Source organism: Doryrhamphus excisus, chromosome 3 (genome assembly GCF_030265055.1).
Source record: "Doryrhamphus excisus isolate RoL2022-K1 chromosome 3, RoL_Dexc_1.0, whole genome shotgun sequence".
NCBI classification, from domain to species: domain Eukaryota; kingdom Metazoa; phylum Chordata; class Actinopteri; order Syngnathiformes; family Syngnathidae; genus Doryrhamphus; species Doryrhamphus excisus.
The window spans coordinates 8,960,606-9,082,501 of record NC_080468.1 but is presented as its reverse complement, the minus strand read 5'-3'; the positions used below and the strand labels follow the sequence as shown (position 1 = coordinate 9,082,501).

Here is a 121,896-nt window from a genome sequence, read left to right as displayed (position 1 = left end):
TTAGTCAAAAAGGATCCACATAGGCGTGGACATTTGTTGTTTACGTGGAGTTTGCACATATTCTAGAATGAATTATCACTTTGTGTATTTAGTATGGGAGGTATTGGTTTGTTGGAGCACTGTATGTGCCATGACAGCAACTTCAAAAGATGAAGGTATCAGATGCAGACAAATGCGTCGCTGTTGTGTGTGAGAAGGAATTTACAGGCTCTACCTTTCATCTACACAGGTGGGCCTTCTCTATGTGTGTGTGTGTGTGTGTGTGCATGTCTCAACTGCTTTTATAGTGCATAAACACATTGCCTTTATTTGTATGCATGTGCGTATGTTGACGTATGTGTAAGGGAAAGGATGGAATATCTGTACATAAACACATGGTATGTCTGTGTGTGATTTTGTTTTTCAAGGCTTAGGGAAGAGCTTGAAATGTTTAAAATCCAATTTGAGTGATAAAGTGCATTTTTTTAACCGACCAAGCTGGTCCAAAAGTTTCATAAAAGGCCATGTTATGGAATGTATGCACAGGTGATGCCATGCAAAGTTAGTGTTTTTATATAGAACCACATTATTGTTGCTGTAATGTATGAATATATTTATGCTCACATACTTTATGAAGGCAAAACACACACACACACACACACAGTAAAGAATTGGCTGGCTTCAGACTTAAGGAATGTTTTTTCTCATTCAATTTATTTTGTTAGTTAATTTTCTATAGCAGGTGAGAGAACATAGCGGTCACACAAAGTGAGGGAGGGGGGTTCTTGAGCATAGTTTTCAGAAGTCACAGTGTTTTAGACATGGACATTAAAAAAGAAATGACAAGATGGGCGAAGAAGGTAAAAGTGACACAATCCTACACACCTTCATGCTCCTCCAACTAAACTAAAAAAAACAAACAAAAACAACATAATGACTTCCCCTCCCTCCTAAATGCAAACACAAATCAAACTCAGCAACAAATAGATATTTATTTATATATAATATATATTTACTCTTTAAAAATAGAACTTCAGTCTAAATACTAACATCTGTACAAACTACAAAAATAAAATTTTAATATAAATAATTTATATGGCATGACATTAACATTTTTAAATCTTAAAACAAACTACAAACAATGCATAAGCTTCCCCTCAACCTCCTCCTGGCTGGAGTAAACTGCCAAGGGTGGTTATTTGTGATGAATTTGTTCAATTTTTCAAGTTACTACTCAATTTTACACCAAAAACCAAAGCTGCCACTTAAAAAATATAATAAAATAGAAAAAAAACCCAAACAACGGAAAACATATTCCCTGGATATTAAACTGGCAGTGATGAGACCACTTCTGGAGAAGAACGTATCGAAAATGAAGTGAAAAAAGAGCAAATAATAGCTTATCGTTAATTCCATAAAAATACAAACAAAAGACTCCCTTATAATTCCTCATGCGAACAAAAAAAATGACACCTTCAAGTAAATTCAACTGCAAAGAACACTGGATGATACTGACATTGATGACGGAAATTCACCAAAAGTGAGGAAGATAGAACTTCTACTGCTGAAGGCACATTGATAAGAATCTGCTAGATCTCACAGTACATTATTGTGCAGGCAAAATGTGTGTATGTAGCTTTAAGGGGGAGGAAGAGGGGCTACTGCATTTTTTTTTAAGGCAAATCACATAAAATGACTTTGTGTAGCAGCAAAAAAACAAAATTGTAGTACAAATAGAAATACAACACTGACCATGTATGTTCAATAGCCAAATATCTTAATAGGATCTCACTTTGTGTGGACACTTTTTACATATAACACTTTCTATACACTATAGAGGGGCAAACTAAAGTCAACCACCCCCCCCACACAAAATAATTTTACACGAGTATACCCAAAGTTACACAGTACTCTTTTAAATAGCTTCCCTCTTGTTTTTAGTATTAAAATATATACTCATAGATTTACATAATATTCTCCTTCAAATAAATCCTATGTGGCGTCTTATGTACAGTTTCCAGAACAGTGAAGGAGAGCGACTAGGACTGTTTGGCCGTCTGGATCCTCAACACGCCTGTGGCAGAGAAAAGAAGGAAGTATTAGGTTCGGTTCTGGAGGCATAACCTGTGGGCATTGCGGGTAGAACCCAAACAGACCATCTCACCTTGTTTGTGCTGGTGTGTCGTATGATCCTGCGGCGATTCCATGTCCTGGAGCTCTAAAGAGTCTCTCTTGGATGAGGAAAAGTTCCTTTTGTCCCCACAAGTCCTCTTAGTGGCCTCATAGCAGTCTGACTCCGTGTCTGTGTCAAAACCTTCATGCATGTAGCCTTGGTACGCCGCTCCGGGCAAGGTCGGATGCACGGCGACAGTTACGGAGGCTGTGGCCGTCACCATGGTAACGGGTCCCCCAGAGGAGTTGCTAAAGCCAGCGGGCCCTTTAGTCCTGTTTGGCTGAGGCCCCCTGCTCCCACTCTGCAACCTGGGGCCGCTTTGAGAAGTCCGCCCAGGTACGTGAGCTCTGTCGCCGGGTAAGTGTTGTCCCGGCTGCTTGGGTCCATCCCAGCATGTCACCTGCTGCGAGCTCAAAGGTGATGGAGCATTGTGCAAGGATTCAGGTGATGGTTCTATCCTGGCTCCTGTTGTGTTGTCCCTCAGTGGCCTCACCACCTGGCACAAAAATTAAAAAAAATACTTTCAGCTCAGTAAAATAACAAAATACGCAAAATCAGTGTTTTGTCATGCTCACCGTGAGTTTAGGGAAGCTGGGGTTCTTGCTGGCTTCCAGAAGAATGTGAGAGGTGACAGGTGGCGGCACGGTGTACGAGCTGCGATCGCAGTACTTGTAATCCTCCTCGCCGATCCCAGACGTGCTGGTCATCTCCGAGTAATATTCCGAATCCGACATCTCAGTGGAGAAGGCCTGTTGGCGAGCAGAACGGGGGTTGTGGTGGTCTGCGAAGTAACCGTGGTGAGCCATCGGTGGAGGGAGCGGCGGCTCGGGAGAGGGCGTGGGAAGGCGGTTGCCATTGTCGACCGGGCTGACTTCAGCTGGGGGGCCCAGCATGGAGAGGAGCACCGGGAGCAGAACCAGGCCATTGAGCATTCCCAGAAGTGTGAGGATAGCCAGTACGGCAAAGAAATACCTGAGGATAGAAGAGATGAGGAACGTTCAGGAGCTATCTATGCTTGTCCTCAATTGGGCGAGAGGCAGGTACGCCCTGGACTGGTCACCAATCAATCAAAGGGCACATATCGACAAATATTCACACCCATCAACAATTTGAGTCTCCAAATAGCCTAACATTCAGGTTTTTGGGGATATGGGAGGAACATCTAAACTCCACACACAATGTTCCAACAGAGAACTAAAGCCAGACCTCCAGACTTTTTCCAAAATGTCTCCACTCATGCTCCGTCATGTAAAAAGCTTAGCAGCCTGAGAAGAGGAAGTCGAGTCAAACGTGGTGTTTGTGTATCAAAAGACAGAAGAAGTGGGGGCAAATCTGATTCTTGCTTGCCCCAACCAAAACATACTTTGATGCTTCCGTCCTCGCTCTTGTTTTCTACTCGCTGCGTTGCGTGCGTCTCAGCAAAGCTAGCCGTGGAGGCACGCCACAAGAAAGCGCTGCCGAGAAAATTAGAGAGGACTCCACTTAAACACTAACAGAAAGCAGAGCGAGAGAGACAGTGAGATGCTAAAAAGAGGTAAAAAAAAAAAAAGAAGAAAGGGGCGAATATAAATAATGAAAGAGGGTTGGAATGAAGACAACAAGGACAGGGATATTAGCTCCGGAAACAAACATTATTACGACTTAACTCGGAAAGAGTTCATGGACTTATATGACACTTTTCCTCATCCTTTCCCTCAGATTCCAAGCAGCACTTTAAGCTGAACTTCTTTCGCTTGCTTTGAAGCTACGCACATATTCAAACTGAAGCTGACATGCAGGCGCTGAAATCACAATTGGGCATTGTGCCATTTTGCTCGCTCGGGCCCCAAAACTACACCCACAGTCTTCAGAACACAAGGGCAGAGTGAGACCTCCAACGGCGTCTCGCTCTTCGGAATTCTGTTGTTTATATAAACTTTAATCTTTTCCATTCGCTGTTGGGGTCTGGGGAGTTGTATGTGAGAACGAGGGCAGCGTTATTTACACATGTGCACATTTGTGAATTTCCCCTTGTGTGTGTATACACGCTGAATTGCGCTGAATTAGGCGTGCTGTTTATTCAGTGCATTACAAGGCTAGGAGATGTTTACTGCAGCGTATTTATGCTACTCCGCAGCTAGCCAGCCTCGGCCTGCTCCAATCGCAGGACCTCCAACAGAGATACCGAGACCCCTCGGCGTGTCCCTTTCTCACCTCCATTCTTCTCACTAAACGGAAAAGCAAACAATGCTACAAATGCACACCTATTACCCTCCACATGGGTGCACGAAAGCCACCCTCCTCTTCTACTGTCTTCATTTCTGCAGACAAACTGTGCTTTTTATGTCACGGAGGCCTGCTGCAGTCTGTGAGCTCAAGGCTGTGGTTTCGGGTTCTGGGCCCGAGACCGCATTCAGCTGAAAAACATTGAGCTATTTGCCTTTTTTTTTCCACTCTGACCATGAAACAGTGGTAAAAAGCGAGCGCACGCACAATCCAGGCACACAAACACAGGACATCCATGTCTGCTGGTGGCCCACCCACCATCAAACTGCCTGACCAGTTTCAAATTTAGCCTAATTTTTTTTTTTTTTACAATGGCACCCAATACAGGGGCCAAACAGATGATAGGAATTTTAACAGATTCCCGTGTGTGTCAGAGAGAGAGAGCGAGAGAGACACCACCCAGTGGGTAGGAGAACACTTCCATGTTTACGAGCAGCTGCTACACACCCTTGATGTTTTCCCCATTTGTTGTGTGTTCTGAGGTTGGAGAGACGGATGCGTGTGTGTGTGTGTGTGTGTCCGGAGTGACAGAACCAGGTGCATGTTTGTTGCTGTGTGTGTGTGTATAAATAGGGATATAACATTTCCACCTGTATGCAACTCTGACCTCCCACAAGGCTCCATCAACCATCCTGCAGTGAAGCTAGACAACTGGCCTCACACACACACACACACACACACACACACTAATGGTGCTAAACCAAAACACAGCATCCACAGGAGGTGGCATATGGACGGCGTCAAACGCACATACAGAGAAGTAGATACACACACTGTGTCTCACCTCATGATGAAGTCAAACTCAGACCCCGCCAGCATGAGAACGCCCAACAGCGTGGAAATGGCGCCGTCAACCACCGGGGCAAACATGTGCTCCAGAGCCACGGCCGAGCGCGTGTTTCTGCTGCCAATGGCTGTCAGGAAGCCCTGCCGCAAAAGGAGGGGGTGGTGGGGGGAAAGGTGGAGAAGAGAAATGAGTTGGAAATCTTGCCGATCGCACAAAACTTGCGCTTGTGGTGGCGAGGCTTGGCACTCTGTAGAATTCCTGGATTTGTTTTAGTTGGGGGTGGCCGTGTCTAATGCTACAAGATGGTACAGGTTTGAGGTAGGAATGCCTTTCTTGATACATCAATTGAATTTAATGGAATAAAAATATTCTGTTGCATTAAGGAGAATAATACTACCCATAACGGATGTACAGTACTTGAGACTGAATGAACAGCGCCTCTGTTGGTTACAGCCAAGTTGTGCACTCAATTTTGCCCCCATGACTTAATAAACCACATCAAAGAATGGATTAATATGCCCCTCCCTGAAGGCGCTTAATTTCCGTCTTTCCCTCCTTCTTGTGCCAACTCACCAGTGCAATGTGAACAGTGAACTCCACTCCAATTCCCACCGAGGCGATGAGGATGACAACGGGGATGGCGCTGAGCTTGATGCCGATCAAACCCATGATGCCGAACAGCTCCACTGTCATCATAGCCAGGATAAACACCTAAACACACAAAAAATGGTGGTTGCTGAGAATGAATATAAAAGAATGGAAGTAAAGACCACGTGAAGATTAAAAGTGAGCTGAGCTCTTTTGCCTTTTCACCCCACACAATCTTTGACCTCGGGTTCTCAGCCGTGTGGCATCAAATTACTCAGCCTTGGGCTAGCACTTCTCCATCCCACCATGCATTTCTCCTCCTCCTCAGAGGTGCTTGTATTGATTGACACCGAATGACACAATAGCGGCGTTCATGTTTATCTGTCTGCTAGTGACACATAGCCCAGCTTGGCATTTATGTTACTACAAATTAAGTCATGCTAGTGCAAAGTTACTTGATGAGAGGCTAGCTCCAGAGAGCTTTTCATTCCAGTAAATTGCAAAATGATAAAAGTCGTTTTATAGCTCGACCACATACAGGCTGGCTGAAAGCTGCCACAGGCGGGCGGATGCACGGAAACTACACATGCATATGTGTGTGTGTGTCTGACTATAGTCAATTTAATCACTGCTGCTGGGGAGCGGTACTTCCAATTAAACACATTCCAGCTGAAGCTGCAACTGTTGTTGTGCTTCACTTCAGCCCACCCCCAGAAGGCTGTGGACATGCATTTGGGGTGTGTGTGTGTGTGTGTGGGCACCAGCTTGTGTGTGAAACGTTTTCTAACGACTCCACACTCAGACCGTCTCTTTTTCTGGCTCACACATCGCTCTGATGGATGGGTCGAGCAGGCCAAGGTCACGACTGGGCAGATCCGTCCTGTCCCCAAGCCTCTCACTCTCCCTCTGACAAAAGCAGTGATGGAGTTGGAGGTAGAGGCTTTGGGAGGGCAAAGTCTTTCTTGCTTCTTTGCATTCCTTTTTCTAAGGCCAGCCCTGCCTACATTAGAATGACAAAGGTTCCCGTATGTGTGTGCGCACCGGCCCTCCACAGAGAAAAAGGGGCCCCCCGTTGGACTACGTTATTGAGCTGTGATGAGCGGTTGAGAAGAAAGTGAGAGGAAGACAAGAGGAGGAAAGGGGCTAATGATGTTGTTGAGGTAGGATGAGGTGGAAAATATTGCATAACTCTGCAAAGATGGAAAATGACGATAACGAAGAGTTGACTCACAATTATGCCAGCAGTCCACGGGTTGAGCAGGAGGAGGGCACAGACCAGGAAGGTGCATGCCAACACCACGCTGATTGACAGCAGGAACCAGTGTCTGAGGCCTATGTACTGCTCCCAGAATAAGAAGGGGTATCCATTGGGGTAGTTTAGCACGCCCTTGCGGCTGAACTCATCACAAATGGCCCGCACACTCTCGATGGCTTCCACAAAGTCACTGGCTTGCCTGAGACCATTAAGGTAGAAGGGAAACTGAGCAAACTCCAGGGGTTCTGCGGCTGGAACTGCCAAAGATAAAGAAAAAAGTGGCATTTTTTTTAAATGAAGAATTAAACTTTGAGAGATTAGAGTAGAGTTGTTGAGACTTACTGCGCAGATTTTCTCCCGTGGTGTCGTATTTGTCGTGAATCCACTCTCGGGGATGGGGGTAGAAGTTGGCCTGCGAGGCAGCGTAGCCCAGAGGATCATTACTGACCCAAACCGTTAGGTAAATGTAGAACACCTCAGGGGGGATGAGACCCTCTGCATCCACCAGCCGACGAGAAGTCAGCTACAACGCATCATTGAGGCGATGTTAGAACAGACGGCAAAGAGACACGTTGACATGGTAACGCAGGTGGACATCTTCTCTTACCTGGCTGTAGTTGAAGGGTTCTTTCTTGGAGCCGGTTTGGATGAGGAGCTTGTATGCCAGAGCGCCGTCCTCTGTGCCATTTCGATAGCTATCTGATGTAATCTTCCCCGTCAGCCAGTCTGAATCAAAAGCGGCCTGAAGACCTGCAAAAGAGACAAGAAAAGATTACTGTGCTTGTCATTTATCGTTTAATTTCTGCTTAAGTGAAACTATAAGAGCAGCCTTCGTGTGTGTGTGTGTGAGTGAAAAATGTGAAATATCAAGTTTCCTTTTCTGTCTCGTTTTGTGCAGCTGGCTTTGATTGACTTGTTAGCTATTACTTCCTCCTGACTGGGCCTCTGACATGTCCTAGCCTGAGGACACACACACGCACATGCATAGACACACATGCAAAAGATAACCTTTGACCCCAGCCCAATCTGTCTGCTGCTCCACCCCTGAACCCAGGTGGATGGGCGTAAACAGCACGACTGAACTTTCACTCACCCTTCGCACATTAAACCAACCCCCCACACACTGCAACAGTCATTCATTCACTCGCGGGCCTTACTAAGGCACACCTGAAAAAACTCCAACCCCCCCTCTTCTACTGACATCACTATCACTCTATTCCCTGACTCACTTGACAAAAATAACATTACACGTACCTCGAAGCCAGTCCTGGAAGTAGTGCAGCCACATGCGGGGTAATCTGTTGTCACTGTCTCTGACCACGTATCTAACAGAGTTGAAGGTGTTGTGTAGCTGGATCAGAAGACGCTGTGAGCGAGCGTAATCAAATCCGTCCATAGTCACCAGGTACATGTTGTAGAAGGAGAAATATTTGAATTGGGCATCGATGAAGTCGTACTCCTTGGTGTCACGTGGCACAATGTCAGTCAAATAGAGTCCATCGTGCACCATGGTGGTCCCGTACAGGCTGAGTCCCAGGAGGCCCAGGAAGAGAATGACCACAATGGCTTTACTCTTGGGCTTGAGCAGCAGTGGAGCGTATTTCTCCCTGGCAAAGTGGGACAAGTTCCAGTGGAGGAATGGCAGTGGAACACACTTCTTTCCCAATTTGGAGTCCTCCACCTGGGCTAGAAGGTCCCGTGTGGAGCTGGAGGTAGGTGTGAAGAGCTGGGAGCCGTAGGGATCCTGAACAGGGGTGTTGGGTGTGGGTGTGATCGCTACAGGGGCAACATAAAATAAGAGTGTTACAACTCGATAAAAAGTCATATTGGTCTACACTGCTGTTTAGAATCCTTTACCTTGTGATTGGGAGGTAGGGCACACAATGATGGAAGTAGGGCTAGTGGAGATCTGAGAGGTTGGCGGCAGGATGGTGACGATGTGCTGCCCGGCTGCATCGCACTGAGTGAATGCCTGCACTGTGGTGGTGATTTGCGTACTGGTGGTGATGGTAGAACCTGTCGTGTACTGATGGGTGTGCGTGGGTGTTGCATGGGGCTGCTCGGCGGTGTCCGACAACTCGTGGGGAGAGAGGTGGATTACGCGGTCGGCGCAAGGGCTGTACAGGCAGCACAGAACATCCAAACGCTTGTCCTCACGCCGGTGGAGGTCCAAACTGAGGATGGCGGGGAAGATGAGCAGCACCATGGCAAAGTTAAACACCACCACAATGGCTGCCTGCAGGGAGAATTAACCACAGAAAGGAAGGAGATAAACAAAATGAGATTGGGAATTTGTGAAATTATAGACACCCTGGAGCTGGAGGGAGTAAGGTTGTTTTTTTTTTCCAGCATCTCCGACCACAGTCCTGAGAGGAAAGTAATACTTTACTCTAAATAATAGTCCGGGAACACTAAGCAGTCCAGGCAGGGAGAGACATAACAATGCCAGAAATATTAGAAAGAGAGACAGAAAGAAGCTGGGGGGAGGGGGGGGGGTAACATATACAGCACATATAGGTTGCAAGTCATCAGCCTTCAGCAGGCCTCGCTGTAGCCCCTGGAGCTGACGTTCTGACTGGCTGCGGTTTGCACTGTGTGTATTACCATGAGTGTGTATTTGTGTGTTGCAGACCACCCAGAGTTCGTCACAGATCAGAGCAAACCGCCTTGACGGCCGAGTGATATACGGATCCAAGTTCTCTCTCTGTCTCCTCATTGCTTTGCTCAGATTCCTCCACATTGCACGCACATACAGACATGCACACATTTTTGAAAAAAGAAAAAAAGATTGGCTCTGTTGTTGGTGCACCAGCCATAAAGACTCGGGGAACAAAGGACTTTTCCTGCTCTGAATAAATGTCACTTCTATTAAGTTACCCCTTCCATTTTCAAAGGAGCCGCAGGGCGTCTCAACTGTGTTTACATGTGTGTGTGTGTGAGTGCACAGTGGTGTGTGTTAAAAAACTAAATACCTGCAAGGAGAAAGCTCGTAGGGCTGGGATGGGCACGAGTGCAGCCATGAAAAAGGCAATCATGTTGTTGATGGAAGTCAGAGCCACGCTGGTGCCCGTGCGACGCAAACAGTCTCCAGTTCGCTCCTGGAAGAGACAAGCACAACTTAGAGGAAAGGACAGAGGAGGAAAAAAGAGATGGGATGAGGAAAGGAAGGTACCTTAAAGGGAATGTTACTCCCAGCCTCTGTGAAGGAGTGAGCCAAAAGAAACATGTCATCCACACCAATTCCAAGTGCCAGGAAGGGAAGCACCTGGGTTGAGAAGCACAAAGGGTCAGAGAAAGTCCTCAACATTAAAATGCAGCCTTTAAAATTTGCTGTAAAATAGAATGATACCTGAGTGGTTGCAGCATTGAAGGAGAGTCCCAGTAAGGAACACAGACCCAGTCCTGCAGCTACCGACAAGGCTACCAGCAGCACGCCGGCCAGCCCCACGGCCCCTTGGGACTTGGCGCAATCCCACCTCAGCATGGTTACACAGGCGTAGGCCAGCTGGAGAGAGAACACGTGTGTCAAATCTTCAGTAATCCAAGCAATGGAAAAGTCTTACTAGTCATAATTGATGAACAAATCAAATGCTACGCTCACCATAAGCAGGTACCCTCCAGCTACCCGTAGGACACTGACATCGGAGAAGGACTTCATTATGTCGTTGAGGGTGGTGGTGGAGAAGGCGTGAATTGACTGGCTGGAGTTTGACGGAATACTCTGGTGGACCACCTGAGGGATAAACACCGATAAATCACCACAAGCCCTGCAAAGTACTTCCAAATCTCATGTTCAGCATGCTGTTAGCCACATAAGACTGGGACGGATTCTGTACACTGTCAAAACTCTTTATGTTGCAGACAGAGACAAACAATCCCATGTTTATTTAACATGAAAGAGTCCAGTATCACCAGTGCTTGCATGTCCCTTTCAACGCCACCGTATTTAAACGGAAAAAAAATCTCTGAGAGAACATGATAGTGTGCGTGTGTGTTTTCACATGTGCTAGTGTGCGTATGTATGACAACCGAGGAGTAATGAGCACAGATGCCAGAGGTTGTAGTGTCAAAGGTGAAAGGAATGGGATCACATGACTGTGGAGGCGGCCATGAACGCACCACGCAGCTTTATGTGCTTCCTTTGCAACATCTCTACCCCATTTATTGTTTATGTTTTATTCTGGTTTGGAAGTGTTTGGATGTTGTCCACATCGTCACTGTGCTTTTTCCCCAAACGTCATAGACCCCGCCTCCTTCCCAGTGACCCTCTCTGCTTTGCCCCACAGTGGTGGGTGTCAGCTATCACAGCAACAGCTTGTTCCCATAACGAGGGCTCTGACAGAGGGAGACGATTGGCCTGCGCGCCACACACACACACACACACACACACACACACACACACAATAGTGCGCGATTTGCTTACAAAAAGCTGATGGAATTCCAACACAAGCGAGTGTGTGCAGTAATAATAATAGCATGAAAGTATGTCTTTATTGTGTGAATTGTGATTGCTATGATATGCTTTGATGGGTTCACCAGTGCTATAATGAAGCAATTTCCTTCTCATGCAATGAGTAGTAGCACATCTCCATACCTCCACAAACTTCCTTTGCCATGACTCCAGGATGGCTGTAGCCTTTTCTTCATTCCAGTTGATGTCGTGGATCTCATAGTCATCTTTAAAGTGCTCATACAGCTGCTTAGGGCTCATCAACAGGAACATGGTTTGGAGAGCCTCAGCGCTGCAGAAGAAAAAAAACACCCACACAAATACTTAACATTAAATTTAGCGCACATCTGAGACAGTGCAGCTTTTCCAGTGTGTGTGTGTGTGTGTGTGTGTGTAGACTTGAGCTCATCTGTCAGTATTGTCCCCAAAGCTTACAAGAGCTTCTAAAAAAGCAGGTGTTACTGTTATCTAGTCCGTCTGGTTTTCTGGGATGTGATCCCAGATGCCCAAAAAGGGTTTCTCGGCAGAAGTGCGTTGCTCGAAATTATCGTAAATCACATCTGAGTGTTAAGTGTGACTCTTACACATGGGACTGGGAATCCTCTTTCATTCTAAGCTGTGTTAGGGCCCGTGTGGGTCGCAATCTGGGCTCTGACCCAATGCGGTCACTGCAATTGTAGTTTCATGGCTTTTTAAATGCAGTTCAAGCCAGTAGGGGTAGAGGGAAAAAGAGGGAGAGCGTCTTATTGACAGAGTTGGCTGCTGAAAAATGTGAATTCTTCTTTAGTCGCTTATACTACAAATGCCTGGCAGGAGACTTTTCAGTGGCTGTAAGTCATCTTTAATTGGTCTATGCTGCAGCAGGGTCATGCAGGAAACCGATCCCTATGAGTATGGGGCATTCCGAGCATGTGTCTTCTGGGTTATTAGGGGTTACACAGATTCCACAGCTCACAGACTGATGGACAGCTGCTCGCCCTTACACCTGCACTCCACCGTGATAAAATAAGACCGCTAACAGGAGCTTACCTCATCAGAGCATCCTGGGTATTCTTCACACGTCCTCCCAGGATCAGCTCCTCCTGCCAGTGCATGAACTTCCGGCTAAAACCGTGACAACCGCCTTGGAGATGCCCGGCAATGTCAGGAGTCTAAAAGCAGAGATGAAATATTTTAACCACCTTCCTCTCAGCTTCCAAGTGGAAAACACACCACATGGACGTGTACCTCTCCTTGTTCTTTGTTGGGTGCACTAAGAGGGCAGTCGCTATCTGATGGGTCCAAACAAGGCCTGTTCATGTAAGCGTGGCCCACCTACAGAAGAACATGTTAGTAAATGCATGCAAACACGATGGAAATACAGTACAGGCCAACAATAAGTTAACCCCACCTGTGCTTTATCCAACATCTCCTTAAATCCTTCCAGGGAAGTGAACTGACTCAGTTCCTCCATGAGCTTGACTGGATCCAGATTCATCCACTGGATGTCCGGCATACCCCTGCAGAGCAACCAGTTGATGAACATGCTTTGTGCACTCTGTTTAAAGAAATCCATGAGTCTTTCAGTGCGGCAGATACAGTATAAAATGGCCTTTATTATCCTATTTCACACTGCCACAATGCTCAAGGGGGAAGGCACGGTGGCTTCCATTCCTCAGTGCCATACACAGAGTCATAACAATTACCTCTGCCTGCCAAACATCTTGATAAGGGGCCAGCTTTTTGAAAGGGTAGCAGGTAAGAGGTAAAGTGTGAATTCAGGAGCATATAAAGGAAGAATCCACATGTATTTTTTTGCTTGGCTGAACCAGGTTTGGACCATTTTGTTCTTTCATAGGTTATTTTTCTTTTTTTTTTTTGCCTTTCTCACCCTCCTTTTTTGGTGCATTATAAAACCAGCCCTGAAGTGAAGCAGATGCGAGGACAAGGACAACAGGGGCTGCTACTTAAAAACAAAAACTCATGATAAATAAATAAGGAAGACACAGTGGGAAGGCTCTCTTTCACACAAGCCAAGTAGGAAATGGGGGGGTGTCCTGCAACGTAACAATGTTCCTGATGACAACATAAACACATTTGCCAAGAAAGCTTGGGTCCCGAGTACTTTTAAATTGAAATATCACTTCTGGCAGTCTTATTCACAGACTCAATTTCTCAGTGTCAAAAAGAGGAGAAGCGGGTAAAAAAAAAAAAAAAAAAAGTCCAAATACGCCCAGACTCCACTGTTAACCGTCTTGTTGCCTCTCTGTGTCTTTCTCCGGGGACTTGAGGTTTGAATGCTGCCCATTTTATTTGTTGGACAACTTGGGAGCTGGGAGCCCAGGGGCATTACCATGAGAATGGCGAGTGTTAGCCGTGAGCTGACAAAGCCGGGCACCCCCCACCCTCCCTCCGTCCCTCCACCAGGGCCCCTACACTGATGGACACTCACTCGTAAACTGAAAGAATGCTTACCATTGTCTGACCCAAAGGGCTGCCCTGCCACCACCACCACCGCCGCCACCTCCCCACCCTCCTCTGCTCTACCAACCCAACCACCCAGTGCAGCCATCTCCCTCTTTCTACTTTCTCTTTTTGAATTTCCCTGTCAGACCCCCCCCCCCCCCCTGCTCAGTCCCTCCCGGAGACCTAAAAGAACTCTATTACCGACCGCTGCTGTCACTCACTGAAACCACTGACGGACCACTGAAAGCTTGACTGTATCTTTCCACCGAGCAAGTGTTAAAAGTTACCCATACAGCACAAAATAATCTCCTCCTATGGTGTCTCCAGAGGGGTGTAACATGGCAGCAAGTCATCAAGAACAGCTGGAAAACGATCTAACTACCATTTCCTGTCAAACTGGATGCTGTCCCACTGCATTCATTAAACATAGTTTGTTTCTTTGTTTACTTGACAGATAAATAAACCCTTTACAATGATGTGACAAAAAAAGATTTTGCTGGTTAACGTCACCTGGTTATGCCGCCTGTAAAGCTATCCGAGAAGTAAAGCGTTACAAAGAAATGCACATTTAACTTCTAACGAAAATGTGTTGATATGGTAGCTTTAAGCTATGAGTTAACATGGTAGTTAAAGTCCCATCACTAGGTTATGTCATGTATTTAAATTTAAAAAAAGAGTCAAATGAGGACTACTATAACAAAAACAGGAAATGAGGACCAATGAGGTAAAAAAGTAATACACATTTAACAACTAGATATAATGAAAAAGATGTATGTATGTTAGCTTTCAGGCTACAAGCTAACTTTGGCACATGCTTTTGTCGCATTAAACATTTATGTTTAAATGAAAAAAAAAGAGGCTACAAGCTAACTTTGGAAGGCTAGCAGGTGTTTACACGGTTATGTGGCTCATTACTGTAAACATGGAAATAAAGAAAGATGCTTTCCCGTAATTGAAGGAAGTAGCCGTCGATTACAAACAGACCCCATAAAACAGTATTATAAATGTTATGGGTGTGAGTATTCCAAGACTTACGGTAAATAGGCGGAGCCTCCCTGCAGTTTAGCCCCTTCCCAAAAACAGTCCAATGGAGTGATTATCATACAAGGGAACAGCTTGTCAATCATCTGGTTGCAGGAAAGAGAAAATGTCATGTAAGATCAAGAGGAAATGTTCAACTAGTTAAAAAAATACAATAATAATGCACTTCACTTACCCTTTCAATCATGACATTTTCTATTATAGGAACTCCAGATTTATAGCATATTTTGTTGAGATCCCACGACCTACAAGAGCAAAAAATTAAATCAAATCAGCTATTTTTATCAAACAAAACACAAGAAATGTATTCTTAGCATGTCAAAGCTCTGAACTTACTTTCCAAACAGTGAAACCTGGACCTTGCTGGCAGACAGGGCGGCTTCCATGTGAACCAACAAAGCTTCCTGGGTGAGAATATTGGTGCCCTCTTCTTTGGGGGTCTGGATGAGCATCTGTGAGGTAAATATGGACTCCTCCCCTTGCTTCTCCCTGGTGTAGTGAAGCTCCTGGCTCACTCGGCTACCAGCTTTAAAAAAAAAAAAAAGAAAAAGAATGACTGAGCTGGATGGTTTAAATAAATATTTGTCTGTCAGTGCAGGCATCCATCAATGCTACACATTTAACAACGTGCGTTCATATAGTTGCACACGCACGGGCACATACACACGTATGTATCGACCAACGCCCTTGGCCCTCACCAGTGTTGGTTTTGAAGGCACTTCACACAAGCAAGCGTCTGGCCAAAAGAAATGACTAATACAGCTTCTCATTGGCTCCTTCTGTCAAACAGATGTGCCCTGTTAGTTTGAAGGGGGAAAAAAAAAGTACAAGTCCCCTGATGCCCCCGCATCCATCCCTTCATCGACCCACTACGGATGACAGAGACGCCAATCTGCACGGGAGCTTAGATGCCAAGACACACATAGAAGAATACAGTGGCAGTTACCAGGTGCGCTTTTCATTTGCGACCATATTTGCTAAGTCAGCGCGTGTTCAAATTGAACCATGAGGCTGCAATGCACAGAAGCTTGAGAAAGTGTGAATGAAGGTAAAGTCCAAATGAAAAGTCAAATAAATACATTAAGGTGCAAATCGGAGACAGACAGCAATGAAGAGCGGGATGAAAAGAGGTCTTGAGGAATGTTGCGCTGTGTGCTATACGCTCCAGCCTCCTAATTACAGGAGGTTGCCCTGAAAAGAGTTTGCCAGCCGGGGGGATCTGTGCCTGTGCCAAGTGGACATGAAACATGCCGCGCTGGATCACAAGAGGGCCCGTCTGCCCCCTCTCTCGCTGTCCCGCTACATGACAATACCGATGAGGGGAGGGGGAACTTTGGAAAAGTAGCTCCTCCTTAATTCCAACTCTTGTCACTCTTTGAGTCACTTTCACAACTCTGCACTCAATCCTGACTTTACCTCATCTCTCTCTTAACGCCTTGCAATAGTCTACTATACTACTCTGTAGCTGTGCCACCACACCCCCCCTCGTCCCCGAAAACCAAAAGCGACCTATAATTGATGGGGAGAAAAGAAAAAACAAACATGGAGGCCAATGAAAGTGTGAGATCAGGCTGGAGCTCGGGTGGCCCCCTCGGAGACGCCGTCCAATAGTTCCCCGCCGCACTTTCAAGGCTTTAATTACCTTCAGCACACCGAGGCCTCCGAGGATATCACATCACCTCGTTTATTTGCAGTCGCTGGTGTCATCCCTAAAATGGACATTCCTCGGAATGTTGACATAGACGTTAGACGGCAAAAGGTCATTTCCTCTTGGCTCGATTTGGCTCTAGTGGTTTTCACTGGAAATCATCTGCTGGGTGATGTATGTTTCAATGGCTTAAATGGGGATGGATGAGCTTTCTGAATGTTCTGAACTCCTTTTTTAAATGCCTAAGTGTAAATGGCATTTGTGGAAGGCCTTGTGGACATGTTTTGCTTGGTGGCGGACATGTTTTTCAACCAATCTTGCTCTAATTGTACAGATGTGTTGGTCAGTCTCCTATAGGTGTGTTACCACATGTGATGACTTGACCAAACACCCTAAAGCAGTGGTCTCAAACACGCGGCCCGCGGGCCAAATGAGGCCCCCGTCTTGATATGAAAGTTTAATGTTAGTGCGGCCGACGCAAGTTTGATATGGATGCTGTATGGTATCATGTACCCAGAAAAAATTATTACGTTTGATTAATGTTCATGTTAAAGGTTAAATAACTGTTAATAGTTATCCTCCCTATACGTGTGGAAGTGGTAAGTTTTTGGCTATTTAAGTTTAAAGGAAATAACTTGAAGGCTACCGTTTAGGTCGCTAACTCTCTAGTTTGCGAGTTAGCATGTGTCTCAAGACCCTGCAGTTGCGCAATATGTTGTAAATAAAAAGAGTATAAATGTGACTATAGTCGTGTTTTGTCATGTCTACAGGGCTCTAATAATGCTTTGTTCATTTTAATCTGAAAAAAATAATTTGTCTACCCACCAACTATATGTGGTTTCTTAATTTTTTATTATTTGCTGTTTTATTATTATTATATTTATTTATTACTGATTGATTGATTTTCTTTATTCTTGATCTTATTTTGTGTAGAAAAATAAAAAGTAAAATATTTGAGAACAGTGGAATGTTTTATCAGAGCTTTTCTTGTAGAAAATCGGAACCAAAGCAAAGTTTATTCATTTTTCTGTTTTTAATAAATGCGTTTTTTTGTTATTTCGGAAAACCTGATGCAGCCCAGCCTCGCCCAGACCCTAGCTTCAGTGGCCCCCAGGTAAATTGAGTTTGAGACGCCTGCCCTAAAGTTACAGTGGGTGTTTTTGTAGAGCACAAATTCTTATTTACAAATGCAGCCTCTTGATAGCGTTAATACACATAAATGTCCATAGAAATGATTGTAATGATAATAATGGTTCCATGAATAAAGTAGAGGCGTGTGTGTTTGTCAGAAAAATAATAGCATAGACAAACACAGCAGGGGTGCATGTTTTGACAAATTGTCATCCAGAGGTTCAGGAGGAGACGAGTTAGCTTAAACTCACAAATACATTGAGCTGACAGCCTGTTTTTGGCGTCGTGAAAAGTAAACAATTTCACACAAAATCCTGTTTGATGGATTATTATGTCCAAGAGCACCAAAAGACAAAAGTGCAACCTCTTTCGTCCCTGCGCCTCGTTGACATCTGTTAAACCTTTTTTGACATTTCATATGCTAACCTCTACAGCGTTTGGGGTTTTGATCCTAACAGGAACTGGGTGGCTCGAAGAGAGAGACTCAGGCTCTGTAATTACAGGCCTCCTGAAGTAAATTATAGCTATTTGTGTCTGTTCCTCCCATCTGGACCACCCAGGCTGCCGGTCCGCTCTCTCTCCCTCTCTCTCCCTACTTCTCGCCTCTTCTCTGTCCCTCCTACCCCTGGTCCGGCCTCAAACACCTCAACTGAGCTTCACAAACCACCCGGCTCTGCCCCCAGAAGGACGACTTGTCTTTTTCTTTTCTCTCTTTTTCCTCTCGTCTTTCTTCACCATCGTGCCCCCAGCCTCTCATTGCGCTCAGCCTGTGGACCGCAACCTTAAAGAGACAGTTCCTGGAAAAAAAAAGTTCTTCTTTGAGGGTATAAAAAAATACCTTTGAGGGAGGGGGCTGGGGTTTTAACACCCAAGTGGATGGTTATTTTACTACTGGCTGGGGCAATTTGAGGACTAAAGCTGTTAGTCCATGGTTGTAAATGTGATTAAAGATTGCCTTAAAATAACAACTATAATACTTTCACTGGCTTTAAAGATCTTAGTTTCTCCACGTTTAAGGAGTGAAGGTGAAGAGCCAGCAAAAATATAACAAGCCCTGACATGGTTCCATGACTTGAGGTCGTGCAGACATATTGTTTGTATCAACGTCTGTGTGCTTATATACTGTATACGTATGTGTGTGTGTGTGTGGTCTGGTATAAACGCTGGACTCCAACCAGTCATTTCCTCTCCTCCTGACCCTTCCTTTTGGAGAAAAACACTCACTCACATTTCCCTGTAGCTGAGAAAACTATGCAGTATATGAGGCAAACTATTGTATAGTATTGTGGTGGTAGTGGTGTACAGGACTAGTCCCAGTTCCAGGCCGTGCTAGGTCAGGCCAGGCCACCTTCAAAGTTCAGTGTGGTAGATTAGCTGGATTAGGGGGGGCCTCTGAAAGACCCCACGCTGTTCTGGAGGAAGACCGAAGAAGAGGAGGGCTGAAAGTGACGTGGGCTTTTTTTTTTTTTTTTTTTTACCTGCTACTTAAGCGCCATGCTTCCGAGTAGGGATGGGCAATGTGGACCAAATGTGGCTCCAAATAAAAACAAAAAATAGGATAAGAAAAATGAAATCAATCAAATTGCATAATCTGCTAACTTGGCTGTTGTCCTGCAAACTGGAGTCTTGTGTTATGATAATCTATACATTGAATGATGGATAACATGAGTAGCTAAACTATGCCAAATTGCTATCATTAGCTTATAATAAACATAACACATAACTGTATTACATTATCTGACGTACTCAAAACAGGAAGAGCAACGAGAAAGAATAATTTCTCTTGGAAAGTTCTGAACTCCTGTTTCAATGACCCACCAGAGGCGGGACCGGCCCAGTCTGCCCGACAGCAGATGGGCCGCCGCATGTCTACAGCACCACCCTGTTGTCAATCAAGCCTTCCATTTCTTTCAGATGTTTCCCAACAAACAGCAGAATAAAATAAAGCGCAACATTTTTCCTCTCTTTTTCTCACAACAAAAAGCAAATGGACCAAAACGTTCCCAGCCTGTAAAACAATGCCAGACTCCACTGTGGGAGTGGGAATGGGAGGTTGGATAAGGGGTGTGTTGGGGAGGGGTGCAAAAAAGACAAGCTGGCACTTAGCTATCTTACCTATAGAGACACAGTGTGGGCTTTTTCATCTTCTTCTGTGTTATGTTCATCTATTAGTAAGGATTATAATAGCGGGAGAGAATCAAATCAATATGCGGATGTGAGAAAGAAACAGTATAGAAACAGTAGAAAGTAACATAAAAAAATCTGTTTCACTTACATTCTATTCAGATGTGCCAGCGGTGTTAGCCACCACACATAAATTTCCGCCAGAGCTGGCATTTAGGCACTTTCTATTTCCATATGTATAGGCTTGCCTCTGCTAATTATGCTAATCGTGGGCAGCGTTGGCCACTGTGAAAAATAGTCACATTAGACACTCCACTGACCGCTAATACTGCTTAATGTGTGGTTGAAACATACATTCATCCCGGCCTGAAAGGTAAAATTTTTCCACATTGCTGGTCTCATTCAAAGCAGAAATGAATTTATTGAGCCCGGGAATCATTTCTTTTTTTTTTTTTTTTTACCCCCTCCTTCCAAGTAGCAAGAAAACATCCAGTCTCCCTCCACATCGCTCTTCAACGTTTTATACGACAGCGGTGTACGCGGTGCAAAGGTGACTGGTGTCGCTTTATGTTGTGCACGGCAAAGACAAAGGTGGCTCTTGAGGGATGGAGAGAAAGGGTGCCACCCTATATTGATAGAATTTTCATTATGCCGCTTTTTTGTGTTGCTTTGTAGCTTTTTTCCCAACAGCACCATTTAAGTTTGACAGGCTCATACACCTAGAGATAAAGAAGCAGAAGAAAACATGCTTTACACCGCGTACGTGGCTTGGCGCCAACCTAATAATACCTAATAACGTAATAATTAATGAATTGATTGTTAAGAATATTGTCTGAAGGAGTTGATTAATTGCGTTTTAAGGCTCTACTTTGCTGCAACCAGCTGAGGTGCTTTTGATTCAGTGTCAACAACACTGTGACGACATTGAGCTATGGCGTAATAAACACTCATATGGAAGTAGGCGTTCAGAACATCCCTTGATAATAGCAATGAATTGCTAATCAATCAAAAGATATGACCAATCAATAGTACATATACTATAATACAATATAATGTACAATGATGAATTTCTCCTTCTAGTGTTGGATGAACTTGTGTCTAGAGTTGTGCGTTGTATGTTTATTTGAGGGGTGGTCCTGGTCAGAGTGTGCGTGTTTTAGGGGGTGGGGGTGGTGGGGGTGCTGAGAAAGGCAAGGCATGACTTGGACTGAAGGATGGAGTGTAAAAGGGGGGTGAAATAAACATTTGGAGGTGACCCAGGTTGACTCTGCTCTTGTTTGTTCTCTCTACCAGTGAGGTCCTGGGCCCTGAGCACTGGGAGTTTATTTATCTAGCTGGGGCACCAGCGCGCACTATTCACCTCCAATAATGCCTCATAGAGCTCCCTTTCTCTGTCTGAACTGGGCCACTGTGTGCGCTCTGATGAATTATAGCATTTACCTGCTGTGGTTTGTTTAGAGAAAAGCCCTCCAAACACTGAAAAACTTGCGTATTTGGTGATTTTGTGCAAAGTTCTCCAATATTTCTCTCATCAAGTCCACAAAAGACCTCATTTGGATGCGAGGTGGCTATGCTAGTTTACTGTATGCACATTGCTGCGGTCTTTACCTCTCCCCCTTTCCTCTCTGATTCCTCTTTACGGGACATGTGGTGCGCCTGGTAGGCCTTCTCTCTCTGCACTCATGTTTGGACAGTTGGAATCACTAAACGTGTCTGTCACGGCTCACCTCAACTCCTCTAGGAAACATTTGTTTACAGAAACACGGAGGCCATTTCTCTTTTTTTCCCCTCCACAGATGTTTTTTTTTTAATATATATATATATTTTACAAAAGCAACACCTCACCACACTGATAAAACGAGACAGCAAAGCAAAAAGTGTCAGTGAGCCATAAGCTTCCAGTCTTCCTGTCCCATACCCCCCCCCCCTCCATGGTGTCTACTCCCATCACTCTCTTCTTCCTGCATCTCCTTTTACGACCCCCTCCTTCTCAAGGACAATACTGGCCCGGGTGACACGTTGCCAAGCTCAACTTTCACACTTGAAAGCAGGAGGGAATAATGATTGTTTACAGTATGCAAACGTTGTATTTTCTAACAAATGGACAAAAGCCCTCGTCAGACTCAACACCTTTATTCTACTCTAAAAACTGCTCAGCCTTGATTCCTATAAAGGAGGGGGGGGGGGCTTGGTGGTTCAACAGGTAGATACGTAAAACACAGGCGCTCACAAAGCAGACAAACAAACAAGCTGTGTACGCAATAAGGTGACAAAGATGACACTTGCCAATCAGTGATGTGAGGACAGCTCTTGTAATTTAAACATTTAAACGTCATCTCACAAACATTTAACAGGATATTGCACAAAATGTCAGCAATTTGACATGTTTAAAGGGCACTTTGAGCATCACGTCATGCTATAAAAGCCATGCAGTGACAAAAAATGAAAAATCAAGAAGAATTTCTACCGATTATAGTCTGTGACTTGTCATAGAAAATAAAAAATCGGGGCAAATGACACCAAACTATGTTGAAACCCTCACTATGATATCGTCCGTCTTATTAGCGGCTCTTTGTCTTGTGCTTTCTGTGCACTGGTGCGAGTGTTTTCCTGAATTTGTGTGCGAGAGAGAAAAGCGAGAACTAACCTCTCCTTGTTCCACAAGCACTTTACTCTCCATTGAGGCCCTAGCAGCTTTGTCAATGGGCTATTGGTGGAAACAAGGCAGGCAGAAACTTTAGAAACATGGCCACGGCCTCTTAAAGGCACAGCCTTCCCTTTTTAAACAGCCCCCTACCCCACCACCTCCCCTCTTTTCCTTCCTTGAGTCCCGCAGCAAAACAACTGGCACACAAACGCCTAAACATCTCTATTAAAAAGATGGCCCGGCCAATTAGCTCAAGAGGTAATCCTGAATCTTTACACTGTCGAGAACTGAAAGAAAAGAGAAACAGCAGATGCTCTTGTTGCATGTTATTGCAGGCGTTACCTGTTTGTTTTTATTCATATACGACCCTGATTTAACAATAATAATTCCTGCAAACAAACAATTGCTACAACGTCTCTGGAGCCGTCTGGCCCCGTCCTCCAGTGACATGGTGGGCCAAAAAAACCCTATAGGGTCTGTTTACCTTCACCAACTGCTGCGGCGCTTTTAGAGCATGCAAAACAGGTGGGTAAACTTCAGCTGCATTCACTTATATTTTTTCTACTTGTGAGCAGGAGGTAGGCAGCCAGGAGGAGGTGGTTTAGGGGGGTGGTGCCTGCCTGCCTGCCTGCCTTGCCTCTTGTTGAATGGAATCCAAGAATAGTTAGGGACCACACAGGGAGCCCGGGAGGAGGAGGGAGAGGGGAGTGGGGAGGGGGGTCCGAGCCCACCCATCCACCCCCCTTGCGCCCCCTCCCTTCCCCTCTCAAAGATGGCTAACCATTCACACAGTCCATCTGCTGCAGGGATCAGCCCCGGCACTGAAAGCCTGGGGGTTTAAAAGGAATTTGGCCAGTGTGAAAAACCAAATAAAGCTGCTTCTGCCCCTGAAAACGTGCAGATAACTTTGACCCAAAACACGCACAGAGGACTGTCCAAACACGGCATACATAAAAGACACATCATATCATAACTGGGTATCATAATTGATCTTGAGAAATCCATAGTTGATTCCATGAAGCAGTTGAGGAACGAGTATACACAACCTCCTAAACTTGGGTGCTGTCTAAAGAAGACAAGCTGATCTACTACTACTATGACCAAGCACAGTTCCACTATCCTGCAATGGCATGGAAACAGGAGTTCAGAACATTCACAGAGCTTCTCTCGCCCCTTTACAAATATCTGTGCCTAAAAATTATCGAGAAAAACTGCAGTACATTGACATGTACATCTGCATCATCAGCTACTATTCAAGCACAGCGGCTATTCCACAACGCAACTCCCGTCACAAATTACAGCATCAGGAACCACAGCGGCGTCTGACTCACCTTCTACCCATAGCTGCTCGATGTCCGTCTCGATGGCGGCCACTCGGAGTCCCACTGAAAGCGCCCCGAACACTAAGAGTCCGATAAAGAGCACCTTCCCGCAGTGCCTCTGGATATGGCATCCCAGAGAGAACAGGAGGGCCTGGAATCTCGCCCGGATCCACAGAGGAGCTTTCTGACCTACTGCTTTCCCCTAGGAGTACAAGATATTAGGAATATATGTCATTGTGGTGTTCTTATTTGCTATCATAAGCAAAAGGAGCTGTCTTTAGGACCAGACTCTATCACCTGAATCCGGTCCAAAGCTGAGGCAGGATCTCCCATGACGCAACACAATTAGGAAGATTTGGAATGCACAGTTGAAGCAACATCAAACCTCCGAATGGATTCAATTTACAGCCACAAGTGTTTCATATTAATAAACACACACAAGAAGCCGTGTACTTTTGGACATGTCCATGCAATAAAGCCGACATCCATGGTGTGCATATTGTGTTTTAAATGGTTACAAACTGTCACCGCTTGAGTTTGTCTTCCCGTCTCAGCGGTGCTGAAACACATCCAAGCATCCGGGCGGTCCAAAGATGCTTTGTCAGATCAAACTCAATGAGTGAATTCCTTTACAAGACCCACCGCATTTCCAAACAAGAGCTCAGCTGAAGCAGGGAAACATGCAGTGTGACATTATGAAATCAACTACATGGGAATCTAAATAAATGTGCTTTAAAGAAGGCCTTAACCACTGTTGTGTTGGTTCAAACTAACACTCATACAATGTGTTTATTCACGTGGAATTGGAACACTTTCTGAAAGTATTCCGGTTATGGGACCCCCAGTATCAGAGCCACAACTCCGGGTCGCTAAAGACACATAAAGACCCTTCTTAAATGTACAAAAATGCAGCTTTTGTGAGAAAAAAAATCCACATTCGTGATCACCTTTGAGATGTGTTTAAGTGCGAACGCAGCGTGGCAGTAGCTGGGTCTCCGCGGGACGTCAGGATTGGTGGCCGGCTGGGAGCGCGTGTAACTCGGGGGTAAATCTCCAAAGACGCCGGCGGCCCCTGGGACCCCGCGATCCGACGCCATGGTCCGAAGAGGCTGGGAAACGAAGCGACACAAAGTGGGTGCGATTTCAGAGAGGCCGACGACAATAATCCAACATGGGAGAGGAGCGCATCCGGCGCGGACAAGTTGGAAGAAAGTGTTCTAGTCGTCCTTGGAGCCAAACGAGTCTCGAAACTCCATCCCAACATTATGCGCCCAAATCCGTATCGATCCTTCAGTCGTCATTCGTTCACAGAGTTTGTCAAACAGCGTCTCGGATAGTAGTAGTTGTTGTACAAGTACAAGTCGTAGTAGTAGTAGGAGTAGTAGTAGTAGTCCGCGCGTCACGTCTACCTCCGATCTCGTAGCGGCAACATTTGGATGAGATCGCCTCTCTGCGAACGCTGAAAAGGGAGGTTTGATGGAAAAGTGCTGCGGCTCCCATTGGCCGAGGAAGAGGCAAATTACTTTGCAAACATCGCCTATTATTAGCTGCTAAGCAACAGCTCACCAAAGTGCAGAGAGAGAGACAGAGAGAAAGAGAGGAGGGGGGAGACCACCCAGGCTGCATGGGGAGGGGAGGGAAGGGGAAAAGGAGGAGGAGGAGGGAGGAAGGGAAGAGGGGGGGTGAGCGAAAGAGAGAGAGGCACTCTTTCAATAAAGCGTGCACACGCACACATGCACGCCTGCTGACTGCATTAGCCCTCCTGTTTGTTACACATACTCATATAGCAACATACACACTGGTGGGGGGGCTGTTTGGTGATTTGGGGGGGGGGGGGGGCTCAAACCTAGTCACTGGGGTCCTCCAAAGCCTTCTTTTTCATTTGAATTTTTACTCAATGTGAGGATGTAATTTAGGCCTCTTTTTCCTTGCTTTTGAAGTCTGGTAAAGTTGTGAGTTACAGCGGTGTGAAAAAAATTATTAAATAAATATAAATAAATATTAAAATATTAGTCAATAAAAACACGACTAAACACACAAAATCCTATATGCCCCTGTGTGGGGAAAAAAGCAATTGCTACCCCACGGTTAACTGAGATTAATTGAGATCTACCAGTCTGGAAAAGGTTCTAAAGCAGGGGTCTCAAACTCAATTTACTTGGGGGCCACTGGAGCTCAGGTCTGGGTGAGACTGGGCCGCATCAGGTTTTCCAAAAAAAAAACAAAAAAACAACGCATTTATTAAAAACAAAACAATTGAAAAAAACTTCACTTTGGTTCAATTTTCTACAATAAAAGCTCTGATAAAACATTCCACTGTTCTCAAATATCTTAATTTCTATTTTTCTGCACAAAATAAGATGAAAAATAGCGACCTCAACGGTAGCCTTCAAGTTATTTCCTTTAAACTTAAATAGCCAAAAACTTACCACTTCCACACGGATAGGGAGGATAACTATTAACAGTTATTTAACCTTTAACATGAACATTAATCAAACGTAATAATTTTTTCTGGGTACATGATACCATACAGCATCCATATCAAACTTGCGCGGGCCGCACTAACATTAAACTTTCATATCAAGGCGGGGGCCTCAAACTAGTATCCCGCGTGTTTGAGACCCCTGTTCTAAAGCCATTTCTAGAGCTTTGGGACTCCAGTGAACCACAGTGAGAGCCATTCACCACAAATGGTAAAACATGGTACCTTCCCATGAACCTTCCCAACCAAAATTACTCCAAGAGTGCAGTGACGACTCAAGAGGTCACAAAAGACCCCACAACAACATCCAAAAAAACTGCTGGCCTTGCTTCAGTTAATGTTCATGACTCCACCATAAGAAAGACACTGGGCACTGAGTTGAAAAACAGAAACTACTGCTGAACAAAAAGAACCTCAATTTTGCATGCTATTCCAAGCTGATGTTGTTATTGACTAATATGTACATTTGTTTCATGGTCTGAAACATTTAAGAGTGACAAACATGCAAAAAAATAAACAAAAAAAAATAAATAATAACTAATAAAAATAAAACAAAAAAAATCTATTATTATTATTATTATTATTATTATTATAAAATAATAGTTTATTTCATTTTACCTTTATTTACCCAGGCAAAATAAAATAACATAATTGTATTATTATAAAATAATAGTTTATTTTATTTCACCTTTATTTACCCAGGCAAAATAAAATAAAATAAAATAAAAGACTATGTTCAAAACAAACAACATGATGTCTTCATTTTTTGGCTAATCGGGTTTATTTTAATATTAGATGTCACCTCAAAGAATGTAAATCCGGGTCCAGAATTATATGAATATGTAGATGACGAAGATTGGATGTTATTTTGTGCCTTGATGGAGGAGACGAAAGATCAACAACAGGAAATTATAGCACAAATACGCCAAGATTTAAGAGGCCTTCTAACACGGATTGGAAATGTACAAACACGGAACAACAGCCTCAAGAGATCAATGATGAAGTCATAAACCTTAAGGAGGAAAATAGAGGACTGTGCAAGGATACCAAGGCACTACGAGATGATATGAAGGTGACTACAAGATGATAATGCTCCCTTGCGCGCTGCTCTCAATGAGGTTAAAGATCCTATGATAGAAAATACAGCACTGTGCAATCATATCAAGGTATTACAGGATGATATCAAGGTACTACAGGAGTCTAATAATAATGCAATCTTGCATACCACTTCTGAGGAAGATAAAGAAGCAAAGGAAAAAAAATAATAGAACAAATGGATCAGAATGCACGAATGAACAATATGATCCTCACGGGACTCTGAATTATATCTCGGACAAAATTCGGGGAGGATCTGACAAAGCCCAATGCTGACACCACCAAGAAAGTACATGACTTAAGGAAGCAGGGAAAGATATTGTCAAAAAGGTGAGACGCCAGGTGAGATACATTGCAGTCGTTTCCAACTGCTCGTATGTGCCCGCACTTTTATGTCAGGTCACATTTAGCTATGCGTGCACAAATTAGCATTCCTCGGTGGTGCCTGCCCCTATCTCTGAAGGAGACCTTTGGAAAGTTTCCACGTCCTGACATGCATGATTTCATGAGTTCAGAAAGCTGCTCACATGAGCCAACAAAAGAAGGTTCTCAGACAAAACTGTTTTCTAATCTTCAGAATAAAATTGGTTCTAAGTACCGTACTTTGAGGCGTGCGAGTGTGAAATAAGATGAAAATGAGTGTGAAGAACACACGTCATCAGAGCGCAGTGTTGCTGCTGCTGCTGCTGTGTAGAACATTTGTCAGACACCTGCTGCTAATTTGAAGCCCTTTGTTGGACTTAAAAAACAATTGGAAGCTGATGTAAAGTAAGTAAAGTGAGGCGTTGATGCAGTTGGTTCAGCCCAGGCTTGACAGCTGCAGGTTTTGGTGCAGTCCATGTGGACTGTTGGTTAGTGTCAGGTAGACTTGTTAAGTCACACTAGTATGGGGTGCTAACAAATACAAAAAACAAACAAACAGCACAACCTCCTGAGCTTGAATCCATGAAATATCTACACATATCTACACATATACATATATATATACACATCTATTGTATATGCTTATGCTCATACTCAGCACTTCCTTAGTATTATGGCGATATTTACATAAAAAATATTTCCTCCTCCTGTGGTGGAACACACATTTACCAGTAATATTCTAACATTATTCTCATAAAATACAATATTTTTTTTCTTGTAATATCAAAATTTGTTCATTTATTTTGCAACTTCATTATGGTAAAATTACAACATCATCCACAAATATTACATATTATTTCCCTGAAATATTAAGACTTTATTCCCTTAATATTCACTTTTTTTACACTGCTCATTTCCCCCATATTAACATTATTATAACATATAACATTATTAGCAGAAATTTGCAGTCTCATCCATCAAATACTACAGATTTTTCTGGCCATATTATGATTTTATTCCTATAGGTTACTACATATTTTTCTAGTTATATTATGATTTTATTCCCATAGGTAAAACTCTAACTTTTTACGCTTCGAAATTCACCACTTTACAACCTTCCTCGAAAAAAAAAGTTTATTGTTGTAGAATTAATATTCCCCCTCCTAATTATCAAATATAACAGACTAATTAATTAAAGACTAAAATCATTTTTGATAAATGTATTTTTTAAAATGTTTTCTCCTTGAAATATTCATGCATAAAATTATGATTTAATTCTCAGAAATTTGGATTTTTTACCCCACATGATATTACATTTTAATTGTTTTCTTTAATATTAAGACAAGAGATGTTAATATCAGCATACAAATGGCATATTGGTTAATATCAGTATCTGATTTTTTTTCCCCAATCATGAAAACCGATATTAAAAAAAATACTGTATACATCACATATGTGTTTATACCACAACAGGAGATATGTCATGTTACACATATCGGTATCGGCTGATATCGGTTAATATCAGTACCTGATTTTTTTTCCAATCATGAAAACCGATATTAAAAAATACTATATACATCACATTTGTTTTTCCACCACAGGAGATATGTCATGTTACACATATTGGTATCAGAAATTGAGGGTTGGACAATATCGGCATATCGTTTTTCTGCAAAATAAAAAAAACAACAAAAAAAACAGTATCGGACATCCCTAATTAAGACGTTCCTTTATAATATTATGTAATGTTGTTTTTATCTAAATAGTTTGATTTTGTTGGTTCAAAAAATATAACCACTTAATTTTTGTAAAATCCTGACTTTTTTCATGGAATATTGTAAAATAAATTTCATAAAATTCTGACTTTTTTTTGCCCGCAAAATTGGAGCGTCAATTTTGTAATATTTGACTTGATGTTTTTAAATCCTAACTTTATGATCATTGTCATATGATACTGTTCTGGTATACATTTTGGATTCTACTTGACAGTCCGTAGCGTCGAGGACGCTATGGTGGACTGACGGGGCTCGTTTGACCACGTCACCTCTTCTGTGTGCACCTCCTTATCCTCTACTTACTTATCCATCTGTTCCTACGGAGGTGACCATAGACTGTAGGAGTATGCTCACATTTATGGAATGATAGTTTGGGTTGGCCGGGGTTGAGTGGTAGAGCGAAACAGGCAGCTGGAAATGGGAGCTAAAGTGGAATGTGAGGAATTGGGTTGTGTGGTAGGGGCCCCCTTCAAGCCTAACAAACTCAGGGAGGTCCGAGGCCTGGTCTGGAGGCCTTGGATAAATAAACCGCGTGAGATGACCATGCGCCGTGCAGATATCTGCCATCACAGTGTCTCGGAGTCCATACACACCCAAGACTTTTTCTGTCCCACATGCTCATCACATCTCCATTCTGAATTCCATACTCGCTTTTAGTCCTCGTGTGGCCTCCATCTTTCCTACAACTCCTTCCCAGTCATTTCTCCCCTCCACTACCACCAACCACCGTGCATTTCATGTCTCCCCAGCGACTCCATCCATCTGTCCGTTCGTCCATGCATGCATGGCTGGCTTTCCGTCTGGGGTTCTGTATGTGCCATAGGCAGCCCTACGGAACCGCTCTGGCATCCAGCCGTCTCACAGCAGCCAACACCCTGAAGGTTGAGGCCCACCACGTGTTTATTTAGAAAAGAAAGAGGCGTCCAGGCTGCTTGAAAACAGCATTTGTTACGTTTTTCCACCTCTCTACCATCATAAAATGGATGGAACAATTCATTTCAGGGCCTCAAACATAGTGAGCATTGACCACATTATATATCTGGAGTGGTTTTTCCACATTAGTGACCAGCGATATCAGGGCACCCTATTGCTTCATTTAAAGCAGGGGTCTCAAACACACGGCCCGCGGGCCAAATGTGGCCCGCAGGACACTAGTTTGAGGCCCCCGCCTTGATATGTTTGATATAATGTTTAATGTTAGTGTGACCCACGCAAGTTTGATATGGATGCTGTATGGTATCATGTACCCAGAAAAAATTATTACGTTTGATTAATGTTCATGTTAAAGGTTAAATAACTGTTAATAGTTATCCTCCCTATCCGTGTGGAAGTGGTAAGTTTTTGGCTATTTAAGTTTAAAGGAAATAACTTGAAGGCTGGGCGGCACGGTGGTCTAGGGGTTAGCGCACAGACCTCACAGCTAGGAGAGCAGGGTTCAATTCCACCCTCGGGCATCTCTGTGTGGGGTTTGCATGTTCTCCCCGTACATGCGTGGGTTTTCTCCGGGTACTCCGGTTTCCTCCCACATTCCAAAAACATGCTAGGTTAATTGGCGACTCCAAATTGTCCATAGGTATGAATGTGAGTGTGAATGGTTGTTTGTCTATATGTGCCCTGTGATTGGCTGGCGACCAGTCGAGGGTGTACCCCGCCTTACGCCCGAAGACAGCTGGGATAGGCTCCCCGCGACCCTCGTGAGGAAAAGCGGAAGAAAATGAATGAATGAATGAACTTGAAGGCTACCGTTTAGGTATGTTGTAAATAAAAAGAGTATAAATGTGACTATAGTCGTGTTTTGTCATGTCTACAGGGCTCTAATAATGCTTTGTTCATTTTAATCTGAAAAAAATAATTTGTCTACCCACCAACTATATGTGGTTTCTTAAGTTTTTATTATTTGCCGTTTTATTATTATTATTATTATTATATTTATTTATTTATTACTGATTGATTGATTTTCTTTATTCTTGATTTGTTTATTTATTTTTCATCTTATTTTGTGTAGAAAAATAAAAAGTAAGATATTTGAGAACAGTGGAATGTTTTATCAGAGCTTTTCTTGTAGAAAATTGGAACCAAAGCGAAGTTTTTTAAAAAAATTTTGCCCAGTCTCACCCAGACCCGAGCTCCAGTGGCCCCCAAGTAAATTGGGTTTGAGACCCCTGATTTAAAGGTTATTTAATGCTCCCAAAAAAGTAGGCACATTTGGATGAAAGTGATACATCCGCACTCGACTACAACGCTTAAAACACACTCACATACCCTGCTGAATGAGGTGTGTCTCACCTTAAACTGGGAGTGTGCATCGGCTGCAGAAGAAGAAGCTTCAGGTGTTGGTGGAAAAGGACCAGGCCATTAGTAACTAAAGTGTTGGAAAAAGAAACATTAAATATGGCAAATGTGTCATGTTAAAATATACATACACATTGCCCCTTTTTGAACAAAAAATATGTTTTAGAAGTTGTAATATTGTGAGGAAAAAATATTTTTTTAATTAGAATTAAGCTGTAATATTAAGAGGAAAAAAAAGTATTTTTTTTAGAATTAAAAAAATATTTTCAGAATTAAGAAAAAATATTTTAGAATAAAAAGATATGAAAAAAACATTTTTTTCAGAGTAATGTTGAATGCTAAAACTAAAATAACATGACAAAAATTACATTTTTTTCAATTATGATATGGGCGGCAGTGGCTCATGAGGTAGAGCAGGTCGTTCAGAAAGCAGAAGGTTGGCGGTTTGATGCTTGCTTCCTCCACCCTGTCCCTGGGCAAGACACTCACCCACCTTGCCTCCAGTGCTGCCCGAGAGGCCGTAGGCATGAATTGGTAGCCATGTTTCCGTCGGAATACCCCAGGGCAGCTGTCGCCACGGATGTAGAGTACCACCACCAGGGTATTACTGAGGAGTGAGAAAATAATAGGTATTATTGAATGAAATAATAAGGATTTTTTTTACAATAAAAATGAAAAATATGATAATTCATTTTTAATGTTAGAACAAAAACCTTCACTGAGGTAAACAAAACAAATATTGATTTCAGGGTGATATAGGTAAAAAAAAAAAGCTAAGAAAATAATACTAAGATGATTACAAATGAATTATTTCCTTGCTTTCTCTGGTTTTAAGATGGTTATGTCTTATTAAATTCTATCTTTTCTCACAGGTTTGGTTCCAAAAAAATGAAACAGTGTCATAAAACATTTTCATCTTGGGTGTTCCCCTTCATTTCCACTTCACATATTTCTGAGGGAAAAACCCCACGAGTGTCAACATGACTTTTCTATAATTAAGCAGATATCAATGAAAAGGCAACAGGAGTGACAGTTTTGTGCATTAAAAACGCTTCTTGTCAGTTTTTCGGAGACGAGCCGGAGCTGCCACCCACGGTCTCACACAAGATTAATTATGATAATGTATTTCTTTAGCTCCTTTTGTCAGCGTAATGAATGGTTGCTTTTCTGGGTGCAAAAACACACAAAACACAGAGCGCGACACAGACACACACTTTTCTTTAAGTCTTTGTTTGTGCCCTTGTAACGGAGGTATTGTCAGAGGAGCTGAGCAGGTGGTGACGCCAACCCAGACCTGGGCTCTTTAAAAAGGCTCAACACAACCTCACATGTGTGTGTGTGTGTGTGTGTGTGTAAACATGTCTGATTAGGACCGCTGCAGTGATTAAAATGCTTTAAAGATGATATCCTTCCACAACTCCATCATCTCTGGTTACATTTCTTACCATTAACGAGTTGAGAACAGACCTCCGCCAAGGCCAAGCAATCCAAAATGAGCACATAAACTCAGGAAGGAACATATTGAAAAATGATTGGCATTGCAGTACCTTCACACACAAAATGTACAGTACTGGCTTCTTCTAACATTTGTCTTCTGTTGTCCTGTAAAAACAGACACACAAGTGATGATGATAACGTGATATCACATCTTAATTTGATCAAAAACAAAATGCTTATTAGATGAAGTCCAAGTAAAGTTGGAATTCACGAGGGGGAAAAGGATGAATTTTACAAGAAGAAAATGTTTTCATTTTATGTGAATAAAGTCCTAATTTTACCAAGAATAAAGTTATATTATACAACAAAGTCAACATATCCTCCTTACGCCAGAATCATCATTTTATAGGAATACATTTGGAATTTGTATTTGGAATAATGTCATACTATGAAATTCTACATGATTAAAGTCATAACATAAAAAAATTCAATTCAATTAAAAACTCTACATTTCACAAGAATGACGCTGAAAAATCACCCAAATTAATTAATTCCAAGAAAAAAATATATAATTTTCTTAGAATAAAATATATAATTTTATGAGAATACAATTTGAATTTTTCATTTTTTCTTGTAAATTATGGTATGATTATAATGAGAAAATATTACAAGAATGTCCTGATTGTGATAAATGAAAAACAAAACAAAATTCTACGATATTAAAAAAGTTTGAAATTTCACAAGAATTAAGTCATTTAATTACAAAAGAAAATATTTTACTAGAATAAAAGATACCATTTTATGAGAATACAATTTGAATTTTTCATTTTTTCTTGTAAATTATGTTATGATTATAAGGAGAAAAATATTACAAGAATGTCCTGATTGTGATAAATAAAAAAAGATTCTACGATATTAAATTTTTTTTTTAATTTCACAAAAATTAAGTCATTTAATTACCAAAAAAAGATTATTTTACTAGAATAAAAGATATCATTTTATGAGAATATAATTGGAATAATGTCATGATATAATGAGAAAATATTACAAGAACATCAGAATTTTGTAACTAAAAAAATGAATGTTGTAACTAAAAAAATTACCATTTTGCAAGAATGAAGTTGTAATATTCACAAAATAAATTTAATAAAAAAAAAAAAGAACACATTTTTCTGTGTGTCTGTGCTGTGAAAGAAGTTGCAATAGAGTTGAAATAGAGTTGCAAAGTGAGAAATCAGGTCAATGGTGCGTTTCTTCCTGTCACTTTATCAGGAAAGACATTTAAGATGTGATCCCAATCAACCACTCAGCCAATGTTTAGCTAATTAGCTTGGGTGGGGGGGGGGGGGGGGGTGCACTGTGACAGGCAGGGCTGTCTGGCTTTGTTTGTGTGTGTGTGTGTCATGCCATACGTGCCATCTTTGTCTCCACACACACTCACACAACTAGTAACATAAGCGAGTGTTGTAAGTACAAAGCTAGTTAAAAAAAAGGCGACATGTATTAGATGTTGACGTTGGAGACATAGCGGGCATGGTGGGGCTGGTGTTGCTATGTGTTGCTTTGGTGGCGTGTCATCTTGAAAGGTAGGGTGTGGAAGAGAGAGGGGAAAAAAAGTGGGAGGGAGGAAAAGAACACAGAAGACAAATTGAGGAAGTGTTGTGCTAATATGTCAGGGTCAGCAGCACACACAGGTTTTTCTGACTGACTGCCACTTGGGTGGCCCGGCTCCTTCGCTCTCTCTCTCTCTCTCTCTCTCTCCTTGCTTACCCACGGTCAGGCCTCAAGCCATGAAGCCACCCAGCTACTCCACCAACCCCCCATCGGCACCACCTCCACCCTCCTGATCTGTGTCTGCATTTGTCACCACCTTACATCCTGTTCTTATCTGCCCAAATGTTTTTCCACGCTTCAATTTCATTCTCCTCACCATTGCATGAACATCAACAGTGAGACCTCGAAAGTCCATCGCAAAACACATTTTCCAACAGGAAGTAGCGGAAATACTGTACAAATAACACAAAACGCTTCCGCAAAACAAAAATAGTGAATTGGCTATTATTTCAGTATTTCAGTATTACCAGTAAGGTACTGTGTGGCTACAACAGGGGTCTCAAACACACGGCCCGCGGGCCAAATGTGGCCCGCAGGACACTAGTTTGAGGCCCCCGCCTTGATATGAAAGTTTAATGTTAGTGCGGCCAGCGCAAGTTTGATATGGATGCTGTATGGTATCATGTACCCAGAAAAAAATATTACGTTTGATTAATGTTCATGTTAAAGGTTAAATAACTGTTAATAGTTATCCTCCCTATCCGTGTGGAAGTGGTAAGTTTTTGGCTATTTAAGTTTAAAGGAAATAACTTGAAGGCTACTCTTTAGGTCGCTAGCTCTCTAGTTTGCGAGTTAGCATGTGTCTCAAGACCCTGCAGTTGCGCAATATGTTGTAAATAAAAAAAAGTATAAATGTGACTATAGTCGTGTTTTGTCATGTCTACAGGGCTCTAAGGCCCAGCCTTGCCCAGACCCTAGCTCCAGTGGCCCCCAGGTAAATTGAGTTTGAGACCCCTGGTCTACAAGCAACCAGTTCCAAGACGGTGCTTCTCAAATTGAGGTATTACAAATTCTCCAAAATGTAACCGTTTTATATACTTGCTTCCTTCACAGTTCACATCTCACCTCAGGAATCGGATGAGAGGAAGGTCATACGCTTCCTCTACGACTGTGTCATAATAAAAAGTTTTGGACAGATTCATGGCAATGTTTGTCTTTAAAACAAAAACCGAATAACTCATCTGTCAAGAGTCAGGCTTTACAAAACTCCCCCCTAAAATCTTCTTCTGTATCTTGTGATGTCCCACAAGGCTTTGAAGGAGAAAGAAACCAGCAAAACAGCTGCATTTTATTTTGGAGGGTCATGTGAGACACGAGAGGGTGTCAACATCCCTATTCAACAATCAACTGTCAACAGCCGTTTGGAACTTTGAGGCGGCCGCACCACATCGAAAACAAGCTGATGTGAACATTCCTGGCGAAATGTCACCGCACTGATGCCAGATGATTGCCAGGGCAGCGCCACGTGACACAGAACGTGCACTGACACTCTTTGCAATTAAAAATCATGTCAAAGCACCTCTGTAAATTTGCATATATGTTATTAATTCACATGTGAAGGATCTCTTTATCCCTTTGGGGTAGTAGTCGATGTGATATCGTACTTCAAAAGGTTGGAGTTTGTCCAAATATTACCAGTATAAAATACTGTGTTCTACGGGGAAAAAGTCATCATTCATTCATTTTCTACTGCTTTTTCCTCACGAGGGTCGCGGGGGTGCTGGAGCCTATCCCAGCTGTCTTTGGGCGAGAGGCGGGGTACACCCTGGACTGGTCGCCAGCCAATCACAGGGCACATATAGACAAACAACCATTCACACTCACAATTTGGAGTGGCCAATTAACCTAGCATGTTTTTGGAATGTGGGAGGAAACCGGAGTACCCGGAGTAAACCCACGCATGCACGGGGAGAACTCCACACAGAGATGACCAAGGGTGGAATTGAACCCTGGTCTTCTAGCTGTGAGGTCTGCACACTAACCACTCGACCAACGTGCCACGAAATTCCAAAAAATGTAATTGTGATCAATCAAGTTGATCCAGATTAGAGATCGCGCCTGTCTAAGACCTGCAGTGGAAACGTGCACACACGTCCACATGCACACAACCAGTGAAGGGAAACAGTTCTGATTAGTTTGTGTGATGGCGGCTTAACAATGGCCACACACACACACGCAGGTAAATACACACATTAATGTGCGAACACACACGCGAGCAAACACACGAGCAAACACGCGAATGAACTACTGGGCGGTCTCAGCCATGGTGGCGTTGTCTTGAGGGGACTCCGGGGGTCTTTGTATAAATACACAAAGCTTTAGGCAAACACTGGCAGCTGCCACATCTCATCTTGGGCTGGGAAAGGAAGGTCGGAGTGGGAGATGGAGGATGGATGAAAAATGTTGACACAGACACAGAAAAGTAGTGCATCATGTTGTGCACCTTTAAATATACACACTACTTTACGGGTTCAATGTGAATGTATACTATTTAGTGTACATTTAGTGTATTTTGTACACTATTTAGCATTGAAGGTGACAGATACACTGTATAAAACATGGAATTAGGTGTGTGACACTCATTAATTCATTCATTCATTAATTTTCTACCGCTTTTTCCTCACAAGGGTCGTGGGGAGTGCTGGAGCCTATCCCAGCTGTCTTTGGGCGAGAGGCGGGGTTCACTCTGGACTGGTGGCCAGCCAATCACAGGGCACATATAGACAAACAACCATTCACACTCACATTCATACCTATGGACAATTTGGAGTCGCCAATTAACCTAGCATGTTTTTGGAATGTGGGAGGAAACCGGAGTACCCGGAGAAAACCCACGCATGCACGGGGAGAGTGTGACACTTGTGCTCATTATTATTACTATGTATTAATTACATGTATTACTATGTATATCCTGGTTAACATTTATATACTGTATACAGTGACATAAAATCCACACTGAAGACCCCCCAAAACATGCTCAGTAACGCCCCCTATAGACTAATGAAACAATAACATACACCACCAGTGCGTCCATCTCATTAACATAAAATTGGGTATATGTTCATCATGAATTGTTCATCGGATTCAATTGTTCCCACTGGTTTTGTCCGATATAAGCGAAATCCGTTATATGCGTATACCGGAAAATGTCCGTTTTACGCATATATCGGATTTATATCCGGTATATGCGTAAATCGGATTTTATCCGTTCTAAAAAGGCACTTCCTTGACTATGTTTCCAATGTACCTGGACGCGCAGGCAACGCTGCAAATGACGTCGTATAGCGGCCTGTCACGATTCGGCGAATCGGAGCGCCACGATGCGGCCATCCGATATATGCGAGGGAAATTTAATGGAAATGCACTGGAACGGGACTGGAGATTTTGTCCGAAATAGGCGAAATCCGTTATAAAAAATCCGATATATGCAATGAATTTTTATTGGAAATGCATTACAGAAAAATTGGTTCTTTTTTATCTGTCCGTTGTGAGCGAATTTCCGATATATTCGAGTCCGATATATCCGAGGTTTACTGTATAAGTAAGGTTCATTTCTTTTTACACTTACCGGTATATGATTGTACCTTTTCCTGATTGTCATGGGAAAAGGTGTGGGAGTTGACCGCGGTACAGTCGTCCCTTGCCACGCTGTGGCCCTAATTTCATGGCTTCACTCTCATCAAAAATCAATTTAAAATCAAATCATGTTGTTTCCTAGTTGAATATGGTCCAGAACAAAAATAGCTATATGCTCTAAAATACAAATACAGTACAAGGTATGAAGAGTAATGCTATTTAAGACATGTTCGACGAGACAAGCACCAGTCTTGATCGTCTGAAGAGGCTTGAATTTTCTCATAAGAGTCACAATAACAACAACATAATAATCATAAACAATAACATGGGCTACTGTTTTCATGGCCGTGACCCATACCAAGCTAAAACTCAACATCACACATGTTGTGTCTTCCACACATCCACATTTACTGCAACACACACAAGCAGGGGTTTCACTTATTTAATTCTGGATTTCTCTGATTTCATCAATGATATTGGGTTAACAGTGACTATAGGGCTGTTATTTTTTGTCTATAGGGCTCTAATGTTAAATACTGTATTTAGACCAGGGGTCTCAAACTCAATTTACCTGGGGGTCACCAGAGCTAGGTTCTGGGTGAAGCCGGGCCGCATCAGGTTTTCAAAAAAACAAAAACAAAACAAAACGCATTTATTAAAAACTGGGAAAAAAATCAATAAAAAAAACCTATCTTCAATGCCTTTGCTTCTGCTATACCCTACACTTTTTCAGTACTTTGGGAACCAAAGTAAAGTACTGAATGTTTTATCAGATATTTTGGTGTGGAAAACTTCTGTTTTTCCACACCAAAATATCTGATAAAACATTCCACTGTTCTCAAATATCTTAATTTTTATTTTTCTATACACAAAATAAGATAAAAAAATAAATAAAAAATTAAGAATAAAGACAATAAATCAATCAATCTTGACGTGTATTTTCCCTTTTATTCCAAATCATTTCCTGCATTTATTTGTACCCAGCGTCATAAGCCTTTAGCTTCATTGCTAATCCAAAGCAAAACAGGGCGGGGTAACAGGGTAGGGTAACAGTATGGGCGGGGCAAAATCATGTTAATTGTGTCTGGTGTGCACACAGCTTTAAGCTGTCATTTCAACATTAAACTTTGGTATCAAGGTGGGGGCCTCAAAGTAGCATCTCGCGGGCTGCACTTGGCCCGCGGACCGCAAGTTTGAGACCCCTGATTTAGATGGTTGTAAATTTGTAAATTTTTCTGTGCTCTCTATGAATCTATTACAGTTATAAAGGAATCCTACTTTGTGGGAATACACTTATATGTTGAACAAGCTGCATTTTAGTGCTGAAAGAGCGCCTTACAAAGAGGTTGACAGTGGCGAAACCCCGCCCCCCCCCCCAAAAAAAACGTAATAATGGCCTTTCTAAAACTGTTTAGTAAAAATGCATGGTATTTTCCGTCAACTAACGGACCCATCAAGTTATATTTCTCCTCTTGTAACTGGACAATAAAAAAAATGGCGCATAAAAGTAGGTTGGTAGTAGATGCACGTGTAGTCGAGATGTTATGTTTTTATGCCGCTGATGACATCATCACAATTCTTATTCTTAAAGCAGCTCATTCACCTAGAGTGATTTTACATGATGGAGTGCTTTCAAAGTACACATCATGTAAAAGCTTTTATCACTTTCTCACCATGGAGGCTTTCCCTCCGACACATCAAATAGCATTTGCAAGCTAAATCTATATGACTCGTGCGAAGCCTCAGACACAAAAGGAAAAGCGAGGATATCGTAAATCACGCGCCAACACAAAGCTTCCACACAGACAACTCTGTCCGCGTCGTCTCCCCTCGTGACTAAAGAACTTCCAACCTGTAATTTAAGAAACGCTGTGCCGAAGGGGTGTCATAAATCTTGTCACAGCAAAGAGAACAGAAAGGGAAAGAAGATGGAAGAAAGGCGTCGGCCTGCGAGTATCCTTCCTCTTCTGAGGAGTGTGTGAATGTGTGCTCGGGTGGGGCGTTGGTGTTAACTGATACAGGATCAGGCTGGGTGGTCCACAACTGACACATACACCATTTTTGTGTACAAATAAACGTACCCCCCCCCCCCACTCCATTGTGGTCACCACTCCCACTGCTTTTGCTCTACATCTCCGGCTTTCACAGCTGCACAGTGTGCAATTGTGAACACACACACACAGGAAGGGACCACATAGGAGTGGGTCCTCCTCCTTCTCCATCAGTGGAACTCAATAATTGAGTATGGCATTTACATGACGGTAGCAATCAGAACCCAGTGAAAGTCCATACTTACCTACAGTAATCACAACACAAAACAGACTTGCAGGGTTGAGTTGAGTTTTTATTCCAACACAATTTACAAGGATTGCAAAAGTGTCTAAAAGGTGATGCTGCTTCTTCGCAGTTGAACCTAGATCTCCATCAGCTGGTCTGTGCCAACAATCACCTCATTGGTCCTCTCAGCTAAAGACAAAGCAGAAAACAATAAAGTCAAACAGACAAATAGTTTGACTTTACATGATTAAAATGGATTATTGGGGGTTATTTAGTGGGGTTGGATAGCAATGCCACAATACACAACACACACACACACACACACACACACACACACACACACACACAAAGATCACTGTAAAGCAGAACTACTAATGATTTACTACCACCAGTAAATGCATCCCTTTTGTTACTTCCACCTCACTGGTCAGTCAGATAACTAGATAACTAGCCGAATATATTGGATTTTTATTGGACATTTCCTTGGACTTTGGAATAAAGTGGGAGCAGTCACGTAATCGCATAATTCCTAGTAAGTGACATACGCGGTGGTGATGGACGCCACCATTCTGAGATATGTAAAACATGGCTGGACTATTTCTTTTTGGACAAAAGTCACGTTTATGTGTTGTCCTTTCTTTTGGTAGTTGGGACCTACCACTGTTGTTGAATGTCTTATATCAGGGGTCTCAAACACGCGGCCCGCAGGCCAAATGTGGCCCGCAGGACACTAGTTTGAGGCCCCCGCCTTGATATGAAAGTTTAATGTTTGATATGGATGCTGTATGGTATCATGTACCCAGAAAAAATTATTACGTTTGATTAATGTTCATGGTAAAGGTTAAATAACTGTTAATAGTTATCCTCCCTATCCATGTGGAAGTGGTAAGTTTTTGGCTATTTAAGTTTAAAGGAAATAACTTGAAGGATACCATTTAGGTCGCTAGCTCTCTAGTTTGCGAGTTAGCATGTGTCTCAAGACCCTGCAGTTGCGCAATATGTTGTAAATAAAAAAAGTATAAATGTGACTATAGTCGTGTTTTGTCATGTCTACAGGGCTCTAATAATGCTTTGTTCATTTTAATCTGAAAAAAATAATTTGTCTACCCACCAACTATATGTGGTTTCTTAAGTTTTTATTATTTGTCGTTTTATTATTATTATTATTATATTTATTTATTACTGATTGATTGACTTTCTTTATTCTTGATTTGTTTTTTTATTTTTCATCTTATTTTGTGCAGAAAAATAAAAATTAAGATATTTGAGAACAGTGAAATGTTTAATCAGAGCTTATATTGTAGAAAATCGCAACCAAAACACTGAAAAAGTTTGTATATTTTTCTGTTTTTAATAAATGCGTTTTTTTTTTTGGAAAACCTGGTGCGGCTCAGCCTTGCCCAGACCCTAGCTCCAGTGGCCCCCAGGTAAATTGAGTTTGAGACCCCTGTCTTACATTGTATTATATATAACTGTGTGAGCTAGCTTGTTATTTAACAACTTGATGCTGACTCACTTCAGGTGCATTAACTTATCTCAGCGTGTTCTGCGGTTTCTATTACATGCAATTGATTGACAAAAAAATATTACAAAAATGCTACATTAGGGGTGCCCGTTATGACGATCGCGAATGTAGCGTGGCTCAAAAGTATTTGCTTTTTCTAATTGGAAGATTTCATTTATTGAAAAATTGTGTAATTTGGTGTTAAGAATGAGATACCGGAAATATCCACAGTGACTTCCATAATAACTACCATTTTCACCCTGTTGTAAACAGAAAAAATGCATTTTCTAATTTCAGGGTTACATTTTGTTTAAAATGAGTGTTAATAAGTGTTTATTCTCCCTATAGTGCTGTCAAGACGATTTTTAAGGTGAAAAAAAACTACCTTTTTCCAGATCATATTGACATACGTACATGTAAATCAAAGCCTATTGTTTACTTTATGAAACTTTAAACTCATCTGCATCCCACCAGCAGATCCAGAGTGGTAAGACTGAGCTCATGCTGCCTGCTACCTGAACCTCACAAAAGGCAACACATGATGCTTGAAAGGACACCCCACGCTCCTCCAAGCCTGAACATCTGGAGTCATCCAAAGCAAACGGTGGAAGAGAATAATGTTCCATTTACGCCAAAGGGTTTTAGTGTGAAGGAATCTGTTCAAACGTGTTTTTCCTCGGCTGTGTGGATGGGAAGACAAATGGGGCGTGGGGCACAGAGCGAGAAACACTGCGGTTGCTCAATTATTATTGGAATGACTTGTCAGTGACAAAGTCATCTGACATCTTGACTTCATGTGTCTGCATATTAATATCCTTTCACGTCGCTCTTGGGATTACTGTCTTTCTATATTTGTGTTCTTCTAACTAGATCAGTGCCTTTTTCAACTTGGATCTGTAGCTTATTGTTGCCTTTTGCACCTGAGGCTCACACACACACGGTGCAGGTGGATGACATGAGAACACAAAGACAGACCGTCTTGACAGCTCACTGATGGACATCAGAGGCAACATAGAATTAAACAAGAAACACACACACTGTAGCATGTGTATGTTTTCAAAGCACACAGCACAGAGGTACAGTGTGTATGCACTAATAGCAACACCTGACACCAGTGTGTGTGTGTGTGTGTGTGTGTGGTGGACTGTCAGGGTGGTCCTTCCCTCCCCTCGACTTTGTAGCAGCAGATAGTGTAATGTCTTTAGCAGTTTCCAGCTACAGGTTCCCATTAGAACACATGAGACACATTGATACTAGACATCAACTGATATGGGCCCCCCCCCGCCCCGCCCCCGCGACTCCAAGGGCCGATATCGATTTTTACCAGTCAAGAACGCAGATAACCGATATTTGGAGGAGGAAGCCGATCACGGATGGTCATTCATAAAAATAGCACAACATCTATTTTTCGAATAAGGCAATTTGTTTACATTAAGTGCAAGCATATAGAATTTCATGTGATGAGTTAGGTGATGTAAAGCAGGGGTCTCAAACACGTGGCCCGCAGGACACTAGTTGAGGCCCCCGCCTTGATATGGCCCACGCAAGTTTGATATGGATGCTGTATGGTATCATGTACCCAGAAAAAATTATTACGTTTGATTAATGTTCATGTTAAAGGTTAAATAACTGTTAATAGTTATCCTCCCTATCCGTGTGGAAGTGGTAAGTTTTTGGCCGTTTAAGTTTAAAGGAAATAACTTGAAGGCTACCGTTTAGGTCGCTAGCTCTTTAGTTTGCGAGTTAGCATGTGTCTCAAGACCCTGCAGTTGCGCAATATGTTGTAAATAAAAAGAGTATAAATGTGACTATAGTCGTGTTTTGTCATGTCTACACGGCTCTAATAATGCTTTGTTCATTTTAATCTGAAAAAAATAATTTGTCTACCCACCAACTATATGTGGTTTCTTAAGTTTTTATTATTTGCCGTTTTATTATTATTATTATTATATTTATTTATTACTGATTGATTGATTTTCTTTATTCTTGATTTGTTTATTTATTTTTCATCTTATTTAGTGTAGAAAAATAAAAAGTAAGATATTTGAAAACAGTGTTTGTTTTATTAGAGCTTTTCTTGTAGAAAATCGAAACCAAAGCAAAGTTTATTAATTTTTCTGTTTTTAATAAATGCGTTTTTTTGTTGTTTTTTTTTTTTTGAAAACCTGATGCGACCCAGTCTCGCCCAGACCCTAGCTCCAGTGGCCCCCAAGTAAATTGAGTTTGAGACCCCTGATGTAAAGGATGTGCAGATATGCCGACTCTGATGGGCTATTTCAAGTTGGCTATGTTTTCTGTTCATTTTACACAAATAAAAATAATAGTAGTGTCCTGTTTTGCAGCAACAGACTGTTTTACATTACTGGAAGAGGAGGCAAAATGGCTATTTTGATGCTGACTCTTGGTCTAGGGCAGGAGTTGTCATTATTCTGAATATGTATGCATTATGTCACCACATCCTTTCCATCACACCTAACATTCTGCTCCTATATACATGTAATATTCCCATCTCTCCTCTAAAAGTGCTGGTCCATCATGCCTTTGCCTTTATTGCTTTCCACTTGCTACCCATCAACATGCAGTATTGTCTTACTCTCCACCTCCCATAACTGTTGTCTCTCCTTGTCTCTTCTTACTTCCTACCAACCAAACTTGCACTTTCAGTCTGTCACATACCAGAGTGACCTGCCAGCTGCCCACCTTGCCTTCCCTCCGACTGTCCCTCCATCCACTTAACCATCTCTCCCTGTCTTCCTAATTGCTAACATTCCTTCCTGAAACTACCATCCCCCCTTCCTTCCCTCTAAAAGACACCTTTCCATGTTCTTTCCCTCCAATCTCTCCTACACTTCAGTTTCTGAGCCTTCTTTCTTTGCCAAGTTCCACTCATCAACCTTTTCTTCCCAATGACCTTCCATCCTGCTTTTCCTTCATTCATTCCTTCATTAACCTTCCTTACAACCTGAAGTCCTTCTTCCTTCCTTTCTGCTAATCTACTATGCCACGCAACCTTGCTTCCCACCTTTTCTTTCCCATTGAGCTTCTACTACCTCCTATTCTTATGAATACGCCATGCTAAAAGGTTCTCTGTAAATCAAAAATACACTTTTTTTGTTTGCCTTCACAAATACAGGTGACCAAACCCAAAGTTGCTCTATTTAGCAGTCTTGGCTAAAAACAATAGTGTAAAATGACAAGGTTATACTGCTGCGCCCGTCTTGTTATAATAAAAACAAATATTTCTTAAACTTGAGAGAGACTTTCAGTCCATTAAAGAGACAAATGTTGGCGATTTTGTTTTCGTGTGACAGACTTTTGGCCTACACAGCTTACGCACCACAATTTTGCATGCAGGTTTCTAGCATTGGATGATATCATGTTGGAATTAATCTGCTTGCCAGTAGTCACAACTTTGCCAAAACATACAACATCTGATTTGTTACACTCTGCAGATTCACTAAAAAAAGACCCAATGGGTAACAAACCGTTATAGTCTCAAATAAAGCAAGACATAAAAAGGTGTATTTGTTTTTTTTGCCAAAAGTATAGCTTTAAAATATATAGATAAATATATATAGATAAAATATCCATATCTAAACAAATCTTTTTATGAAAAATATTATGAAGAAGCTCAAATGAAACTTCAATTTAATTTGTGGTGTAGCTACCTAGATAGGTATAAAACAGAAACAACTGTAATTATGGAGTCATGAATATGGTTGACCTTAACCGCGGCAAGTGAGGCCTGCAGTTTTTGTGGGGCCTTTTGTGACCTCTTGGCTGAGTTGTTGACACATTTTTGGGGTGATTTTGGTTGGCCCGCCACTCATGTGAAGGTTCACCACTGTTCCACGTTTTCCACACAAGACCATTTAGGTATTTCTCCCTTAAAAGTTTCATTTAAAAACTGCATTTTGTGTTGAGTGGTTTTGCATGTTTCATTTTTGACTGACAACAGTGCTGTGGAAATTACAGTTAACGGTGTATATTGTGATATTCATAGTTAACAAAACACTGAAAAATGCTTAGCCTTTACACTCAGAAGCCTGAAAAATTGCAATTGCTCATTTGGAGATTTAATATATTAGGAATTAAAAAGGTAAAAAAGTAGTGGAAGGGAGATCATATGGATGTGGATGGGAATCCACGCCATTAAACTAATATATTCTTATATTCTACATGTGTTATTTATATCAAACAATTTAGATGGCGGCTAAAACTCGAGCAGAGGAGTTAACGTGCCGTTTCTTTAAGCGCTCTATTGTTGACTCAATTAGACGGCTCGGAGGTCTGGTGGCCCGAGCGTCTGCGTCTCTAAACACGCATGTGTGTTCTGGACGTGGCTGGAGGGTGCTGCTGTTGAATTCCGGGTGGTCCTGTTCTGGCCCTGCTCTCTAACCTCTCCATCAATGTGACACACACACAAAAACACAGTCACTGACACTCGTGCACGCACACACATACACACTCATATGAACATATAGCTTTCGCTGTAAGCGGATTAAAGAAATACAAAACATTCTTGATACGTACAAACTATTCTTGATTCACATTTAGCAGCAGAAATACGGTAATGCTGTTTCCCGATATAAAAAGCATGACATGTATGTGTTGTAAACATTTTTTGGGCTCACCCCCGGGTTCGATCCGTTGTCCATTTCCCACCAGGCAGTATTTGAGGTCCGATCCCCGGCCGATGACAGCATTGCTGCAAATCACACTGCCCTGGATGTTGCACCTGTGAAACAATATTTAACAAGTTTATCTTATATTATTAACGTCTTAACTTTAGCATAATGGGTTTTGGCTACACTGGGATGTTTGCCTTAGAGAGCTATAAAAAGCTCAATGCTCACATTTGTGCATATGCGTGTTGTTTGCTCAGTAGTGTTTATGCCTTTGCTTAATTGTCATCAATAACCATTCTATTGGTCCTGTTCTTAATTGTATTTGCAAAGAGAGACACTTAATTTAACTTAATTTTTGCAATCATTTGTTTCTTTAATTCGGAGAATAAATCTTTCAGGTATTCTCCATTTGTAAACGGCTTCCCCCTCCTTCCCATCACACGTGCAGTCCAGTGTTGCCAACTTGGTCATTTTGTCGCTAATGCTCTCGTTACTTTGCTATACATAATTTTACGGTGCAGTAACTTGCTTAAGGCTCAACTCAAAACTCTCAAAACTGCTCATCCAATCAGCAGTCAGAACGCAGTCGAGATGCATTCACAGACTTGCGGCATATTCTGTTCGAAAATGCACATTCCCCCTATTTCTATGTTAAAAAATAATTCTGAGCTCAGCAAAGAGAGCCGTACCAAGAAGGCTAAGAGCTGCATGTGGCCCCAGAACCACGAGTTGTTGACCCCTGGCCTAAGAGATGAAAATAGCATTCAGGCTTCAGCATGTTTGAGCAGGGGCCTCAAACACGCAGCGCGCGGGCCAAATTTGGCCCGCAGGACACTAGTTTGAGGCCCCCGCCTTGATATGAAAGTTTAATGTTAGCGCGGCCCGCGCAAGTTTGATATGGATGCTGTATGGTATCATGTACCCAGAAAAAATTATTACGTTTGATTAATGTTCATGTTAAAGGTTAAATAACTGTTAATAGTTATCCTCCCTATCCGTGTGGAAGTGGTACATTTTTGGCTATTTAAGTTTAAAGGAAATAACTTGAAGTTTACCGTTTAGGTCGCTAGCTCTCTAGTTTGCGAGTTAGCATGTGTCTCAAGACCCTGCAGTTGCGCAATATGTTGTAAATAAAAAAAGTATAAATGTGACTATAGTCGTGTTTTGTCATGTCTACAGGGCTCTAATAATGCTTTGTTCATTTTAATCTGAAAAAAATAATTTGTCTACCCACCAACTATATGTGGTTTCTTAAGTTTTTATTATTTGCCGTTTTATTATTATTATCATAATATTTATTTATTACTGATTGATTGATTTTCTTTATTCTTGATGTGTTTATTTATTTTTCATCTTATTTTGTGCAGAAAAATAAAAATTAAGATATTTGAGAACAGTGGAATGTTTTATCAGAGCTTTTATTGTAGAAAATCGGAACCAAAGCACTGAAAAAGTTTGTATATATTTCTGTTTTTAATAAATGCGTTAGACAATTAATGCGTTTTTTTTTGGAAAACCTGATGCGGCCCAGCCTTGCCCAGACCCTAGCTCCAGTGGCCCCCAGGTAAATTGAGTTTGAGACCCCTGTGTTTGAGTATGCCACAACAAGTCTTTCTGTAAATTTCTTTTGCGGAAGGTGGCGGCGGTTGTTAAGAATTGGCAGGAGGAACAATGACATTAATTATACCACACCCCTTGGGTGGGAGCTTCAGTGTCTGCTCGTGCATGAGCAAGTGTACTAGCCCTGGCTACCCTCTTTCAATTATGAGGGGGCGGGGGGCATTTGGCACCTGTTACAAATCGCTCGGTGTGAGCATGCCCTAAATAAACAATCAATGTTTTACTCCTGTAAAATTGTGTCAAAGACATTAGTTTCCATCTTTGCGCTAACGCTGCCTGCAAGAGGTTTGATCCTGTTCATTCCTTAAAACGTACGTACGTATGTGCCCAAATATACAACGTTACAAGCATACTGGGAGCAGCCCGGTGCAACCACAGTTTTCCGCCACAACGCTACTACTGATGTGGTGCCATTGCTGGAGGTGAGAGTTAATGGCTGTTTCCACCGTTGACCTGCTCGGAAACCTTCAATATGAAATATTCCTACTGAGACTAATGACATAAAATTTGCATTTATATTAAAGAACAGCGTGCATGTTTGAGGACATTGTTGGCTTGGCGATTAAGTCCCAACCCACGGTGCACGCTCGCGTTCAGCCAAACCATAGCCATAACATTTTTGGAGAGGACACACAGACAGGCTTGTGTTGGCTGAACATGGAGGCTGTGTGTGAAATGTGTGGGATGGAGAATGTGTGCACGCGCTTCACTAGCTCGGGGAGACCAGTGGTGAACACATGTTCGTCTTGCCGGGGTAGTGACGCACACACACTTGGCCCCGTGTAGCTCCCAAACAGACAGGTTTGTGTTGGCCCATTTTATTCAGGTGGCTAAGCCAGGAAAGCGTGCAAGATGGTGTGTGGGTGTGTGTGTGTTTAAATGACCGCCACGGAGGTAGGTAGGTGGTGGTGGTAGCTGGTGATGGGAGATTACAAGAATCCCAGTTTTGTAACACTAGCGAGAGAAGGCGAGCGAGAGACCACCAAAGAAGTTTCAAAGCTGAAACACCACTAATTACTAACACCAGGGCTCCTCCTTGCCATGACCACCCCATCCTCTCTCTCCCTCAAACACACACACACACATACTATCAACCCCCACCTCCTGCTCCAATCCCCCCCCCCATAAAGTTGACCCCTACTTTGCCCCTTCCCAAACACACCGCGCTTTGTCAACAAGCTGTGGTCAGCTCCAAACAAAGAAACCAGAAATGCAAGGGGTTTCGGCGACATGGCCGGGGTTTGCTAATCCGCTCAAACTAGCTCTTTCTTTCCCTCTTTCTCCTTCCTTTTTATGTCTCCAACGAAAGAAAGGAAAGAATTGCAATTTTCTCTTCGGAGTCGAGCTTGCTTTGCCCACTTTCTTTCTTCCCCTCTCGCATCTCTTTCTCTCTACTTTTCTTTCATGCCTTTGTGCGTGCGCCTACATGGCCACGATGAGGGTCCCCATGCTAGTTGGCTGGGGTCCTCGAGAGGTTTAAAGAAGAGCTGTCGAGAGATGGAGGGATAGAGGGGAGATGGCGTTGAGGCCACAGTTGAGAGAAAAGGGAGCGTAAGAAAAGGAGTGGACCCTTTGAATTAGACCAGGGGTCTCAAACTAGTTTGAGGCCCCCACCTTGATACCAAAGTTTAATGTTGAAATGACAGCTTAAAGCTGTGTGCACACCGGACACAATTAACATGATTTTGCCCCGCCCATACTGTTACCCTACCCTGTTACCCCGCCCTGTTTTGCTTTGGATTAGCAATGAAGCTAAAGGCTTATGACGCTGGGTACAAATAAATGCAGGAAATGATTTGGAATAAAAGGGAAAATACACGTCAAGATAAAGCATCTCATCAAACATGTTGTTAAAGTTACCACGCTGCTCCCAGATGGAACTGAGTACGATGCTAACTTGCTAATTGGGTCAAATTATTAAGTTTCATTAATGTTCATGTTAAAGGTTAAATAACTGTTAATACTGTACATTTGAATCTCAAAAAAATAATTTCTCTACCAACTGTATGTGGTTTCTTACGTTTTTCTTATTTGCTGTTTTATTATTATTTTACTTATTTATTACTGATTGATTGATTCATTGTCTTTATTCTTAATTTAAGTTTATTTTTTTATTTTATTTTGTGTATAGAAAAATAAAAATTAAGATATTTGAGAACAGTGGAATGTTTTATCAGATATTTTGGTGTGGAAAACCAGAACCAAAGTACTGAAAAAGTGTAGGGTATAGCAGAAGCAAAAGCATTGAAGATAGTTTTTTTTATTGATTTTATTTCCAGTTTTTAATAAATGCGTTTTGGGTTTCTTTTGAAAACCTTCACCCAGAACCTAGCTCCGGTGGCCCCCAGGTAAATTGAGTTTGAGACCCCTGAATTAGACCATTAAAGATTCGGACTCCACGCCAAGATGAATCTTCTTCCACCACAGCTGATTAAGCTACATGTTAATTCTACAGTAACTTCTCATTGCAGCTTAGCAACGGCTGCACACGAGGAGTCGCTGATCAGCACGTCAAAGTGAGTGACTAAAATATGTGCAGCATCACAGATGAGCGCAGCATAATCTTATTCACTCATTACCTCTGACATATAAGGTATTGTTTTGCTTGCATATTTGTGATGAGGATTATGCAAACACTACTGAACCGAAACTTTGAGGCACGGCAGGGTATGGGCCAAAACATAACAATCATGTTTCTGATAATTTCAAAAGAATATATATATCTATGCAGAAAAATATTATATCACTAAGGCCAATGTGTTTTTCAGATGTGCTTGGCAGACTTTCAGTCCCTTACTTCCTAAAGAGCCCAGCATTTTACTGTGTGGAGTAACAAGGCTTCATAGTGTTCTGCAAATTCCATAACCAGTGGGAATCCTGGTGTGGGCAAGTAAATTAGCGGTCAAATGAGATATTGGGATGTTGTGTGCTTCACTTCAGCAGCTCTCTGTTTGTTTGGAGCTGGCCTCTGGCTGGTCGCACACCAATAGGCACATTGTAGGCCAAGTGCGCCTTGTTCGACCCCGCAAGAGCGCAGAAAACAAAACCTGCGACACCTCCCGTTTACAAAGCATCTGACTTAACACACATAACTTGCGCATAGTTGAATCCTCACCATTCAATTGTAAAATATTTAGCATTTTACATACGGAGAGATACTGCAAGAATTAAGTAGCATAACTCCAGAACAAGAGAAGAAGAAAGTCGGAATGTTACTTGAATAAAGTCTTAACTTGACAACAAACAACTTATAACATTCTTGAAACTTTTTTCTGGTAACATTACAACATTAATCCCATATAATTCTGTCTTTATTCAACATATAGTACCTATGTTTATGTTATTAATAAGTTCTAAAAGGTCCCATCAACACTTACAAAAACCAATGCTATTTTTCCCATAGGAAAAGATGTAAACCCAATTAATCAGTTCCCAAAATAAGGGGACCTATTATGCTTTTTCCACTTTTCTGACCCATAAATGTAGTTAGAATGTTGCATTATCGTGTTAAATGATGCCAAAGTTTCAGATAATTAGGTTTGAGCATTTGGAAGTGAGCCCTAAAAGATGTCTGGAGTAACTCAAAATGCTCAGTTTCAGAAGGTGTGCTAAAACTGCCCCTTTGTGATGTCACAGAGGAGCAGACTTCCTTATATGGGCATGGCCGTAAGCCAGTTTAACCCTCTACCCTCCCCCAAGCTCTGCTCCTCCATTTACGAAACAAGCTCAGGCAGAAGTTATTGTATTTGGTGATTCCCAGCAAGAGTAAAATATTTTCATCTGTCAACAGCATTTCACGTGAGTGTGAATGGTTGTTTGTCTATATGTGCCCTGTGATTGGCTGGCGACCAGTCCAGGGTGTACCCCGCCTCTCGCCCGAAGACAGCTGGGATAGGCTCCAGCAACCCCCGCGACCCTCGTGAGGAAAAAGCGGTAGAAAATGAATGAATGAATGGCATTTCACATTTTTGTAAACATGAACTTAAAAGAAGACCAAACTGTCGCTGAAGCCAGAAGCAGCGCGCTCACGTCGGGAAAGTTGGATTAATTTCGGACACGCTGTGCGTCTACATGGTGCCTTAGCATGTGACCAATCACAGCGGAGTGGGCGTGCCCAGAGGCAGGCCATAGGTGGAATAAATTAAAACAGACAGTTTTGGTGGGAAGTACAAATCCAAGGAAATGCAGCTGGAATAGGGACAGATTTTTGTGTGGATTATTGTGTGTAGCTGCTTTTATTGAAGACTGTTTGGCGGTGATGGCCAAGAGTGGCGATGGAGAGGAGGAAGGGGGATAGAAGAATGAATCCCCGCAAACAACTTTTCACCTTTTAAAAACCGAGATTTGACTGTAGTACTATGTTTTTCTATTTTTAATCCGACCCCAATATTGCTTTGTAGTTGGGGGTTTGACACAAGTTACGACTCTAGATAAATGTTTGTGGTGTTATTAGTTTCTTGGCAAAAAACGTTTTGAAATCCCCATTTAGCCAGGGAAGCATGTACCAACTGAATCTTTAACAAACACTGAGGTTACAATTAAAGCCTAAACCATAAGCATGCCTTGAAGGCGGAATTCTTTCTCAATGCGTATTTGTGTTTTCATTACAACACAGCATGTTCATGTACGCGTGTGTGTGTATTCTCACCCCTCCTCAATGGTAACCCCATACATGATGATGGAGTTGGTCACTTTAACCTTCTCTTTAATCGTGGTGGAGCTTCCAATAGTGGACCTCTTTATCGAAGTCTTATCCGCAATCTGACACAGGGCCCCGATCATGCTGTCGGATCCAATCTGGGTGATGATAGAGCACAGAAACATTACTCAGAAACACATACTTCCATGTAAACTTCTCATCAATGAGTAATATAAACGCTGAGCTCATCTGACCATCTGAGGACAATTAGCAGAAACTCAACAGACCAGGGAACACAAGGTAAAACGTCCAAATGAGCAGACACAAACCTGACATCTTTCTGAAATGACAGCGGAAGGGTGGACCGCTGGCTCGTCAAACAAAAGTTTGGGAACCTAGCAAGCAGATACAAAAGTAAAAAGGAACAATTCAGAATGTGAAATTTGCATATGCCATTCAGGGTTTCCTGTTGGATTTTTTTTAAGCTGCGGTGTGCTGCATGGGGGGTGGACTTCTGCCACTGTGTAGTACTATTGCTGTATCGTTGTGGCAGCAATGATACAACATGGCTACTACCTTCACGATTGCCGTGATGGGCACCCCTGATGTAGCATAATATGTTAATTCATACAATGTATTACTTAACATTGTTTACATTTCAACAGAAAAAAAACCCCTTTAAAAAGGTGCGGCAGCTTTTATTTTGCCATTGACGGCGCACCACAATCAATTACATGTAGTGGTATCCTGCCATTGTAGTGCTTTAACTCACCAGGCGGTTTGCCTCAATGTAGGCAGCAAGTGTGTTGACGCGGTAGCAAAGACCCTGATCCATGATGTGAACATAGCATCGAAGTTTTCCTCCGTGGTACGCCTCACTCATGTCGCCTCGATGGTCATTCCAACAGGAGCGCTCCTGAGCCAGCTGGAGGAGAGGATCGTCACGTGATGAGATGAGCAGCTCTGGGAAGAGGAAAGTGCCCGTTATTATTGACTACTGACTAGGGGTGGATGGATAAAACAACACATTAGTTTTTTTTAAATAAAAATTTACATTTAGTCAAACTAGCATTGGTATGAACAAGGCCCTGTTAAGAAGATGCTACGACTTGTGGCAGAGTATAGTTAATCCTGCAACAATTGGTTTCCTGCCTAAGTAGACCATAGTAATGCCTCGTTTTTCAGTTAATTGGTTCTAGATCGTCTGTGATAAGCAAATTTCTGCAAAAAAGGATTCCTTATTTATAAATGGAATATTTTCACAGAGCATAGAAAACCTGTTTAAGACCTTCTTCATGCGTTTTTTAAACATTATTAGCCCCCTGGAGCACCCCTATAGTCACCTTTACACTTGGATTACCAATATACGAGACATAATAAGACACAATAAGACAGTTAAGACATAAATATGACTCGTGCTTGTGTGTGTTGATATAAATGTGTTCCCTGAAGGAGCGGTGGCTCAGAGTTGAATTTCAGCTAGCAGTGGGTTATGGCCACAACTGTAGCCTCTGTTTTTATTCGGAATTATTGCGCCTGTTATAATAACATATAATCAATAATATAATAAAAGCCTGTTGATATAGCCTGGTCCTTATTTGTCTCACTGAACATTAGATTTAACATTCCTGGCACCTAGTGACTAGTGTAGAGTACTACATCAATGTCTTTGAATGCATCTTTTGAATGCTTAATTTAATGCATGAAAATGGCTTAATTTAGTTTAAAAAAAAGTAACATTTGCTTAAATATGCCTCTGTTTCCTGAAGTGGCAAAGGATGACTGTACTCTAAAAATGAAAACAATAAAAGAGCGAACTTTGGCGTTCTTAACCAAACTACTGTGATACTCTATACAACCCACACTGATGGAAAGTGAATGGAGTGAGGTTCCCTGGATTTCTTAAGCTAACAATATGTTTGTATGTAATCAGTAGACTATGCTTACATGATTAAATATATTTACAGGACTAATCTGTTTGGGGGATGTCTCTCTGTGGGCCCAGAAATTAGACATCATGTTTGTATTCCATATTCCATCTATGGAGCTGCATTAATGGGTTCCATTTGGTTATGCTCACCATTGTTTGTTGAGCTGTCACTCTTCTTCTGGCTCTGCTCTTCAGTGTCATCTTTAGATTTGGGACTGCACCTTGTTTTAGAAAACTGCTTGCGCACCAGATATGGCACTAACTCACCACGGACTGAAGAAATGGACCTACAGTGAGTGAGAAGGGGCAGAGTTTGTTAACTAACACCGAAAATATGACTTTATTTTTTGCACTCATAATATCTCAAAACGACAGTGGGCGAGGGGGGGAGGAACATGCAATTTGACTGTTGAATATGCTTGTATGCTTCATAGCTCTCCATTATATTATGTTGCATTTTGTTTGCACTGTAACAACCTTAATATCAACATCCAACTTTAGCATGCTGCAGATTTGGCCTTGCATGGCACTGCAACAATGGCAAATAGTTGCAAAAGTATGGAGGTGGTAATCTTTTTGTGTTTTATTTTGTCTTCAATGCACTGTGCTGGTGTGTTCCGCTTCAACACCCTCCTGCACCCCCCTTCACCCTGTCCCTTACTTTCTTTTAAAGGGAGATTAGAATTTCCATCTGAATGACAGGAGAAAAACAACAGTTACTGTGTCCATTTCTTCTTCAGTGAACAGAGGAAGAATATGCAGGGACAAAAAGGGGAAAAATAGAAAAAAGTCAAGTCAAAAATAAGATAAAATATTGATATGAATCTTTCTGTGTATATGTGTGAGTAAAATCTGGCAAACTGTTCCTTTATTTAAATGACTTGGCCGTGTTAAATTGGTGTTGGAAAGCTAGTGGATCGAGAAAGGCTGATTTTTTTTCCTTTTTTTTTTTTTTTGAAGCTGGCGTAAAAAATATTTGGCTTTTGAAATACATTGCTCCTGTGTCTTTTGGCCGAGCCGTCAAAGGATGAATTCCATGACTGATGTTTGCTGTGACTACAAGCAGCTTACCAATTTCTGGTATATTTCCAGACATATTAGCTCCACACTACCATTCTTATTTTTGACAATTTTCCTGCTTAACATCAGCATTTAACACATTTACTCTGGAAATGACTGGAGAACTGCAGTTGGACAAATTAAGGAATTGTTGAACACTATCCAAAAAAAAACAGGAATGTTGACACAAATTATTTATATAAACTTTGATTTGACATTTTATATGTATGATTCAATTACTTTCATTTGCTTCATAACACACCTCATACATAGAAGAGATCCGTGTTGGGAAATTTAACAGCATGGTCGATTGATGGTGCACGTTTAAGTGTTTCTTGCATCAAGCATTTATTCAGTATATAAATTCGAATGATCAACAAAGTCAAAATGTCCGCAGAGCAGGCTATAGGGAGTGAGTGTCACCTACGTAATGCATGATTGAAAATCTGCCATCTGTGGAATGTGGCTCATTGCGAAATAAAATCCAGCAAAAGTGGAAAAATAGAGCAAAAATACGCCAGAATTTTTTACAGTCCAGTCATATTTTTTCATTTCTTAAAATTGTTAAAATCTTATCTCGTCTCATTCTCGTGCCCCCAATCTCATGCATCATCTCATCTTGCAAGTTGAGCATCTTGTGACAACCCCATAAAGAGTTCCAAATAAAGATCTTTACAATATCATCCTATATACACGACACAATCAAACTGACATTTCTGCTGAGTGACACCTCTTTAATGCGTGTTTCCACATCGAATGCCAACTCGTTCATAGTCTCTGGGGCGGTCTAGCTGCCGGTGTGGAGCCTGGGCAGCTACGGTGACACTGCTCAACTTCAGAGGCTAAAGGCCTTACAGCCTACCTCAGTGACACGTTGTAAAACAAATTAACACCTTGGTGGAATACCCTGCTAACAGGGCCTTTCAAAGCCTCACACACTGTGTAACCCTCTTTAACATTTGTTACAGATTAAGCAGCCAAAGTGTGTTCATGTCTGTTTGTTGGTGTGTGCTTGGTACAAATGCGGGTCATTGTAAATAGTTAAGGGGTAAATGCAAGGTCATGCTTGGAAATAAGTGTACAACTCACTTGTTGTCGGTAAGAAAGTCCACCACAGCTTTTTTCATGCAGTAAAGGTGAGCGTCCACTAGCCCTGTTTTGATGAGCATCCTTGGATGTCTGCAGGTCAGAGACAAGCAACATAAAAAAGGCATGGACATTACTTTGTTGACTAACTGAATTCTGTTGATTGTGTGTAATTTATTAACAGAGTCTTTAGACTCACACTGCTTGCATTTAGGCTTCCACCCGTTTATAAGTGTCATAGCTCCATTATACAACCTTGTATTACTACAGGCTTTGTGGATTAAGATTAAGATATGCTTTTATTTGTCCCTCAGTGGGGAAATTTGCATTGCACAGCAGCAAGAGTACAGAATCAGTTAAGCAGTACAAAATACACAATATAGAAAAATAAACAATATAAACACCCAAAGTATTAACAAAATCAACAGTTTTTCCCAGAGTTATATACAAATACAGTATGCCGATAATATGAAACGAGATGAGATATATGACCAGTCTATACACTGAGATTTTGACTTAAAGTGAGTTTAAAGTGAGTTAATATGAGGCATCATGGAAATACTTCACATAGAACTTAGTATATTGCATTTAGAGCCTCAATATTGCACATGGAGGTTGATCAGATATTGCACAGTGAATGCAGTCTGGAGTAACTATACTGAATGTAAAAAAAATATATATATACTCATTGGGTTTATTTTCAGTATACAAAGTGGCAATTATTATTAGCAAACAGCAGGAGGAGCAATGGTAACACATAGATAATACAATATATTGAATGTTGAATGTTGGGCACTCGTGTGTGTACAATAAAGTGTATGGCAATTCAGTACGAATCAGCGCAGTAGCATATGCCTTTTTCAACAATGTTAACAATATATCCATAATATGCATCGTTCCCGTATTTTGGATTGCTGCTGAATTATATGCATATAAATTGCCAGAATTCCATCCAATTGCTTATATATAATTGTTACTATGAAGATCTGCTACATTTCACATGCTTTCTTCACATTTAGTAAAATTCCTCTGACTATATACTCGTTCTTCCTGCACACTGGGCAGGCTGAGATGATGCAAGCCAGACACAGCTATCAAGTCAAAGGAGTGGTCATATCTGTCTGTTGTCTTGCATCAGCTACCGTAGAGGTCGTGCCCTGTTACTACGAGGGGGGGGGGGGGGGGGGGGTGTAGCTTTGTGTCAGTGGGGGCTTTGCACATGTACACAAACACACGTGACATTTATGAAGCGAGAGCCAAAGAAAACCAAGTCATCCTGCAAGCTTCAATAAACGCGTCCACCCACACCGTTTTATTCCATACCCATTTTTGCCTTCCACCGCCTGTTCAATTATGAGATCATTAAAAGAAAGCACAGGATAGGGACCCCCTCCTCCAAAACAGACAATGCCAAAGCCTTTACAATGTACAACAGATAGCACAAACCAACTGCTAACATTTTCCAAGACACTGTAGTTAATATATTTACATTTTTTTTGGTTGGAAGCTATTGATTTGAAAGGTCTGTGTCCTATTACCGCCAAACAATCATGCAACATTGACAAAATGAAAAGCAGACATGGCGGTTCACTGTTCACAGTGATGCTTTGACACGAAAACGTTGATTTTGATTTACAAACAGAACCAAAGAATGCCTGGCAAGTCGAAACTCTTTAAGATGACTGATGTGCTATGTCCGCAAACTTGACTGGTAGTCTGAGATCTGAGCATTACTACTAATTACGCCGGAAGGCTGGAAAATATTTGTGCTGACAACGTTTTTTTTCCAATAGTAGTCTCCAGATATCTCTGATAAACAGACTTAGTAGACAAGTTAGTAGACTTAGTAGATGTCACAAGCGTTTGCAGCATGGATGGGCAGAACCAATCAATTGAACATTAACAAATCTGTCTAATCATTAAGAAATTTAATTGATTAATTGCATGCTCAACTAAAATGGAGCGCACTCTCTGACTCACTTGTCCTCATACAGTAGAGCCCTGCTTTTCACAGGGTTGCATTCCACGTCGACCCGTTCATGAAATGTCTCTCCTTGACCCTTGGCTGACTCCTTCTCCTCTAAACCCCCCTGGTAGGTTGACATTTTGTTCCAATTTGGAATCGACATTTGCAGTAAAAGTGACTGTGACTGGAATTATCACATTAAATTCACCTCTGGAACCCTGTCTCTTCAATTGCCATTGTTCACTAGCGACAGAAGCTAACAACCCAGGTTTAAGCCCTAAATAAATAAATATGCTTCACACATGCACAAAATGCATAAAATGCACAGGTAGTCAATGCTAATGAATAATAACGGTCAATAGAATAGCTGAATCGGGGTCTGCATGTTGCTGGGTCGCACCGTCTGCGTCAAAGTGAGTAGGGAACTGAAAACATACCTACTGTATGTTCTATTGCCGATTCTACAAATGATTACTAAAAAGACATAAAAAGGTAGAAACAAACTTTTTTTCTGATGAAAAACTGGAGTCTAACCTTTCTTTTGGTAGGTTCCTTGTTTATAAAGCCATAGAACACAATATTCTGTGTCAAAATCATGTTGTCTTTAGGAAAATGGCTGGGGTTGAACAAGTTATGGTATGCTCATTTATATATTTTATATGCATTTCAAATAGTCTATCTCCATATCTAAATACAACTGTAAAATTTGAAAAAAAAATTGTGTTATTCATTTTTGGAAAGTGGCACAGCATCTCTCGTATTGGTTAATGTTTAGCTGATTCAGTTATTACACAAAAATTAGCACCATTTTTTTTTAACAGAACTCACTGACAAAAACCTTCCTCAATTTGACAAGTTGAACTCAGGAGGATTGCTCGGTCGCACATATTTTACAACAAGATGCCATCAATCAAACGGCGTGTGTTCCTCTGTGTGACGGTATTTTTCAAAAGCATAAAACCACATGTGTGCACACAAATACAAAGACCTACTCTATGGGTGTCTTCAATGTATTTATTCATAAGACATTAGCCAGGTGTGTTGTGGGCTCGGAACTATGGACACTCTGTGACATCGCTGTTCAGACAGACAGGCAGGGTGTGTGTATGCGGGACACTAAGAACAGGTGTTCTTATGGGGAGGTATGATGACAAACACCATCGACAAAGAATGTGGTCCAAGAAGTCAAACACTGATCTTCAGTCCCGGTATAAAAATTCTGAATATAAGAAAAATATGTCATGCAGCCACATGTCTTGCGGTCGCTTGAGTGTGACAGGAGCTGCTGTCAGGAAAAAGCAGGTATTTTGTCCCTCGACAGGAACATATGAGTCAAGCTTTGGATTAATGACAAACAACTGAAGTTCTCCTGCAATTCTCAGCAGGAGAGAGGAGCCACAGCTCACTCACTTGCTCTAAAACACACAGCATGATGTATAGTTTTGTTGTAAGTAGAACTGCATGGTGGATGATGATTCAGACACTGCGGAATGACTGTTAATACCCTCATTAGTTAGGTTTTCTGTACTGAGCCAACATGGCTATTCATGATATTCAGTTATTCTTTACAAAATAAAAATTCCTGCGATTCCCCTAATGCTGAGATATTTTAATGGATTTCATTTTGAATCTCATATCTGAAGCAGCTTAAACCACACATGGCCCACTGCTGGTGTAACACGGATATTCTGGCATGCTGATGATCCGGAAACTGAGATAGATCTTTCCCTGTGTAACTTAATGAAATAAACATGTATAAAAAGGTTGAGGGCCAAGTGAGGGAAATAAAAAATGGCAGGCCGGCTGACATGGTTGCCAACTCTAACATTTTAGCAATCAAGCCTCCTCATTCCTGAATCATCTAATTTCATTCATTCATTCAAACATATACATTTAAAACCACACAAATACAATTGGATATATAAATTGCACCATTAGAAGGGATGATACATCATAATTTTCCATGTACATATGAAGTACATAAAGCATAGTTATTGCATTGACTCAATTCCGCCCTTCACTTTTTTATTGGAAGGTACAGCCTGTGAGCTGATTAGGTTTTTGTTTAGTGTCTTCTGCCCTCATTGGAAACAGATGCACACATCCAGAATTTTTAAAGGTCAGTGCACTGATGCACGGAGGCGCTCAACAACATGAACTGAATATATCAACTTGCCCTGTAAGTGTTTATAATACAATTTGAGAAACACAACCAAAAAAAATCGTTTTTGTCAGAAAAAACAGTTGCACTCATGAGAATGCAGGGCTCTACATTAAAAACAAAAATGACTTGCCCATGGGGAATCCTTAAGGTGAGAACTACTTGCCCGAACTTGCCCCATGTAAAATGAAAAGACTGCCATAATGATATCATATATCAATATATGCTGATAATTCATCAGATAAAAGTACTGATGCATTGTATTTGGAGGAATGTCTGAAAAATTGTGGAGATGTATGTTAACATGGCATGCCATACTACCTTACACATGGTAGTCATAGTAAGCAGTGATATTTAAGTTGTGCACCACAATAAAACATTATTGAATAGACACATTTGTGTACTAGTAAAGTGTTTTTAATCCAGAAAAAAATGCTCAATGGTCAAAGAATAATTTGTGAAGCAAAGGTTATAAAAATACACAGAGGAATGGAAGCGCTAGATTTTGTAGCTTGTGCAAAATCAGCACTTGGTATTAGATCTAATCGGTGGTGTTTCATTGTGACCACTTCAAATTGTCAATGTCAAAGCAATGTGATTCACTCAGCTGTGCCATCATTTGATTTGCTGCCGCTAATAAAATACTTGTTTAGGAGGCACTGGTTCATCACTTTTTGGTCTTTTCCTTCAGAAGTTCAGAAGAATTAGACCATGTTGGCAGGGACGCCATGATAGATGTTTTCCTAGTCAAACCATCGCTGATTGGTTGATCGCGAACAAGAATGGGTGTGGGTAAAACACGGACTGTGGATTGCTGACCCCGGTCTAAATAAACGATTCTGATTGGTCCATTTCAAGATTTGCAAGGATTGGTTTGCAAATTACCACCGGAATTACGCAGTCCGTGTTTTACCAACACCTAACAAGAACCGCTTTTAAAAAAAAACTATTTGCAGTATGGCATGCCAAAGTGCATTTGCCCGATGGGAATATCACTGATTGGATTTACTTGCCCAAATTTTGTTTTAACTTGCCCCGGGCCATCGGTACATCATTATTGTCGAGCCCTGGAATGTAATAGGTAAACGCAGTCAATGCAGTAAGATAATGGACTTGAACGTTTTTACTCATATTTAATCAAAACAGATGTATCCAATATTTTACTACTATTTCTCTAATACAATAACTATTATTGATAAAAGAAGCCAAGACAAACGAAGTAGAGTGAATTACTTTCCTCCAACCAGCAGCGGTGCTGTTGATTCAGTCTCAAGTAGTTTGCTGTCTAAAGAAACACAACCATGATGGCAGTTAATGTCATACATGGCATTTAATGTGGAATTACCGATTACCGATTGTGTAACAAATATGTGCACATTATCTCTAAAAGTGAGTGATTGTTTATTAACATGCAAAAATCTTGATGATGAGTGAGCTCATTGATATGTATGCACTTTTAAAAGGGCAGTGGCTTGATGGAAACAGACGTGTTAAACGGTTCGACTACATTCCAACGCGTGGCGTAGTCATCCAGAACTCTAGAATTGATTTTGTGATCATCTTACACCAAAATACCTGTTTCATTTTTATATTTTCCCCTTACAATGGTTTGACATGTACTGTACTTGTATGTATGATTGATTGGAGGCTTTAAGACATGTTTACCTAACATTACAAAATTTTTGATGGATGTGTGTGTGTGGTTCGGGAGCATTTCTGTGTAGATTATGTGAAAGAAATGATCAGGCATGCACTATTTGTGTGTTTGCGTCTGTGTGTGTGTGAGAGGGCAGTGGCTAAAGATTTCTCAGTGCAAGAAAGCTTGCAAGCAGCTGCTCTGGCCCCCCTCTCATTTGCCAGAATTTACAGTGGCTTTGGCTCCATGAAGTATTTACGAGCTCCCAAAACACCGCTCTCGCGCATACATGCATTTTAGGATGAGGAAATGAAAACCTACCTCGAGTTCCCTTCCTGTAACAAATATCCCACACACTAGGTACAGAAACGTTACCCAAAACCCTGATTAGAAACAAAAACATCTGGTCTCCTATTGAAGAGGAATGCAGTAATGCAAAGTGTATGTGCTATATATTTACATTACCCAGCCATAAGGGACAGGTTCAGGTACTTACCCTATTAATATCTTACTTACTTTTTCAAGATGGACTTCCTAATTGATAGACCGTCTTCCAGATCCACCTCATTGGCCATAAACAACAGCCTCTTCCCTGAATGGTCCACACCCACAAAATCCCGCTGCTCAGCTGTACAGAAACATATAATCATGAAGCTTTAAAAATACCAATTTTACATGCCAAGTGAATTAAAACAATTAATTTAAAAGTCAATTCAACACCTACAGCATAGGGACAAAGCTAAGCCTGAGGATGATGTCAATTGAGTGTCTGCATCACCGAAGCATTTTGAAGTTACCTGTTTTCTTTTTGCCCTTCTGGCCTGGGACCGTCTCTGTGAATTCATGGGCTTTGCTCATTAGCATGGCCAGCGTTGCATCATGGGCTCTGAACAGATCAACCACCTCATGAAGAGCCACATCGGTTATCAGATCACAGCTCAACACCAGAATGTCCGTCTTAAGTGGAGGGATGACAAGAGAGGAAAATAAGTTTTCTATACTACTACTACTATATTACCAGCAGACAGTTTCAACAAATTTAACAAAATCTGATTTCTACACCTAAAAAAGTAATGCAGATTGCTTTGGGGCCTAGCGACAAAATATCAGTGAATTATGTTGAGTATCTTAGCTACTCAGTGATATGTAAACTAAAGTATGCTTAAACAGTGTATCAATATCCCACTTGTGAACTCCATTAAGATATCGCTTACAGTGCATCGGAGAGCATCAGTCATTTGAACAGGCCTCCACTGACATCACGTCTGAATGTGCACGAGTACGTGATGGAACTTGTGCATGTGTGCCCACACTTGAGTCTCCATTGGTAGTAACTATTTGTCTGTGCAGTGATGCGGGCTGTCAGCATGAGGGCTAATCCTAGCATTAGTAGCCACCGCCTTATTGATGGAGATATCGCTACTCTGTCTACAATGGAGGAAGGCCTTAGATTTGAAGTGGCCATGATGATGTCACTGCATCAATAAGTTAGTCCTACTTATTAAGCTGCATAATTCTATCAACGTGAAGCTAAATTATTATTGTTAAAAAAAACTAACTAAATTAATACTTAAGTGTTTTGTCATAATGTGCACTACAGTGAGGGGGCAGTATCAGTGTGAGTGATGGAAGGGTATCGATGGGGTCAACAGTCATGTAGTTGACCTGGTGGCAACTTATAGCATGGCCTGGTCTGGACGTGGCGACAGGAAGCTGCCACAGCAAAGCTGCAGGCGTCTGCAGGAGATCTACTGACACGGCGACCCAAAGACCTTTCAACTCTCCTCTCTGTCTAAGACACAGGAAGGCTGGAATACATGCGCTAAGACGGAACACACACATGCACACTCACGCAGGCGACGGCGGAGTGGAGTCAGCTGGAGAGACAGAGACACTTTGGCCTTTCAACAGCCACAATTTCTGGACAGGTCAGGACCACACACATGCTGCCACACACAAACAGTCGCAGTGTCTTTTTTTGAAAATTGCTTTCTCAATAAAAGCTTTTCTTACAGGACTCCCATCAATACAATATATTCTGTATCCAACATCATATTTGAACGTCTATCCGGATGTTCCAATGATGGCGAGGAGGTGGTCTATCGATTACATCAGCAAACTCAGCATCACACATGCAGTCAGGACTTGTGTCATGTGACGACTTTACAGAATGTCGGAAATCACAGAACTATTCAACACTACCCACAACTGAGCATTTTAAAGGATCTGGTACTACAGCCACAGTACAAAGCAATGTCGTGTTTATTGCTCTCTTTTTGATTCAGGTTTCATTTAACACGTCTATTTACTGCTTTTTGTATGTCCTCCCTGTGTTTTGTATACAGTGTAAGTAACTTTAGTGTTCATTTATGTACACGTTCTGTCACAAAACTAAATTTAACTTGCGTGTCATCGGAACGAAACTCATTCATAACCCGTGGACCACCTTTATTGTTCACATTCCGTGTGGGTTACACAACATGGTTCTGATATCTTTCACTATATTAGACCATGAAAATGCAGTAACGCTGCTGTTGTTGACGGAAGTAGCGTTGACAGAGGTGGGCTATATGAAATCAATACGCCTAGGGTCTTGAGACACATGCTAACTCGCAAACTAGAGAGCTAGCGACCTAAACGGTAGCCTTCAAGTTATTTCCTTTAAACTTAAAATAGCCAAAAACCTACCACTTCCACACAGATAGGGAGGATAACTATTAACAGTTATTTAACCTTTAACATGAACATTAATCAAACGTAATAATTTTTTCTGGGTACATGATACCATACAGCATCCATATCAAACTTGTGCGGGCCACACTAACATTAAACTTTCATATCAAGGCGGGGGCCTCAAACTAGTGTCCTGCGGGCCACATTTGGCCCGCGGGCCGCATGTTTGAGACCCCTGTTTTAAATCATCAGAATATTACATGCAATCATCAATCTACTTGCTAATGTATGATCATGAATATACAACCACTCAACCTTAGAGTTTTTTGTAGAGGGCTTCATTGTCAAAATATGGAGGTCTGCCTAGAGGCGGTTAATTTTTTAAGGTGCTGCAAGACAGCCATGAGTGATAGCTATGAAGGGTCGTCATCATTTGGGCAAAGCACTCTTCGTATGCAAATCAGTTTGTGTTTGTGAAAAAATACACATTTGTTTGTTAAAAATCATGAAAATGCAGTTTTAGAAATCCCTACAGGTTTGTTCAGGACATGTTTATCATTCAGACATTCAGGTGCCATTCTTGACCAAATGTCTCTCTCTCTCTTCACCTTTTGTCATGCGACTTGAAGGTCGACAAACATTTGTAGACCACAACCTGAGTCCGCCTGGATACACTCAGGTTTGCCAGGTGATTAAAACCGAGTGATAATAAAAATGTCCAAGAGGCTTTGAGCATACAAAGCTCGGAAAGTGCACAATAAGTACACCTTTCACTCTTTGGGCTTAACGTGAAAGACCATAGCAACATTCAGACACAGGCATCCACCTTTGTGAGAATTCACAAGTCAAAATAAAATAGACTGCTTGTAATCTCTCTTTTCAAGGACTACAACGTCTCCAATGCCCAAGAGTGCAGATGGATTCTTGTAAGTATTATGTTTGATAGGTTACACAAAATCCCACCATAGAAGGTTGTTAGTTTAAGGGGATGTGAGTATGTGTATCTATTCTGTACTCATGCACCGGACTGACAGTTTGAATGATTCGGCTGCTGGGATTTGGCAGGCCATGGTTATGCTCCCTCACTCATCACCCTCCAGTGTGAGAGCGTGTGTAACTCAATGCCTCTAATCTAGCTGGCTGCTCAAAGGATTACCGACTCCAATATCCTCAACGGGAACGTGAGGGAACTTGTCCCACTGGAGTGTGCATGTGTGCGGTTACACTATGGGTTAAGTAAAGGACTCCTGGGCGAGGGGAATAAAAAGAATCTCCATGATTCCATACAAATGCCAGAGGGGGGAGAACATTAAACTTGTCAAAACGCATCGTTTTCAAGTGTTACAATTTAGACATCTTTATACATAAGAGAAAACTCAAACAGTTGTTTGACAGTTAAGAATAGAGGAAGACAAGAAATTTGACAATCAGACAGAATTTGATCAATCTAACACTTGTATCCGTGAGATTAGTTTGTGTCGATACAAAATATCTTGAAAAGAAGAATGAGTTTCACTGCTGTGGAGTAACCAGCAGAGGGCATGATTAATTTAGACCCACTCAATTTACTGTTTAAACCGGTGGTTCACAAACAATGTAAGACAGTGAGCCTCTCCTTAGAGGCCTCCCCGACTGGGGCCTATGTTGTGAGTTTTCTGCACTCCTTCTGCTCTCGACCAAGGAACAAATAACATTTACAGCTGAATACCCAGCATAGTGGCTTTAAAAATATGTACTTTCTTTATTTTTCTCAAGCTGCTGCACATCCCTTAAGTCTTCGAGCCCACCTCACATGTTGCAAATCCCTAGCCTAAACAGAATGTCATGAAAATCGCATAATTTAACTTAAAAGGGACTGTTTGCAAATGTTCAAGAAAAAGTCTACTTTTTGAGGATGAAAAATGAACACATATTTATTTCCCTTTTCTGTGCATTGTAATGAGAGAAAACATGTTCGTATGATCCGGCCAACATTGCACATATTGGGATCTCTTTTGATGCTTTAGCCCAAACAAAAGACACCAACAGTGTTCCATTTACATAACTGACCTGTGTATTAACCAAGCTACAGCGATATTGTTATTGTAGCAGCTAACACAAAAAACGATATTTAACTGGCGGAGTAACACAAAGCCTTGTGTCACTCACAGACAACAGACGTACGAATGGATGCTACTGGCTCTCAATTTCGCGAGGAAGACTCTCAGCCAGCCCAATGAGAGCAGACATCGTAAGCGTCGTGCTGTTTCTACGCTGCTATTGTTGACGGAAGTAGCGTTGACAGAAGTGGGCAAATATATGAAATCAATACGCCTAAAAAGGAAGTTTTGGTAATGTTTTAAATCATCAGAATATTACATGCAATCATCAATCTACTTGCTAATGCATGATCATGTACATAAAACCACTCAACCTTAGAGTTTTTTTGTAGAGGGCTTCATTGTCAAAATACAGAGGTCTGCCTAGAGGGGGTTGATTTTTGAGGGTGCTGCAAGACAGCCATGAGTGATAGCTATGAAGGGCCGTCATCATTTGGGCAAACCACTCTTCGTATGCAAATTAGTTTGTGTTTGTGAAAAATACACATTTGTTTGTTCAATCTGCTCTTTTTTTTTACCAGAAGGGATCACAGCGTATTGCATGACTGTTTTAAATATATTATTTGTTATATTATTTGGCCAAATTTTTTTGTAATTTTTATTTGTTGAGCAGGTATCGTCTGGTTGGAAATGACACAAAAAAGTGCCTTCAGCTAAAACAAAGAGCTCTAAACTTTACACTACCTCATACTAACACATCATCTTTGCCACAGGAGGTACGTTTGAGGAGCCTACATAGCCCAAACACAAGTGGTGTACAGATGTGCTCCACTACAGGATGAGAATAAATAAGTGAGCTGGCAAAGTACTGCATCTAAACTCTGACCTCATCTGTTTAGAGAATTGGATGAAGGGATGGGTAACAGAATCAGCAAGTAGGATACGGCGGTGTGGAAACTGACATTGAGGGGTCGGGTATACCATGTCAGCATACGCAGCGTGCATGTGTGTGTTTATTTCCATTGCCTGTGAATATTGTCATAGATGTTTATAGTTATTTGTATTTATGTACTCTGTCGTTATGTCTCATATGGCGAATTACTTCAAACATCATGTAATTCATGGAATGAATGTGTATGCATCACACCTTGATCTTCTGCTGGATGTGTCGGAGAGCGTCGGCTGTGCCCATGTCGCCATCTTCCTGGATACAGACGACATCGAGTTTCATCTTTACCTCCAGCTTCAGTTTCGGGTCTATGCTCATCATCTTCTGGACCTCCTTGGTGGTGATCACAATCACCTCTAAAGTCAAAGCACAACACAAACATGAATATCGATGTGAAGTACAGTAAACCTCGGATATATCGGACTCTGATTTTTTATAACAGATTTCGCCTATTTCAGACAAAATCTAACCCTATCGTGGCGCTCCGATTCGCCGAATCGTGACAGGCCGCTATACGACGTAATTTGCAGCGTTTGCAGCGTTGCCTGCGCGTCCAGGTACAGAGTCAAGGAAGTGCCTTTTTATAACGGATAAAATCCGATTTACACATATACCGGATATAAATCCGATATATGCGTAAAACTGACATTTTCCGGTATACGCATATAACGGATTTCGCTTATATGAGACAAAACCAGTGGGAACAATTGAATCCGATATATCCGAGTATTACTGTATATGAAAATGTATTTTTTTGGGAAGCATGACACACAAAAATGTATTCTATTGAACATAACAGGGCTGCAGAAAAACAGTAGGGAAAAAAACCCATCTTGATTCACACTAACATGCTATCTAATTTCAAAATAATGCGAGCCAATCACAGGGCACATATAGACAAACAACCATTCACACTCACATTCATACCTATGGACAATTCGGAGTCGCCAATTAACCTAGCATGTTTTTGGAATGTGGGAGGAAACGGGACCACCCGGCAAAAACCCATGCATGCATGGGGAGAACAGAGATGTCCAAGCGGAGAGTTTGAACCCCAACTCCTGCCTGTGTGGCCAACATGCTAACCACCCCGCCACTGTAGGGCCTAGGTGTTAGATATATGTCTTACATTGAAGTTTTACCCATTTTAACAACAGTGCAACCTCTAAGGTCCGCAATCTAATCTACGTACAGTCTGCACAAAAAGGCAGAAGCATGTACAATTACACAACCACTGCAATGAAGTTAAGATTGCTCATGTCAGATGGCTATTAGATTATGGCACATTTAAACCCCTGAATTAAGTTTCACTTCGAGAGATAATAACATGACCAGACCTCTTTAATGCGTCTTGGAATTGCTGCCTTATCTGTTTAAAATGGTTTGTGTAATGCGTTTGCTCACTCGCTGTGTTAGCCCAGTAAAACTAAATTGCAGGCCTTTGGCTAACTGGCTGCACACAGTAAAAACTGCTGCCCACACATGGTGATTATATATAGAAACTTACTTTTATTTAGGGCAGTGAGGAGCAAACAGCTTTTTTACAATGACCAGCCCTGTTTACTGGCAGGAACAGTGTACTGCAACAAATCCCTTTATAAGCCCAGAGTTTCTGGATCGACTGCTTGTCGCAACACAAAAGGCCAAAACTCTGGAGCGTAACTGGAGTCAGGAAACAAACAAACGCACATACACTCACACCTGACAATCGCTGATGAAGTGCTGGTGAAAATAACACCAGAATTGCAGCTTCATTGTAAGCTTGGAGAGCCAAAATAAATAATAATAATATGTAATATCCAAGAAGCAAACAGGATGAGGTAGACTAGATTTTACATCGTTGCGTTTTATTTTAAGCAAGATATCTATATGGTCATCTTTACACCAATATAGTCAACATAAGGTATTTAAGACAAAGATAGGACTTGTGCTTGTGTATGTTGCTATAAATGTGTTCCTCTGGGAGCAGAGTGAGTGGCGGACAGGAAGTGACACAAAGGGTTCAGAGGTGAGTTTCAGCTTGGTAGGTTATGGGGATTATTGTGCCCGTTAGATAATACAAACCTGCTTTTATTTCGATGCAGACCTACCAACATGTACACATGTATAATACTCAACTCTGGAATATATTTGTTACATTTTCCTGGTTTCAATTTCAAGTTCAGTCCGTAAAGTACAGATGAATAAAAATAAATATTATCAAATTCTCTAGTATTTCAAATCAGGGGGCACTGAAAATCTGTCCCTCAAGAGGGGCCATGACAGAATTGAGAAGTACTGGTTTACCACAAGAATACTACATTATAACAACATTTATAGGTCGGAAAAGTGGAAAAAGACAAATAATATATTTTTCAAAAACCATAATATAGAGTTAAGCCGCAAAATTTGGACTGCTAAGTGGTGAGGGATGACTGTAGCCACCATAGCAAAGGAAGCAAGAGTAAAAGTTCTCACCTTCAAAGCCTACCCTCTCCAACAGGTTTAGGGGGTACCACATGAGGGGCTTGTTGCCAACCGGCAGCATCGCTTTGGGGGTGTTGTAGGTCAGATCGGTCATCCGAGAGCCCCCACCGGCTGCCATCAACACTGCCTGCAGCTCCATTATATCTGCTGGCAATGGCTGAAATACATCAATTTTATTAACTCACTTTAACATGTTTTTAAAAAAAATCAACATTCAGAGCAAATAAGTTAAGTATCAGTTTTGCTGATAGCAAAACCACAAACATGTGTTTACCTTTTAGTGACTCCTAAATCCCCGATGAGCTGTCAGCAGACTGAAGAGATGGCGCACACATGTAAGTACAAGTGGCTGCTGTGAGGAGTTGTTAGCCTTTGGCTAACAGTTAGCAAGGCAGCATGAAGCAACGGAGCTGCTGCCGCATCCGTGGAAATGTGTCTAAATGTCTAAAACTAACACGCTTTAGTAAGGTTAAATACGACACACTGAGAGAAAAGATATGAAGATAAAACCAGACCACGAAACAGCACAACACGTCTTCTGCTGACAGGTTGGTTTCATTATAATATGTCCGACTGGGAAACTAGTCCGCTGACAAATTGTTCCGCTTAGAGCAGCAGCAGAAACGCGAGTAAAAAAACAAAACAAATGAAATCGCCACTACAAGAGTAGTCTATGATAATACAAATATTCTGAATATTAAATTGTAATCATAGAAATTACTTAAAATAATTTTTCTTTCAATCAAATCTGTATGTTTGTAAATATAAATAGAGCCTGTGGTAACAAACTACAGAAAAAAATATTATTATTATAAACTTTGCCTATTATAATGAAAATATATAAATAAATAATATCCTCCACAAATCCTCCCTTGACCCACCTTGTGTGACTTTGGACTTGAACGTCTGAGATCTGTTCCTTAAGAGAGGTTACTTGTTGTTTGGACTGTTTTGGACTTAATGTACCTTTGGAAAGCTGCATTAATTTTGGACACGCTGTGCATCCATGTGGCGCCCTCATGTCCGGCTTCTGAGCTCCACCGCACCAACGGCGCCTCTGACAAAGTGCGTCCGACAATGAGCGCTATCCCTCGGGCAGGCAAGGTTGCCACACGCCCGGCTTCTCCTGAGCTCCACCGCACTAGTGATGCTATGTTACCACTCTGAGTCTGGGTCTCCAGCCAGTAGATCATAAGCTGCCTGTAGCTCCTAAACTTAGCTCCTTATTCATTTATTATCAACTCCTATACCTACTATATTAGAAAGTGGGGTTCGTACGTAATTAGGAACCAATTAAAACAGACCATTTTGGCTGGAAGCACAAACCCAAGAAAAGCCGGAATAGGTACAGATTCTGTAAGATCTAAAAAGTTTTCTGTGCAGGTTATTGTGTGTAGCTGCTCTATAGGAGTCCACAACTCAATAGAAAGGGTTGAACAATGACCATAGTAGGTCCCTTTTAAGATTTCAACTGTTAAAACAAAATGTATTCATTACTAATAAAGCATCTTATTGTCAAGATGTTGATGTATAGATAGCGTAGCACATTTTATATTGACGTACACTGAATTGCTTTTAGCTTTTTTAATGCACAAAATGAATCAAAATGGCCTTTTTTTGGTACACAGGCTTTGGTAGAAAACGTCTGGACACGTCTGGCTTAGGTTTTGTGAAAAGTAACAATAAAAAAGGCTGCCTTTAAACAGTCTATGTGAGGTGCATGAAAAATATGATTGATAACCTGATGGAGATTTCTCATCATGGAGAAATAAAGACCTGACATTTTTGCATGCTGTCAACATGCAGCTAATTTGTCAATCGGATACACCAGTCCAAGCCAACACACAGTGCACTGAGAAGCAGAGGGAGAGACAAGCGTGCACGTCTGGACACATAATGACTTGTAATGGAGCCTTAAGATTTCCTTCGCCTCTCCTCCTCTCCTGCTTGGCCCTGCTGCAGCATCTTGTAAATCATTCTCAATTCAGTGAAACAAGCCAGTTGGATTAGCTCACTTCAGATCATAAACATTTTCAGTCCAGACCACCCAGGGAGTGTGCAGAGCTGCGGCAAGAGTGTTCGGCTGCACAAACACGACCAAATGTGGTCTTGCACATTGCATGTTTGCAAACTCATATATTGCATTATGTACATGTGTTCGTGTATGTGTTTGCCAGTGCGGCGTGGGTCCTCACCGCTGCCGTGGAGACCAAAAAAAAAGGCCCAGTGTCAGAGAATAACACACGCGCACATAAAACCAGATAATAAAGATGTCTTATGCTTGTTGGCAAACAGCACTACACACGTTTATTTAGTGCAAAAAGACATTCCTTTTTAGAGATCTGACCATTTAAACTGCCTTTAATTACTGTTAAATGTATTATCCACACAACCGCAGTGTTGCACAACCGTCTTTGTGTTTTTCCACAATAAAAATCATTTTGTTGCACAAGAGGGAAAGCAGATTTGATCAACACCACTTCTTATAAACCAGCAAAAGGTGCACTGTGTTTCCATGATTTAACAGTTCTCATTACAAGACAAGGCCTGTATCATAACCTGGAAGTATCAAGGATGGATTTTGAAAAGGGGGAATGTTTGGCCGGCTCCTCATACACATTTAACCTGTGAGCACTTTTATTTCTCTAGAGGAATTGAGTTGCAGCTCCTAAGCAATACTGACATGCCATTACCTTAAATCATGATTGTTGTATATTGAAAGGATCCAACAAGGCCGGATTACCCAAACTGTTCTGTAGGTGAGTCAGCGTGGGCAAAATTCAAGTGCTCCTTTTTCATGACATTCTGCAAACTACCACTGAGCTCACTTATCAACCAACATGGCGTCGATAGTGTGGGACAATGAGGCAAAAAACCCAATTGAGCTTCAACACCTGAAACACCAGCATCGCTACAATCCCCAGGGCTTGTTGTTATGTTGTAATGTTTGAAAATGACAAAAAAAAAAACAAACGTTGCCAGGGACCACTCAAGGGCGAATGAGATCTGTGTTTTCATCATGGAAATGATGGCGCTGGATGACCAGCGTAAACCCCTTGGAGCCGTGGTTTGTACTTTTTGTTTTTTTTGTATAGTAGTGATGTCAAATCCATTTTTGCCTCCAGGTGTGCACAAACTACAGTTAATGGACAACTGCCCTTTGTGGAATTTCGCCCATCATCCACAATCCTTATGTGACACATGAGCACACGTTCTACATAGAGAAAAACAGGTAGCACGAGGGAGCTAACAATCCTCTATAAAATCTTCATTCATTTTCTACTGCTTATCCTCACAAGGGTCGCCGGGGGTGCTGGAGCCTATCCCAGCTGTCTTTGGGCGAGAGGCGGGGTACACCCCGGACTGGTCGCCAGCCAATCACTGGGCACATATAGACAAACAACCATTCACACTCACATTCATACCTATGGACAATTTGGAGTGACCAATTAACCTAGCAGGTTTTTGGAATGTGGGAGGAAACCGGAGTACCCGGAGAAAACCCACGCATACACGGGGAGAACATGTCTTTAATCTTGAAGATTTAAATTATATTTGTGTTCCGATAAAATGTGAGTGGCGATTCCCCCTAAAGTTCGGCGTTATTGTTGGTGTTTTTGTATTTCGGATACTGTTTTATAATGATCAACCTTCCCCTTCAATTGGGTATTATATTCATATGTAGACTTAAACCATGCCATCAAATTGGACCAAAAAAGATGAAGCTCAAATTCAATCAATTCATACATACATACAATACTCATTCATTCATTTTCTACCGCTTTTCCTCACGAAGAGGCGGGGTACACCCTGGTCTCCTAGCTGTGAGGTCTGCGCGCAAACCACTCAACCGCCGTGCCGCCCATACATACAATAATGATCAATAATTTATCAGCCTTGTGCACTCTGTTTGCGCTCATTCTGTGCATCTCAATTATTGTATACTGTACATCAAGCGCGAACGCTAGAATAAAAAAGTATTTAATTGATTGCAAAGCAGTATACCTTAATACTGCATTACAATGCATACAATGCATTACATGATTGCCCAGTTCGCCATTGCATCCATTCCTCAAACTTTCCTACTTTCCTGTAGAATAATGTGCAACAGTAATCTCATATTGTCTACAGATCATAACCAGCATGAATCTAAACATAACTTCACGCGCCACCATGTATGATGAACTTTCTAGAACATTCCAGGAGTTTATTGTTCAATTGTCTGACAGATTTGAAGACTGTTCGCAGCTTCATGACTCTAAGTTGTATGCCCCGTTTGACCTTGGCAAACATAAGACAATTGTGTGTGTTGTCTAACTAAGTATTGTTTTCGACATTACATTCTAAAGTTGTTGTTGATTTATGTCATCTTTTGCCCCTCCCGCCTTCGTGCCCTAATGATGGGTTGCATTCAAGTACATGAAAATGACCGTGCGTCCTTCTCCAACAATAATATTCAAGGAACCATAAAAAAATGCATGAGCATGGGGAATAGCTTTAAATGTCCCTGTGTATCTACTTAATGTATGTACATTGGCTCACACCCATTACCTCATACTTAAAACACACAAACCTGTGTTTCTATGACACAGGGTGGAAAGTACCGTATATAGCTTCTTTTGATGAAATGCTATAATTTGTAATGAAGGCTGATTATCCTTTTCAAGAAGAATACACGAGAGCAGGGGTCTCAAACACGCGGCCCACGGGCCAAATGTGGCCCACAGGACACTAGTTTGAGGCCCCCGCCTTGATATGAAAGTTTAATGTTAGTGCGGCCCGCGCAAGTTTGATATGGATGCTGTATGGTATCATGTACCCAGAAAAAATTATTACGTTTGATTAATGTTCATGTTAAAGGTTAAATAACTGTTAATAGTTATCCTCCCTATCCGTGTGGAAGTGGTAAGTTTTTGGCTATTTAAGTTTAAAGGAAATAACTTGAAGGCTACCGTTTAGGTCGCTAGCTCTCTAGTTTGCGAGTTAGCATGTGTCTCAAGACCCTACAGTTGGGCAATATGTTGTAAATAAAAAGAGTATAAATGTGACTATAGTCGTGTTTTGTCATGTCTACAGGGCTCTAATAATGCTTTGTTCATTTTAATCTGAAATAAATAATTTGTCTACCCACCAACTATATGTGGTTTCTTAAGTTTTTATTATTTGCGTTTTATTATTATTATTATTATATTTATTTATTATTGATTGATTGATTTTCTTTATTCTTGATTTGTTTATTTATTTTTCATCTTATTTTGTGCAGAAAAATAAAAATTAAGATATTTGAGAACAGTGGAATGTTTTATCAGAGCTTTTATTGTAGAAAATCGGAACCAAAGCACTGAAAAAGTTTGTATATTTTTCCGTTTTTAATAAATGCGTTTGTTTTTTTTTGGAAAACCTGATGCGGCCCAGCTTTGCCCAGACCCTAGCTCCAGTGGCCCCCAGGTAAATTGAGTTTGAGACCCCTGTACTAGAGTATGTGACAACTCCGGATGGCCCTTTTGTATCATTTTTTTCAAATTATTTTTCCACTCTTTGTTATTCCAGGTGGCGTCATGGTACATGCTTCTGCCATCCATGCTAGCCAGGGTTGCGACATGAAGGGTGTTTATGCTTTGTTTGGGTTGAGTTTATGTGCTTGGTTCTGGGTTTATTTTGGTGTTGGCATTTGTTTGGTGAAGAGTTCAGAGAAGTGCAAAATACTTCAACAAAGAGAGAGACAAATTACAATCCCCCAAACCCAAAGGGGAAAGGGCAAAATACCAAAAGTACACAAAGTGATAACATTACGACTAATCCAGTAGGGGAATTTGATACATTCCCTTTCCTTTTTGTCGTCTGAAACACGGTAATACATAAGGTTTGGTGACCATACTGTATATTTCATTTGACCGCTGATGGCTGCATTGGGGACTGTATGGAACCCCGGACTGAATCTGACACTGAATCTGTTCCTGATCCAACCGGCTTGCCACAAATTGCCACTCACATTGACTCTGGTAGACGCAGCGAAGGGCTCCTGCACCCACAGCTTGACCAGAGAGGGCTCCGTCTGTCTGAAAAAAAAAAGTTAGAACCGAAACTGATTCCTTCCTTTGTGCTGTACGGCCACCGGAGACTGAGCTGCACTGCATGGAGCTAGTGTGAGCCTACAACAGGGAATTCAATCTTGCGGAATGCTTCCGGTAGCCGCAACGGATTCAGTTTGAGCACGGGGTACGTGCAGAAGTGACAGGGCATGGGTTTGGATGATGGGAAGTCACACGGTTTTTACCGCTCGCTCATACACGCTCATGTGTGCTCCTGCTGGCTGGCCTCCACCATAACACCCTGGGCTGGACGCCAGGCAGTCGCAGGATCAATGGCTCAAAATGCATCAATTACCATCTTATTACTCAAAAATTATACTCTAATTGAAAATACTACTAGGCCTATAAGGCAGGGGTCTCAGACTCAATTTACTTGGGGGCCACTGGAGCTCGGGTCTGGGTGAGACTGGGCCGCATCAGGTCCCCCCCCCCCAAAAAAAAGCATTTATTAAAAACAAAAAAATTAAAAAAACTTCACTTTGGTTCCAATTTTCTACAAGAAAAGCTCTGATAAAACATTCCACTGTTCTCAAATATCTTACTTTTTATTTTTCTACACAAAATAAGATGAAAAATAAATAAACAAATCAAGAATAAAGAAAATCAATCAATCAGTAATAAATAAATATAATAATAATAATAAAACGGCAAATAATAAAAACTTAAGAAACCACATATAGTTGGTGGGTAGACAAATTATTTTTTTCAGATTAAAATGAACAAAGCATTATTAGAGCCCTGTAGACATGACAAAACACGACTATAGTCACATTTATACTCTTTTTATTTACAACATATTGCGCACCTGCAGGGTCTTGAGACACATGCTAACTCGCAAACGAGAGAGCTAGCGACCGAAACGGTAGCCTTCAAGTTATTTCCTTTAAACTTAAATAGCCAAAAACTTACCACTTCCACACGGATAGGGAGGATAACTATTAACAGTTATTTAACCTTTAACATGAACATTAATCAAATGTAATATTTTTTTCTGGGTACATGATACCATACAGCATCCATATCAAACTTGCGCGAGCTGCACTAACATTAAACTTTCATATCAAGGCGGGGGCCTCAAACTAGCATCCTGCGGGCCACATGTGGCCCGCGGGCCGCGTGTTTGAGACCTCTGCTATAAGGTATATTGGACTTACACAAGAAGGTCAGAGGCAAGATCATGGGCAGAAAACTCTGATGTCATCCCTATACTGTAAAGGTATCTGCATGTTCTGAACTCCTGTTTCTATGCCAGTGACCTAGCTCAGAGGATTTGTAATTCTTCAGACAATCTGGTTTATTAAACAACCAAAATCTTATTGAGCAATCGAACAATTAATCAGGTAATACAACATTTACCCATGACCAATGAAAGATTGGTTAGAAACCCAGAAGCCATATAGGCCAAAAATATTGAATTATGTTTTTGTTCAGACTCGACTAAATACTGCTTTGTATCGGGGTATTCTGAGAAATAATTAGTTCTATTAAAATGCAGCTTTGTAGTCGAGTTGACTCGCCATCAAACATCTTCAAACGTACCCACAAACCTTCCGTGTGGGTGAAATCACAAAGTGCAAGATGAAAAGAGGTCTTTACTCCTTGTTACAGGAAATGAAGGACTCAGCTATAATTTAGAAATAAAGGAATTGTCTACATCAAAAGCTCATGAAAGGGATAGATGTGTTTTTGCCACCTATAATTTTGCTGAAATTACACCAAACAGGCTTGAATAATTAGTAATGTCCCTGCTCTTTGTTAGAACCTATTTGCATTTTCAACAGGAGGACCTTGTTTAGAGAAAAGTCAGCTTAAGCTGAGCATGATGGGCTGCAACAATCAGTGAAAGAGCACCATCTACTGGAGGGTGGGGGTAGTAACTATGACGTTATTGAAGTGAAACATAACCAATCAGCTAAAACAGGGGTCTCAAACTCAATTTACTTGGGGGCCACTGAAGCTAGGGTCTGGGCGAGAATGGGCCGCATCAGATTTTCAAAAAAAAAAAAACCAAAAACGCATTTATTAAAAACAGAAAAATGAATAAACTTTGCTTTGGTTTCGATTTTCTACAAGAAAAGCTCTGATAAAACATTCCACTGTTCTCAAATATCTTACTTTTTATTTTTCCACACAAAATAAGATGAAAAATAAATAAACAAATCAAGAATAAAGAAAATCAATCAATCAGTAATAAATAAATAAATATAACAATAATAATAAAACGGCAAATAATAAAAACTTAAGAAACCACATATAGCTGGTGGGTAGACAAATTATTTTTTTCAGATTAAAATGAACAAAGCATTATTAGAGCCCTGTAGACATGACAAAACACAACTATAGTCACATTTATACTCTTTTTTATTTACAACATATTGCGCAACTGCTGGGTCTTGAGACACATGCTAACTCGCAAACTAGAGAGCTCGCGACCTAAACGGTAGCCTTCAAGTTATTTCCTTTAAACTTAAATAGCCAAATACTTACCACTTCCACACAGATAGGGAGGATAACTATTAACAGTTATTTAACCTTTAACATGAACATTAATCAAACGTAATAATTTTTTCTGGGTACATGATACCATACAGCATCCATATCAAACTTGCGCGGGACGCACTAACATTAAACTTTCATATCAAGGGGCCTCAAACTAGTGTCCTGCGGGCCACATTTGGCCCGCGGGCCGCGTGTTTGAGACCCCTGCTTTAAAGTGACAAACAAGATAATAACCACAGTTGATACTGATTATTATGATTTTTGCAACAACACACAGCCAAATGTGGCCCGCGGGCCACATGTTTGAGACCCCTGAGCTAAAAGATCCACTTCAATTGGACACAAATGTCAACAGATGAAGATGGCTGGGGGACATGTTTTTACCGAGGCTATGTCCACATGTACCACGCCCCCGTTACATATGTCGTTCTGCAAGTAGTGCAATAAACCTGAAGTAAAAAGTCATTTTAACGTCAATGCACAAGCTGATAAAAACCCTGAAGTTGGGGAAAAAAAATACTTTTGGAGTTTTGTGGAAATATACCCTTGTTTGTGTGTACACGGCCTTACTATTATTGAATGAACCCACACAATGGACCCTCCCAACATGTACACATGCACACGCAGCAAGCCGCCACGTCCTCCTATAGAGCTGAGTCAAAGCGATGCGACTGCTACTTCATTGTCAAGCCGCTTGACCCACCCACCCCCCTTTCCAAATGTCTACCGCAATCCCTGCTTGCTGGCCCCCACTCTTTTCTCCTGGTTGCCATGGGGACGGCTAACAAAGCCATCACTTTTACCAATTTCCTCAGAGACAGGTGCTGGCACAATGACTGCTTCCTCGCTTGCTGAAAGGGGAAGGGGCAAGAGGGGTGCATGGGAACTTCAGGCTGACACTCTGAGGGCCGTCCAAGTGTCCTCCTCCCCGGGTCCTGCCGAGAAAAAAAGGCTAATTTGTTGTCCCTGTTTTCCCAGGGAGGGGGGATGTAGGAGGAAAGAGGAAGGGGGTGAAAGAGACACACAGGGTCTGAGGGTGGGAGCACGGCGATGTGGAAGAGGGGTGTCAAAACAGACCGCCTAATATCGGTCTCGCTCCCTGCTTGTTGCTGCCAAATAGAAGCAAAGTCGTCTTTTTTTTCTCAGCGCGCCTTCATCTCCTCTGGCTTTCGCCTGCAACATTTCTTTGGTCACAGGGGATAATAGCAGCCATGGCATCGTGACTGAGATGTTTCAATTTAGCGTTCAAGGAGCGGTGCCCCCCCATCCAAACCCCTGCCACCCTTGTTGTGAGGTCCATGTGTCTATATTTTCATAGTAAATGACTTCTTTGTCAAATAATGGTAAACAGTTGGATTGAATTCAGGCCAGTGGCAAGTAGTAAATACTTCCAGCAAAACACATTCAACAAATGTGTTGTTGCAAAAATCATAATAATCAGTATCAGCTGTGGTTATTATCCTGTTTGACACATTAAAGCAGCGGTCTCAAACATGCGGCCCGCAGGACACTAGTTTGAGGCCCCCGCCTTGATATGAAAGTTTAATGTTAGTGCGGCCCACGCAAGTTTGATATGGATGCTGTATGGTATCATGTACCCAGAAAAAATGATTACGTTTGATTAATGTTCATGTTAAAGGTTAAATAACTGTTAATAGTTATCCTCCCCATCCGTGTGGAAGTGGTAAGTTTTTGGGTATTTAAGTTTAAAGGAAAAAACTTGAAGGCTACCATTTAGGTCGCTAGCTCTCTAGTTTGCGAGTTAGCATGTGTCTCAAGACCCTGCAGTTGCGCAATATGTTGTAAATTAAAAAAAGTATAAATGTGACTATAGTCGTGTTTTGTCATGTCTACAGGGCTCTAATAATGCTTTGTTCATTTTAATCTGAAAATAATAATTTGTAAAAAAAAAACAACTATACATATGTGGTTTCTTAAGTTTTTATTTTTTTCCGTTTATATTTATTTATTACTGATTGATTGATTTATTCCTGATTTTTTTTATTTTTCGTCTTATTTTGTGCAGAAAAATAAAAATTAAGATATTTGAGAACAGTGGAATGTTTTATCAGAGCTTTTATTGTAGAAAATCGGAACCAAAGCACTGAAAAAGTTTGTATATTTTTCTGTTTTTAATAAATACGTTTTTTTTTTTTTTTTTGGAAAACCTGATTCGGCTCAGCCTTGCCCAGACCCTAGCTCCAGTGGCCCCCAGGTAAATTGAGTTTGAGACCCCTGCATTAAAGTATTTGTATGATTGCTTCATATGCAGATGTTTTCATCAAGCCATTGTTTTGAGGGTGTCTTTCAGAGCTGTCTTCACTCAAAGGGTCCGTGTGTTGGCACAGCCACAAAGCTATTTATTAGCCCTGCGAGAAGGGAGGTCATGGGCTTTCCATTTGTGTGTACACGAGTGTCTTTGTGCATTTGAGTGTGTGCGTGTAAAGCTACTGTTGGAATGGTTCTTGCTGAAGTTTTATTGGCGGAACAAAACTTTCCAAGACAATATGCGTCTAGTGTTTGCCCTGTGGAGCTTACTTAACATGCTGTCTTCTTTCCTTCTTACTGTACATTCCACTCCGTCTATGCATCTGAACATCTTACAACCTGTCTGTCCGTTCCACAATTCACCTGCTACACTGCCCTTTGACCTGCCTAGCAGTCTGTCTGTTCATCTATCCCTCCATCCTGTACCTAATCCTTTGTCTGTCGACCTACCTACACTCTAAAACAGGGGTCTCAAACTCAATTAACTGGGGGCCACCGGAGCTAGGTTCTGGGTGAGGCCGGGCCGCATCAGGTTTTCAAAAAACAAAAACGCATTTATTAAAAACTGTAAAAAAAAATCAATAAAAAAACTATCTTCAATGCTTTTGCTTCTGCTATACCCTACACTTTTTCAGTACTTTGGTTCCGGTTTTCCACACCAAATTATCTGATAAAACATTCCACTGTTCTCAAATATCTTAATTTTTATTTTTCTATACACAAAATAAGATAAAAAAATAAAATAAACAAATTAAGAATAAAGACAATCAATCAATCAGTAATAAATAAGTAAAATAATAATAATACAGCAAATAAGAAAAACGTAAGAAACCACATACAGTTGGTAGAGAAATTATTTTTTTCAGATTCAAATGTACAGTATTAACAGTTATTTAACCATTAACATGAACATTAATGAAACTTAATAATTTGACCCAATTAGCAAGTTAGCATCGTACTCAGTTCCATCTGGGAGCAGCGTGGTAACTTTAACAACATGTTTGATGAGATGCTTTATCTTGACGTGTATTTTCCCTTTTATTCCAAATCATTTCCTGCATTTATTTGTACCCAGCGTCATAAGCCTTTAGCTTCATTGCTAATCCAAAGCAAAACAGGGCGGGGTAACAGGGTAGGGTAACAGTATGGGCGGGGCAAAATCATGTTAATTGTGTCCGGTGTGCACACAGCTTTAAGCTGTCATTTCAACATTAAACTTTGGTATCAAGGTGGGGGCCTCAAACCCCCTGCTCTAAAAAGTAATTCAGAGTATCTGTTGACACCACTTGATTTAATACATAAATGCCATGTAAAAAATGTAATTAATTGATTTAGATAAACTTTCTCAGTTGCTAACTTTATTGTTTAAGTTATGTTCAAATAATAATGTTGGCTATTACATGAACTTAATTTAGCATGTCATATACACTCCAATTTTATTGTTGATAAGCTTAAAACAAAATTCAAGTTGCCATGACTTAATAAAATTAGCTTGGTAACATAATTTTTCCTCAACATTAACTAAAAGCTAATTCGCGCAATGCAATATTGTTTGTTGGTTCAAAGCAATTTCAAATTAAGTGGTCATAACAAAGATAGACAAATGGAAACTGTTGCGTTGATTTTTTTTTGTTGAGGCTAAACATTAATTTTTTGAATGTACCTTCCTGTCTAACTACTACTACTTCCTAACAGTCTATGCTACTGTTTGTCCATCCCTCAGACCTTGGACGTCTTGTTTGTTTGTGTATATTTGCCGTCTTTCTACGCGTCTACCCATCTACCTTCCTAAGTGTCCACCTATCAGGCTATCTTCCCGTCCAATTACCAACCAGTTCCGCCACCCCGTCCTCCATTGCTTAGCCTATTTAACTACCAATCTGTCCATCCCTCCATTCATCTACCTACCTTCCTATCCAACAGTCCAGCAGTCCCTCCTTTCCCGTCTGTCCGTCCACCCATGCCTTCACTTGTCTATTTGTCCATATCACCATATGCCTCTTCTTGCCTCTACCTACCTGTTTGCCGTGGATCTGTGTATCATCCGTCAACCACCCAGTTTGTCTGTCCCGCCCTCAGTCTTCTACTTTCCTAGTTACCTACGTATGTCTCTGTCTGTCTGTCTGCCCATCCTCCATCTTCCTAAATACCTAACAATACAAATGTCTGTATGTTTTACTCTCCCTCTCAGTCTGTTTCCATTTGTCTATCCATCCCTTCCTTCGTGCGTCTACATGTTACCCCATCTGTCTTTCCATTCGTCCTACATGATACTTTCCTTATACCCACCTTCCTGTCTGTCTATTTATCTGACAAATGAGCTATTGAGTTTAGCTCATGGTTGCAGTTACTCACATCCTGCAGGATGTTTCTCTTCTGTCTGGGAAACCCTCCTGAGTCATGCTTACATCTATACTTAGCAACCATTTCATACTTTCACAGCGACATAAGGGGGCAATTTTACTGATCCCGGCATTACAAACAGGGAAAGAACTAAGGACAGTAAAACTGAAACTGATATCATTTCTCATTTTAAAAAAGTATCACGTAACTGATCTTGGACAACTTCATATTTGTGGTTGATGATAACCCTTTCCCTGATTTCACTCACGCGTCCTGAAGCTGCATAGCATTGTACATAGTCATGTGTCATAACATCACCATGATGTCACTTCCCTTAACAAGCCCCTTTTAGCCGGATGGGGATTTCTGGCTTACGTCTTACTACATAATTAGATGTCTATTTTTGATTGTAGACTCGTTGAGCAATATATATACTCTTTGACTAATTTGGCAACGTTGTTGTTCCAGTTTCTTCCACTAGATGGCAGCACGACTCAAGCATAGATAAAACCAAATACTGTGCAGTATTGCAGGTTTGAATTACGCAGTTCTTGAGTTTTATTTGTGTGTTTAAAATATATATGCATAAATAAAAATGTATATAAATGCAATGATGACGTCAAGAAGTAGTCACATGACCTATTGTCCTTTCTGTGCTGTGTGAAGCAATGAAGCCCTCAAGTTCCCAACCATCCATCCATCCATTTTTTTCTATACCGCTTATCCTCACAAGGGTCACGGGTATGCTGGAGCCTATCCCAGCTGACTTGCGACGAGAGGCGGGGTACACCCTGGACTGGTCGCCAGCCAATCACAGGGCACATATAGACAAACAACCATTCACACTCACATTCATTCGCCAATTAACCTAGCATGTTTTTGGAAATGTGGGAAGAAACCAGAGTACCCGGAGAAAACCCACGTACGCACGGGAAGAACATGCAAACTCCACACAGAGATGCCACAGGAGGAAATCAAACCTGTGTCTCCTAGCTAGTGAGTGTAATTGATGTAAGTCAGTTTTATTGGGCAACAAAGTCAGCAACAGGTGGTGACACAAATGTAAGTGATGATCCTGAATGGTAATCTGAGCAATTATGTTCATTGAGATACTTAAAATGTCAGTTTCATGTGTTTATTGTTTGTATTGTTTGTTTATTGAATCATACAAATTGTTGTTGCAACTGCATGCGGATGTCTCAACAGACTCATCAGTTAGTTTTTACACAGAAACACCACGTATTCATTTCACGTAGGCAGCAGTGGGAGTAGAATAAAAAGAAATAAGTATAATTATTTGTGTGTGCCTTCATGGTATTATGTCATTACGCTTACTGACGTAGGCTGTGTGAAGTTAAAATAGAAGCACAGCAGCTTGTCAACTATGTTACAGATGAACCCTCCGCACATATTTTGGAAAATGAACCTTGGCTCAAATTTCTGCTTTACTTCAGGCTGGGTTTTTGCAGTTTAATTCCAGATGCATTTACAGTTTTAATCCACAGACGTATGATGTAATCACTGATGCACCAGAGGCTGCATCCAAACCCTTTTTATTGTGGATTTGTGTCTCTTCTTTAATCTATTCATATCCAGTGTCAGTGCTCTATTTACGCAGTGTTCTATTCTGGTAACATACACAGTGGGCAAGGGCTCACACACTGACTAATACACAAACACGCTGGGTTTACCTCTGTGATCAGCATATAGCAGAAAGAGGGATAAGAGGACAATATTGATGTTATTATAGAGAATTATGGCATCAGGCCAACAAGAGAACTACTATATTTTACGGATATTTTACTTTACTTTTTTCATGGTTTGGCTCAGGGGTCTCAGACTCAATTTACTTGGAGGCCACTGGAGCTAGGGTCTGGGTGAGACTGGGCCGCATCAGGTTTTCTAAAAAAAAAAAAAAACCCAAAACGCATTTATTAAAAACAAATTTTTTTTAAAAAACTTCGCTTTGGTTCCAATTTTCTCCAAGAAAAGCTCTGATAAAACATTCCACTGTCAAATATCTTACTTTTTATTTTTCTACCCAAAATAAGATGAAAAATAAATAAACAAATCAAGAATAAAGAAAATCAATCAATCAGTAATAAATAAATAAATGTAATCATAATAATAAAACGGCAAATAATAAAAACTTAAGAAACCACATATAGTTGGTGGGTAGACAAATTATTTTTTTCAGATTAAAATGGACAAAGCATTATTAGAGCCCTGTAGACATGACAAAACACGACTACAGTCACATTTATACTTTTTTTTATTTACAATATATTGCGCAACTGCAGGGTCTTGAGACACATGCTAACTCGCAAACTAGAGAGCTAGCGACCTAAACGGTAGCCTTCAAGTTATTTCCTTTAAACTTAAATAGCCAAAAACTTACCACTTCCACACGGATAGGGAGGATAACTATTAACAGTTAACAGTTATTTAACCTTTAACATGAACATTAATCAAACGTAATAATTTTTTCTGGGTACATGATACCATACAGCATCCATATCAAACTTACTAACATTAAACTTTCATATCAAGGCGGGGGCCTCGAACTAGTGTCCTGCGGGCCACATTTGGCCCGCGGGCCGCATGCTTGAGACCCCTGGTTTGGCTAGTCCTGCGACTTATACTCCAGAGTGACTTATATATATTTGATTTCCACACTGACAGCCACGAGAGGGCGCTCTAGGCTTGTGTGCCAGTATGTGCTGACTCCTTTACCACTGTTGCTGCTGTTTATACAGAACAGTGACAATAAAGCAGTGTGACAGAGATTAGGACTTCCTGCAAATGCTATTTTCCCTTCAAGTATTTTGAGTCAGGATATGCTATGAAGTTCGAATTGCAATGTATTACAACCCAAAATAGCCTGAAAAAGTCCATGCTTGACAAAAAGACTAAAGGGTTACTTGCTAATGCTTTTGTAATATGTGTACAACTGGACATTGGTGTACAGCTTGACACCAACGGGTGACTGTATCAACAGGAAGCAGGAGATGCTGCTGCATGCAGTGAGACATAACACAACAAAGTTAACAGGAAATCAGTGACTTGTAGCAGCAAGTCTGAGCGAAATTCACAACATTGTGGTTTTTATATTTTTCTGATGTATTTCCAACAAGATAGCGTCCTTTGATCTTGGGTATTTCCAATTAACGCTTCATATTTTACTATCAATATATGTGGTATCCAGTTAGTGAATGGGTGTTTTTTTTCTTTGTCACATCACATGTCGCTTTTTTGGTGAAATACACAAGATATCTTTCTGGCTATTATACTGCAGGATAGTCTTGTATCAAAGTAATGCTGAAAACAGGAATTATTATTATTATTGCACACTCAGCATCTGGTGCAATAGTGTGATGTTGCGACTACAAAGGAGTGTCAAAGCTGCATGCTGTGTTGAATATATTTATATTTTAGATTTGCAGTGGATTACAAGAGGCTGCAATACCCTCATGCTTATCTTAGCCTACATCCTCTTCATCCTCTTCTACACTTTTCTCTCTAAACTGTGATTATATAACACAGTGCACTGTAATTTTGTCGGAGGCTTGTGTACAATAGCATTAAGGAGCTTTTACAGTTGCCCATTGGGGGATGGTTCAGCCTGCCCGCGTGTTGGAACTGTTCTGTCCAAAATTACTGTACTGTGTCTACAATTCACCATCTGAAAAAAATGTCTGTTTATGACAGAAAATAATTGAGAAGCACTGATAGAAGCTAAGCTACCTGAACAACAGATCCACATACCAAGCAAATCAATGCGATATCTAATAATATATCATTAATAACTAATTTACTTTATTTTCAGAAAATGGCAAGGGCCGATAAACAACAATCTGCCGGCCGGAAATGTCCCGCAAGCCGCACTTTGGACACCCCTGCTGTATACTAATTTAAAACAGCACCCTTGGTTGGGAGAACCTCCAGGATTTATTTACCATTGTGAGAACTCAGATCTACAAAAGTTGTTTACCAGTTTTCAACCACACAAGAATGCGATGGTTCTTCCCACCAAATGAGTGTCTTTTTCCTTTTTACTTCATGTCCGCTCATAAAGCCTCATCCTGCTGTTATCATCCTCTCATACAGTATTTTGGGAACTACAAAGCCAGGAAGGTATTGCGGATTACCATGACCTGGGTGACTACAAATATAGTACACAGACACTCTCAAAGGTTACTCTTGATGGAGTTTTTATGTACAGTGGAACAACATACGGCCAGCCACATGTTGTAGAGCAGGGGTCTCAAACACGCGGCCCGCGGGCCAAATGTGGCCCGCAGGACACTAGTTTGAGGCCCCCGCCTTGATATGAAAGTTTAATGTTAGTGCGGCCCGCGCAAGTTTGATATGGATGCTGTATGGTATCATGTACCCAGAAAAAATTATTACGTTTGATTAATGTTCATGTTAAAGGTTAAATAACTGTTAATAGTTATCCTCCCTATCCGTGTGGAAGTGGTCAGTTTTTGGCTATTTAAGTTTAAAGGAAATAACTTGAAGGCTACCGTTTAGGTCGCTAGCTCTCTAGTTTGCGAGTTAGCATGTGTCTCAAGACCCTGCAGTTGCGCAATATGTTGTAAATAAAAAAAAGAGTATAAATGTGACTATAGTCGTGTTTTGTCATGTCTACAGGGCTCTAATAATGCTTTGTTCATTTTAATCTGAAAAAAATATTTTGTCTACCCACCAACTATATGTGGTTTCTTAAGTTTTTATTATTTGCCGTTTTATTATTATTATTATATTTATTTATTTATTACTGATTGATTGATTTTCTTTATTCTTGATTTGTTTATTTTTCATCTTATTTTGTGTAGAAAAATAAAAAGTAAGATATTTGAGAACAGTGGAATATTTTATCAGAGCTTTTCTTGTAGAAAATTGGAACCAAAGCGAAGTTTTAAAAATTTTTTTGTTTTTAATAAATGCGTTTTTTTTGTTTTTTTTTTTGGAAAACCTGATGCGGCCCAGTCTCACCCAGACCCGAGCTCCAGTGGCCCCCAAGTAAATTGAGTTTGAGACCCCTGTTGTAGAGTAAAAGACACCACCACATGTTAGCTACACCTGACCACAGTGACCCCACACAGGAGGTAGCTTGACTTCCTCTGCGTCGTTCACAGCAACTAGCCGAATCCACGCAGAAGATCAAAATTCAAGTGTGTCGTCATGTTCCATTATAGGAATTTTTTGTGTTATGAAATGATTACAAAGTAGGCGTGAAAGATGCTGGTTTGACAGTAGCAAATGAAGGTGAATTCCGGGAGTCACAGCGTCGGTTATGATGGTTATATCGAGTGCCAACCGGTTAAAAACAATAAAGATAGTGAACGATATGTTTCTTGCTTCGGTACTGTGCAGTCTCTTTAAAGTAATAACGCAGGAAGATGAGATAATAATAACACACACACACACACTATATAGCAATCACCTCAAAGCCTGAAGCAGCCTTTGCAAACCGCCCACAGCGACTCTCAGAAGTCTCTTTGTGTCTTTCCTTCCCACTCATTTTCCTTTTCCTTTACTCTGCACAGCCATTCCTCTGGTTCCCTTCCTCCATCTTTAGTTACGGCTCATCCTTCTATAAAACCACATCCTGTAAATAAATTACGTGCTTCCGGCAGCCACAAATAAGACTAAACATGCAGTCTTTTAAATGGGGTGGTATTATTCAGCTGGTAAAAGAAGCCATGTTCAATTTATAGAGGGAAAGTGTGTTTGCGTTGAGTCGTTAAGGCAATGCACTGTAGTTCCTTAAGAAGTTGACTGATATGAGAAACGTAAGAATACCACCTTAATACCCTTGCAAGTATAAATTGGTAGAGGTACCTAGGCTAATCATACATAAATATAGAGGTAATAATTATCATTATTATTATCATTAATTATTATTAATTAACAAAAAATAGTAATAATGGACAGCAAGACATCATTGCTTCAAAAATTTGCAACGATTGGTTGTTGATGATAAAACAAAGAAATGTGGTGATTTAAAATACTCTAGATACACTCTAGATGTTTTTAAAAACATCAAAAACATTATCTACATACCTCAAAATACAACAAGCATTACAATACAATACAATAAAATACAATGCAAACAAACAACCCAGATTAGGCACAGCAAGTGAAGACTGGGGCTGGAGCTGGTCATCGGTAAAACCTTGCTTTTTAATGCACGAGACTAGACACACACAAACTAATAAACACGTCTAAAAACCTCAGGTAGGGTTTAACAAGAAGATACTGATGTTTGGGTTGGTCACCTGTCCAGACACGGTCTCAAGTTCTTGTTTTTTAATGCACAAGATTAGACACATGTAATCCAGACAATGATATATAAATGTCACAAAAAAGTGGGCTAATAAATTGACAATAAAAGCACAAATACTGCGGATTTCAGAAAATAACAGATGGAATGATACAGCACTCTACAAGAAGCAATGAAGTCTGTAAAATTAAATAATTAAAAAAAAATAAAAAAAATTGTTAACTATAATGATGAAAATGGTAATATTAATGATGATTATAATGATGGTAATAATGATAAAGATTATAACAATAATAATGATAATAATAGTAATATTACAATGGTAATAATAACAGGGGAAAACAAGACAGTGGCATGAACATGATTATATTTTGCAAAAAGGGGTAGGCATTTATAAGCTTTTGCTTCAGCCTACTCCTTTTGGGCTTGTTATCAGATAGTTGAATACAAATGTAAATAATGGAGAGTTGTATTTTGATTGGTGTGGGAGATGTACTGTGGTGTTTCGTGTATTTGCCCAAATAAATATAATAATTAAAAAAAAAGTATTCAATGGAAGAATGATTAATGGCGAGCCAAATCATGAACTAGAATGCCCTGTCTGGAATGGAATGGAATGGCCTTTATTGTCATTATACAAGATGTATAACGAGATTGGAGATTCTGCTGGAATCTACTCTTTACTTTTTATGCAAAACCCGTCAATGGTGGGACAAAATCAATGATGAATCAGAAAAGGTTAAGAGAAAGAAATTCACCTGGAAAACATTTTGGTAATAATACTTGCTGTGCTCATTACTTGTGGTCAGTCAGATGGAATTGCCCAAAAGTGTGATTGACTTGATGATAATGTGCTTCTTTTATTTTGAGCAGCGTATGAATCTTGTATCACCTGTGAATGTTGACCCAACCGGGCAGACATTATGTATGCTTGATTACTTGCAGTACCTCCGTAATCTCAGAGAACCTCTTTGTTTTCCCCATAAAACCATTTACATAACACGAAAGAATGAGCCTAAATCTCCACTCCTCTTTCGTCATATTGCCCTACTTTTAAACTGTTTGCATTGTTTTGCACAGTGATACCTCAGTTTTTGGTATTAATATGTTCCAATGGGTCAGTCAAAAATCGAACTGTACAAAAAAAAGTGTCAATTCAGTTATACACACAAAACATATTTTTATAACAAACAATCATAGTTTTACATGCAGAAAACATGCAAAATACAAATTCATTAATTTTCATTCAAGGGTTGCGGGGGTGTTGGAGCCTATCCCAGCTGTCTTCGGGTGAGAGGCGGGGTACACCCTGGACTGGTCGCCAGCCAATCACAGGGCACATATAGACAAACAACCATTCACACTCACATTCATACCTATGGACAATTTTTGTCCATTGTTTTTTGGAAAACCCACGCATGCACGGGGAGAACATGCAAACTCCACACAGAGATAGCCGAGGGTGGAATTGAACCATGGTCTCCGAGCTGCGAGGTCTGCGCGCTAACCACTCGTTCACCGTGCCGCCCATAAACGACAAATGAAATAGATAAATACATATTTTCAATAGTGTTTCTTGCAACTTTGTTTGTTATGCATATTATGATTGCATTTCATTTCAGCTTTTTTCCATTTCTGTTTTGACTGAGCACACTGCAGTAGTACTTAAATGGCCAGAGGGACTCAAATCTAACAGAATCTCAATCAGGCTCATTTGTCTTAATATGAAGTATTCCATAAGCCATACAAGATGCACCACACATATGCAAAGTTCTCCTGTGTCTGGAAATTCATTCTTCCTCCAAACAGCTATTTCCCTTCCTGTGTTTCCTTATTATGATGAATAATTCACTCACTCAAAACCAAAGTAGAGTAGCTTTGAAATGTGATGCATCTAATTAGTCTGATCAAAGACCAGGATACACACTCACATTTTAATGATACTGATGAATCCTTGTAGGTGCCATATTAGGAAAGTAAGTGAAATAAGACATGAAGGCGCTGAGGCGCACACATCTGGCAACTTGCCTTCAGCAACCCAGGCCATGCTAGTGCTAGGGAGACATACATGAGGCATGTCTGTATTAAAAAAACAACTACAAAAAAAACAGCCGTCACCCTCAAAAGAGTGGCAAGGAGCGCGAGAGAGAAAAGAGCAGAGATTAACCACGTGAAAAGAAGCTTGCCCCTCCCCTTCCACACACATGCAGGCCTGACCTTTGAAGGAAAGCGACAGATGGGTCTTCTGTGTCCAGGTCTATGGTGACAGCTGCCCAGGATACGGGAAGGTGAAATGGGGAGGGTGTGTGCGGGTTGGGGTTAGTTGGTGGTGCAAAGAGACAATCAAGAGGTCAGACATTCCCCATTGGAAAGAATAAAAGAATGCGTGGATGTATAGAAAAGGACACACGCGCCCAATCGGACTTTCACGTCATCGTATACATATTCATAAAAATTTTCTATCTGCTGCTGTTTTAATTTTGTTGGTACATCTGCCACCCTCCGTGATCCTTCATCTGTTGTCCGTCTATTCAGTTTTTCTTATCCCAAATGAAGTCCACGAGATCCAAGAGCGGATGTGTCACAGCACATAAAGTCCCCATGAATCATTGCAACACAAAGATAAAAGGTCCTCTTGATGTACAGTTCCATCCTGTCTTGTAGCCCCCCCGTTATGTGAGGGGGATTCCTCCTCTCCATTTTGGACATGTCAGAGCATGTTTCCAAGGAAAAAAAGAGGAATAAAGACAGACGAGGAATGTTGGTGATGTGAATTTCCCACATCACCGGTCATTGTTTTCTACTTCAACATATTTTTGTGTTTTGTACATCTCTACCCCTAACATAATTGTAACCATAAATATTAACCCTACCCAAGACCAATGATTATCATTAACGCTAAAACCAAACGTTCATTAATGGTGTAGAAATCCTCCCCCTGAGGACTCTAAGTGGGTTTCAAATAGAGGATAAGGGAATCTTAAAAAACCAAATTATAGAATGAGAACCAGATTATTTATTCCTGACAACAATACCTAATACAGACGTCCGGGCTTATCTGCAGTCCCTGTATGCCTACAAGTAAGCGGGTCTTATTACAGAGCAGCTGCAAAAAGCACCCTTCCTTTCCCTGCCCGGTCTTTTATACGCAAGCTGTCATATGCGTACTCGATGTTTCCACCTTAACTGTCAGATGTCACATTAGTCACATTAGTCCTCTTTTTTGTGTTTTTGTATCCTTTATATCCAAAGTATCCTTTGTATTGGTGAGACTTTGTGTTTGCTTTTATCTTTAGCTAGCAAAATTAAGCAAATAGCTTCAATGGACAGCTCCATTTGTAAAACAAACCAGCACATCTCCTGACATCTTCGATCTCGTTTTAGTCTGAATAGCCCATTTTGCAGGAAATGAATGATTCCCAATCCCTCTGGGCCATCTTTTAATGCACAGTAACTAGCAATTTGATTGCTGTCATTGCTCAATTAAATGAACATATGGAGTCTACCACTTCCCTGCATACCTTCTGTGTAACACATTTCACTGATCTCAGGCAGCCAAGCTGTAAATATTGATCGGCCTTGATCCAGTGAGAACTCCTCTAGGCTTGTCCCGACCTACCACTCAATATCAGTTCCAGTGTAGTGATAGCGGTGCGTACAAAGAGGAGTCTCATTTGTATGTGCTTTGAAGAATCTCTTCATATCCAGAGTGGAAAAATAAACAGTAAATGCTGGGGTTCATATAAACACAGGGGAGCAACTGATAGACCGGAGTAAAAATGCACAAATTTAAATATTAGTCAATGCCAACTACACCTGAACACATAAAGCAGTTTTTAAATGGAACTTTATCATCTTGGATGGCTGTGTCTTCCAGCACATGCCTTGTGCTGGAAGACACGGCCATCCCAGTGAGAGTTGACATTGTAAGTGTTGTCATTGTATCTATGCTGCTGTTGTTGATGGAAGTATCATAAGCTCCCGGTCTAGTATGTGAAATCAATGCGCTTAAGAAACAGGTTTCTCTAAAATACGTCAAGGTACTGTAAGGATTACGTTATAATCAGTGTACTTGTTAATGCATGATCACGGCATGTATATGAAATGATAAACTGTTGTTTTTAAGATGGCTTTGTAACAATGATGTGCATTGTTAGCTAGCTCATAGTAAGTCGTTTTTTCTTGTTGGAAATGGAAATAAAAGTGTGTTCATGTTTCACATAAGGATTGTGGAAGATGGGGAAAATTCCAAAAAAAGTGCAGCTCCCCTTTAACTGGCAAGTGACGCCTTTGGCAGTTCTTTGGATGATTTTGTGACCCCTTGGATGAGTCACCCCTGCACTCTTGGGGTAATTTTGGTTGACCAGCCACTCCCGCGTTTATAACCTCTTCCAGAATGACAGCGCTCAATTAATCTCAGTGATGTTTTAACAGAGGGTGGCACGGCGTTCGAGTGGTTAGCGCGTAGATCTCACAGCTAGGAGACCAGGGTTCAATTCCACCCTCTGTCATCTCTGTGTGGAGTTTGCATGTTCTCTGGGTACTCTATCATACTCTCCTCCTCCTCCATCATTCTCTGGGTACTTCCTCCCACATTCCAAAAACATGCTAGGTTAATTGGCGACTCCAAATTGAATGTGAGTGTGAATGGTTGTTTGTCTATATGTGCCCTGTGATTGGCTGGCGACCAGTCTAGGGTGTACCCCGCCTCTCGCCCGAAGACCGTCACTGAGACCCTCGTGAGGAAAAGCAGTAGAAAATGAATGAATGAATGAATGTTTTAACAGGTGCACAATCACTTTTGGTAAAGGTTTGTATTTAACGTTTCACTTAAAAAACGCTCTTTGTGTTCAGTTGTGTTGTCATTGAGTAATATTTACATTAGTTTGATGATCTGAAACATTAAAGTGTGACAAGTATGCAAAAACATAAGAAACCAAGAAAGGGGAAAACACTTTTTCACACTATTGTAGTATGTTCACCCATTGGCAGCATCACCATATATACTGTATATACAAACACAGCTCTTCATCTTTTTGTGTGGACAATTGGGGTCAGTGTCTGTGCAGAGAGTCACATTCATTGCATGCACACTTTTATTGGACCAATTAGCACAAGATGACCGAGCAACAGGTGGATATTTGCTGAGCTGACTAAAACAGTCTCTAATGTGCATGTCATCAAAATGTCAGTGGTTTGTCCTTGTCTACATAATGCCATGCATTCTTCTTGTGTGGTCCTGCACACAAACACACATCCAAAAACCATCACTTTCTTTTGTGTCATTAGTGAGCCATCAAATTAATCAATCTTTTTAGTTGCTTTGTCTTCATTCTTAATTATATTGTGTTTAGTCCTATGAACTAAACTATGAACTTTGTACAAAGGCACCCAATCTCTGCAGTAACAGCTGGTTTGGTTGCACATCAACACATTCCTGTGCCCCCCTCCCCCTTCCGATCTTGTCTTCCTCTCTGGGACAGGCATGCTATTAGGACAGGTGTGGGTCTACTGCCTCCCCACTCGAACAGCCGGGACTGGGATTTCAATTTATTCTGTGGAGCTGAATAGGAACCAGAATAGGGGCCCCTTTCTAAGTTGCGCCTCCGGTTGACAGATGAGCAGCCGTGTCTTTGTGCCGAGTCGAGGGGCCCTGAATCACTTAGCTGAGCAGAGGAGGTGGAGTTAAGGGGTATTGTGTGGTGGTGTAATCACCAAAGCCTGATTCTTAATGAAATCAGCGGTTAGGCTGAAATCGTTGATGCTTAAGATCAAGTGTGGAGTCAGTTCCTGCTGCATTGCATTGACATTTACTTGCCTTTTAGTCATTCTTTTTATTTATTTTGATATTTTCACACTTACTATGCAACTACATAAAAGTGTGTCTGTATCAGAGAGGGGGTTGACGCCACCTGCTGAGGTTTCCACACTGGGCCAAAGCTGATCCTTTATTCTATTATAAACAGGCCTCTAAACGGATTTCCAAACACTGACTGTTGGGGGTCATAAGAATATCAATGCATGGCTCGTGCGACGGCTGCTGTTGCTGCAGCACAACCCCCAATGCAAACATTAGGCATCACATCCAAAGTTTTTATAGCCTCATTTAAATAGTAAACACTCAGTTGGGCTGTTGATGTTAAGCATAATGCTAGAAACATGTTCATATTTAAATGTTACAAGAAAAGTTTTTTCAAAAGGTTAAATTAGCAGAAACAGCTACATCATTACATAATACCTATAATACAATAGGTTACTGTGAAACAAACCACTGAAACTGTTTATGATTGTATGGTCTGGACAATAAAACCAATTCCCTGATGCACTGCATAGTTGTGGTCATATAAAATAACACAATTTCATTAAACAAATAATAAATTAGGGATATGCACAAGAGCCAAGCGCCAAATATTGAATATTGCAAATTTGTGAGCTTTTCTTGCATACTGTCAGAGTAGAGTGAAGGCCATTAAGGCAAAGAAGAAAAGAGAAATTCATCTTCCTTTTGTGTTACACCACGTTGTCATTTTAGATCATGATCTTTATTCTAAACAGCATGGCCTAACACAGATATTTTAATAAAACTTGAGTGATGAAAGCTCACCAGTTGCCAAATAATAATTCACTGAATGGAGGCTAACAGGTACCACTAACTAAAAGACGACTATAGTCACATTTATACTCTTTTTATTTACAACATATTGCGCAACTGCAGGGTCTTGAGACACATGCTAACTCGCAAACTAGAGAGCTAGCGACCTAAACGGTAGCCTTCAAGTTATTTCCTTTAAACTTAAATAGCCAAAAACTTACCACTTCCACACAGATAGGGAGGATAACTATTAACAGTTATTTAACCTTTAACATGAACATGAATCAAACGTAATAATTTTTTCTGGGTACATGATACCATACAGCATCCATATCAAACTTGCGCGGGCCGCACTAACATTAAACTTTCATATCAAGGCGGGGGCCTCAAACTAGTGGCCGTGTGTTTGAGACCCCTGGTTTAGGAGTTTCAGCTCTTTAACATCAGCCACCCTCTTTTTAAAAGGGACCAAACGTAATTGGGCAATTCGACAAAAGGCTATTTCATAGGCAGGTTTGGGAAAATCATTCATTATATCAATATAAATTAAGCAGATATAAGGCCTGGAATTGATCTGAGGTGTGGTGTTTGCATTCAGAAGACAACATGCGGGCAAAGGAGCTCTCAATGCAGGTGAAGCAAGCCATCCTTAGGTTGTGAGAACAGAAAAAACCCACCCACAAAAAATCTACAGTTTGGTACATACTGAGAAAGAAAGCAGGCGCTGGTCAACTCAAAAGACATGGACGTCCACGGAAGACAATTGTGGTAGATGACGGCAGAATCATTTCCATGGTGAAGAGAAAACCCTTCACAACAGCCAGTGACGTGAACACCACTCTCCAGGAGGTAGGAATATCAATACCCAAGTCTACCATAAAGTAAAGTAAATACAGAAAGTTCACTGCAACTCATAAGTCTGAAGAATAGAAAGGGTAGATTGGACATTGCTGAGAAAGATCTAAAAAAGCCAGAATGTTTCTGGAAGAACATTCCTTAGACAGATGAAACCAAGATCAATCTCTACCAGAATGATGCAAGAAAGAAGTATGGCGAAAGCTTGGAACAGTTCATGATCCAAAGCACAATACATCCTTGGTAAAACACAGGGGAGGCAGTGTGATGGCTTGGGCCTGCATGGATGCCAGTGGCATTGGGTCACTGGTGTTTATTGATAATGTGACACAGGACAGATAAAGCCGGATTAATTCTGTGGTGTTCAGAGATATTCTATCTGCTCAAATCCAGTCAAATTGATTAGGTGGGGTTCATAATACAAATGGACAATGACCCAAAACATACAACAAAAGCAACCCAGGAGTTTATTTAAGCAAAGAAGTGGAATATTCTTGAATGGTCAAGTCAGTCACCTGATCTCAACCCAATGGAGCATACATTTCATTTGTTAAAGACTGAACTTGGGACAGAAAGGCCCACAAATGAAAGCTGCTGCAGTAAGGGCCTGGCAGAGCATTCAAATGGAGGAAACCCCAGCAAAGGGGTTTCAACCAAGTATCAGAAATGAACCTTTAGTTTTCAGTTATTTAATTTGTCCAATTACTTTTGAGCCCCTGAAATTAAGGGAAAAAGCTGCTTTAATTCCTGGCATTTTTATGCAATCTTTTTCTTCGACCCGCTGAATTAAAGCTGAAAGTCTGCACTTGAACTACATCTGAACTGTGTCATTTCAAATACATTGTGGTAGTGTACAGTACCAAAATTAGAAAAACTTTGTGTCCGTCCAAATATTTATGGATCTAACTGTATCGTCCTTGCCTCAAACCAACTGACTTTTCCCCTTCTCACCAAGACTCAAGTTTTATTGACTCACAGGTGCCTGTTTTTGGTGAGTGACTAGAATGAATCCATTCACTTCAGTGTGTGACGCCTATAAGAACTCCAGTCACTCAAAGGAATCGAGTTTCCCATCACGAGAGAAAGTGATACCAATTTATTTTTAGAAACAGTAACATGATCTGTGAAAGAACCCATTATGTTTTAGTGCTAGATTAGATTAGAGATTAGATTAGATAGAACTTCATTGAACCCTTGGGTATGCCTTCAGGGAAATTAAGCTTCCAATAGCAGCAAGAATGTAAGCAGTACACAGGACAATAGTGCCAATAGCAGCAATAATAAAGTATGCATAAAAAAATAACTATGAAAATACTAATTCATTCATTCATTCATTCATTTTCTACCGCTTTTCCTCACGAGGGTCGCGGGGGTGCTGGAGCCTATCCCAGCTGTCTTCGGGCGTAAGGCGGGGTACACCCTGGACTGGTCGCCAACCAATCACAGGGCACATATAGACAAACAACCATTCACACTCACATTCATACCTATGGACAATTTGGAGTCGCTAATTAGCCTAGCATGTTTTTGGAATGTGGGAGGAAACCTACACAATAATACCTACCAAGGGTATTAACCCACACTAAGCTAAAACTCTAACTTCAAACAAGTCATTTGTCTTATTTTATTACTATACTGGGTAATACAAGTGTAAAAGTGACAATATGGGGGTGCTATTTCATGTCTGAGGGGCTCTAGTAATATAAAAAAAATAGGTAAACAAGTTTTCATTCATTCATTTTCTACCGCTGCGGGGTGTGCTGGAGCCTATCCCAGCTGTCTTCGGGCGTAAGGCGGGGTACACCCTGGACTGGTCGCCAGCCAATCACAGGGCACATATAGACAAACAACCATTCACACTCACATTCATACCTATGGACAATTTGGAGTCACTAATTAGCCTGTGGGAAGAAAATCGGAGTGAAAATACAAATTAAAAAATATATTCATAATAATCAAAGACAAATTCTTGAATATTGGTGTTGTCTTCATTCAGCAGCTAACTTGTAATGAGCGCTTCACACTAATGCCGCACTTCATTTAACAGGAGATTGAAGAAGCAAGGAAACGGGCCGCTGCAGCAAAATAGAGACTGCGGAGTATAGTACCGCAGTATCCAGAGGCAAAGGCACAGCAACACTAATCCATTTCAATGAACAATTCATAAATCTTAGTGACAAAAGTCTGGCACACACAGCTGGGAACCTATGAATTTGTTGCTCATCCGAATTCGGAATGTTTGACCTTGTCTTGGGAATTCTATTATATTAATATATGCAAGCTATTTCCCTTGTTTCTGAAAGGACGACGCATGTTTGAATGACTTGATACTAGAACGGACAAGATGACAGAGCACAGATGTGTGGCATAACCTTGTTGCGCCGGCGGGTCTGTTCTGTGCTGTGACGTCACTGCAAGCCCTCTCCTTTGTGTCTTGTCTCCACGTCTCACCTTCTGCTTGGTATTCTGTACTCGAAGGCTCTCTTCCCATTTTGAGTCAGATTTAGTAGCAAGGCAGAGTGAAGTAGGGAGAAAAGAATGCAGGTAAAATAACAAGCAAGGCAGAAAAATACTAAAAATGGACCTCTGGGAGCTACCTGCTTGGATGAGTGATTAGATTTGATATTTTTCCCAATCTGCCTCCGTCTTCTTCCCACTCGTATTCCCAGATGAGCTTCTTCTTTGCCTTACTATCATACTCTCCTCCTCCATCATTCATGCAGTCCTCACTGCACTCTCTGCTTCTTGACAAGCGTGCAAACAGGCAGCAGGCTCACCGGGAAAAAAAACTTTCATTTTAAATGAGATTTCATCAACCTCTGTGAAGCGATGGCATGTTCCTCTGATGCAACTCCAAGGCAGTAAATTAATGTAAGTATGCAAGGCCTGAAATCAGTGCTCTCTCTACTGCAGACAGACAAGCAGTGTATTTACAAGAAGTGCCGTAATATAGGGCATTGCTAATAACATTTTTGCTGCTACAAAAGAAATAATACAAATTACAAGCATGTCCACTACTGATTTGGTGGTTTAGGTGAACATTACAATTCAGTAATAATAAGCAAAATAAATAATTTGAAATAATACACAATGTATTAGAATTTGAATTCCTCTGTCCAACATTGTTTACACCAGGGGTCTCAAACTCAATTTACTTGGGGGCCACTGGAGCTCAGGTCTGGGTGAGACTGGGCCGCATCAGTTTTTCCAAAAAAAACCAAAAAAAAATGCATTTATTAAAAACACATTTTTTTTTTAAATCTTTGCTTTGGTTCCAATTTTCTACAAGAAAAGCTCTGATATCTTACTTTTTATTTTTCTACACAAAATAAGATGAAAAATAAATAAACAAATCAGGAATAAAGAAAATCAATCAATCAGTAATAAATAAATAAATATAATAATAATAATAAAAGGGCAAATAATAAAAACTTAAGAAACCACATATAGTTGGTGGGTAGACAAATTATTTTTTTCAGATTAAAATTAACAAAGCATTATTAGAGCCCTGTAGACATGACAAAACACAACTATAGTCACATTTATACTCTTTTTGTTTACAACATATTGCGCAACTGCAGGGTCTTGAGACACATGCTAACTCGCAAACTAGAGAGCTAGCGACCTAAACGGTAGCCTTCAAGTTATTTCCTTTAAACTTAAATAGTCAAAAACGTACCACTTCCACACGGATAGGGAGGATAACTATTAACAGTTATTCAACCTTTAACATGAACATTAATCAAACGTAATAATTTTTTCTGGGTACATGATACCATACAGCATCCATATCAAACTTGCGCGGGCCGCACTAACATTAAACTTTCATATCAAGGCAAAAGGCCTCAAACTAGTGTCCTGCGGGCCACATTTGGCCCACGGGCCGCGTGTTTGAGACCGCTGGCTTACACCATCATTTCTGAGTGAAGGGCACCCAGGTTGGGAAAGAATAAATGTATTGACATTCATGATTCATTCATTCTAATTTCATCCCGCATTGATCTTCTGTGACTACTGGGTACATGACGTTCTTCTTCTTGAGCATATATTGATTACATGTCTGCTAATCCAAATAGACCATCGATCCAAGCAGGCTGTTTGGCTGATTTGATGTGCATTTAATAAAGATTTTGGACAAGAGGAAAATGATGATGAATTCTGCAAACAAGAAGGATTGCAGATTATAAACATATCACATTCAGATGTGGAGTGATGCATGGTGGGATGGGCTGACATCCTCAATAGATATAAGGTGTTGCTGTGCCATGTCACGGCAGTGATGTAATTTCATCAATTTAGTTAGCGCTGACAATAGTGTCTATAGTAGAGTACTATAAGCACTGCTAACACTGGGCTAACACAGACGTTCATTTTTGTTTCTTACGCAAAGCATGCACAGAAACAGAAAATAGAAAACGGGATCTGTATCATTTTCTACCATCTTTCATTGACACAACAATCGCAGCAGCTGTCGCAGCTGGATATCCACTTTCCGTTCTCATACCCCGCTCAGGATATCACTCCTCTTATGTGTGCGTGGAGCTGAGCCAGATAAAAGACAGGCTGCTTCCCTAACGCAGTGGCTGAAAACCCACTAGTTGAGAATCACTCACACACTCACAACATTTCCACTTCAAAACCTCCAGCCAGCATCACACGTTTGCTTGTGGTAGAGTGGGGAGTTCACACCGGCCTATGTATAAATACATCGTTAGCCCTGCGTGAGGCCAGAGAGGTGTCAATACAAACACATCACATACAAAACACAGTAAAAACACACACCTTCTGTTGTGGTAATAAAACAGTATGGGGTCCAATGCAGCAGCAATCTTGTCTACAGGGTCCAAAAAAAACATTTCATATGCCTGTATGTCTATATATACTCAAACATAAGATAAGATAAGATATGCCTTTATTCGTCCCTCAGTGGGGAAATTTGCATTGCACAGCAGCAAGCGTACAGAATCAGTTATGCAGTACAAAATACACAATATAGAAAAATAAACAATATAAAGAACCCAAATATTAACAAAATCAACCGTTTTACAGTATGCAGCTAATATGAAACGAGAGGAAATATATGACCAGTCTATACACTGAGGTCTTGCTAGTGAGTTAATATGAGGCATTATAGAAATACTTCACATAGAACTTAATATAGAACTTAACATGACTCGCAGAAGTAATTCCACTTTGTCATAAGTCTAAACGAGCCTTGGAAAGCGGACTTTCACAATGAATTTATACAACTTTGTTGTACTTTGTTTGTACTTTGTTTTTCTATATTTTGGTGTGTCACATAGTTCTGTCTGCGTGTGCGTGTATGCCTTGTGTATTACATCGTTTTCACCCAATGATCCGTTCCCGTCTGGAAGCAACTATTTACTAATCCGGCACAGTGTAGATGCCCTAGTTTCTGGAAAACACATCAAATTGGGGGAGAAGAGTGAAGAGAGAAGCCGAGAAAGCATTAGGAGTACTTAACAATAGAACTAAATGGGCCACATATATTGCAATCAGATTTATATTGTTTATTCAAAATGAGCTAAGTGAAGGAGGAAGATGAACAAAAAGTGCAGTGTGTGATTAGGGAGTTGAAGCATTACCATGGCAACATATCCTAACATATCCTGTCATGTGCTAATGGCTCACATCTCTGTGTGTATGTGTTTATGTGTTAGTGGGTGGAAGGTGATAGTGAAGCAAAAGTGGCAATGGAAACAAAAAAATAATTACATGTTAGGACAGCAGAAGAGGGGGTGAAAGAACATACTAGCAGCAAGGGTACAAATTATGCGTGTCATGTGTTAACCCGAATGTAAGACTGTATGTTTTTTTTATGTTTTATGTATGAAAACAGTCTGAACAAGATAGTTCGTCTTATATTCAGGTCAGTCAGAGCTTTTCTTTCTGTCACTTACACACACCACTGACCTGGACAGATGCAACTGTGACACAGAGACGCACAGTACAATAGAAACCATGTATCAGCTACAACAACATAACATTAAGGGGCAGAGGAGGATGTGCTATGTGCTAATATTACAATATCATTTCAACAGCCATCATATCAATCATCATCATATTTAGCCTATTTGCTCAAGAAAAACAAAAGGATCAAACGTATAGTATAAAAATGAGTATGAGTTCATATCAGTATAATGATATCGGCACGTGAGTGATAATGTGCGCCACACAGCAGCAAGCTTGCTCAGTATGTCTGTGGTCCGGAGGTCTGTGGTCTAATAGTTTAGCCTTTGGATTGTTAACATGCAATTTGCAATGAAAGCACTGGTTATGTGAGGGGAGACTAAGGCATCTTCCTTAAGTACGTCTAATCTCATTTCCTTTATGCTGCATTTATACATAACGTGCTGAATGAGCTCAGTTTATAATTTCACTGATTTAATTAGTCTGGAGTTCCATACATTACACTTTTTTGTTCATATGTGAATGTTTCCGCCACATACCACAACAGAATTGAATTGAATTCTTATTTGGGAATTTATTATTATTATTATTATTATTATTATTATTATTATTATTATTATTATTATTATTATTATTATTATTATTATTATTATTATTATTATTATTATTAATACTACTACTACTACTACTACTAATAATAATAATATTATTATTAATAATAATAATAATATATTATTATTTATTATTATCATTATTATTAATAATAATAATAATAATAATAATAATAATATAAATAAATTTTATTTGTATAGCGCTTTTCAAAATACTCAGACACTAAATGGAGTTGAATTAAAACAAGAAAACAGAGTAAAAGATATGTTGAAATACAACATTCATTGGTTAATACACAGTTAAAACAAGAGTAAAAGCAGGGCGGGGCACAGCAGTCAGGTATAAAAAGTTAGACATTAAAAACAGATTTAAAGAGGTGGGTTTTTAGTTGTTTTTTGAAACTGGGAAGGTCAAAGCCAAGCACGGAGTGAATGGTGCAAAGAGTTCCAGAGGGTGGGGGGCAGCGATGGAGAAGGCTCTGTCTCACCAAGTTTTAGTAAGACTGACCTGTCTTACTTGTTGACAGTAGTACTAGTATCCTAAACCTGCCTGTGAAGTTTTGGTGAAGTGTGTGCACTGTGCCCCGACAGTCAATTTAGTGCGCTTCGCTTGTAGCAAGAATAGACCACGTCAGAGCTGGCCATCTTTCAGGACACGTTTTGTTGCAAAATTTGCACTGCGCCAAGCTGAAAATGTGGACATCTCCACTGATGCACCGCCATGGCGATCTCGGCCCAGCTCAGTCTACCAAATTACCAAATTGGCTGCGCACAATGGTGCGCTGGACCAAATGACCACTGCGTGGGGTACACCCTGTGCCTCGAAATTAGAACCCAATGTGTTCATTCATTACAGAACATGTGACCTGACTTTATTTGAGGAAAGAGATGCAGTCTATATCGTATGGGCAATGAAGTGCAAAATCAAATATGGGATACCGTAAGTCACTATCGGCATCTCTAAATAGGATTAATCAACAGTTCAACACAATCAACACTATGATGGCCTAACCTCTCCATTATCCAATGTTTCTAAGGAGCCAGGCTTTGTATTTCCATTGAAATTATGAGGGTTGAAATTGGAAAAAAGATAAGATTTCCAATGATTCTCTCATGTTTACCTCCTCAGGTATATTACTCACCTTCCAGTGAGCAAGTACAGTCACATGGACGCGTTGATGCTCCTTATCATGCTTCTCAGCTAGAGTGATCCTGTCAGCAAGCATACCTTACGCCTGCAGGTATAAAACATTTATACAGTCAGCACGTGTGATCACGGTGGTGCACACATCACAGCTGTTTCGGCTTCTATGAATCGTTACACACACAATGAGTGGGCGGCATTATTTGGGGTCATAAACTACAGTTATCATTAACAACAGTTCTTTGAGGAAGTAGCTGACACCACACATCTCACTAGTATAACCATGAGACTCTGAAAAAAGTGTTGGGAGTGTTGACATTTTTCAGTGCTCAGCACAGACTGATACCAATAACTCCCTTTATCTCAACTCAAGGTTATTCTGCAACTCTTTTACAGAAATCCCTATCGCCGTGGTTGTTACGACGAAGGCTGTGGAAAAACAACAGCCATGTACTTCTCCACTTTTCACTTCATCAAAGTGGTAACCATGGCGCTCACAGAGGTCCCTCAGTAGCTGTGTTATGTAATCTATTGTTTGTGCAAGACTCTTGTCCGGTTCCATGAAAACCTCAGCAACAAGCATTGACTGACTGAAAAATACATTTGCACAGCTGTGATGGATTAGTCAGTTATTCAACTGCACGTGCTTGTAAATAATTCATAATTTACACGTTTTTTTTAGGGTTTTTAGCATCTGCAGAGATTTCACATATGCTAGCCACATTCTGGTTAGTTGCATGGTCACCAAATGCTTGCTGTTATAAGCAACATGCTAACTACATGATTACTGAGACTCAATTTGCACACTTCCCGTACTTACACTTAGCATTTCCAGTGCATTCTGAACGCACTCATTGTCCAGTACACCTCTTAAGGTGGTACTTGCTAGCTAGCCAAATGTCACATGTTTGCTCCATGCTCACCAAATCTTCGCTGCATGTTTGCCATACGGTCAGTACTTATTAGCCACCTTCAAGCCAAAAGTTAGTTCTGTGACTGTGTTGCCCCTCCACCACCTTGGAGGGGTTGTATGCCTTGAAAATCCTGTGGTACAGAATAAGGAAGACAATCCACGATGACTTGACGTATATTCACCCTCAGGATTTATTCTTCCTCTCAAAATAACAACACTTCAGATATCATAAGATGATTACATCAACAATTACCAATTTGCTTCCAGACACATTTCACATTTTTCACTTAGCCTGCTTCATGCTATTAACTGTACATTAAAGCTGGCTAGCATTAGCCATTTCGTTTATGTTCAAATGCTCTACAACACATTTTGTAACAAACATTTGGCAGTCGGCTGTTTACTCTAGAAACTTTCTAAACTCTTTACAGCCGTTAAAATATAAATTATCTCTACTTTGTACTAACCTGTGGTACAGAATAAGGAAGACAATCCACGATGACTTGACGTATATTCACCCTCAGGATTTATTCTTCCTCTGTCGTTTTGTCACCTACTCTATACCACCATCGCTGCTAGCACCCCCTAGTGTACTTTACGGTATTACACCCAAACGCCAACAATGGAGATTTGGTTATTTTAGAAACAAACATATAAAAAAATAGTAGGGTGTCTTTTTTCTTTTACAACAGAATTTTATATGTATGACATGAACAATTACTACTCTTAAATGCTCTAACCATATTTATGTATTTTAAACAGTTTTTTTTAAAACCATGTTACCTTATATACCTTTTATGTACCTTACAACTGCTTCTTACTAGTCACATGCTAGTCAAATATTAGATTAAGCATGCTATTCACGCTATCTTTGCTACATGCTAACCATATATCCGTTGAATGTTTGATGTACACTAGTCATTTACCAGCAACATGTTACTTAGTACATGACACCCTAATGTTAGCCACATATTAGTCAGATATTTACCAACATGCTAGCCAGGCTTGCTAGCCACTTAATACTCACATAATAACCAAAAGTGTTGTGTTGTCTTAATATAAGAGACTAAACATATTCACTATAGCTACATGCTAGGTACAAGCTAGTCAAAAGTGAGTCACAAGTGAGTCAAAAGAATACAGAATTTATCTAGTTTAGTGAGTCATGATTGTATTTGTTTTTTAATTTGAAAACGGTTCAATACAATAACAAAAGGTCCACTTTGTGTTTCCATTTTACTAATATAAACAAGGTCCCATATCATACGGTAGCAGAAGTTGTAGCATTAAAACCTGTTCAGAATCTTTTTTTTCCTCTAGCAGTCAAAACAAATTAAGTAAGTAATGCTTGTTGATATTGAAAGAGACGGAATGAAAACAGAGCAATAAAATGAGACAAGCCACACATTATCAACAGCCGTCATAATAATAAATACCCGACTTATCTTAGTGCATAATATCACTAAGATATATATATATATATATCACGTGAGAAGTTTCCCTCACGCGTAAACAAACACACCTTACATTTGAATGACTCTGCCTTTCGAAAGCAGACTATCAATGTACACGGTTTGTTGTTGCGATAAAAGCGCAAATAAAATTTCATGGTACAGGGAAGTTGTAGCCAACACCTTTCCTGACACAGAGCAAATCTGTTTAGCATGTAAGGGCATTTAGATCAACAATACTATCTGCCCCAATGGCTGGACGGGACAAAAAAAAAAAAAGCGCCATCTGTGTGCACTTTATTGAGACAAATAAAAAGATGATATAAAAATCAGAGGAAAGTACACGGTGCCTCTTTCCTCAAGTTGTGTGACACCTGCCGCCCATTAAATTAAAAACAGAATTCCCCTCTCTCAGTGAGACATTCCAGAGAAATGCTTTATAAAATAGTTCTATAAATAGATGCGTCCCGCTTCTTCCTCCTTTACTTAGCAGTTTGTTTGATATGCTCTTCTGGGATGGGTCTACTCCACCCATCTTTTGACTTAAATCTCACAGGGCACATCCTTTCATTATGGTTGAACACACCCTGAAATACGACATCAAATCTAAACGACGAGATTGTGGGGAGAGTGACAGATCACATGGTCTGAGAAGCCAACAAAGACTCTTACTGGAAAAACAGAATGCTGGTTGTGGTTTTCCCCAACGGCCATTCTTGATTAGATTAGAATCGTAATTTGAAGGTGCTTTCCACAGATGCACGCCATCATTGTTGAGCCTTGACATGATTATGGTGTAATAGGCCATGTTTTTTTTACAAAAGTATACCCCCCTCAAATTTCTGCTACCGTTCTTCTGAAGACACAGTACTATAGAAATTCAACCCACTTCACACCTAAAATCCACCACTATTGGCTAATGTGAGTACACGGGAATACATGAGCTATGGATTTTTCAAAATCCCACATAAAATGATAAGTGTTGCTCCAGTGAAAAGGGGTTCTTGTTGATTGACTTGCAAGCTCCTGGCTGAGAAGTGGAATGTTGTCCCACAGCAGTGTTTATCAGGCATGTTGTGGCTGTGCATGGTTCTTCCATATTACTGAGGATCCTAAACGCACCTGTCAACCTTCCAGTTTTTCCAGGGAAACTTCCGTTTTAATAGTTTCCCATATTTTAACTTTCACCAGGAAAATAAGTCTTGGTGGTTATTTTCAAGTCATGTCAAGTTTATTTATATAGTCCTTAATCACTAAAGAGTCTCAAAGGGCTTTACAGACTGGCAACAATCAATAACATTCCCTGATCGGAACCCCCATCTGGGCAAGGAAAAACTCACAACATGGGTCAGTTAGCTTTAATGGGCGTAACATGTCGTTGGCGTAACAGTGAGAGCTAATCTCATATTTGCGAATTATGTCGCAGAGTGGCAGCCTGTAAATATTTAACAGAAGAAGGCCGAGCATTGATCCTTGTGGAACTCCGCAAGTGACACCACAGTACTGCGGTACAGTGGTAAAGTATTTTGCATTGGAGTAATGTCTGTTATACTCATCCGTGCATGCATGTGCGAATCGGTGAAGGTAAATAAACTGTAGAGAAATTGCAGGAAGACAATTTGAGTGATAAGTATACCATAGTTTATATACTCCATCTGCACAGGTTTTTGGCTGCACGTGTGTGTGTGTGTGTGTGTGTGTGCAAAAGATCCCTACTCTAGGAATTCCCCTCTTCCAGAGTACAAGCAGGCTTTTTTGGGTACTTAATTTTTTTTTTATTTACTGTAATCATAAATGTCAACCAAACATAATGTTCTTCTGCAGATATTTTACGGTTTCATTTCAGAGGTAATAGTAAAGAAGCCTTATTGTGCACATTCAAGTAGACACAACAGTTTTCATTGATATGTGAAAGGGGGAAGGGTGTCTTGCCCCACAACAAGCTCTCATTATGACCCAAACACTTTAAACTTACATTTAGTGTGACCATTTTCCCGATCCTGGAAGACCAAATTGTGACTTTGTGATCAGTAAGCAGTTGCACCAAAGTGTTAATTATGTCCGTCATGCATAACATAGAATTCCTGCTAAAAAGTTACCAAATCATTTAATTATGCTATTACATGGGAATTCCTAAAAACTATATATTGTACATGAAAACAAACCATCTTGTGACTGTAGCACATGATTACGATTCCACCCTGTGATCACATGGGGCTTTAAGCAGCGATGGCGTGGATGATCATCATATATTTTATCATATGAGTGGAAGAATTGTCCACTCTGAATGATCTCATTCAGGGAAGATGAGTTAGCCAGAAAATCACACTTGCAGTCATGTGAGTCTTGTTTGTGACTGCAGTTGGGTCACAGTGAGGACGACGGCTGTCCCTGCAAATTGACTGGCACCCTGAAGAGGTATTGTGTAATATACTTAGTATACTTGACTCAGTAATATTTGGTTGTTTCTTTGGTTTTTTTCCTTAAAAACTATATATTTTCTGGAAAAAAACTCCTAAAGGGTTAATAATGAAACATGCTCATGGTAGCCCCACTCCCCCAGTTTGAAAACCACTGGACAACAAGTTATTGTTTTTTTTTTACCAAGCCAGTTCTCTTATTGTAAGGAGTGATTACTAAAATCATAACTATGCTTCATAAAATAACCAAAATAATCTATTAACTGGAATGCTATTTACCTGAATAGTACAATTTTAAAATAGGAGCTAAAGTTGCCTGAAACTATTTTGTTAGTCAAAACTGATTTTTTGCAACCTTGATTTCAGATGTTTAATCTTGCTTAGATTTTAGTTATTTCAGCGTAGGACATTTTGTTTAGACCTTAGCTTACTAAAAATGTAACCCTCCACAAATATTCGGCAAACTGCAGAATTAAGCTAATTGCTTTGTCCCCATGGCGGGTTATTTAGCAGTCATGTTTTTTTTCAAATGCACAAGTAAGGAATGCACTGAGTGCTTTGATTGAGCACTTAAGTCAATAGACGTCTTTTCAAAAAGTAACGTCGACTGCCAAATACGTCTATCGATGTCTTTTTTTGTGGGATCAAAATAAAAAATAAAACCAACATCTCATGAATCTTGTGTGTGAATTTCAGACTTGTAGGCAATGTTTATCCCAGTCGGGAGCAACAGTTCTATTTTCCTCTAATCTGCAGCAAAATCTTGGATGCGAAGAAATATGTGAATATAAATATAGTTATTTTGTCATCAAAATCTTTTCTGGGTATTAATACATCTATTTTCATTATTATGAGATGTGTACAGTCTACAATTTTTATAGTAGGTAACTGACAGATAGAGAATGTATAATATTCCGGAGCAAAATGAAAGAAAGGTTATCAATGAATTTGCATTTGCTTGAGGGAAATACGCACTTAATCCCCTACCAACCAGTAAGCATTCTGACCTCCACAAATTGGTTTTGAAGCACCCAAAAAGTCATGTCCCTTTAGAAAAGTACTGTGTCACCATGGTGGTGGCTGACACAAGACCAAAGAGCTGTCAAAGGACCTCAGGAACAAGATTATTGACCTGGACCGGACTTGAATGGACTCAAAAACCATCAGCTTGGTGAGAAAGTTGAGACGACTATTGGTGCGTTAATGTTGGAATACCTACTATCACCACTGTACGTGTAAATGTTACAATGGCTAACTTAGTATGACGAAGTAGCTCTGAACTGTTCATGTACTGTAATTACAAGTAGTGTGTTCCCACAAAGCTCACAAAACTACCAAAACATTGCACTTTTACTTTGAAATCAGCGAATAATTGCTTATTTTCCACAGAGTAGTTATGGCTAAATCATAGTCATAATGACTAAATTAGCCATGATGACCTCTGGCCCATATCCTAAGTGAATGAAGGTGGAATGTTCAAAAGTCAATGGTGATACTCGGAAACATGGCATTACAAAAAAAACTGTTTTCATTAGTTGTCTGGACAACATACACACCTTTAACAGGATGTGCACGACAACACGTACGAGAGTCTCATTATGTTAAAAAGCGGCAACCATCTTTTTGTACGACATTCTGCAGATACATCCAAATGCATATCAACAACTCCATACACAATGTTCAATGGTTTTGTAGGCAGTTTAACCAGCAACTTGCTCCTAAATCTGCAGCTCTTTAGTTCAGTTACGTCACATTAATCCAAGGCTTCCCTGCATTGCGATCTTCTGCATGGCCATCTGTTGTCAAGCTGTGCATTATTTTGTCTTGTCAGCAGAGTCTCTCAGTAGCAAAGACATTAATGGATTAACAGGCTCTCAGTCAAGGTGGTTTCCCTCATTTCAAGGGTGTGGACAAGCTCTTGCTAAAATCATATATACAGGCATGCAGCAGGAACCAGTAGTATTGTTTATATGAAGGTGGTGGTTGTTACTGTTTTCACACTTTCACACCATGTGATTGCATGTGCAGTTAAATTGAGGAAATAATCTCTCAAAATATTTCAAAAGGATGGCTTGAATCATGTGGCTTATAACTGATGAAGCAATTCCATGGTGTTTTGTTTTTTTTTTTAATTTATCTTGCTCGTTTTGCTGGGATTGTTGTGTGGGCATTGCAACTTCCTCTGCAACTGACAAAAAGATACAAGCGTCTACAATCTGTGTGTGTGTGTGTGCAAGCCACAGGATGTGCGATAATCTTTGGTGATCTTTCTACAAAGTACAACACACCCGCTGTAGCCCCCCATGACTCCGGGACCCTATAAATAGATTGTCTGTTTCCACGTGCAGACGCTTTTTGTGTGTGTGTATGTATGTGTGTGTGGCTTTGCAAGTGTGTGGGCCCTCAAGAGAAGGACATCTGCACTTCTGACTTGGCCTGGAAGCCATCTGGGTGTTTTCATTAGAAGCACAATGTAGCACATATCAAAAGTCTGAAAGATGACAGCTCACTGATTGCTGTTTGTTCTTGATAAACCCATTTAATATGCTTCTGTTTTTTTCTAACTTATTAATGAATAGGCTGCAATGACTAAATTGTTGCTATTGTCCTACCGAAAGTTCATAAACTGGTGTAAGGGATTTTTAATGTGCCATTGTGGTTTCTCTTTGACAGCATTTTCAGGAGTGAAAACACAAACCAGGACTGACATTGTCACGTAAAATGCTACAGAAATCACAGAATATAACATATAAAACATTACAAATATATTTAATCTGTGTATTAATTTTCTAATTGCGGACGCCAACTGTTTCCAGGTCAGACGCCATGGCTAATTCTGTACCTAAAGCGCAGACAAGAAAGAAAGATGCGCAGTCTACAGTGTAAAGGCTTAATTGAGATGTAGAGATGCTGCATTTTTTTATTGCTGTGCTGAAATGACACTGAAAAAATGACATTTATCTTAAACTATGATGTCTGTGAGTACAATCCCTCAGTGCTTATAATACAGTTTAAAGCAGGGGTCTCAAACTCAATTTACCTGGGGGCCACTGAAGCTAGGGTCTGGGTGAGGCTGGGGCGCATCAGGTTTTAAAAAAAAAACACTTTTTCAGTGTTTTGATCTCAGTCATGGATGATGAGAGAAAAAGCAAAACAGGCGGGCTCATTCACTTGCGAATGGGCGGGGCAAAATCGCGTCAATTGTGTCCGGTGTGCACACAACTTTAAGCTGTCATTTCTGGGTACATGAAACCATACGGCATCCATATCCAACTATTAAGGCGGGGGCCTCAAACTAGCATCCTGCGGGCCGCATTTGGCCCACGGGCCGCGAGTTTGAGACCCCTGGTTTAAAGTGAGATTCAAATGTTCTACTACTATTCAAGAGACTAGTATTAGACAAATTGATTTTTAGACTTGTGTGCTAGCTTTTGGCTTGATTGGCATAGACAGTTCATTTGGAGCTAATAGCTAATACACACTAATATAAATATAGTATATAATCATCATTTATCTTTCTATTTATCAAATACAGTAAAAATGGGAGTATTTCAGACATCGCTGATTATGGTGATTAATGGAAATTAATTCATTAAAAATCTGTGATTAATCTGGTTAAAATTTTTAATCATTTGATTAAATCAGCCCTAGTTTTAAAACAACTGAGGGAAAATGTGCTGCACTTCTTGGTTTCACCCACCAGAGGTGCTGCTGGGTCTCAACTGGATTGCTGTCATAGAAACAGGAGTTCGGAACACACAGTAAGAGATTCTCCCATCCCAATGTTGTTTTAAAACAATTCACAAATATAATATAAACCAAGTGTTGCAGTGTGAAAAATATTCCACAAATGGTACAGTCTAGACAAATAAAATGGTGCCTGTCATTCACTGTGATTACTTAAAGGCAATGAGCTAACTTTACTCAATTTAAACCTAAAATAGATGATAGAGCATTTTAAAATTAATTAAACAAAAAGGCAACCATGAAAGTATTTTAATAAACTGAAATCCTGTGTGAGAAAGATCCGTAAACAAAGATAATCTATTTGTGGAATATGAGTGTGTGACCACTTTTGGATTGTCACGGGGAAGAGAAAAAGGTCTGATGACACAAATGCCTCAGAGAGAGAGGAAACCACTTTTAGCCAAGGCAGGCATCAAAAGAAGCCGGTCACACATGTGCACGCCTTGGCTTGTGGAATTTGCAGGAGAAAGCGCGTCACAATGGCCTTTCATGCACCCACACACCCACACACCCACACACACATCGGCTCTGGGAAAAAGAAGGAAGGAGAAAGCTCCCAAGGAAACAGAAGTTACTAATTAGCTAAAATTGTCCCACTGCACTTAGATGTCTGGATGGCTGCATTCTTTCACCCATCGTCGTCTTTCTGCATCCAGATGTTTGACTTCCTGGCCTTCTTTTTGGTCTGTTTCATGCACGGTTGTCTCAGTTGGAGACAATGTGGCTCTTCATTAGGAAGATGAATAGCAAGGAAAGAAAACGAATATGGCAGGATGAGTTTTTCTTTCCAAATGGGACACTGCATGTGGAATACAGTGGTGTCTTGACAAAATCTGAGCTAATTTTTCCCATCAGAAATAATAAACAAATCCAATTAATCCTGGACTGGTCGCCAGCCAATCACAGGGCACATATAAACAAACAACCATTCACACTCACATTCATACCTATGGACAATTTGGAGTCATCAATTAACCTAGCATGTTTTTGGAATGTGGGAGGAAACCGGAGTACCCGGAGAAAACCCACACATGCACGGGGAGAACATGCAAACTCCACACAGAGATGGCCGAGGGTGGGATTGAACTCATGTCTCCTAGCTGTGAGGTCTGTGCGCTAACCACTTGTCCACCGTGCCGCCCATAAAAGACAAATGAAATAGATAAATACATATTTTCAATAGTGTTACTTGCAACTTTGTTTGTTATGATTGCATTTTATTTGAGCTTCTTTCGATTTTTGTTTTGACTGAGCACACCTCGGTAGTACTGAAATGGACAGAGGGACTCAAATCTAACAGAATCTCAATCAGGCTCATTTGGCTTAATATGAAGTATGAAGTATGCACTAACCGCTCGACCGTCGTGCAGCCCGTAATCGGTTCCAAGCACACAAAAATATTGACAAAAAATGAACTTTGTAGAAGACAACTATAGTTTTTTTTTTTTTTTCAGAAAACTGTGAAATAATTATAAATGACAAATGGATGGAACAGCGGCACGGTGGTCGAGTGGGTAGTAGCCAGACCTCACAGCTAGGAGACCAGGGTTCAATTCCACCTTCGGCCATCTCTGTGTGGAGTTTGCATGTTCTCCTCGTGCATGCGTGGGTTTTCTCCGGGTACTCCGGTTTCCTCCCACATTCCAAAAACATGCTAGGTTCATTGGCCACTCCAAATTGTCCATAGGTATGAATGTGAGTGTGAATGGTTGTTTGTCTATATGTGCCCTGTGATTGGCTGGCGACCAGTCCAGGCTGTACCCTGCCTCTCGCCTGAAGACAGCTGGGATAGGCTCCAGTGACCCTCGTGAGGAAAAGCGGTAGAAAATGAATGAAATGGATGAATCTTATTGTTGATGTAGACTTATAGTGTTTCTCTCCTTCTCTATCAAAGTGCTGGCACTTGTGACTTTTATTGGCCCCATGGTGAGTTATTTAGCAGTTGCAATCAATACAAACTGCATGGACAATGAGCCAGCAACGCATAAGGTGGTTTGTTTGGGTACTGAATTTTGTGGAATAAACAGTACAAACCGACTAGTTTGTGATGTGCAATGATGTACAAAAACTGAGGAAACCGAGGGAAAAATTTGGCGACATTTTTTTGACTGTACTGTGAAACAGGAAGTCTTCACCGGAAGTCTGAATAAACAGCAAAGGTTTGGGTGGGGGATAAACTTAGCTGTAGCAAAGAGCACATGTGAGTGGGGTTGAAATGTTTCTTTGTTCTGCTAATGGAACACAGAAGGAGATTGGTAAAAGGAAACACACGTTTCCTGAAGGGCGGGGGTCTGACGTACGTAAGTGTTGTGTGATGCGCTCAGTGCAGCCGCAACAGTGTGACATCAGCACAGAGCTGCAGCCAACACAAACACACACTCTGACACTGACATGCTGCAGCTGGACACAGAGCTGGCTCAGGGATTGCAGAAGGAAGGACGCCCCTTCCTCTGAGTCACCCCATTTCTCCAATGCCACCCACTTTTATCCTGAAGAATTTTTAAGATTCCGGCAGGCTGCTTTCTCCTCTATATGCCAAGGAAAAACTGTTGTGTCAGTTTTTATTATTACCTTACCTTATTATTACCTTACCTTATTACCTCAACCTTTCAACCATGCATCATCATTTTGAAGGAGACAGTTAACTGTTAGGACACAAGTACTGTGCCTTATTTATGAAATACGAAAATACTTTAGAGTAGAAAAAGACGCATTCAAATATGTCACTGTAGTTCATTCATTCATTCATTTTCTACCGCTTATCCTCACAGGGGTCGTGTGGGTGCTGGAGCCTATCCCAGCTGTCTTCATGCGAGAGGCGGGTTACACTCTGGACTGGTCAGCCAATCACAGGGCACATATAGACAAACAACCATTCACACTCACATTCATACCTATGGACAATTTAACCTAGCATGTTTTTGGAATGGCGGCACGGCGGTCTGGTGGTTAGTGCGCAGACCTCACAGCTAGGAGACCAGGGTTCGGTCCCCGCCCTCGGCCATCTCTGTGTGGAGTTTGCATGTTCTCCCCGTGCATGCGTGGGTTTTCTCCGGGTACTCCGGTTTCCTCCCACATTCCAAAAACATGCTAGGTTAATTGGCCACTCCAAATTGTCCATAGGTATGAATGCGAGTGTGAATGGTTGTTTGTCTATATGTGCCCTGTGGCTGGCGACCAGTCCAGGGTGTACCCCGCCTCTCGCCCGAAGACAGCTGGGATAGGCTCCAGCACCCCCCGCGACCCTCGTGAGGAAAAAGCGGTAGAAAATGAATGAATGAATGAATGTCTTTGGAATGTGGGAGGAAACCGGAGTACCCGGAGAAAATCCACGCATGCACGGGGAGAACATGCAAACTCCACACAGAGATGGCTGAGGGTGGAATTGAACTCAGGTCTCCTAGCTATGAGGCCTGCGTGCTAACCACTTGAGCACCGTGCAGCCTTGGTGCTGTAGTAATCACTAGGTGTCAGTATTATTACTTTAATGTTTAGTGAGGGGCGGCACGGCGGTCGAGTGGTTAGCGGGCAGACCTCACAGCTAGGAGACCAGGGTCCAATTCCACCCTCGGTTTGCATGTTCTCCCCGTGCATGCGTGGGTTTTCTCCGGGTACTCCGGTTTCCTTCCACATTCCAAAAACATGCTAGGTTAATTGGCCACTCCAAATTGTCCATAGGTATGAATGTGAGTGTGAATGGTTGTTTGCCTGTGATTGGCTGGTGACTAGTCCAGGGTGTACCCCTCCTCTCAGCTGGGATAGGCTCCAGCACCCCCGCGACCCTCGTGAGGAAAAAGCGGTAGAAAACGAATGAATGAATGTTTAGTGAGACCCACAATCACCGGACTTGTCACTTGTTGCGTTATCGCTCAACAGGCACGATAATTCCTTGGCTACTGCTATGGCGGTAGGCTACGGCAAGATGAAACTCAGCTCTGAACCCCTGATGCCACTTCCTGTCGGCCACTCACTCTGCTCCCCTCGGGAACACATTTATAGCAACACAAGCAAGCACAAATCTTAGTTCTGAATGGAATTGTTGGAAATACGGTATGGAAGAACTGACTCTTTTATGGGGTTGATCCAGACCATCACCATCTGGATCCAGGAATTTCTTTTAAAAGGATTCTGCACAGAAATTGGTCAGAGCATTTTGGGGAAAAAAACATTGCAAGTTTCCAACAGGTTCCACAAAAAATATCAAAGACTGATCTCGGTAATTCTCGAAACTATGATCCAGATATGACAAAATTGGGCACCTTTGGAATTTTCACCATTGGAAAACAACATATAATGCAACAAACCATTATGTATAGCCAAGACACTATGGAATCTGGAGTTGGCCAACAGATTTGTAATATCGTCAAAAGAAAACCCCCATAACGGAAAATGCTATTTTTGTGACTAGCTCCTGAACTAACATTGATATCACAATGAATCAAATTGCTGTCAATTAGCAATATATCAAAAACAAGCATATCGTTCATATCGATATAGACTGGATTTGATGCGAAGGTCTCATTTTTCAAGATGGCACCACCCGAGTATCTTCTGGGGTGTTTAATAGTGCTTTATTTATTACTTACTTTCTCCATTGTTTACACTCAGGAGCAGCTGTTAGCATGGAGCACCCCTTAGCTACACTGAGCGATCTGAGATCCCCACGGAGATACGGAGGAGGAGAGGCTGCATAGCAGGAGTGAACAGCAGAAAAGACAACGTAAAGATGGAAGCGCTAACGGCATTAACCCGGCTACAGAGTGACTAACGTGAGTGCAGCATGATTGCACTGAAGGTTGAACATTATATTGAAATTTTTCTATATTTATTTAAAGATCATATACTATTTTATTGCAGCGGCTATTGTTCTGTAAGATTGTTTACATTTTAATAAAATTTTGCACGCATATTTGGCTTTGACTTTTGTCTAAACTCACTTTGTGGAAAAAACACTGGGGTATACATCGTATATATATATATCGTAAATATATCAGGATATGACTTTTGGTCCATATCGCCCTGCCCTAATATATGTGTATATGTATGTATTATAATGTTAAATGTTAAACTATATTTAGAAGGTCCTAAAATAGGTTTTCTATGTCGAGCAGCAATTAATTGCAATAAACAAGGGATTACTGTATATTTCTCAGAAACCCATCATAATTAGTAATATCAATACAAAGTAAAAAAAAAAACTTTGTGATATTTCATGTTGTTTATTTTGGTTAATATACAAAGGCTAAAAACACATCATAGCTTGTATTATACATAGCAACCTTTTGTCACAAAGAGTAGCAAAGGGGTTATTATATCATGATGTCTCTTTGACCATCACAACAGTGTAGCATTCATCCACTACATTAGCAAATGAAGAACAAATGTGTCTGCAACGCAATGTTGCAAACTCCAGCTGTGACGCCAACGTGTCAAGATGTCAAATGCTCAAAGCACAGCAGCTTTGTGACCTCGTTGGCCCAGTTTCCACCATGACATTGTGAGGGAAGTTAGACAACATCTCTATCAACGTGTGCTTGAGTTCAAGTGACAAGTGAGTCCTCAAAGACAACATGAAACCAGACACAAAATGGCTGCCTCTGTCCAGTTTGTCCGGTTGAGTTCACTTTATGTCACATTTTTGCTCACGTTTGACACGGTGCCGTCCAATAAAAAGCATGTACAGCAACATATCAGAAGTGGAACGCTGTAAAGGTTGTATAATTTGAAGTTCAATCGATTCACTTAAGACATAGTAGTAGCAGTATATTAGCTTACCCAGTTGCTGTGCTTTAGCGCTGGACGCTACAGATGCAGATTTAATGTTAGCATGACTTCTTCCTACAGATGCATTCAATGTGGCTGGGTTTTCTCAGTTTCACATTTAAAATATTATTTAAAACATCACATGGACAGGTAATACCAGTTTTATGATGATTCTTTTAATCCCCTTTTGTATATTTGGATAAATGTTTTGAAATTAGAATACATTGTGGAGTGGAGAAACATCACAGAATGGATTGTTTCCCTTTTCTCTAAAAAAACCATTGATAGTAGTAGAAACTTAGTTACGAGCCCGTCAGTATGTGTAGCACATAATAATGCTGTTTAAATATAGAAAACATGAAGAGTACTTTAAATTCAGTGTTTCTAAAAATATATATATTTAAAAATCCAGTAAGAATATTGTTTGGCTAACAAATTTTAGCATGAAAAACATCACATGGCATTTTTGTGTATTACAGCAATTAAAGTATTACCACATATGCATCATTGCACTAAATGATTAAACCTTTTAAAAAGTTTAAAACTATTTGAAAAATATAAGTCCTTTCTCTATTGAAAGTCTTAACCACAAGATCTTTCTTTTCAATAAACTTTATTTTGTCCTATCCCCCCCATACAATACATACAAAAAGTGAGTGGAATTGAACATTTCTTTGTGTCAAGACCGAACATTTACACAATAAATTAAAAAAAAACATGAATAAATAAAAATAAATTAACAGGACTTTATGTGCCAAGAAAATAAAGACTTTTTCCTAAGTTGGCAGATGGCTTTCACAATGGTTTTGAAAACACGACACTTGTACACGACACTTGCATTCCAGATCACAGTTTTGAGGATACAACTCTGGGTCGAGAAAAGCAATGTAAACCGCTAAAAGGATTGCAGTACATGAAGTACAATGTTTTCTTTTTCCACGGTAGATTACTACATTGATAGTTTATTTTAAAAGCTTATACCAGGTAGTGACAGTGTAGTGCTGTTGGACATGCTTTTGGACTTTGTTTCAAGTGCAAAAGTACGTCCAACTGTTAAAAACCCATCAGCTGGACATTCACAAAAAAAGGGTTGTTATTGCACTATACAGACATCCCTCCAAAAGGCACTTTACACCCTCTCCCTCCCCTTTTTTCTAAACCAACTATATTGTTTAGTGGCACATGAGCACACACATTCACCTTATGTGTGATTTTAAAACTTTAAAAGCAAAAAAATGATTTTGGTATTTTGTTAAAAACAAATAAAAGAGGTGATGGCAAAAAAAAAAACGAAGAGGGGTTGCTTTCATTTACAAAAATAGAGGAAAAAAAAAAACAGGCCGTGCATTATTGTGTTGCTCCCATAGGCCTTTAAGTACTCAGTGTACCATGTCAGTGAATGCACCAAACAAAAAGGTGATAATGAGGCACAAGAAGCAATTGCTCTCTGATCTCACCATCAAAATATGGCCAGGAATGTCAACTGTGCATGTGAGGTAAAGATCATAATGTGATCCTATTGCTGGCTCATATCTGTTGGTTTAAAAAAAAAAAAAAAAAAAAAAAAAAAAAAAAAGAATGAACGGGTGCACCGATGACCAGAGGTCAGGAGGGTCGAGGAGTCCGTCTGTTCAATCAAACTTTCTCTAAAATGTTCTGTGCTCTAAAGTCACCCAACCTGTTCAACCCGACTGGTGACCTTGCGGCCACAACGGAACGCTGCTAGATTAAATGTCAGCTGCAATTTAAAGTGTTTTTGTTACACTAGAGACACCACACCTGGCACTAATAGAATCTACGAGAAGAAGCTGAAAGCAGCAGGGCTTGATTGGCACCATAAAACCAAGAAGCAGTGA

At 40.7% G+C, this 121,896-nt stretch overlaps 3 protein-coding genes across 4 annotated transcripts in view; all 3 read right to left on the bottom strand.

The window, feature by feature from the left end:
• Nucleotides 1–686: 686 nt before the first annotated feature.
• Nucleotides 687–25,373, bottom strand: ptch2 (patched 2). The gene is made up of 23 exons (XM_058068403.1): nt 24,803–25,373; nt 23,865–24,057; nt 15,320–15,509; nt 15,159–15,228; nt 14,978–15,069; nt 12,888–12,996; nt 12,725–12,811; nt 12,527–12,648; nt 11,642–11,789; nt 10,649–10,780; nt 10,397–10,552; nt 10,220–10,312; nt 10,020–10,145; nt 8,905–9,283; nt 8,302–8,823; nt 7,655–7,797; nt 7,390–7,570; nt 7,024–7,304; nt 5,778–5,915; nt 5,202–5,344; nt 2,728–3,124; nt 2,144–2,648; nt 687–2,053 (listed from the first exon to the last, which is right to left on the bottom strand). Exons 1-23 carry the CDS (start codon nt 24,950–24,952, stop codon nt 2,019–2,021), a joined length of 4,392 nt encoding a protein of 1,463 aa, XP_057924386.1. The 5' UTR covers nt 24,953–25,373; the 3' UTR covers nt 687–2,018.
• A 15,439-nt stretch (nt 25,374–40,812) lies between these two features.
• eif2b3 (eukaryotic translation initiation factor 2B, subunit 3 gamma) lies at nt 40,813–106,826 on the bottom strand. 2 transcript variants are annotated; one of them, XM_058066437.1, is made up of 13 exons: nt 106,670–106,826; nt 105,745–105,837; nt 71,114–71,279; nt 68,855–69,012; nt 63,793–63,952; nt 63,512–63,623; nt 57,236–57,325; nt 55,238–55,374; nt 53,930–54,120; nt 53,487–53,552; nt 53,167–53,315; nt 46,905–47,008; nt 40,813–40,955 (listed from the first exon to the last, which is right to left on the bottom strand). In XM_058066437.1, the coding sequence occupies exons 2-13, from the start codon at nt 105,826–105,828 to the stop codon at nt 40,903–40,905; spliced, it is 1,470 nt and encodes a 489-aa protein (XP_057922420.1). In that variant the 5' UTR covers nt 105,829–105,837; nt 106,670–106,826; the 3' UTR covers nt 40,813–40,902. The 2 variants fall into 2 exon arrangements, with proteins under 2 accessions (XP_057922420.1, XP_057922421.1); XM_058066438.1 differs by lacking the exons at nt 105,745–105,837; nt 106,670–106,826 and adding an exon at nt 71,397–71,706.
• Nucleotides 106,827–121,595: 14,769 nt separating this feature from the next.
• The window catches only part of plk3 (polo-like kinase 3 (Drosophila)), a 7,796-nt gene continuing 7,495 nt past the window's right edge, over nt 121,596–121,896 (bottom strand). Inside the window, exon 15 of the mRNA XM_058066436.1 lies at nt 121,596–121,896. This exon is cut by the window's right edge and continues 626 nt beyond it. The gene's annotated coding sequence lies outside the window, so the exon portion shown is untranslated.

Bases quoted from the DNA above. Each gene is read 5' to 3' on its own strand.
- ptch2 (XM_058068403.1), bottom strand. From the start codon at position 24,952: ATGGCGTCGGATCGCGGGGTCCCAGGGGCCGCCGGCGTCTTTGGAGAT. The intron at 10,146-10,219 runs GTACCTTCCTTT...TGTCTCTTCCAG, and splicing joins GGAGTAACATTCCCTTTAAG to GAGCGAACTGGAGACTGTTT. The intron at 7,798-8,301 runs GTACGTGTAATG...TCTCTTTTGCAG, and splicing joins CTTCCAGGACTGGCTTCGAG to GTCTTCAGGCCGCTTTTGAT.
- eif2b3 (XM_058066437.1), bottom strand. From the start codon at position 105,828: ATGCTTGCTGACAGGATCACTCTAGCTGAGAAGCATGATAAGGAGCAT. The intron at 47,009-53,166 runs GTGAGAATACAC...ATTGTTTCACAG, and splicing joins GGGGTTACCATTGAGGAGGG to GTGCAACATCCAGGGCAGTG. The intron at 40,956-46,904 runs GTGAGCCCAAAA...CTTTGTCTTTAG, and splicing joins ACAACGGATCGAACCCGGGG to CTGAGAGGACCAATGAGGTG.